The sequence below is a fragment of the Pieris brassicae genome, chromosome 2 (genome assembly GCF_905147105.1).
Source record: "Pieris brassicae chromosome 2, ilPieBrab1.1, whole genome shotgun sequence".
In the NCBI taxonomy this organism is placed as follows: domain Eukaryota; kingdom Metazoa; phylum Arthropoda; class Insecta; order Lepidoptera; family Pieridae; genus Pieris; species Pieris brassicae.
Window position 1 is genome coordinate 11,019,379 of NC_059666.1, and position 128,995 is coordinate 11,148,373.

At 34.2% G+C, this 128,995-nt stretch overlaps 8 protein-coding genes across 35 annotated transcripts; 3 read left to right on the forward strand and 5 right to left on the reverse strand.

Moving 5' to 3' along the window:
- Positions 1-12,765: 12,765 nt before the first annotated feature.
- On the forward strand, positions 12,766-22,226 carry LOC123718499 (NCK-interacting protein with SH3 domain). Of its 4 annotated transcripts, none has more exons than XM_045675072.1 (10): positions 12,766-13,057; positions 13,166-13,350; positions 13,436-13,736; positions 13,824-14,038; positions 14,501-14,734; positions 15,115-15,237; positions 15,725-15,908; positions 16,317-16,538; positions 17,277-17,449; positions 18,556-22,226. In XM_045675072.1, the coding sequence occupies exons 1-10, from the start codon at positions 13,036-13,038 to the stop codon at positions 18,745-18,747; spliced, it is 1,851 nt and encodes a 616-aa protein (XP_045531028.1). In that variant the 5' UTR covers positions 12,766-13,035; the 3' UTR covers positions 18,748-22,226. The 4 variants fall into 4 exon arrangements, with proteins under 4 accessions (XP_045531028.1, XP_045531037.1, XP_045531046.1 ...); XM_045675081.1 differs by having other exon boundaries at positions 13,169-13,350; XM_045675090.1 differs by having other exon boundaries at positions 12,768-13,057; positions 13,839-14,038.
- A 1,327-nt stretch (positions 22,227-23,553) lies between these two features.
- Positions 23,554-61,324, reverse strand: LOC123719615 (plasma membrane ascorbate-dependent reductase CYBRD1-like). Of its 9 annotated transcripts, none has more exons than XM_045676197.1 (7): positions 61,267-61,324; positions 53,392-53,704; positions 28,694-28,929; positions 27,543-27,745; positions 27,156-27,325; positions 26,649-26,675; positions 25,098-26,247 (listed from the first exon to the last, which is right to left on the reverse strand). In XM_045676197.1, the coding sequence occupies exons 2-7, from the start codon at positions 53,550-53,552 to the stop codon at positions 26,094-26,096; spliced, it is 951 nt and encodes a 316-aa protein (XP_045532153.1). In that variant the 5' UTR covers positions 53,553-53,704; positions 61,267-61,324; the 3' UTR covers positions 25,098-26,093. The 9 variants fall into 9 exon arrangements, with proteins under 9 accessions (XP_045532155.1, XP_045532158.1, XP_045532153.1 ...); XM_045676198.1 differs by having other exon boundaries at positions 53,392-53,659; positions 61,267-61,322; XM_045676200.1 differs by having other exon boundaries at positions 53,392-53,544; positions 61,267-61,309.
- Positions 61,325-63,861: 2,537 nt separating this feature from the next.
- Positions 63,862-67,537, reverse strand: LOC123720298 (25S rRNA (cytosine-C(5))-methyltransferase nop2). Its single transcript, XM_045676846.1, has 6 exons — positions 67,331-67,537; positions 67,017-67,193; positions 66,731-66,927; positions 65,269-66,630; positions 64,945-65,132; positions 63,862-64,808 (listed from the first exon to the last, which is right to left on the reverse strand). The coding sequence occupies exons 1-6, from the start codon at positions 67,428-67,430 to the stop codon at positions 63,920-63,922; spliced, it is 2,913 nt and encodes a 970-aa protein (XP_045532802.1). The 5' UTR covers positions 67,431-67,537; the 3' UTR covers positions 63,862-63,919.
- Positions 67,538-67,949: 412 nt separating this feature from the next.
- On the forward strand, positions 67,950-69,182 carry LOC123720492 (coenzyme Q-binding protein COQ10 homolog A, mitochondrial). The gene is made up of 3 exons (XM_045677123.1): positions 67,950-68,271; positions 68,337-68,477; positions 68,586-69,182. Exons 1-3 carry the CDS (start codon positions 68,228-68,230, stop codon positions 69,049-69,051), a joined length of 651 nt encoding a protein of 216 aa, XP_045533079.1. The 5' UTR covers positions 67,950-68,227; the 3' UTR covers positions 69,052-69,182.
- Positions 69,178-70,724, reverse strand: LOC123720493 (peptidyl-prolyl cis-trans isomerase H). Its single transcript, XM_045677124.1, has 3 exons — positions 70,108-70,724; positions 69,591-69,767; positions 69,178-69,489 (listed from the first exon to the last, which is right to left on the reverse strand). Exons 1-3 carry the CDS (start codon positions 70,189-70,191, stop codon positions 69,196-69,198), a joined length of 555 nt encoding a protein of 184 aa, XP_045533080.1. The 5' UTR covers positions 70,192-70,724; the 3' UTR covers positions 69,178-69,195.
- Positions 70,725-71,582: 858 nt separating this feature from the next.
- On the reverse strand, positions 71,583-103,448 carry LOC123706565 (NAD(+) hydrolase sarm1). Of its 6 annotated transcripts, none has more exons than XM_045655837.1 (12): positions 102,916-103,448; positions 86,607-86,663; positions 80,687-80,842; positions 77,655-77,815; positions 77,016-77,460; positions 75,982-76,221; positions 74,458-75,776; positions 74,140-74,375; positions 73,127-73,416; positions 72,837-73,003; positions 72,464-72,631; positions 71,583-72,386 (listed from the first exon to the last, which is right to left on the reverse strand). In XM_045655837.1, exons 1-11 carry the CDS (start codon positions 103,243-103,245, stop codon positions 72,496-72,498), a joined length of 3,537 nt encoding a protein of 1,178 aa, XP_045511793.1. In that variant the 5' UTR covers positions 103,246-103,448; the 3' UTR covers positions 71,583-72,386; positions 72,464-72,495. The 6 variants fall into 6 exon arrangements, with proteins under 6 accessions (XP_045511793.1, XP_045511795.1, XP_045511794.1 ...); XM_045655839.1 differs by lacking the exon at positions 102,916-103,448 and adding an exon at positions 89,358-89,799; XM_045655838.1 differs by lacking the exon at positions 86,607-86,663.
- A 4,224-nt stretch (positions 103,449-107,672) lies between these two features.
- On the reverse strand, positions 107,673-118,626 carry LOC123720849 (NAD(+) hydrolase sarm1-like). Of its 8 annotated transcripts, none has more exons than XM_045677652.1 (10): positions 118,273-118,626; positions 113,638-113,775; positions 113,383-113,528; positions 112,628-113,000; positions 111,107-111,349; positions 109,686-111,010; positions 109,379-109,614; positions 108,753-109,039; positions 108,485-108,651; positions 107,673-108,292 (listed from the first exon to the last, which is right to left on the reverse strand). In XM_045677652.1, exons 1-10 carry the CDS (start codon positions 118,519-118,521, stop codon positions 108,139-108,141), a joined length of 3,318 nt encoding a protein of 1,105 aa, XP_045533608.1. In that variant the 5' UTR covers positions 118,522-118,626; the 3' UTR covers positions 107,673-108,138. The 8 variants fall into 8 exon arrangements, 7 of the variants coding, with proteins under 7 accessions (XP_045533608.1, XP_045533610.1, XP_045533611.1 ...); XM_045677654.1 differs by lacking the exon at positions 118,273-118,626 and adding an exon at positions 116,169-116,930; XM_045677655.1 differs by lacking the exon at positions 118,273-118,626 and adding an exon at positions 114,902-115,246.
- Positions 108,519-127,926, forward strand: LOC123720850 (putative fatty acyl-CoA reductase CG5065). 5 transcript variants are annotated; one of them, XM_045677660.1, is made up of 9 exons: positions 108,519-108,653; positions 121,126-121,322; positions 122,541-122,663; positions 125,160-125,345; positions 125,642-125,837; positions 126,158-126,356; positions 126,424-126,663; positions 126,865-127,122; positions 127,497-127,926. In XM_045677660.1, exons 2-9 carry the CDS (start codon positions 121,131-121,133, stop codon positions 127,654-127,656), a joined length of 1,554 nt encoding a protein of 517 aa, XP_045533616.1. In that variant the 5' UTR covers positions 108,519-108,653; positions 121,126-121,130; the 3' UTR covers positions 127,657-127,926. The 5 variants fall into 5 exon arrangements, with proteins under 5 accessions (XP_045533616.1, XP_045533620.1, XP_045533619.1 ...); XM_045677664.1 differs by having other exon boundaries at positions 126,432-126,663; XM_045677663.1 differs by lacking the exon at positions 108,519-108,653 and adding an exon at positions 117,741-117,794.
- The last annotated feature ends 1,069 nt before the right edge of the window (positions 127,927-128,995 follow it).

The window sequence follows — 128,995 nt, forward strand, 5'->3', positions numbered from 1 at the left end:
CGCTCAGATATGGAAAAAATTATAATAATAATAGCCTTTTATTTTAGATACTTTTTAACTTAAGCACATTTATATTTCTATCTCAATCTTTTTAGGTATCTATGTGACCTTTTTTTGGCAAAGACCTCCTCCAAATCTCGCCTGTTCCAATTCCCGTCTGCACTGTACCACTCTGTGCCACGTACCAGCTGCTGTTTCCTTAAATTCGGTATATTGTTGTGTTTATTGTTAGGGGCCACCAGTTTATTACTTCCTTGAATTAATTAATAATATTATTTCAAAGGTTTATCTATTTATATTTATCGCAGGTGTAAATTCCACTCTTTTCATATATTAGCTTGTAGTGGTGATAAGGCTTCTCGGCGATGGGGCAGCTAAAGGGCTTAAGAAGTTGCATGACTATGAAAATTATTTGATGCACGCAACCTAGTCATGCCTTAACGCTATTTGCTTAGAACGTAGATCTTGGAAAAATGGAAAATAATTTCCTTAAAAGAAAACTGTATACTTAGAACCGCATGAAACATTATCAAAGCATAACTTGGAAATTTTAAGTCTGTTAAGACTTATAACGAAAAATAAATCTGTGGCGCTACAACCTTCCTAGGTATGGGCCTCGGATTCCGGTATTTGTTTCATGATCATTGGTCAATCTTATAGGCAAGTAAGCGTATCAACCTTTTTGGGTCTAAGGTTTCCTCACGATGTTTTCTGTTCGAGCGCATATAGAAAGAAATTCCATTGGTGCATAGCCAGGGATCGGGAATGACAGTCCCACGCTGAAGCCACTAGGCCAACACTGCTGTACTATTATTATTAAGACTATAATAAGTAAAGAGTTCCATTAAGAATTTTTATAAATAAAATAAAACAAAAATAAAAAAAATCTAACCGTGTTTTATCATCGATTGTCATTTAATAACGGTTTTAAAGCCATATTTAAAAATATTATTTTCAAGCATCAGTCACGTAGCCAAAAGTAGCGTAAACATCGCTTTTTCGTCGTAAAATTTTCGCTGATCGTATATATATGTGTATTATTGTAATTTAGGAATGACAATTACACCATTTAAATACATAATAAATAAAAAATCGCTGTACCTCTTAGGGGCACCGATTTTCAAAGAAGCTTTTGAAGAATTCTTTAACTCGATAATATTTTGATTTAAAGATCTTTCTCACCGCGCTCAACGACATTATACGCCGCTCTCTTGCCTCCGACAATATTCCAGCAATTTTGGAGCCAACAGGCATCGCAAGAGACGATGGCAAGAGGCCACATAGGATGTCTTTGATCCTTTGGAAAATGGGACGGGCTTTAGTGTGGGATGCTACTTGGCGCCAGAGTAGGCAGAAAATAATAAACGGCACAAATATCTTCAATATCGGTCTTTCCTCCAACTTCGATTTTATTGCCTTTGGTGTAGAAACTCTTGGGTCATGGGGTTCTAGTGCACAGACCCCAGAGCTGATGCTTTCCTCGCTCCATGAATAAGTATTACAATACAGCGAGGAAATGCTGCCAAAGCAAAAGGTACACTGCCACAGGGAACAAACTTTTTAAATTTCTTGTTAATATTTTTAATTATTTAAATTATTACTTTGTATGCTAAGAAAATTGTAAATACAATTTATACATATTATTTAGAAAGTATAATGTTTACTTAAAACTTGAAGTTTGTTAACGAGCATGGTGGAAGTGGTGCGACGCCATCTTGCCTAGAGAAACATTTTTTAAATGTTTAATTGAAACATTTATAATCTATAGAACATTTATAAATAATTATATTTAATGGAATTAAATATAATAATTTGTGCAAACCAAAAGTCAGAGTAAAATACTGTTTTGGCTCTTTCTATGAAAATGTAATGAAAGGTGACAGTGAGTTATAGTGTGAGTGCAAACAATGTAGTGAGTTTATGCTTGTATAATATTTTTCTTTACGGTTTTGTTGTATTAAACACGTAAAATGTATAGTTTGAATTTATTATTTAAATTTAGAAAATAAATGCTTTTCGTGGGGACGACTGATAGATCTATGAATGTAGGAGTAATTTTATTCACAATCCTAAATGATCGTGCGCCTCGCGCAGCTGATGGACGTGATTGTTCTCGTATCAATTTATAATTACACAATACGGAATCCTAGCTCGCAAGTTGTTTGTTCAACAACGTAAATAAATAAACAGATTCCGTGTGTTCACACTCAGTTTTAGGTGAACTACTTTTTGTGAACAGTGTTATTTTTGAGCAACAGTTCTTACAACTTAAAAGGAGTCTAAAAACTGGCTGGGATAAATTGGTTGGCGCGTTTGGGGGTATGATTTCGGCTCAGTGATTGTATCCTTATGGATGGATGATAGCTATTAGGTTGGTAAGGGCGTACCGCAACGTCTATTGCCAGGTGTGTATTATCAAAGGAACCGCGCAGTGGTACCTCAAAACGGCTGCTCTAGTCAGCATAGCCGATTGTCCAGAAGTTTGTAAAAAAGGCTGATTTGTAGCTGTAATAATTAAATAAACAAGCATAGAATTGAGCATTGTATACTACTGTGGCTTATCTACTAGATCATTAGGTTTTAGATTAATTTAGTCAACTATAACAGAGGCACCATACATAACCATTAAAGACTAACATATTCTCAATAGTACAGGACAATTTAGCACAAACGTAAACCCAGCTCTCCTGTATTTACTCTCGCAGTGCATACGAGATTTTGTGCATTCATGGACAAATATGTAAATGGGTATACGGGAATGAAATTTCAAAGCCATATTTTGTTTCCGCAATATTTTCATTAACTCCCATTATATTTTTATTGTAACATACGTTATTTTAATAAAAGTATGCATGTTTTTAATTATTAAGCTCGTTAATCTATGTTGTAATTTTGTTCCAGATTACTTGTTTTAATATATACATAATAGATTATTATAGAACGCGTGACGTACCATAAGGTACAGCTATTTATTAACTTTCTATACTTATCGGGTACAGTATATAAATTTAGTTATAGAACGTTTACTATGAAACTACTGTAGATTCTTCCACACTTCCTGATAACAGCGAGAGCGGTAGCTTTCGGATACGGCTTCAATTGTATTTTTTTTTCGCCAAAAAGCAATGCACAAAATTTCTTTTTGGCAATTTTTTAAACAAACAAAAGTTTCTTCACTAAAAATACTTTATCTCATAAACTAATAGTACGACAGTTAGACGTATACACGAATCTTTGGAAGGTTAGAACTAACTAAATTTCAATTTGTAGAGCCATCTATGTGTCACCCTATGAACTTTTTAGCCCACCTAATACATCGAATTTGCGGGAGCGCATTCATTATCGCAATTGGAAGACATAGTTGATATAAGTTGATATCGATTAATCTGTGCTTTTTAGATTCTTATCGGAAAGTGCTAGAAATTATAATTTATGAAATAAAAAATAATAACTATTAAAGACTAAAGTTATTACTTTCATTATTCAACAATAACACTTACTTTTGAAGCATTTCACCGAATCGTTATCAGAATAAAAGTAACAATTATAATTCAACCCGTAATTAATCTCTCTCACATTTAATAATAGCGTTCATTGTTTCGTTTCGTAAATACCAAAGTTAGTGAACAAAGGAAATATAAAAATGGTGTCTATATAGTACATTACTGCAAACAAACGAATTGCCCGTTTGTGCCAAACAACCAATTTCAAGGAACACAACATTACAAACTTCAAAAGTCATTATTTATCCTTTAAAATATTTCCAACTAACTTCAGTGAGCTTTGCATGTGAACGTTGTCTCCGGAGGGAAGTTTATGTGAGATTCCCTCTTAAATCTCTGCTGTAACAATTTTATATTAAAAATTGGGCAATAATTTAGATTCAAATTTTTATAACACAGAAAAGGGGGCAAACTGGTCTACTGGATGCCCAAAAAGGGCAGTGCTCACAGCCCAAGGACACCCATTTTAGTAGGCGCGTTGCCGACCTCTATCTGTATCCGTTGTCTTGATTATGTACCTTTACCTTCAAGTAGGTGATCACCCTTCTGACACATGAATTAGGCCTGCTGGATGTCCTACAAATTAGTCCATTAACCTATGAGCTGGGACTCAAAACATCAGGGTCGAGGGTTAAGTGACATGCACTGCTCAATTTATTTTTCAGCAGGCATCATTTGGATTATTATTGCTTAAGCTGATATCTAAGGCAAAGACTCTTAAAAGCCAGATTGTCTATGTAACCATGTAGGTACAACTGATTTTCTAAGGTTTACTTTATACTCTTTATATATAATGAAGTCGACTAATGGCAAACCTACCAAACAGTATTTATTACAATGACACAGATACTAAAACTATTTTGTCCTTAAATTCGAGTATCACCAAAAGTACTCAACATATACTCAATAAAAAAATATTTTTTTGCAAAGAAAAGTTGTTCTTCGACATGAAAAAATCGACGCCAAAAGCACATATTCTATAATGTTATGATAGCAAAAACATATAAAAAGCTATTGTGAGTCAAAAAAAAATAATAATAAATCAATAGCGCTACAACGTTTTTAGGTCCTGGGCCTCAGATTTCTGTATATGTTTCATAATTATTTGTTAATCGAATAGGCAAGTAGGTGAACTGCCTTCTGTGCCTGACGCACGCCGTCGACTTATTGGGTCTAAGGCAAGCCGGCTTCCTTACTATGTTTTCCTTCACCGTTCGAGCTAATGTTAAATTAACATTGTGAGTCAAACTTAAGTTTAAAATAACATTGCTGCGTACGTAGTATGAACTAAATAAAATTCACAATTCACACAAACATTTATTCATATAGGTAACACAATGCACGTCGTAACGTCAAAAAAATAAATGTATATGAAATGAAAATTTTACATTTACTGAAAGTTCTCAAATCAAGGGCGTAGAATGGAGAAGAACTGGCAATAAACTATCCGCCACTCGTTTTAATCGTCAAGTTCTTTGTTTTACACAACGTTAGTAAGGAGCTACAACCATTACACCATGTTCCACATGACATCTTAAGTAATTAATAATAATAAAATAAATTTTAAAAAAAGATTTGTCCTCATGAGGCATGGTTAAATAGGAGCATGCTCATACATTCCCGTGGGAACAACACGTAAAGTGACTGTAACTTTGTAACATTACTCCTTATTCGCTCCCGATACTCAAAATAAATTGTTAAAATCCTGTAGATAAAATTCACGCTAAAAAATAAATAGCAATCTGGTATATGATTATGAATAATTTGCATTTTACGTATAGCAACTACTAAAAGAACACCATTTTCAAAAAAGTCTAGTCTGCTAGCTAGTTTTTTTTTTGTAGTATTAGAAATAAATATAGCCTATGTTACAAATGTATACAGAATCCTAATGGTTTTTGAAATGGATACGACAGATTTTGGGGTTTAGATTTAAGCCAATTCGTTAGACATATATAAATTTCTCTATATTAGTATATTATATAGAAGAAAAAAATGTTATTATAAAGATGTTATTTTTAGACATTTCTAGCACTAACTTATCGCTTAGCAAATAGCATCTGCTCATAGCTTTAAAAAATCAGGTACTAACGATTTAAAGCTACCGTCATCAAATTAATCATGGTTCAATAATCATCACTACGTCAAGCGTGAACAAATCGCTCTGAAACGAGCTGTATTCACACTACACGTTAGGCCTAATTGAACGGAAATCCTTTTGTGGAGCCGCCCCGTTGAAGCCGAATTTGTTGCCTTCTTGTTTTTAAAAGTCTTTTAATTTCGCTTTAGTTGGCTCAAGCGAATGCATGTTTCCTACTTATTTATTTTTGGTATATATTTACATATACATTGAAACAGAAGTGTATGTAAAAGTCCGACATGAATTGATTTCGCATCCGTCACATTGATACGTTGTTAGACTTTTCTAATTTTGAGGGGACTGAGCTCTAGAGGCGAGGGGCTACTTTAAAACACTTTTTACATGTTTAATATATATAGAAAGTACACTTACTACATATTCACAATAATTTAGGTTGAAATATCCGTCTGCGTCTAATAGAGAAGTTCTAACAAATAACAGAAAACAATCTTTTTATATAAAATTTAAACAGGTATTCCAATATTCTAAACTAAAATTTGATTTGATTCATTATATTAAACGATGATTTTTTATTTTTTATATTTTACTCACTTATATATTTTTTGGCAAATTGCCTCTGTATGTACTTTTTTATAGAACAGAAGGCTCATCAAATGTTAAGTGATACCGCCGCCCATAGAGTCCATCAATGCCAGAGAGCTCGCGATTGTATTGCCGACTTTTTAAGAATTACCAGGTACCAAAGGACCCATTGACTAAGTCGAATTGGTTCGGAAATACTTCAGTGGGCAGCTGGATCCAAACAGTGGTGGAGCGCGGCAAAAACTGCCCTAAAAAATGCTCAGTTGTTGAACGACGGACGTCGAGTTGATACGGGTGGAATTTCTGGAATTTGTTATAAGAATTAGATTCTTATAAGAGAAAATAAATTTATCTGAAAGCATTTTACGTATTGTTGTATAGGATAGCGTGACTTCCAAAGTAATCGCCTGATGATATTTGAATGCCAGTCACCGAAACAAAATACACACCACATACTATACCCAATTCAATTTTATTCAGCCAATTAAACAGATAACAATTAGTCGACATAATTCACATACAAAACAAAAATAAATATTAATTTAACAAGTATTCAGCTAAATCTAAATTACTTCGACACTTCATTCGATTCAGTCACTACCATTGCTCCACGCTGTCAAAGGATTCCACACTTTTGGGGCTGCGCTTTACGCGTTCCATAGAGCGAGAATCAAGGGCTAAGTTGTCGAAGGATTCCACGCTCTTTGGGCTACGTTTAAATCTTTCCACGCTGTCAAACATTTCTTCTTGACTCAAATCTGCTACACTGCGTGGACGGCGAACACCTATCGCTTGCCAGGGTTTAATCCGTGCATTAGGATTCCAGTTAGGTATTATAACAGGTTTTGGTTTCGGTAAACCTGGTATGTGAAAGTCTCCAGCGCAATATCCAATTATTGCAAATAATAGAAACGCGAAAATGATTTTTAGTTGCATTTTGACGAGTATCTTCTTGTTGTTACTATAATACACTAAAGTATCGAATATTACGAAGCAGTATTTATAAGTCAAATAGGTACTTTACCGAACCACGTTGACCTGTGACAAGTCAAAAGTTACGCAGATAATCAGGGAAAGAACCAACTACGTAGATAAGGAATTGTGTTGGTTTGGGTCAGAGGTTGCAAGTTCGCTGTTAGGTAATAATATTTTCTAATCTATATTTAGAATGGCAATGCCATAGATTACTGGGTCCTTATTTTATGGTATCTTAAAGTTAGAGATATCATATGTAGATACATATTTTAATCAGGGGTTTTGAGGCGTCGAGCGGGTCAAGAAAAATGCAAAAAAAATAACTACAAAATTAATGCTATCACTGACTAAACAACATATTTTACTTACTTGTTAACTGATAAGCTTTTTTCATTGCTAAATTTAATCTGTATTTTTTTAACCTAGTAGGTATTTGTATTCTATGAGTAATTAGACTGGGCTGTCAAGGTTAAAAATATTAATGCTAATAAAATAATGCAATAAAAACATCAGTGGCGCAAACTTCCTAGGTCTGGGCATCAGATTTCTGAATCTATTTCATGATAGGTAACCAGCCTTCTGTGCCTGACACACGCTGTCGATTTTTTATGCCTACGGCGACCCGGTTTCCTTACGCTTTTTCCCTCACCGTTCAAGCGCATGTTACTTCACATAGAACGAAAGTCCATTCGTGCACAGCCGGGCATCGAACCTATGACCTCAGGGATGAGAGTCGCACGGTGAAACCACTAGGCCAACACTGCCCCTAATATCCAAAAAAATATGCAATATCTATAATTATAGTCCCAACAGAAATCTATTGTATTATTTAAATAAAAAAATTGCCTATGAATTTAATATTGATAATTGACTATAATAAGAAATTATCACCGCTTAGGTCAATACTCGGGGTACTTTACCGCAGTCAATAAATAAAACAATATATTCAAGTGGTAAGATATTATAAAACACGTTCTTAGATTACAGATTCCAATATTTTTCCTCATATTAGTCAGAACTTAGGGTAAGAACCGGGTTGCATTTGTCTTCATATAAAAGGGAAAAGTTCACAGTTAACTTCAGTCTTGAATTGCACGTCTTAAAAATCTTATTAAAATGATTAAGCTATTAACCGCATCACTACTTCTAGCCGTATTGTTGGCTGAAGTGAGTGGGCAACGGTTTATTTTGCCAACATTTCGTCCTCCGCCACGCAGACCTGTTATCATCAGAACAGTCCGCGACACGGAGAGGGAACAACCTAAATGGCTTTACCAAGGAGACATACCAAGAGCACCAGCGACGGGAGATCATCCGGTGTTGCCACATTACATCGATGACGTCAAGATTGATCCGAACAGACGATATGTCAGAAGCCTGGATTCCCCGAGTGCTAAACGGTATGGTAGAAGCGTCGGTTCCTCCGGTACTGATGACGCGCAGCCCGAACTCAAGCGTGATGCAAGGAGCATAAAACCATTCAACCCAATAACAAAGAGACCTGGTCCCGTCGACCCCTTCCATCCTCGTCCTGGTCGTCAACGCCCAATTTATGTTGCTTGAAAGTGTATGTGCTGTGTGAAGGTATTAAAATAAATGATTCAATCGTTTATTTTCTTTTGTTTGTTTAATAGATGATTCATTCCTTTTATTCTACTCTAAAAATTCACGAAAACCTTTTTCTTCCATTACTATGAGTAGGTGAGAACCGAGAAGAATTCAGACTCAGACTGAGCTAACTTTATAATTGTTGTATTAGCGTAAGATGTCGTGTCGAAACTTAGCCCGTTCAATTCTCTTGTGACAAGAAGTCGAGCTTAGCTAAGTTTCCATTCTGATCTTCCAATTAGTCTACGGAATTTGATAGTAATTACTAACAACGGTAAGCGCAAAGATTGTGTCAGATTTCAAAATCAAAATCATTTACTCATTTAGATAACACAATGTACACTTACTTATGAACGACAATAAAGAAATACATATAAAATGCTTCTAATTTTATATTTACTGCCAATTCTCAAATCAAGGAAGTAAAACAGACAAAATAACTAGCAATAAACTCTCCGCTACTTCTTTTAATTATAATCTGGAAGCCTTTTTATCAAAAAAAACTTATAACGTAATAATAATAATCAAGCTATTTTTATTTTACAAAAACTTATAGAACACTTATACAACACAAGACAGGAACAGTAAGTAATAAAACAACCAAGCCAAGAAGACATCGATATTTTACACTAGAACTGTGACTCTTATCAGTCCTTAATATTTTCAGTTTCGGTTCAAGACACTGATCTAATAATGTCCAAGAACAAAATAATAACCTAATACAGCGAAAGATAACAATTTTTTAAACCGGATTAAATCTGTTTGTATTATTATAAACTTATAATTATTACACTATTACTTATTATTATTATAGCTTTAATCCGGTTAAACAAATGTGTCTTCTTTCAATGTGTAAAAGCTATGTTAACCAAAGACAATACTATAATATAGCGAATTAAAATCAGTGTCGAAAAGTCACCTGACCGCGTCTGGCCCACGACGGACACGAGTGGAACTGGATGGAACAGGCCTAAGTCGGTGTATAACCCAAAACCTGATAATGCAAGAATATAATGGTGCCTAAATATTAGTTCGTACTTTACCTGCTGAGAAAAGTAATTTTTTATAGAATCACTATAAATGAAACTTCAATGTTTACAATTAAGTGTTTTTATTATTATGGCATTGCACAATTTTCTGTTTTTTTTATGTCCAGCCATCTTTCCGCCGTTGTCATCGTAATTTCTTCTATCAATCTGGCACAAGGCCGGCCATTTCACCAGTCTTTGTGTCGTTGTGTCAAAGAAAGAATGTTAGTGCATCAGTGATCTTTGTTCTTTTGCGGATAACTATTTTCTTTCCTTTTGCTTGCTAAGGTAACTTCTCTCCATTTTTCTTTGTGTTGTCTGGTTTTTGTGTTTGGTTTTTAAATCAAATGTCCAAGTCTGTAAACCCCAGGTCTAGTGACAAGATCTTGATCTTTTTGGTGGCTAACGGTAACTGAGATTTAAAACAATCCTTGTGCAATTCATTCAGAATTCATATTCATAATATCTAGCTATTCCAATTATATAGAAACAAATTTGCGATCGTCAGCGTAATTAATATTATGCGAAAACAATTACTATGCGATTTGAGCATTGATGACTGATTATGAGTCGTAGACAGGTTTGGCGGGAAGCCCCTTGAATGATGCGTCACTAATGTTTAATATAAGTACGCTAAATACATATATATACTAAAATTAATAGTAGGTGTTTTTTTAGAAAGAAACGTAATACAGTGTAAACTTTATACAACATGTTTCAAACCTAATCACATTTTTTTTCTATTTAAAGGATATCAGTATATGCCAATATGCATATTAAAGTAAAAGTATAAGGAAACTGTTAATAATAGTTTAAATTGAGGTAAAATGAGTCAATAAATTTAACAAATTCATTCATACTAGACATCGGTGAAGAACGGCAAAGCCGCACATTGGCGTTCTAGTTCGGTAGGATGGAAACAATCCCGGCCGTAAATATTATAGCTAAGTCCAGTTGTGTCGAAATGATAACAATTAAGATTAATAGGATGCGATTGTTTACTTTTTAGATGTTCAGAAATGTCGTATAAATATTTCAATAAATCTGAACTATATCTAATATGTGCCGTGTAGAAGATAAATGTATCTTTGTAATACATTCAATTGAGTTTACGTTTGATTAAATTGAGTTAACTCACGTTACTAAAATTAATGTAAAAACCATACGTAGCATCATATGATCTTGTGACAAAGCGCGCGTGACAAGCTATGAACTAGAGCCGTGGCGCTCTAAGAATTATGTGTATTGCTCAAAATTTGCTAGAAAAGTATAACCTATCATAATAAATGAGTCGATCTACTGTACCGGAGTTGCGTCTAAGTATAAAAAAATTAAATATAATTTTGTGTATTGTATAGGAATTCGTTAAGCGAAACGTACATTTTATACTTTTTTTATTAATTATTATAATATTTCAAGCAGCGTGTCTTTCAAAACATGTGAAACGAAATGCAAACCGCTATTATAAATGTAGATTTGGACAGAAATTACACTGACGTTACTTTCATGTTTACGTGAATGTATTTCTGCGTTTATATTATTTAGTTTTTTTTTTAACTTGGCTATATTTTACTATCGAGGTAATTATTTTATAGCACTATTAACTAAAATTTGCTACATGTTAACTGTTATACTAATATCTATCTACATGTAAACTAGATCTTGGTTAAGTTAAGTCCGCATTTATGACAATATCGGTTCAGACAACCTCAACTGATGTGTTACTAGTCTGTTTTACTCCTAGAGTGTTATTTTAGCGGAGGGAGAGCAGCCTCCACCAGCTGTAACAAAGCACAGGCATTATGCAAGCCGTAGCGGCTAAGGCTGGTCGCCGAAGGCGATCAAAAAGCCGGAGCTGCGGTGGTTCGAATATAATACCTGTAGTTTGGTACGCAAGTGTGGAGGGGCTGCATTTCCCGTAGCGCCGAAGCTGTCGAAAAAATCTATTATTATTTATTGTTAAGTAAGCTTCGATTGTTTTGTTTTTCAAAGTGAAACTTTTTTATCTGCGTTTTTTTACATTTACCTTTTGAATTCTATCGCTCAGGTATAGCATAAGTTTTGGACGTTGCATGAAGTTTTAATGTATGATTATTTGAATTTATTTGTTTTCTATGTTATCAAAGCGAAGATAAATTTGCAATGAATCGATAAGATTAACAATTAATAATATTGAACAAGAATATTTTACGATCTACTTGAACTGAACTTATGAACTTAAATAATTTTAATCTCGTAACCGCACACGGAGCAATTTGTTTCATTAAACATATTTTTAAACTTGCCACTAAGTGGATGATAAGAGGAAGACATAATTATTGTTTCAAAAATGTTTAAACTAAAAATATGTTGCAATTTAATGTCATAGTTAAAGTACGTTTCATACTAACACGAAGGTTGCTAGTTATTGTAAGTAGTAGTTTAAATTATAGTACTCGTATATGAAAATTAGACGCATATTTTCGATATGTTTATTTGCATTTGTTTATCTTTATTTAAATACATATTATTTATATCTATGTCCAACATACATTGGATTACGATGGCCACGAGGTGGTGCAGGATAAGGTGATGATTGACTTAACACAGGTGTAGATCTAAAATACAGTTTTGTAGATCTTGCATCGCGTTTTAATTCAGGCTGAGCGCCGTCTGTGGTGGAGGAACCAACTCTTTGGCCAACCAACCAACTGCTTAGTACTTGGCAAATCCAGGCCACTGGCATGTCGTCTGTTCGGTTCAAACTTGATGTCATCGATAAAATGTGGCAGCAATGTTATCTCCCGTCGCTCGTGCTCGTATTGTGACTCCTTGGTATAGCGGTTTTTCTGTCTCGGTATCGCGGACGATTTCGATAATGACAGGTCTGTGTGGGGGTGTTATATTATCATAGGGGAATGTCAATTTGCAATAGAGGTGAAGCCGAAAAGGGCTGTGCATTTTAAAATGGTAACTAGTTAAATACGTTTGTAGACTATGATAGTACTAAGTCAGTAGTTAACGCTTGATAAAACATAACCGTCAATAGTCATCTGTTAATTTCACAGTTGTCAATTGTCAATGATAGTGAATTTTGACGTGCAATTCGCTCGCTACATTTTGCAGAAATAATGTAAAACAGTAGTAAAATAACCCTGGGGTTTAACAAATTAATATAAAATTAATTTGTTGATCATACTTAGTTAGATAATAAATAATGTATTGACGATATTTCTGAAGAACATAAATAACTTCGACTATGGGAGACGGACAAGATATGGGTAGGTATCCAATCGATCAATACGTGATTTAATTTATTATTTATTTGTTATAAATAAAATATAGATATACAAGATTAGTCCACTCTTCATTAGAACACTTTCTTTCAGAAGACTTTGAAATGCTAAAAGCATTGTATGATTTTGAAGCAACATTAGCGAAAACTTTAAGTTTTTGCGAAGGAGAATATTTTTATTTGCAACAAACCAACACTAAACAAAGAAATTGGTGGCACGTTATAAATAGAAAAGGCCAAGTGGGTTTTGTTCCTTCAAATTACGTAGCTGAGGTCAAGGTAAGAGTTCATTTTGATTATCATTTATTAACACTAATAAACTGATACTAATACCACTAAATAAAGTGTTACATATTGAACACAGGTTGACCCTGAATACTTCCTGGGATTTTTAAATGATTGCATTAAAAGTTTGAGTGAAAATCCCGCAATGTCCCAAAAACAAGAAATAGTAGTTCGGTTAAATGAAAAGAGGAAACAAGTTCAGTTCCTAGTGAAACCCCACAAAAAGCAGCAAGCTCCTAAGCCTCCACTTCGCTTGGATGATAACACACCTCCTAATGGGGTGTCTCCTTGTTTTGACCTACGCCCAGTGGTTTCCCAGCAATATATTAGTGAAGAAAAAGAATCTCCAACAAAATCTCTAAATGACAGTAACTGTAAAGGTATGCATATTTTTTTAAAATTAAATTACTATAAAGATTAAACTGTTGCCTTAATTTTATTTTATTTTATTGTGTCTATTTGATAAGGAATCTTCTTGACAGATGAAGAAAAAATGAAGGGTTCTAAGGCAACATCTAATCAAGTGTCATCTGACACTGATAATCAAGATGACAGTCAAGACAGTAGCGAAAGTATTAAACCTAATGCTATATATGAAATAGTGCAGGCTGTGAGAAGGGAGACCCAGCTGAGCCACGAAATGTCTCGAGTGGCTGTTGAAACTGTACTTATATCTCTTCGGGTTTGTATTATGAGCTAAACTTATATTGACATTATTTTATTTTTATACATAGGACATTCAGATTCATTAACCAGACAACCTTTGACTCTAGAGTCTGCCTGTTAAAGATAAACTCAAAATTGGCTATTGGTGCAGGTCATTTCTAAAATAGAATTCTGAAGAAAAGAAAGAACTCAATGGTTTGAATTGAATGAAAAAAAATCTACAGTAACTTAAAAAATATTAAGAAGAACTTAGCTAATACATACTTTAAGATACTGAATATATTTAATGCAATTTTTATTAATATTATTTATAAAATTATTCAAAGTAAATTTTTTACTTTGAAATAGCTAATAGGACTTTCTCTCATTGTCTATTTCCTATTTGTTGCTTGAAATATAAGATAATATATATAGTCATCATCATGTCATGTCTAATTGAGTATGCTTTAAATTAATTAATTTATAAAAAATATTATAGGAATTTCTCCCTGGTGGAGCAGCTAGATCCATAATTGATGCACTTCTTAGAGAGGCAAATAGCAACATTACCTGTCCCAAGAATGCAATAGATGCAGCACCTGATGCATTAAGGATGATGACGGCTTTGAACTCCTTGTCAAAGGCAGCCAATGATGCCCAGCAGAGAGGATGGGCATTACATGATGATGCACATGACATTCAAACTCAGCTTTTGGAACTTATATCTGTAATGGTAAGATAATTTATCATTGTATCTTGTCTGCATTTAATTAGGATATAATATGAGTAATATTTGCCTTATCTTTTAAATTCACTCTTAAGTATAGGATATAGTATATATATCTTGATATCATCTCTTTATATTATGAAGGATTAACCTATTATTAACTTACCACCAATACAACCGCCTACTACACTTTACGCTTTATTGTTTATGATATAATATCCTAAAGTTCGTTATGTAAGAAATTCGTAATAAAAAAATACAAAACCATAAGAAAAATGACATGTATGACATTTACCTATAAAAGATGCTCGAGATTGGTTTAAAGGGGCAAAACTAATATGTAGATTCATATAAAATAATGATAAAACCTCTTATTTTATTTCCAGTCAAATGCAGATGTTAATATTTCTCAGCATGTGCTAAGCAGCCACCGTTATGCATATGTGTCAACCCTAGTTCAGTATTACCAGATGGAGACCCGGTGGCCTTTACGACAACTGTTGTTACAGGTAAAGTGTTATCTTATATATTTTGTATAAATTTAAATGTGTCATAATGATTCTGAAACAGCTTTGTTTAATGTAGTTCATAAAAATACTAAAAATAGATTTTTTTTAAGGAAAAGTGTGTTTTATAATATTTATGTACATTGTACAACCAATAATTTTATCGTTCTTAGGCACAGATTGAATCTGTTTCAAAAAAACAGACAGCACAATAATATTTTTATGATCATGACAATGATTTTGACATTTATAACTAAAGTATAAAAAGTTACTTTCAAGAATAAATAATATTGATATTTTTATCAGCCTTTGTAGATACAATCTATTTTAGGTCTAGGTCTAGCCAGTTTCCTTATAAAGAAAATAATAATTAGTGCACAGCAGGGGTTAGAAGGCACGATCTCAGGATTCTAGATAGCACGCTTAGCAATTAAGTCATGGTTCTATATTTGAATATTTGATCCACCTCCACGACCACATTTCGTTTTAGGCCTTCGGTGTAATGTGTGGGTTAGAGCGAACAGCTTTGGCGACGTTAGCCCTGTCCGCACTACCGGCGGAAATAGCCCGCGACATACGTGACAACCCTCGTGCCGTCAGTCGTCTGTCACATTCCGCTCTTCTGCTCTCTATGGTCTTGTCTATGGGCGATACGCTGCCGATCACACATTTTGGTAATAATGTTCTTTATTTGTTTTTTATAACCATAATTTTAGAAACTTATGGTCATAAAATATAAGAGGTCACAATTATCTTGTCTACTTTTTAAATGTGAATCTAACTTCAATGCAACTTCAGAGCCTGTCAAACCACCATTTTGTATGAAATTTGACAGTGTTCAAGACTGATTTAATATGGGTACGATCCCAGGGTCATATCATAAGTTTTTTCCTTGAGATTTCTTTATGTTTTCTCGGCGAATCGAACATAAGAAAACATGGCGCTTGACAAATGAGTCAAATAAATTGAAACATCAGAAAATTTCTACCGATTAACCACGTCCCAACCCGAAACTTTTGTTTCCGAAAATCAAACCTTTAACCGCGACAAAATTTTAATAATATTAATATCGAATATTTCAGATCAACTCGGCGTCGAATTCGCTCAATTTTTACTAGAATTAATAGAGAATCCACCGGAAACGGACGTAGACGAGCAGATACCGGATCTCTTTCTCACTCTCCTCCTCGCGTACAATCTGCAGTTTGAAAATCCCTTCGAAAATATGTTGCTCGACGCTCTAGAGACGATCGACAATGCCAAGACGTTTTGTGAGAAGATCCTTTTGCTGCTTAATCGTGAAGGTGAGTTCACGTGACATTGTGGGTGTTTAGTACTGTTTATTTATGTATTTGAGTTGTATTATGTAAACATAAATGTTATAAGAAATAAAAATAATACTTTCACTATTTAAAATAAATATTAATATTTTTTGCAAATTAAAAAAACCAGCAAAATAGCGGATTAGGTATGAGATAGGCACTTGAGATAACAATGCTTTCATTAAACTTACGTCTTTACTGGAAGCACATCAACATTTTAATAATAATACAGTAAAGTTTTAGACAGTTTCTGTCTTGTTATGTCTCCACTTTTCCGTGCTGGAGGTACCAACAGCGTAAAACTTTTTCAACTGATATAAAATTCGAATGTCAGAAATTTTGGTCAAAATACCGACTTATGTAGATATTATAAAGTAAATCAAAGAAATTTCAGTATAATTGTATTGTATGATATAAAGAATTCGTGTAAATACCATTGAAATTAGAATATTCATCTGTCTCTTTCTATCATATGGTATATACGATGTGTCATAAAGAGACGTAAAAGTGCATTTGTTTATGAATGCAAGGCTGATTTATCCTACTTACTACTTCATCCCATAAAACTAACCTTAAGTTAACTGAAGCTTATGTGGCTCACGTGTTTACGAAACTATTATATTCAAAGAAACTTCTTGAAACTTAGTAAAAATTGTGTTAATGCATAAATATTTTTCGTATTAGATTTATTATTAACGTCATGATAAACAAATATCGCAGAGGATCCGGTCCGTATATTCGACCACGAGCCGGCTCCGCGTCACTCCGTACTGAAGTTGGCGATAGACGTCTTCAGCCGCAAGAAGACTGCGGAACATTTCTACACCAACGACGTGAAGGTGGCGATCGACATTATTGTGCGACAATTGGCCGACTTGTCGGCCGGAGATACGGTAGGCCTTTGTTTCTTTTTATTATTTCTTAATATGTATTTAAACTACAGTACAGTACAGAATACACTAAGGGGTTTTAACCTCGATGCCAAATTTAAATTCCTTAAAAACTAAAGAGTTAGAATAATACAAAATATTGCAAGAAACAAAAATTATACGCTGTATAACTTTATCCATCTAAAACTTACGGAGTCAAGCAATCGCATCTCAGGTTGGCTAAAAAATACCTATTGCCCTTGCAATTTTTGGGTACGCGGAACAATATATGAACTTAAAAGGCCGGCAACGCACTCGCGAGCCCTCTGGCATTGAGCGTCCATGGGCGGCGGTATCACTTAACATCAGGTGAGCCTCCTGCCCGTTGTCCTTTTTCCGTATCTTCTTGGACTGTATGAAGTTGCAAGAAACTCTTAGTCCTTGTATGCAACGAATTTTCTCGAGAAGCGATTATCGAACATTAAAACAGATCAGATGAAATCTGATGATCAGTCTTCCTTCACCGTACGAGAGAGCATTAGCCCCGTGGTGCCCAAGATATTTTCTTTTGTGAACTAGCGAACTGTGGTTTGACATACGACGAACAGTTTAAAAAAGAGTATACTTCTTCCTCAAAAGCCCCCAATGGGTGTCCCCGAAACTTCTAATGCGTCTTCCAATAGAGTGTTAACCGTTTAACCCTAACACGGAGGGGGTATGAAAGAGACAGAGCGAGCGAGCGTGAATGCGTTGCACTCTAACGCATGCGCGTAGTATACCTGTTACAAGCGTAGAAGCGTCCAATATTCCAACGCAATATAGAGAGAGAAAGAAAGATATACAAAGGGAGAAAGAAAGTAGGAGAGAGAGAGTATTAAATGGTAGGAATGATGTTGGATCATGGAAGGACCAAAGGGGGAACTGATGCAGTTTTTGTAAGAAATATTGAAAAAATAGAACTTAAACATTTCGTATCTTACTTTAGTTATCATAATCCCATTGCAAATGTTTTAGATATGGATATTTCCCTACTCGAAAATAATAATTAAAAGATGCGATAAATTGTGAATTGTACGTAACGTTAATAAAGTTTGTCTTAAAGAAACTGACTTAAAATGAATTCCTTCCAGCGTCGCGAACATTACCTACGGATCCTCCAGGGCATAATCCGCAATACAGAATACAGCAGCCATTTACACCGCAGAGACGACTTGCTCCGCTGCTTCGCCCGGATCTTCTGCGAGGAAGGAGAATGCAGCAGAGAAGACCAGGTCCTAGTCAGGGCCATCTCTAACGAGTTTCCCCAGTTCTTTAAAGCCTAAGGTTACTGGCATCCAGCGCTTTTTAAAAGCTTTCACGCGCTTCAGCTCAACCGACAATTATCCGGGTCTACTCGGACCGAGTATACTCGCATTCAAACTGATTTTAGATGTGGGTAAAACTATGGATATGTCTAGCATTTTTTAATTTAGTTGGAAAAAGTGGAACAAATCCGAATAATCCAATTGATCCTAGCAGTAAGCTTACAGCGTAACTTTATTTGCGATTTTAATAAGATTTCATTTGCATTACTTTGAATTTAGTTCTAGCCAATTATCAAATGATTGCTTAATTATGTCTTTTACAGTTGTGTGGTAGTCTTTCTGGCATTCGAACTCACTCGGTCCGAGTAAACGTGACGTCATAGTGCCAAAAAATTTGATTAGAGTTTCGATCAAGGCCTACATTGCCGTATAAATTAGTAATTTTACCTAATTATCCTAATTATAATGTAGGTTAATTGAGAAGTTGGATAAATTTAATTCTTACAGTGGAAATTCGAAACCAATTTCAAAACAACACATTTTTACTTACTACTAACATAACGGCCTAAATTATTAAACGAAGCATGTTTCTCGTAAATGCCTAATAATAATAAGACCACATCTTTTTTCTTAATGTCAAACTTAGGACAAAAGCTTTCGATATTCTGTACTCGTAACAGGAATATTACGTTAATTGGCTTTAATTACTACCTCTACTAATTATTTATTAACAATTATGCTGCACAAAATAACACTGTTTTGGTTAAGCACATTTTGTTTAAGCTGTTAAAAAGTGACATAAGAGTCGCTTCATCTGTCAAATTTGCCTCTACATTGTTTTCTACCATAACACTAATGACACGAAAACCATCTGTTTTGACAATTGACACTTGTCAAATTGTTATTTTTTTCAGACCAATTTATACTTGACAGTAGAACAAGCAAATAGATATTTTACGATATTTTCTCGTAGTGTGGCCTAAATGGATATTTTCTGATTCGTATAGTCAGTATATAGATAGGTAAATAAGATATTCAAATAAAAATTATTTTAAATATCGGTCTGTGAAATAAAAAGAATTGAATCTAAAAAACAGGAATGTTTTATTTTTCCTGTATGTGTTCGAAAAATAGTGAGAGATTTATTGAAATTAGCAAATATATAAGTAGATATTTTTTCTTCTTAGTCTTTGGCTAACGACTAGGTATATTATCTTATCTCTAATAAATGTTGAGGCGTCTTTCATGCAATTATTATATTTAATTTGTAGAATTAGATTTCACTGCCTTACTGCAAATGTCTCGTGGGCTGTGTATGTCTAATAAATATTTCTCGATAAGAAAATACAAAATTATTATAAAATGATGTAGAATTTAAGATACTGTTGAATCTCAAAACTTTTGAAACTTTGTGTAGTAAACAGTTGAAACGGTTTAAAACGCGTTTATTTATCTTTTTATATTCCGATATAATAGTGACGTACGGCGTTCTTTAGGGTTCATTTGGAGACAGCGCTAAGGACTATATGTCAAAGCTATATCCTGAACGTCACCCTTTTTGGCCATGTCATAGACGCGTTCTAAACCGTAAAAAAAATATATTTCTTTAATCGTGTGATAAATATTATAAAATAAGTTTTAAAAGAATATTATAAATTTGCTTGTTTGCGAGTAGCACAAATTGCGGCATTTATCATTACCACCGTTTTCATATATTTAAGAACTTTATTTAGTCTTTAAGTAATTCTCGTTTATTTTCTAAAGTCTAAACGAATCTGCCCGCTATCCCGTGTCACACTGGGACCGTGCTAGGAACGGTCGGAGAGAGAACTTGCGGTGCCTCTGCAAACTGAAGGTCGGCTTTCAATCTCCGAAATCTCTCCGTGTTCATTGCCAATCTCAACAGTTTTTCCAATGACTTAACCCCGGCATTGGATATCCGAGAGTGGATGTTCCGTAGGCATCTATTTTGTACCTACCAGGTCTTCTTTACCCGTAATTATGCCCAACGTGGTCTGTAAATGGCGTTAGAGAAGAATTTCACTTTTGCAACTTGCCTCCAATGCGATCCGCAGAATTCTATGATAAATCCACACCTCAAAGGCCGCTGGTTTTTTACCTTTTGCCGAAATCTTGTCGCCAGTTCGTGTACATGTCAAGACTATCTATCTGAATACAGGAATACAGATATTTATAAATTCGGAACGATATTATCAGACGACAGAACGATGACGATGCGAGATTTTTAATAAGTAAACGTTCATATCACGCTCGGATGAGACGGTGAAGTGGGCAAAGACATCGCGTTATTAAAAAGCTTTTAAATGGTTATAGTCTATAAAAAATAGGCTGATTTTTTGTTGTTCTAATGTAAAGCGTGTTTTTGTAGTGGATTTTATTTAAGCTTAATTGAAATATAACTCATAGTCCAAACCGTAATTTACGAAGACCAGTGTTAGCCTAGTGGTAAACCGTGTGTGTTCCTCGATGTTCGCCGGATCCAAAACTGATAATTTTGACATTTCCTAACGAGAAATTCGCTTTGTGGATTATTTTTTTTTGAAGAAAGACATGTCGGGACATCTCATTTGTAGTTATAAGGAGGAGGAGACAATTCTACACGAGTTTTTATTAAGGGGATAAATTTCGGTCATTTCTTGATTGGATTGTATGCACATTAACTATGAGTTCTATTTCACTATCAGCTTATACTTATTATGTGAGAAATCGTAGTAAACGGGTTTGATTGTACATATTATATTTTTGTGTATAGAGTTGATGTCTTCGTGATATAAAAGTATTTATTTTCATGTTCATTACCGACCAATATTTCAGGGTTTCAAATTAAAAATATTTTCGATTAATACATGTAGTTATTTCAAAATTATGTAGATCATATAGCGATCTCGTTAAATCTTTAAGAATCTTACGTTTATGTTATGCAGACATAAGTATACTATGTTATATATATAAATATATATGATTCATAAATATAAAAAAAATATTTCAGTATTGTTTATCGTCCTAATTCTTATGTATATGCAATAAACAGTGACAAGTCTCAAGATATTACCATTATATTCATAATAGTTAAATCAAACTAATTGGACCGTTTTAACTATAGCACTCAGCTGTCTCTTTTCATCACAACGTAAACACAATTTGACGGAAAGAGACGAAAGAGTCAATAAGGCTGATTTAGTTTTTATGAATAATATAAAAGGCGTACATCTATTAACACACTGAAAAGATATATATGTTTACTTTAGTTTAGAGATGTGTTTGTTATCCAATTACATCTATATGTGTATTATATAGATGTAATTGGAAGTTTTTCTATTTCTGTTATGCTTTTTGAGGCTGTCATCTATTGCTAATTGTGAGTTAAAATTCAATTGAAAATAGAGAATATTTTGTTCTTATTTTTATATCAGCAGAATCATGAGCAGTATTTTGTGTAAACTTTGTCATGTGTAATGTTTGAATTAACAGTGAGCTTAAAATATAGTCATATGTTTTTGATTCAATAAATCACTAAAACTTCAATTTTGTTTTATTATTAAAAGCATTAATCAAATAATTCACTAGTGAAAGTTATTGCAATATCATTGTTACATTAGGTGTGGCGCGGGGCTGCTCTAATACTATACAGAAACCTGAGGCCCAGATCTAAATAGGTCTGGTGTACCACAAAAAAGGTTCGGTGGCCGTCGATACACAATCTTATACTAGAATAATAAGTCCTGAGTACATACCTCGTTACAATAGCTTCTTACCAGGAAGAAAGTCACACAATATTATCAGCCGTAAGAATTTGGAGAAATTCATACATTAGTTTGGGAACAAAGAGTTGTTAGACTGATGCTAATAATTTGCCTCACGATAGTTCTCAAAAACGCACTAAACACTCACTATAAAATTCTTAACAGTGGACGTAACTATTATCAATTATAATTAACAAAAAGTATATATCAATATAAAAATGTGTCTAACGTAACCCGAGTAAATCTCAACAATGACTCAACTAATAAATGTGACGATCGGCCGAGAAAAAATATTTGGGATCACCCTCATAAAAATTATTAAATTGAAATTATATATTTCGAACACTGGCTTATACTTACGATTCTTATAGATAGATATTCTGCTTAAATAAAGATATTATTATAGACCTGTATGGACCTAACACATTAATGTAAGCATGGGATCATAAACGGAATATACCATAGACTAAACAATTTGTGTCTCCGTAAATGGAGTTGAGATCGGTGTAGTGCGAAATTATTTTTGATCATGACTACACTGTTACTAATCTTGACACTAACCATTAAAAGATCATATTTTTTTTTGTGAATACATGAAATGTCGCGTAACAAATAAGAATTATATCAGTTCGAATAACCGACATTGCGGTTCGCTTTTCGCACACTCTTATTCTCCTTCGTATAAAGAAGAAGAGTCACGATCTTTCTGGCAGAATTTTCATTTGCGGTGTTAATATGCTATGCTAAGAATATTCCATTGCAATCAAATCAACAAGATTTATTTTAAAATAGCTGATACTACTGAAGTGATATTGTTTTCTTAGGTGAGAAGGTTATGTATTAGTATTAACCGCATTACGACCCAAAGCAGGGATATTATTGTGTTACAAACTTTTATAATTAGAATATGGTTTTTTTTAAATGAATTATTCCACTTTTATTACTTTTATTTATAAGTAAAAAGGAAATTATATTACATGACACGATGGTTCTACTTCGTTCACATTTTGAAGGCGAAATGTACGTTTTGTAAGAATCATAAATAAAACAAGTATTTCATACAATATGTATTTAATGTACCTTTATAATTGTGTATAAATATTTGGAAATCGTAAAACAGTGATAAAATTCATAATAACCAATACAACTGCAATAAACAACCGATTTAAGAAATAATTTCAAGAAACAACGTCATAAAACAATTTAGAAGATATTGTAGAAAGTACGAATGTACGAATTGACTAAATATACGTAACAAGCAGGTACGTTTTAACATTAGCTTTATAGCGAGAAGTCTAATTAGTAATAAACGAAATCTAAATATTTCAAAAGTTGGCCCCGACGTTACGAAGGGTTCCAGGGTTGTAGACTTTTAAAAAACTGTAATCATTCGATCTCAGCAAAACCTATTATTCTATGTGTACAGTCTTTCGTGCATCGTATATTAGTAAAGTCTGCGAATGTCCCCACAACACGGAATGCTATTTCGATATAAACTATCAAACAATAGACACAAGGTAATAAATTTACTCCGCGTATAAATACATTGAGCATTACACTATAATTACAATTAGACATCTAATAATGTAGGTATTGATTAAATATTACTAGGTATTACATCGAATTTGGCAACCCGAACGCTTCTCGTTAAAACTGTATAGAGTTCCGTCCAAATGTCGTAAAAAACTTTAGCAGTTTCGATTATCATGCAATACGTTTAAAAAGTTAAAAGTTTCAGAAATATTGGTTTAAATATTTTATGATAAGGTACTATCACTACTCGATACCGACCAATAAATATTTACTCATATTTCACTACGTTTCTGACACGACTACTATCGAACACACGCACATTACATACATTAAATTATATACAAATCGTTAAACCTATTTAACCTAACGCCGCCGAGGTGATCGGCGTTCGCCTTAAATAAAATATGGCCACTAAAATACTTCAAAAATAACTACGGGCAGTTGAATATTTGTTCGTTCTGAATTGTAACGAATTCGGTGACGCCACAGCGTCATCGGGCTTCGCGATGTCATTTAAACTAAAGAATAAACGAGTAGGTATACATACATAATTTCGATGATGTTCATAAAGGCTATAAATAGATAATCGCACAACCGCAAGTAAATTTTATTGGATTATAACCTAAATGAATATAATTTTAATATCGGGTACGTAACAACTTTAATATCTGCAAAACATTTCATAATTACATTTATAACGAAATCACATAATATGGACCCCAAAATCTCAAAGAAACTTGGAACACAGTTATGAAATCATTCAACTTAAACGAATATCGTATCGTACACGAGTTAAATGAAGTTGGGCTGGCCAATGAGACTTCAGAGCGCATTTCGGCGTTTCGCTGGAATCTGGTAGATGTCGCCTCGTTCTAAAGTCCGATTCGTCAGCCAGTCGCAAAGCGGCGTCGTGTTGTTTAGCTGGGGTGTTGCGCGACCTTGCGGATGCGGTATCCGCCAGTTCCGCGAACCGTGTACAGCACCAAGATGGCGACGGCCACCACCGACACGCCGATGGCGTTGATCACAATGCCCTCTGTCGGCAGCGACGAGTATGTCTCGCTCCTGCACACCGCAAGCCCCGAGTTAGTAACGCGATATATTATTGCGTGCCATGAGATTGTAAGTGACTAGTGAGAGCTGGACTCATTAGGACGTTGTTCGTCGATCTCGCGTAATGACGATCGTCCGGTTCGTTTTATGTTAGAGTTAATGAGTTATTTTCTACGACAAATCCAATCCCATTTTAGTATACGCGCATAAAAAGAGAGAAAGCTCTACTGCAAAAAAAATATTATTAATTCATGATATTTTTAATTATTGTTAAATTATAATTATCATCGATGTTAATTCAATAACACTGTAAAGATAGTATTATGACTACAGTCAAATCACTTAAAATAAGAATTTCTACGTCTCTCTCTACGTACAAACGTCTAGAATTAGGCACAGGCATTTACGTTAAAGGACAATTAATGGATACAAATTACATGCAATTAAGCTATTTTTACATGGATCAAAGTAAAAGTCGGAAGTGTATGTAAGAATTTTATTTGTACGTCATTTACGTATTAAGATACTACAAAAATAACTTTGATCTGATACAGACCAAATTTTAAGCCGCCGTAATTATTTACCTAACACTCTATCTATACATTAAATATATGTAAAAAATATGCTATTTATCTGTAATTTTGAACCATTGAAGATGAGCTGCAGGTTTCAGACTTAGATATGTATTAATAATGGTTGTCTTCGTGGCTTTTTAAATCCAGTGAAGGTAGATATTTGTTACGATACGACACTTGATATTTAAACGCATACTTTATGAATATTTATTATTTTATGTCATTATAACTTAATCAGGCTAAATAAACAGTTTAAACTATAGTAATCTTTGTCTCCTGTAAACTTAGGCTGTCATATTAAACAGATTAGCGGCTGAATAACCGTCAAATGGGCAGCAAATAGGCAAAGAACTGTCACTCAGAAAAAATATCTGCATGTAAATATCATAGCTAACAATACGGGTCAAACGAATACGCAAAGTCGAAATCGTCGAGAAATTTAAAGTTCTACAGAGATTCTGCGGTCTCGCAGTTGGGGTCGGAATTTATCCCTCGCTAGGATGTACATAAGGACGGCCGTAATCGCGACAGTCGTGACGCCAATGACGTTGATAATGACCGCCTCGTCCGGCAAACCACTGTACCGCTCCGCGCTGTGAAGTGTTTAATGAACGTAGAGCAACGAGCGAGGTACTCGGCCATGCAGCTATTTTGTTAAACACAAAATAAGGGCACGCTTCGTAAAGACAAAATAATGAATGCTCACATAAGCGAATGAGAATATTACTATGTTCTAAATAAAGGATTTGCCGCTTGGTCTTTATTCTCCTTCAATATCTATTCTAAGGCACTCGTTGTATTACCTTCGTTAATTCAGTCTTGATAAATAGACTATCAAACACATTCTTTTTTATTCATTTATGATAACTTCCCTTTCTTATTCAGCTATATATTAATAAGTTTATATTTCAACTTAAAAACGAAGCGGCAATCCTATGGCAATGGAAATCGGGCATGCACAAGCGAGGTTTCTATATATTGAACCGATTATTACCTGAATTCTCCCAATATTGTGGAGTTACTAAGTAAAAATAAACTGTTTAGTACCTCCGGGCTTATTGTCTGTCTAAATTGAATGTCTTTTTGCTCATTCATAGGCATTTGTACAGTGAATCAATAATGATAGTGAAAAATGTTAAGCAATGACCAAGTGATAAAGTGAAAATTGTCTTTTTTATTGCTATGGATCAAAAAGTATCAGAAAATTTTTCATTTAATTAATTTGCGATACTAGTTAGATACGACTTAAATGCGTTGTTTGTCTTTGAAGGGAGAATATTAGAAAAATAACTGCTATAATACAAAAAAAAACTCTTTAAATTAAGACCTTCATTTCCAATTCCCAATTCCAATATTGTCTTAAGCGCTACCAAACTATTGTTTAGGGCACTCCTTAAGCTGTGTCTTTACATTTGTATAAGAATTCCTCAATTAAATTGGTGTTAGACATTTGCGTCGTTCAATACATAAAGCATTGCATAAATAAATAAAAAATACGTACCCAAGAGTGAAAAGAGCTTTTTCAGTAAGTCCGGTGAGACAAGCACAAACCCCGAGGACGAAAGTCAGTATCCCGAATGAAGCGTGAATTGGGACCAGAGACGCGCGGAAGGAGGCCGTACCCTTGCTGCAGATCAGCAGCAGGAGGAAACTGAAGAAACCAACTGCGTACTGAAAAATTTAATAACCGTGTTTATAACTTCCCCGTATATTAAAAAAAATGTGTTTCTTCATTATTCTGGTAACTAGAAAGTTTTGGGTTCGATTTCCAACGACACAAAAGTATATAGTAGATCTATGTCAAAACGCACTCGTGCAGGTCTTATAAAATTGTGTTTTAATCTAATAAAGTACAATTTCATCATCATACATAAATATATGTAATTACCTGTAAACCAAATAATCCCATAGCTACGAAACCTATCCAGCTGTGTAGCGAATAGAAGTTGTTGATTCCCTTCTTATTGTGGAAGTCCAAGACTGCCAGGAATCCAATCACGATGCAAGGGAAGGCCAGGGCGTGGAATATGGCGTGTAACAATTTCACGTAGATCCGCCGGAAGCATCGGCAGATACGGTAAAGCAAAATAGCTGAAATTAACATCGTTTATGATTACTAGAAAGAACGAATAAAAACTGTGATAAACATAATTAAAAGTTGTTAAACCGCAAAGTGCACTAGGATTGCCGGTGTCGTGCGCAGCCAGTCTCATCCATTTGACTTATTAATGATTTAAATGAATTCTACATAACATTAACAGTTTTATAATTTAAATAATATTGCACAAGAACAATACTTTCCGTTTCAGTATATGACAGGTTAACAAGATGTTGTTTAAGATTGTTAGTAAATGTATAAAGTTTTAAATCGGTAGTAAAAAGTTTATTTTTAAGAAAGTCGTGAAGGATAAAAGTGAAAAAGCGTTGGGCGAAGAAAGTTCGTTTTTGTGTAGCTTATATGTAGATTTGCGTTGTATATGATGTGGTGGGGTCGGTGTTTGTTTTCTAAAACATCGACTGAGTACCATCTAACCGTTAGAAGTTTTGTTTCATTGTATGTTTTCAGTACATTTACGAATAACTCCATTAGCCATACAGTTATTCTGCTTTGAAGGAAGCAAAAGAATTTACCAAATTTGACATAAAAGTTACTACCCATTATTTGGTTTCAATTAATTTAACTTTTTAGAGAAAATTTTGTTTTATCTAAACTTGGCGATTAAAAAGAGTGGCGGAAAGTTCATTGCCAGTTCCTCTCTTCCGTTCTTCTTTAACTTGACTTTAAATTAAGTTTTTAGTGTGATCCCAGGTAGGTATAAATACGAGGTAATACATAAAAAAATATGGAGGCTTTTCAGAGGAATGCGACCACAAATACTCACACGCGAGGTGTTTATACATCTAGATTAAACCAATGGCCTAGTATAGTTTTATCAGACTTTTGAGGAGCTGAATCCAATTTGATATTCATATATTTAGTTCAGTTTATATAAATACAATTGTAATTGAAATTTTGAATTTATTTCTAAATAAACTCACAAAATCCACTGAAGGTGATGAACCCAGCGACCATAAGGGTCGGATGAAGGTTGAACTGCTTCTCTGGTATATCATCAGCCCAGCCATAACTCTCCCGGTAGTAGACCACCCAGAACACAGTCAACGCTGACACTCCTATAAGGAGTATTGTGGCTAGTGTAATCACCAGGGCGTACTCGCACCATTCGCAGGCACCACGTTCTTCGTCGTCCGATTCATATGAGCGGCTCCGTTGTCTGTAAAAAATAATAAAATAAATTAAAATTATTTATTAATTATAGTATTGCATAGTATATCATATTCTTTAAAATATAAGGTACACCTATTAAGGATAATATAGATATGATTTTATCCCTGAAACTTACGGTAACCGTCAAATAATTTTGATAGCCGCGTTAGGTGCTGGTATGGGATGCAACCTGTTCAGATACACTGGCCCCTTCCCTTCTACACGGAACCAACAACAGAGCTAGTACGGCTTATGATGCGGGTGAAAAAGCTAAAGCCTGCAAATACCCCTGTCTAGGCTCCGAATATGATTTTGTCCCATTCGGTGTCGAGACCCACGGTCCGTGGGGTCCTAACGCTATAAGGCTTTTTAAGGAAATATCAAAAAAGGTTAGTCGACATCACAGGAGACCGAAGAGCTGGCAGCTACCTCAGACAAAGAATTATTCTAACTATTCAAAATTGTTTTTATACCTGTATCTTATATTCCATTAATTATATATCTTTATTATTTAATATATTGTGCAATGTATCGTCAAGTCCAGGCATTTAGGTATGTCTTAGATATATAAGGAGTTTGTAGTGTTTAGTGTTTAATATTACATTATTAAGAATAAAATAATATTCACTGACGACTAAATAAAATAATGAAAGGTTCAGAATTGTACAGTTTTGTGCAGTTTAACCGAATTCATAACGTTTACCAAAATAACATCAGATTGAAAATTCAAATTAAGTAATGAAGTTACTATTGCAAAAAATCAAAAGCGTACGCGAACTATGTTTTATCTGTACCATGAATATTCAGCTCACGGGAGCTAATTAAAACTCAGTAAAAAAGTTTTAATTTTTAATCATAAAGTTATAAAATTTAAAACGTTTTCAGAGCCCTTAACTATGTCGTCTTATATTTTTGTGCTCGTTTGGGTTATTCACCTACACTTTTAATCGATTCATTTATCTACTGTGTACCTAGCCTACCCATGGTTTAGTGGTTAATAAAGGAGGCCCAAAATTCCTTAATATAAGAAGTATTAAAAATATCTATAGCGCTGAATAACCTGCATGAGCACACCCCACATACACACCCGAATATTAATATTTATTGATTTATTCTTTTCTAAGTTTCGTAAATGTTTGAACGTATTTGTATATATACTTCTTATTCCATCTTTGGCTGTATCATTAGTATAGTTGAATTTTATTAAATAAATAAATATAGAAAAGTTTTGTCGTCCTTGGGCGATGTGGTAAACACATAAATAATATTTGACTGAAATAAAACTCGACAGATACAAATAAAAAAAGTATATACTACAGTATTAAGGTAGAGGCTATTTCTAAGGTGATTAGACCGCAAAGGATCTGGTAACGTGATCTTGGATGCGGTACCGGATATTGTGGGAGCACTTGCTTTTTGTTTATGAAACCAGAGAATCTTTGTGAACAAAAGTAAATGATGTGATTAATGTATCTCATTCTATTATAGCGGCATAAATTAAATGGAGTAATATTAATTTATAATTGATTCGGTATAACGTGAGTTGAATAATAAAACAAGACTATAGCATACCACAAATGTCAAAGAAAAATATCTTAGTCGAGATTGTTACCTTGTAAGGCGTAATAAATATGAAATCGTAATGTGAAATTGTTTTATTATTCGACGTATGAAGGTGATCCGCGTTACATTCTTTGTTACTAATTATATGAAATTCGTTTAAATTATTTTTTATAATGTTCTGATATGCGGTATTGAATTACGATAAAAAATTTGTTATGGAAAACCTACAGATCAGTTGACAAATAACAAAATTCCCAACTGACAGAACCTTGACAAGTTAATACCTAAACCATTTCGTCAATTGTTTAATCGGTACAATAGAATTCGAGTTCATCGCGAACATACAGTAAAAAGCGGCGGAGAGCTTTGTTTTATAAGTCACTACAAACTCGTGTTTTATACTCGCCTATTCTATGCGTGGTTTAAACTTAACATTAAAATACATTGTTATATTAGATCGTGTACTAACTATACAAGTGCATACTTGCAATTTCCAGAATGCAGAAGATATGATTGCTACAGATAAAATAAGTGACCAGTCGTGATAGGTCAGTGAAAGTATACACACCATGAATTCCTTGCATAACTTACCGCCCGTGCACTCCGTTTCACAATCACAAAACTGGATAATAATTATTGGGAACTAGCTTTAATTAACTTCATTTATAATAATCGAATAATATATATTGTAACCACGCGGCCATAACATAGGATATATGCTTTATCTTTAAGGAGTTTGTGTTCAAAACGATTACTTTTGCCACTGTCTCGTAAAAATGTAGTTTCTAAGTGTAAGAGTATGGTTTCGTCGTTCCTTATTCGCACGGCTAAGGAAGGGAACACCTCGCTGTGTTTGTTTTATCGTATGAACACAGGATGGCGCTGTTTAAGACAAAAACTATGCCCATTGGACATTGTTATGTATGTATTTATAAAGACAAAATTCCTTCCGAACTTGAATTCCTAGTTGCCACCAGGAATAGAAAACGATAAACGCATTTTTGGTAACACGAAAGCGGTGTACTTTAAATAGTATAAATTATTGTTATACACATAGGACAGACATTTAAGTAAATTAACATTTAACGTTTTGTTTTTTTTTTGTCTGCGCAAACCTGTAATACTTTAATTAACAAAATACTTGATAAGTTCTTTTTACCAATGTTTATGCATAAATATCTTTACTAGTTTTACCTGGCTAAGTTAAGCCTCGCTTATTAATAGAGGATGAGATCAATATCAGTTAACGATGTAAAGTATGATACAAGAGTGAATAGCCCACTTTTTAACACGCCCATAATCTAACATCTCTAAGGAAAGCTAAACTAAAAGATAGTTTAAGAAACGCACGATACATAAAAAAATATGAGTTATGGTTGATTACCTAAATGTAACTTTCTGTATTTCGAAAAATTAAAAGTTATATAGACAAAAAATTACTAAATTTAAAAAATTTAAGAGTTGTTTTAAGTGTGAAAATTTTGTCATAAGACTTTCATGTTGGTAATTTGAAAGAAGTGTGTTAAATTGGTAAGATGTTCATGATAGTAGTAGATTATGCTTTTATCAATTAATTATTTTTTCAGTAACTTAGACTGCATTAAGTCTAAGTCATTACTTATTTTATAAACAACTCTGAGTAGGCCAGTAGATGTCCTAATAGTAAGGTAATAAATAAGAAAACTAATTGAGCTGCTTTCTAACATTGCAGGGATTTTCTAGTTCATAAAAAGTTGCAAGACAAGTGATGTTTCATCAAACAGTTCTACTTTGCTTTGTGTGTCTACGGAGAAATGGTGGGGGGCGGGAAGAGAGCGGTCAACGACCTCGCTAGCCATGGTACTCCTGGCCCACATGTACGGAAAGCTTTAAGATTATGCAGCCATAACTATTCCTGTTGTGTGAAGCCTCAGCCTTGACGTTTGATGTAGTTTAAAGAAAAATCGACACACTTGCCTGATGTTAAGATAAACCTATCTAAGAACCGAACAAAATTATCAATCTTTAATTTCTTTCTATAGTTAAGTTCAACATCATTTATTCAAAAAAATTACGAATATACCCTTTGAAGTTTACTTGGAGGTTTACAAAGGCTAAAACGAATTTTGCGAAGTGTAATATATTTTGTGTTCCTTCTTTTACCGATTTTGATACCCAAGAGACTTTGACTTTTTTATACAATTACAAAGAGGATATTTTTGTTAAACGAATACATTAGTTTACTATATAGTCTCCAAAATTAATAAATTCGTGTTGTATCCGTTAAAGATCCTTAATTTTGAAATGATTTATGTATGCACTTACATACCTGATGTCTCATCTAAGTGCTTCAACGATTTGTCAAACATATAACAAATATTACACTGTATGTGTCTGTAAGAGAAAATCTATACTTTCAAAAGATTGTTCTCAACACGAGCTATTTCAACTTACTAAACAATTTGTATCAAAAGAAAATATATAATAATGCATTGTGTGCAACTGACTTTAATCCTTGGCTGCATTCAAATGTATGACTTATTACAATGGAACAAAGAATCGAGTTCTCAAAAGAAAAATATCTCAGCCTCATCGACCCATTGACTTGAGTCAACGGATAGAAGAACTTCAGGAATATCTGGAACAGTTCATCAGTGCCGAGAGATACGTATTGAATAGCGAAAGAATACGAAGAATTATAGAAAAACATCCGTTTCATAATCAATTATTTTTTGTTGGTACAAATTATATATAATTATATTATATTACTGATTTCAAAATGGTTATAGTAATAAGTTTCGTGTTTCTTGCACTACCCATATTAGTATTTTTATAATCATGCAATTGCCGTTTTATTTTATTTACTGAATATATTAATGTGGGCTGAAACGTTAGTAGGCTAGTTTTCATCTTTTTTAGATGGAATTTGATGTGATTATTGAATTTCGTCTTCGAGAGCGATACAACGATTATAGCGGTCATAATGTTTACTTCTTCATCAGCACAAAATTCTCCAGCGAGCATTCTCTTGAGGTCTGAGAACAGGAAAAAGTTATTTGGGGCCAAATCTGATATTATAATCAAATATTGCGATTAGCAAGAAAACCGCTCATTTAGATGACTGTTTATAATAATTGGAATTGCATACATCGTTTGTTAAAATAATCCATGTAATTGTAATTATCGCCACAATATAGCCGTCGCTGACATTAAAAAATTGAAATAAAATTGCTAAAATGATACAAAAACTTTCTTCATAAGAATTTCATGTTGAATAGTTGTGAATTAACTCGTTCTTATATTGCTAATTAAGTTAATTACAGGATACAATGATTAGATGAGGAAATATAAATACAATTCCACTTATATAAATCCGGCTTTTTACTCAATAAGACTCACTCGATTATTCTATAAAAAAATTATTTGCAAATATTAAAATATGTCGAGATGAAAAGTTTAATGTGGGTCGCTGTCGGGGGTTGGCATGTATTACCACTCTAAACATATTTCATTTTCGCAAAACAATTTTTGAATGTATTTCAAAACCTGCCTAAAATTTGTCTTACCACAGACACCGGCAATTATTACTATAAATTGTATATATTAACACTTCGTTGCAAGTATTTGCGTCAATTAGTTTACGATCTACATTAATCGCAGCTCTTGCTCAGTGCAAGGTAGACCATACCATTCAAATATATTTTTAAACTAAAAATTAAACCTTTCTACTAATATCCTTAATCGGCTAGTGCGGTGTCTGTTCAGCTCATTAATCCCAAAATATGCCTTAAGATTTTATTTAAATTAAACAAAGATCGTATCTGTTGTGATCGCAAAATCGCAAGTAAAACTTACAAGTACGTTCTAGGATTAATATGAAAGCTGGCAGGTGCACTTACCTTTAGAAGTTAGAAAGTTTAATGACAGGTCTGGTGACAAGCTTCACATTACCCTCAGTGCACGACACCAAGAAATTTAATTTACACTAAACACTTATTTTTCACTTTAAAATTGGTGACAATTTTCCTTTTAACATTGTAGTTTGGTGAATGATTAGTATCATTATTTATATAGAAATCGTAAGCCTTTTCGTATTGCCTCACGTAAAATAAATCAACTACCGATCTCTTCAAAGCTATATTTTAAGACATCCGTGTGTAGGGCACAGAAGGTTTCATACATTAAAACAATTCCATCAATAAAGCCACAGAATAGCAACGTGAAGAACAATGAATGACAAAAGCGGTCGGCCTTAATGAGGAAGTGCTCCAGTATAACTATTCATATTATATGCAACGTCACATCTAAGCAGAACAATATCACTTTCGCAGGCATTGGCATAAATCTGCATCGTACCATGTTTGTACCATTTGGGTACGCATTTGCTCTTGCATAATGTCTTAGTAATCGCTTTATATGGTAATTTTTGAAGTGAAACTTCTTTAAGAGCATCAGGTTAAAATTTTGACGAAAACGTCACGAAGATGTGCTGTTTGTCGAAGGAAAGGGAGAGAGCGATTGAGAACGATTGAAAGAGAGTGAGAAAGGGCGAACATAGCATGAAGCAAATAGCCATGGAGCGAGAGTAGGGAGCAAGCAAGTGAGAAAGATCGAGAGAGAGAGAGAGTGCAATTGAGAAAAAATACACGCTATTGGTTGATTTATTCGTTTAGTAGTTACAAATTAGAACTTTACATGGCTATTCTGTCGCATAACGTCTTGTGCAGAATTTTTTTTTAAATTTATTTATATTATCACTAGCACGTATACAGTGTGGAAACAGTATGAATATAGATATACAATTACATGGAGTGTTCATATACTGGTACATGATCGTCTATTGGGCTTTAACCTTAGTAATAATTAATTTACAAAGAAGTTTCACTTCTGACATGTGTACTTTGTCCGCACGCACTTTTTATTAAAAAATGTATTGTCACGGCGTGGTGGCACTGTTATCTGTGATTATGTAAGGTTTTAGAACCTTCTAAAACTTCGAGAGGACTTCTAGAGGTTGAGTCCGACAACATTTTGACCGAATATTTAACGATAATTGTTAATTATAACATAAATACGCACATGTTAAAAAGGAGAAAGCTTTGTAAGCTTTTGCAATATTACAAGCTTTTTCACATCACATGCTTATTAAATCACCGCAAGTATAATCAGATTAATGCAATATTAACGGAGGCGTGAGGGCGTTAAATTTAATACCGTCATGCCACTGTGATCCAATCTAATTTCGTATTAATAGTCGCTATTTGAATTACCAAAGACAATTAATTTGTCTTTGACATCGCACAATAACATGCTACTTATTGTCAAGACCACACTAAAAACTTTGAAATAGCAATTTGTTACCAAATTAAACATATTACGTATTTAGTATCCGCCTTCGTAGCAATTTTTCTATCCTTAGTACTTACTTATATTTTACTTTAGTATTCTCTTCGTTAAAGAGGGCGTTCGTCACTGAATTCTGTATTACCAATAATAATATTAATAATAATTTATATGGTACAAAAATATTATGGAACAATCTAATCTTCGCATATTCCGTCCCGTAATAGCGTGTGTTTGTCTTACATAATTAAAAGGTAAAATTTTGCATATCCGTAATATCATCACAGTATATTCTTATATAATTTTATCACTACATCATCACTTTATTGAAATATATTATGAAATTATCAAATCTATTTTAATTATAATGTAAAATCGATTTAATATATTTTTTAACTCTAGTATCTTTGAATGTTTTTCGTATAATACACACTTTCCTATTAAACTGACGCAGATAACCCACGTTTCACGTAATGTATATGTGGCATTCACATTAAAATATAACTAACATAATATTTCTTCTCAATCGTAGTACATGGCATTGGGCGTATTATGTAAGCTTTTGTAAGGTGTTTACGAAATCATGGAAACGGTAGGCCCTTTACAGCTTCATAAACAATGGTGTTTGATCGTTGAGATAAGAGGAATTTAATATTATTCTATATAAAATACGACATTAAATTACTCAAGAATAAAATAAAAGATATCGTGAAAGTACTATATATTTATAATTTTTCAATTTAAATTTTGTTTTTGAATGATAGTTATAACAAACAGTGTAGTTTGTATAGATAAAGGAGGAATTTAAAGGCAACATACACAGAATAATGCTCTTCTAAATGTATGTTTGTGGAAAACGATTTTAATGTATAACATGACACATATTCAAAGCAATAAAAGTTACTGCAGAATAAGCATTTCAATTCGAATGTTATCTCCACACTACATAATGTAAGTACATTATGGCCAACGATCAACAAAAACCCACAATGAACGTGAGAAACTATTAATCTCCAATTATCCAAAGGTCGAATAGTTCATATGGATGAAACTTGTAAGTATACGATACGATATCTACAAAATTATATTTATATAACGCTTTAGAGTATTACACAAACCAGATACTGCATTGTATTGTTGTGGAAACATTTTAGAGTCAGAATTTTTTATCGTTACTGATGCATAGATAACACAACTGACGCATTTTCAAAGATTCTGTGTTATATTTTAGAATTCATAATTTCATGAAAATATTGGTTCGTTTGGTTTGTTGGTGGATTTGGTTGGATTCATCAAACAATAGAACCAATCAAGAAATAAAATGACTTTGTTTATTAATATTGTACACTTATAGCCAGTTCTCAAGGGCGTAGAATGGACGAGAACTAGCAAGAAACTCTCCGGCTTTTAAATGGAAATGTTTTTAAAGATATTTTATGAAATGAACAAATTCGCCACAGACTATGTCTAAAATGATAACTTATAAATGACATCGCTCATAATTCAGAGCTAAATAATAATCATATAAATTAATATTAGTGAAGAAAATACTTTTGTATGGGAAACTCGTGTATGATATTTTTCTTGCCAGTTACTGTCAAAGTTAAATTACTTTTGAAAATTTATGGCCAATGCCATAATTAATAAGCCCTTAAATCAATGTCCTCCGATAATTGCCACTCAAAATTGGTGGAAAATTGTGGCGCTTGCAAATGATTGCCAATTAAACGATAATGATAAGTGACAGTCGTAGAATGTATTTCGGTTTGAATTTAAATCTTTAATATATTATTAAGATAATATAGTTGAAATTTATTAAAATTTAGATTACGTGGAGAAAAATGTTGTATTTTGTGCTGTTAACGGCTGGTTATTTTATTGGTTCACCGGGTATCGAATCTACCTCCAGCATATATATATTTTGGGTCCTGAGCCACCGAGATACAGTAATTGCTAAAATATTACAAAAGTATTAAAATTATTTTTTTTCACGTTAACGTTACATACCACATACGAGTCATAATTGCGGCGGATCGTTCATGACAGCCGTTCCCTTCCTATTATTAAAAAACTATTTGTAATTCTGACAAAAAGGTAGAAAGGTTTCTAATTTAGTTGTTCGTAAGTGTAAGTGGAGTATTTCTACCTATTCCTTTATCCTATTCAAGATCTTTAAGTTTGTGAACGAATTGAATTTTTGTATATTTTTGATAAACTCAAAAGCTACCAATGTACCAATATGGAAATATTGGTACAGTAGCTTTTGAGTTTATCAAAATTAATTGAGCTTTTGAATAGTTCTTTTACAATTAGAATGCTTCATATCAAAATACTAAAAAAATAAATGTCAGCCTACGAGTAAAACATACACCTAAACAATGAATAGAGAACTACGAACAGTACACGCACCGCATGCAAAACGACTATTGGATAGTACCCAATATAAGGTAAAAAGTGACCCACTGACCACTAACGGTAATACATTTATCCGTCGATTTCACTGACAGCAAGTCAATTTTGATGTCTCAATCACCTTACAGGTTGCAATATACAAACACAAGATCGTAGAATGAGATGACAAGTTATTTCCGATTGTGTAATTTTAAGCTATAATAAATTATTTAGTTATATAATACATAAACGACATTTCTTATTATCAGAGTAGATAGTTATTATCAGCTCGACTTCACCGAATCATACCTTATATATTGAAGAATTATTACGGTTTCTTAAATGACCTTAGGGAAACATACATACAAAGACTATTATTAAGAACCTGAAGACTCTGTTAACTGCCAAAGAGCCAGCTAGCGAGATCTGTTTCTTCATCACTTTTAGTTTGTTCGTCTATCAACTATATAGTTATAACTACTAGATAAAACATCAGTCATCAGAGCACTGTGGCGACTTCTTCCCTGAGGTCTTAGATTCGATCACCGGCGCGTTCACCTATGGACTTTCTATCACGAAACAGATACAGAAATGTAAGGCCAGAAGTACAAAGTTGTAGCGCTACTGGTATATAAAATATCAAAAAAGTATATATATTTTTAAAAGCATAGACAATGTTAAAAGTCAATACTCGAGAGTTCATGAATATATTTTATGTCTAAAAGAAAAATATATGAACTAAATTGTACCAAATGGACATATACGCTTCTATTATGTCACAAATTTCAGGAATGTTCTCTCATAAAATGAAACATCAAAACTTGCGCTGGAATTTATCCCTTTACTGAGAGCGCTATTCATGTTTGAAAGCAAAATGTACTATGGAAAATGTTTATATGCATTGTAATATTAAAGTGTAAATATTATTTTCTTATATTTAAAGGGTTTTACAGATATCATAGAAGCGTTAGCAGGAAGCGAATGGAGGAATGGACAGAAATATTTCGGAAAAGCTGGAGGAACTGTACTGAAGGAAGCTCGGATATTATACCAAGAAAATAAAATATAACAATTCTAAGCTTATTATTATATTATATTCTACTTTTTTAATTATTGGAAAGTACTATTTTTTACAGTACACTTTTATTATTATTATAGGTACCAGACTGGAATACATAATGTTACCTAGTTAGTTAGCTTTAACGTAGATTAATTAAAAAATATGTCTAGCTAACAGAGCCACCATATACAGTTATGTAGGATCAGAATCCTTCGAAGCTATTACAACTCCTGTGATCCTTTCGGATATTCAAATAATCACACAACACAACCGAATTTACACAGGCATTATTTAGTTAAATGTCTGGAATAATTTTTATTGATTTTTTCCTTTTGTTAATGTTTGAACCTTTTTGTTAATATGTGTCCCATCTCGTGTCTATATCTTTAACATAATTATTTTTTATGATGTTATATATCATTTATGATATCAGTAGGATTGCGAAATAAATAATAATGTTATTCCATAGATTGTGAGTACGTTTTACTAATATGGAAAGTAACTGTCAATCTGAGCACGGTTGAAGTTTACCTTTGTTAAAAATTTACCTCAATCTTTATCATCAATCTTATAGGTATCAAAATAGGCACGGCAAGGTCGCGTATTATATAAATACAGACTCCGTCATAGTATCCTGATAAATATGTTATCGTGACCTTGTTCTGATAACAGGCATCTAAGAATTTGAGCAGTAAACTGACGACTTACATGGCAAATATTTGATTATATTTGACGCATAAATAATAAGGTCATTACTACTGTCGTTACTCAGGTAAATGTTGGTTTTGCGTGAAGATGTTTTTTTTAATAACACCGTATCCAGATATTTATTAATGTGAATTTACGAAGGCGTAAACACCAAGTACTTGAGTATTCCTATCAACGTTGGTAATTTTGGATTTCATTGATATGTAGAAACCGATTTTAGCTTCAAATAAAGATGAATATTGTACAAGGTAATGCGTTCAGCGTAATGTATTCATACAGAAGTGTTGAATCAGGAAGTATGTCATGTCAGTAGGGTAGCTTCACGTTCACAAATGACTTTAATGCCTTATTCATGCGTGTGTACGGCGTACTGTACAACACACGTGTAGGAATCTACATTTACGATAACAAGAATGGTTCCATGATGACATGACGAGAAATTTCAATTTTATATGCTTATAGAAAGTCCCGTAAGTCCTACGATCGCGACCTGACAGTTCGTTTCATTCAATTCTCGCTTTTCGATCAAACCTAAACAGTTGGTTTGTAGGAATTAAAAAGAAACTGTTTTGATTCAAATTTAATTTCAGAAATTATAACACTTGTCTATAGATAATCATATTTTACTATTAAAATACTTTTGAATGTGCTGGGGTCTCGATCAGCCAGCAATCTGAAACTATTATTGTTTCAGCGGGAACCCAGAAGCAACGGGCACTACCACTAGTCGCAGCGCTTCACATATTTCAAGTAAACTCTAAAAAACTAAGAATTTATATTTGAAATATGCAAAAGTAAATCGTGCATATTTTCGATTCGCGCCAGATGTCCGAATTACGAAACGACTTGGGTGGGCATAATTTGCATGTTTACGAAGGAAATGATAGTTCGATTCCATAAAGGAAAATCGAAGTCTGTACTTTTGTTATCATCCTATTTCCTTATTTATCTGGCAACAAAGATGAAAAGGAGTCTTACAAATTCAATGAGGAATGAATTCAATCTCATGAAGATATAGAAAACCGTCACAAAAATTCACCTCGCTAACTGTTTGTGTGCTAATAACTATAAGAAGGCGAACCATACAATATAATTAACGATTTTACAATATTATACCAAAATAAAGTCGTAGCCTACTAGATAAGTCACATATAAAATCTACATATATATCTCTCTCTTCTACATATAATCAGATATAGCGCAGAGACATGATATTAAATCTGTTGTCCCTTTCTCATTCCCTAGGTCTAAAATCAGAAAAATCTTCCAAATTTCTCCTATTAAAACCAACCAAGTCCAAGCACCTCTCTTTCGAATTCTTCGCGATTTTAACGGATTGAATAGTGCTTATCCGGAGCTGGATATATTCGGTATTGGGCTGATCGGTTTTAGAGTAAACATTGTTAGGTGCCTATCTCGAACCTAATTCGCTTTTTTTCTGATGATTTTTTTTATTATTTTATTACATGTTATTACTGTATTTTTTATTTTTAATTACTTTTTTGAAACACTTATGTTAGCTTTAATTGTCATACATTTTAGATGAAAGATTTTGTAAAATATGGAGTAGATTAAGTACAATGTATGATGTACTAAATTTTAATTAATAAATATAGTTGACCGTGACTATATCGAATTGAAAAATATAAGGTTTAAAATTTTACAAGTACATACATACTATTTTTTTTAACTAAATTAAAACCTTCTAAAGACATGACCAGTCATGAATAGAAATAACAAAATTCAAAAAGCGAAATACAGAAAAACCTAATATTTAAAGTTACCTATAAATTACTGACCTAGATCAAAGCCTCCCAGGTTTTTTATTAAATAGATATTAATCCAACGCTCGGCGCAACATTCATCCAAATGTAGGTTACCTCTTCATCTCATGTTTTCAATTAATACGTTTTTAAAATTTGTTTCACAATAAAATTCTAAAAGTATATATGTTATTTCACATTATTCATAGTTCATTGTTTTTGTTTTAATTCGAATAATATGGCTTTAAATTTCTAAAGTTACAATAGGGTTTATTAATGATAGCTAGGATAAGCCTTTGAAGAGATTTTAGGGATTTTTTATTTAGATATTAAATATTATAAATCATTTTTTCCTAATTCCTCCGTCCAAAGATGCCAGACTGCTTTCATATATATGTAGGTACGACATATAATAATTCAGCATTATATCATTAAAGCGTCTAAATTATAACAAAATGGAGACTAAAAAAGCTCATTATTATTCCTATTTTCTCATTAACTTTCTGACAAAGCTTTCACTTTCACATCAATACATGTACGTAAGAAGTAAGCATACCTACTTAAAAATACGTCTTTAATGCTGACTCATCGTTACATAATTTAACTAAGACCACAAAAGCCTCCTTCAAAGACTTTGACCTTTCGCTAAAACCAACAAAATGAAGCTATCAAAGGGTGAATAAAATTAACAGTCTGCACTGGAGATGTAGTATTGGAGTTTGACCTCCGTGACCCTACTGCAATTCAAGGAAGATTTCAATGAGCTGGCAATTAGATCAAGTGACATGTCTCATACTTTAGAAGGAAAGTTATTTAAAATCTACATACACACACACATATCTAAACACATGTAGACTTTATTTTGGACAAATACTAACAAGCAAAATTGATTTTAAACTCACTAATGATACTAATTTATGGTGACTAATCAAGCTATGTAAAAGTATAGTAGAACTATTAAAACAAATACTTTGCATGATATTTAATTAGTCTAACTAACTGAATATAGTCGAAATATACCGAGAAAATACGTTTACATGTCTTCCAGTTAATAACTTTTCTTACCAAAGTCTCTTAAAGGCATCTGCACTAACTATATGATTGAATTTTTGTACCAGCAACAATATTGTATCTGTAATTTTATTGTATGTATATTATATAACTAAGTATATACATAAGTAACATGATATTTAATTGGAACAAGTTAACAGAACATACCACGGCCACTATTATGTAAAGTGCTGCCAGGAACGAAATACGGTTGGATAGCTCATAAGGGAATTAGGGGTCACATAATTGAGTTTGGAGGAACGCTCTCTTCATACAAAACAGGTTAAATTCTTCATGTTATCGATTGCATACACTAATTATGTACCCTCATAAATTTTATACAATGCATAATCGATCATAAAACTCGGCAGATTACTCAAACAGCAATTTTTTCCTTATTACTGTTAATTCATTAAGAAGTATTTTTTAAAATCTCTTACGGTAAGATTTAGTCGATACTTAATCATGACTCCTGTAATAAATATTATGAAATATTCATTTATTTCGGTCATTGATTTATGAAACTAATCAATAATGCAATTAATTGTTAATGACAACTAGAAGGGAGGTATAATAATATATATTTTTAAAGTTTTTTTTAAATTTAATTTTAAAAACAGTATCAACGTAAGGATTTACTAGACTTGTTTAACAAAACTGAAATCAGTTTTTTAATTTACAAAAGTATTTTAAACCTTCATAAACGGTTTTAAGAGCAAGTAAGTACGAAGTAAGGAGTATGTCAACGGCCATGTGTTAGCAGAAATGGTCACTGATTTGAAGCTCCAAAATAATAAAAAATACCTAATGATTAAATTTTGTCTAAATTATTAAATCAATCATTAATACGTATACTATTTCATACGATATACCTGCTGTATTCAAAATAGACTAAAACTTCACCCTCGGGAGGGTGAAGCTGACAAGTTGGTAATTGCAGAAAATTCTCGGTGAAACTATGCAACAAGAGTTTGTTAAATATGACCGAGGGGGTAATTACCTGATACGAACTACACAACTGCATTATTATCGCTCACTATGCTAACTATACTATACTATACCAATACTCCCAGTCTAACTTAGATTATTCTCCTAGATAGATTATATCCATGTAATCTCTAGCGACCTTTTGTCTCGTACAGTACAGTATTGATCATACAGTAATATTAAATGAGTAACTTCAAAGATCACTTCATGCATAAGCACTGTGCTTATTAATTCCTTGAAAATTTAATTTGATTACCATCGAAACACTATTTTTTTAGGAAGCCAAAAAACACTTGTTTGCGATATTTTCTCAGGTTACAATACCCCAGACATCGACCAAATTTTACTCTGGCCGACCAAACGTTATATAAATATAAATTTCGTTTAGTTTTGTAAGCTATATAAAATGATACCCCTTCTCAAGATCTATCGAATCTTAACGTTCAATAGCATTGTTAGGCTAATGAAGAACTTGAATAATTGCTTAACTCAAGTTACCGAATGGCAACTGCATTCTTCTAACCACTTGACCACCTTGAACGCTGAGTATTGCATTGTCAAATTATAGCTTAAACTGAAAGTCAATAGCAAATATAATAGATGTTTTGAAAATTGGTAAAGCTATGTATGAATTAATATATTGTAAATCAGAATTTAATTCAAGTTAATTTCATAACTAATTTTAAAAGTATATAAATAGGTCGTCGCTTAAATTAAATGTAAGAATCTTTAAAGGAATGGGAAGATAAGCGTACTACCAAGAGTCAAACGATTATAATTACACTTGTTTTCGTAATTAGCAATTCCGTGGGGTCGGAGTCCTCGGAAGCCCTTCTCATTATACAACGTTCCAGCTTAGAGCAACAGAAACCTTGGGCAAACACGCCCTACATTACGCGGTAATAGTATTTTTTTAAATATTTACCGCCGGATAGAAACCGCTACTTCCTCCTTGTAATTTCTGTCTAGTTGCTTTCGTAAATAATTTTTCGGTCGATTTAAATATGTATTACTAGAGGTTACGTACGTAAATAAAAAAATAGAAACAGATCCTGGTATACCTTAAAAAAATATTCTTTTAAATTAAAACAAATTTCATTCTATTAAAATTGTCTCATAATGGGGCGTAAACACATTACTGTGTCTGTCAGCTAGGCAGCCTTCTGCCTGATTATTTGGCCGGGAATCAAACTCGTTTAGTACGCCACGTAGGTGAACTAGTAGAAAAATATAAAATATACTCACGGCTTGGTATCCTCCATTAAATACAAAACTAAATATTTTCCCAAGAATGGAATGCTGATTTTCACAAGAACCTTCTTAGTCATTATAAATTTTAATATGTTTTAAAAATATTTCTATCGAATTATGAATAATTTAGTTCAGGTGTACAATGTATTGTTTCGTTCACTGGTATGAAACTTAATATTGTGTCGCAATAACTTTATGCTCACAATGTAAATTACTACTTACGCAACAAAATTAATTCATATACATAATAAAAACAAGCATTCTTATGCAAAATTGCTTACATATTTAAGGTGAAAATATTATTCAACATTTTCCAATCACAGTGTATCCCTACGAAGGTGGTAGACTATTCATTTAACAAAATGAGCTACCATAATGTAACTATGCATATACAAACATACACTCAGGTTAAAAAAAGGAATTAACAAAAGGGCTTACTATTTCTAACAATATATACGTAGGAACTGAAGCAAACCTTTTGTTAGTTCACTAAAACGTAGTCAAGTAAAACGTCTGTTAATCTATGCAATTCATTAATTATTTTCATATATGTGTCATGTGTCGAGGGATGAGTTTTCGAATAGTAACGGCGGTCGATGTCGCATCCTAACGTAACCATCAGTCACTCTAAGGCATAGGCACTAGCGCATTACCGTCTTTGTCTTTCCACATAACAACTTTATCAGATACATGGAAAGCGCGCAATTCTCGGCGCACTATGAGTTCGTCGTAGCCCACAGTATTTATATGCAATATATGTGTGATTAAAATAACACATTCCTTGTATAAGTATCGCTTGTGGCATTCATTTTGCATTCTTCGTAGATAACATATATTAGAAGGGATACGAATATAATCAATTTAGTTTGCACAGAGCCCATTTTCAATCAAGACTGTGATTGATAGGACTTAAGGATATTATTATACAGTAGGTACATTTTAAAGGTTGTTATAATTGCAAACCTCTGCCATGTTTAGAAGTTATTTACATACTATATGATCAAAAGTTTTATGTTTGAATTATTTCAGGTTTGATATCGCATATCCTTTATTCAAAACTTATTTGTAATAATTATTATAAATCTTTCTTTCTTTCCAAAACTTAGCAATGGCCTCTTCTGTTTTGGGATAATAAAACTTTCTTTCGATGTACAAAAAAGAAGAAAAATTTCACAATTACAAAACAAGAACTACAACCGAAACAAATATGTCCAAAATTACCAGTAGGTACAAACGTATGCACGCGTGAATGCGAAAATGTTCGTGTATCTGTAAATCATCTCACATCAGATGATAACCAAAAAAATTATGTAGTACTGTAATGAAAATGTGCTATTTTTTACGTGGTCTATAGAAAATTATACATAATTTTTGCAACGCACATAAGGTGAACAGCCGAGTAGTGATTTGATGAACTAGATCGTCGCGCGCATCAATTAAGGCCACTTTATGTAAATATGCGACCATTTTTCAACGACTTCACAACAGAAAAGCCTAGAGCACCGGCTAATTTTACCGTTATAGGCATGTTTAGTAATAATTTTAAACTTATTTTGTGATGTCTAATATTGATTGTTTGGACAACATTTATTACAGAATGGAAACCACGACATGGAAAAAGGAAAAGAGGAAGACACAGCAAGAGATGGGCAGAAGATATAAAGAGAATAGGAGGCAAAACTTGGACAAGAAGAGCTAAAAGTTGAAATAATAAACACGTTGATCACCAAAACCGGCACATCTAATTGTATCAGATTAAATTAGATTTTGTAGCTAAAACAAAAGTTTATAGAAACTGGGTGTCAGCAATAAAGGATTAATAATAATAATATTTATTGTATACGATATTTACTTGTGACTTTAATTAATGCATATCGTAAATAATGTAACAAATTATAAAATTTAAAAAGTTGTTTATCAGATTTACTTTGTATTCAATTTTTAATTAATACAGACTTAATGATGTATTTCATAATACAATCCCAATATGTGTACCATCGTGTTAACATATCACCTGTATGATATATGCTATATTATGTTTAATATGAACCAATATATTTCTATGATTAAAAAAATAATTATTAAGCATACACAATTGTGTTTGGACTGATGTGCTTTTTTTATTCAATACAGAACTGGACAGGCGTTTGGCGAAAATACCACCTGATGTTAAGTGAGATGTGGGCTATTGGAGGGATCACCTGTCCAGGAGATTAAAGCGGCGTTTTAATCGCCATTTAAATGAACCCATATTATGTTTGTTATGTCTGTATTTTTAGCATTAGGTATAAATTAATAGGTTAAAAACAACATTTATTTTATCAATTATTATCAATACCATTTAATTCCTATATATATTCGTATGTGTTCCGTTAACTGAACAAGTTTCGAAACATAACATTAATTGTTGTTTTCGCAGCCAATGAAGTTTTCCGCCAAACAATGTTTCATGTTTCTAAACACGACACAAGCTGAACAATTTAGTTCGCTCATTTGACACGCCACAGTTAATTGAAATATATTTAAACCTTGAATTTTCGCAATTATTATTGAGTTACGTAGACAAAACTCAAATTTTATTTTCAATTTACAAAAATATTGTAATAAATTCGCGTTAATTTGTAGTTAAATAAATTCCATTTAAGTGTAGTACGCGTCAACTAACAACAATATTATCGACCTCTTTAAGCAGTAGTCAGTCAGAAATATCGCTTGTATTTTTGACTTCACAATTTTTTTCCAATGAAATAAGATAGCATTCGGTAAATCAGGAAAGGCTAACAATAATTATAAAACGCAACATATAATGTACTGATGATAAATGCGATACTTGCATATTAGATATTAGGATACTAGATATTAATTTCCAAGTCTAATTAAGGCAGAATATCACTATTGTTTATTTACAATACCCAGTGGACAATTAAACAAATGACGATCCCTTTTAGTATGCCACAGAGGGCTGACCTTGGAAAGTGATGTCATTTATCTGCGTTTTACGCTTGAAGACTCTTAAATGCATGTTTCGTCTCCAGAATATAGAAAAATGTGATGGAAAATGATGAATACAAAAGATAAAATCGAGTCGATTGATATAATGTTAAACGGTTATAAAAATGTTATTGTACGTAATTTAAAAGAACTCGAAGAATTGGTTTAATTACAACTTTTGCCGTTGCCGCCTAGGAACAAAGCTATCCGACGCATGGTGTTACACAATTTATAAGTGAACCATCAGTGTCGAGATTAAAAGTAATAGTGTAAGTTCTGATAAGCTAATGAAACTAATATCAACGATAAAAGTCTAAAAATACATACGGCCTCTGTTTCACTTGATACCTCTGACGCATTGTTGAGTATCACACTTCCGAACATGCAAAACCACACGACACAGTGCAGTACTCCAGCTACTATAATCACTTAGGATTATTTTTATGTTAAATTTGCTTCATTTTGGTCCAGGATGTTTTAATTAAACGTGTGACAGTTTGTCGGTTGGGCGCTCGACTGGATCGGTGCGCTTGCGCACCTCGCGGTAACACTATTTTATAACGTGTATCACACAGTGTGCAATCAATTTATGCAAATTACGGGATGGGACTGAGCAATTGGCAAAGTTTAGGAATCTTTATCATCACCATAACTAAGATCAGACTTTCCAAAAGTTATGTGAAATGGTATTTTTTACCTTGGGAAGATAAAGACAGAATACGTAGCATACACGTCTGCGTCTATTTCAATGGTCCTCTTTTATAGGCACCAAGTTGAGCAACTTCCTAGAGGACGTCTTTAATTTCTGGATCTAAAAAGGTTTTCGCGCTATATATTCGAATATTTACTATAAGGCGTTGAAAACGATCATTAATTGAAAACTCAATTGGTGGACCCGGGAAATAATCACACAACCCCAGGTTTGAGATTTATAATATCATAACAATTAATTTATAATATCAAATAATTAATTTATAATATCAAATGCTATCCAGAAGTAAAGATGGTTTGAGGGATTTTCGATTAGATATCTGATACGTTTAGAAATCTCAACCGACAACGAAAAACCTTACTAGGTGCTGTGAAGTCGAGGTAAAAACAATCTAGCCCATGTTGTGAAGCATAAATCATTGAAACTGGAGCACTGTCACAACCGATAGATCGTAATTGGGCGCTTGACGCGGTCTGTTGATTATGTTAAGACTTTATTACTCTACCTCACTTCAAGTTCGTGAGTTACGTATAAAATATGGTTCCACGTTTTATTGAACGGCCTGAGAGTTTTCCAAATGGAATTGGTTTTTTTCATCCATAATTCAATTGTATTTTTAGAGATGCCTGTATCGATATTTAGATAAAATATAATTGCTTTCTTTTGAGCTGATAAATATCGTTGGTGATTAAAGCTATTGTGGTCGATATTTATTTATATTATATAATATTAAATACTTAACGTTTAAACACATTAATTACTCCCACTTGTGTCCCTTTTTGGCAAAGGCCTTCTCCAAGTTTTTTTTTATTGCAATAAAGTTCACAGAAAGAATGCGACTTTACATCAATTAAAATCCTACAATAATTATGGCTAATAAGTAATATTATGTTGACTTAATTTTCTACAAAACTATTGAATTAAACTAAGGTAATGTTCATTAACAGTCTTAGTGTTCTGTAATGTTTTGACACTATGTTCGTGTGTCCGAGATACCGCACTTGCACTTATATTCATTACACTAGGTTTATTAACTCAAAAGGTTTAGTTCTCTTTAGGCGTCTTATTCCTGTCGTGTCAAGAAGATGGATTGCCTCAGCATGCACATGGCTGTGTAGCCTGTTTAAGTACCACCATTTCTGTCTGCACTTTGCCACTCTCTGCCATGAACCACCTGCTGTTTCTTCTATCTGGTCTATCTATGCCATATTTACATATATTTTGTAAATTAAATAACAAAAACTTCCTAATGAGCAGTAATTAGCTTCTTCTATCTTAGCCTCGTTTGTTTTATCGGGCACTTACACTTCATTGAGTAAACATGGCGTGACAGAGACAAACTAATTTTAACATATTATGTGTCGCTCCAGCTTCGCAAGATAAATGTTTCCATATTATATTTCAAAGAGATAAATATATGATAGTTAAGATATTCTGTTATAATACAACTTTTTATCATCTATCACCTGAATGTTCTGCTAAGTCAACTTGAAACCAGCCTAGAATATTCGTACACTAGCTGTCTTTATTTAATTAAATAAAGCCTATATCACTTTAAAATAATAACTTTTGTATGTCTACATTCACAGAATCTGTACTATAATTCAACATGTTACGAAGTAACAAACTAAAAAAGTATATTTAAATTACGAATATACGTTTTTTTATTATATATTTTAATTGTGACCAATTTTTTATTATATATCCTATCCTATTAAATTTAATACATAACAACGTAGCTATTGACTGGGTATAGTATCAATCAAAGATCAAGCCTTGAGAAGTTCCTTTCGTTGACGAACAAGTTGCAATCTTAAGTAAGGAAGTCAACATTATTAGTACGCAATAAAGTTATATCTCGTTATTAAGGTATTTATAGTGAAAGTAAGAAATAAAATTACAGCTGTTAATCGTGGAAAGTTGGTAATAAAGTGCCTACGATTGTTATCCTCGCGGGTCATTGACATTTTCAATGTGAAAGAAGATTTTCCAAATGATGATGGCTGCTCTGTATGACTAAATACTAATCACCAAGATACCAAGTACATATTGCGTTCATCATACACCAAACATTCCACACGTTTATTGGGTACTTTAATCACGAGTTTAGTTCGCATCCATCAACCATTAATGCGTTATCGATTTTGATGTCTTTTTTACGGAAGCCAAAGGCTTTTCATGGTTTTTCCACGATGAAAATTCGCTATTACTATATTTATTCTACCTGTTATTTATTGGAAGCCTCGCACTATTAGAATATAAATATAATTTTCAGAACGACAATTTATATTTTCTCCTTTTCTAATTATAGATTAAAGTCTGTACCCACGTATCAGGTAATGTATGTGTTTACATTAGACATATAGCTACATTGGCATTGTCCTGTAGCAAATTGAATCAAGGCCCAGCTAGTAATAGACGATTGTCTTGAAACTTGATTCTAAAGTGAATAAATGGTTTATTTAGTACGTGGTATGCATATATACCACAAGCACCATACTAAACAAACCTTTATTATGCTATTTTTAACTGAACTCTTTAAAATTAATGAGACCTTACACATGTCGTGTTTTATTTGATTATATTTTCGTAAAAATTGAAATTACGTCGCTTACATGTCGTATCGGAACGGAATTTTTTAAAAATAAAAACTATATTAGAATACTGTTAGTTAGTTGTTTGTACTGAGTTAGTACTCATAGTACAGTATAGTAGTAGAACATAGTTGTTCTATATAAGAAAACCAAAATTATCTGTAAATTGTGAAAGGTAACAATTTTAAATAAGATTGAATTGCTTTAAGTCGTCTTTAAATTACACAATGTTAAGAAAATTAAAAGATCTAAAGTGATTATAAAAACATCGAGATAGGCTAATAAAACTATCAATCTGTCAACCAAACAATTCGTATGTTGCTTTTCATCACGGTAGACCTAATTTGACAGAAAAATACAAAGGATTACTCAAAAAAAATATTCTTCAGTAATATATCGATTCGAAATCGAATCGTCACGACAAAAAGCGTAATTATGTTCTTATTAGATTAAATAACGGCTAATTAACTCTGTCGCTTGGTATGTAACAGCAGGGTCGGCTGTTATATTCAATAAACGGCATCAATTTCATCCCATTTCCTGTGCTCCCAACGCTCCCACTGCATTACTAGATTTAATACAACTTGGAGGTCGAATGGACCCGCATTAGCTTGCCAATTGACTAATTTGTCATTGATAAATTACTAATTTATAAGTTCTTGGCATAACACGATACTTTGCAAATAAATTAGGAATTTTAAGTGCATACCTAGTTAGGTAATTATTTCTGCAATGTAGTCGATGTACGTACAATTGACCTATAAAGCGTTTTATTTAAGAACAGCTACTAAATATAAGTTAAATATTAAATAAATACGATTTTAGACGTAGAGGCTTTTTAAAAAATAAATTTATATTTTAATACACGATTGCCCTTTATTTCGAAAGGAAGGCTTAAGGTAGTCGGTAAAAGTTCACTTTAACTGTCATTTATATATACATTTATATTTGTTATTGAAAACATAAGTAACTCTCACAATTCTATTTCTAAGTTCGAAATGCCTGTGTATGTGAACAGCTAACACCATAAAACAATACTATTCCGTGATTGTACACTAGGTAATTAAACAAAAAATACTTACGGTATATTTTTTCTAGCCATTTTAAAGTTTATTTCGTATTTAACCACGTAACTTAAGTTAAATTTGTAACTTCACAAATCACTAGCGTTCGAAAAGTAAAAGTTCATAAAGAAATTGCCGACAACCGATCACATGAGTACGTTTCCCGCCACTATCATGTCAACTCACAACTCGGAGATTTCGTTTCGGCTTCGACGCGATGTGCGCCCTACTTCAACTAATAAAACAAGTCTGACGCCTAATAAAAAATAATTGCAATCTCATAAAAATATTATAAAATATAATCTATATTATTATATAATAAACATGGGTTAATATATGTTTAATAATTAAATTAATGTAAAACTAAAATGTAACAATATATTTCCTACATATCTTTCAGTATATAGTTTATTGCTTTACGCGCCATCTGTTGTTTAATAATGAAACTCGATCAATGAAATCAATTTATTAGGTTTGTGAGTGAAATGTTAGATGACAGTAATTTTGTTCAAAGTCTTGTTCTCTTGGTATAGGATATGGAGTAATTACCCTTGTGTGTTTATTGTATTGATTCTTTGAGGTAAATAGTTTATTAGCATGAGCTTACCAAACCCCGAAACATGTTTGTAATCGCGAAACATCGAACCTCCGAAGGCATTTCAGTCTTATATCCCATGTGCTAAAACTAATAAGCCATAGGGGCGGAACAAAGTTCTCTAATCTAAGTTCTCTATTTTCTTAATTGGGGTTCTGTTATTTTTTTTAATAAATTAATATTAATTATAGGTAAATTGATATTGATATAAGTAATAATCATCATTGGTACATGCCTTGTTAGCCTCTGTTTTGAATCGATTCAGTGATTTAGGAATGATGTCGGGGACGGTATTAGGTATCACTCAAGTCTTAAGAAAGATCTACTTTGCGTATTATATACTTTAATAGAAATATATAAGCCTCACTGAAATAACTTTTCTAAACAAATTCTGTAATAGTCAATATATTTTACTTACTTCTTGACGTGGTTGTGGTTTGCTTCAGGGTGTGAGATGGTGGAGGGGGGTGGCGGGAGGTCGTCCATCGGCACCTCTTCGTTTGGAGGCGAAGGAGGCGACTTGTCGAACTCCGCAATTGGTGCTAATTCTGGCATCGGCGACACCGAGTTGCTGTCCATCGCAGATAACTTTATTGGAGACACTTTGGCAACTTTTGTATACCTCTAACCTCCGCTTACCGGAGGGTTAAATCTAGATTAATCTTGACTGAAGAGGGAGGGACTATCTAGACACGATGAATATCGTAAAAAATTCGTCGTGTAACAGGCAACTAAGGAATGAAATTAGTTCGCGTTATCTCTCGAAACCTACTTCTTCTTCTTCTACCTGGAGGCAGATAGGTATTTTTAAATGTTAATAAAGTAAAGTAGTTATAGTAGTTAAAGTTAAATGGTTCCATTTTCCAATTCTAGACATTTTAATGCCGAGTAATAGACAGTGCCCATCAGCACGGAAGGACAATGTCCTGCACCCCTTCAATCATTATTTATTTGACGGACCACGAAGGGTTTGGTATGTTCATCAAATTATTAATGCATGACCATAAATACATTATCGCGTTAGACATTGGTTTGTCGATGGAGGTGTTAACCAATAAAAAATAAATTGTACCTTTATTCATATGCTGATTTACTTCGAATGTAAGATTATATTTACTGCCAAAATATGCTCACGAATAAGATAAAATAAACAGATGCACTAATTTGCCTTCCCCATTTCTCTTTGAGTATTTTAGTTTTCCTAAATCGTCTAACAAAATACCATAAAATAGAAATCCAGGAGTACCATACATTACATTACCTAATGCAGGCACGTATCCCAGAGGAAACCGCAAACCCGAATTCGTGCCATTGGAGTCTGTAACAAATTACCGTGACTGGTGGAGTAGTTTTCTAATGAAGTAATGAACTATGACCGAGTGGAATTCAGAATTTATATTTTGCGAATACAATTCGTAAATTAGGGTTGTTGATGTTGAATTTTTTTGTTATTCCGCAATGTATTTTGTCACCGTAAATATAATATTATTAGTAGCATTTAAAATATTTTTATGACTATTAGATAGTACTAGTATTTAACTATCAATTCAGAGGCAGTTACTAGGTTATATTTTTAATTACAGTCGCTATTTTCCTTGTGCTTTATAGACTATATGGCCATGATCATACGGGTATTGGAACAATCTTGACTTATACATTATTTGTCTTTCTTTGAACTGAATTAACTATCAAAAGCGGTAAATGTAAACAGAGACAACTGAAGTGTGTTCCGCTCATCAAGTCTGTCGCAGATCGCGGCTTTTATATTTGCTTGTACCCGTATACGCCTCTCTTACAGCTCGTAATTTCCGGTTTCCTATTTCATTAAAGTTAGAACTAATATCTAATCAAATAAGTACTGTAATACTGTCAAATTAGATTAATAAGCGTTTAATGGAGAGTAAATGATTGAATTAATCAATGAGTACAACATATCGATTATACTAGCTAAGGAATTACTTAATCTATAAGATTGCATAATGCACAGTTATGATTTTTAGTTAATATTTTAAATTAGAAACAATTTAAATTAACATAATTGTTGTAATAAATATATTTTCTACAGACAGAGATGTCCCAAAATATTATTAGAAAAATCTAATTTTAATGTAAATGTAAACACATGCACGATTTAATTTTGATTTTTTACAACAACGTTTAAAACTATGTTAACAAAATTAATTAAAGCTGAAATATTCATCAGATGAGATAACTTCTGAAGAGACCTAAATTACGCTCGTGAAAAATTTGGGAAATGGGACACGAAAATTACGGAGATATTAATATGGCGAATTGCTTAGCGAAACTACTTTACTGCGTGCTGACTGCACGAGGCGAGACTAAAGATGTAGTATGTAGTTTATATTTATAACTTATATAGCTGTATATTAATTTTATTGTTATTATTAACAAGTTGATATATTAAAACAATTACTCCAGGCGTAATTACCTTCCTCAATCCAATTTAAAGGAAAAATAATCCTTTTTCGTTTGTTCAGGCATTATTAGTTAATAGACGTCTCTGAGTATGGTTATTACAATCTTAAGAGAACTTAAAGGAAATTCAGGAACATTAATATTATTTATCGTAAGAGAATATAACATGCGAAGATGTCGGTAAACTAAGTGAAAACTACTATAGTTAATATTACTCATAATTATAATGATGTAACTGGATGTATATGTATATGTATAATCATTGCATAATTTTACATATTATACAGCTATCCGTTTAATTACAAAATAATCAAACATAAATCTAATGTGATAAAACCCAACTTCTTGGGTGTATTCAGCAGCATAATGCTTTATGTTTTTAAAGCAACTTCAAAAACGTAACGTACGTAAAGTAAAGGATAGCCTATAATGGACTAAACAAAATACCATAATTGCGATGACCCCGTCTCTTAGGTCACATATGGTTAAACGATCGGATTCTTTAGTTTCAAAATGTTGAAGGAACAGCCATGCCACTGTTCTGATACAACTAGATTCTAACTGACTCAAAAAAGATTTAAATCGGTTAACAAGATTGTGTTTGTTATTTTAAATATACCTTTATTATTACTATATAGAATTTAATTTCCAGATATGTTACTTACATTTAAAATAAAATATTAACGGTTTTTGTACTCGCATTTATGACATTTAAGGCAATCAAATCAATAAATAACTTTACTGTGTGTCTGTGATAAGTATAAACCGATAATGCAATGAAATAAATTTCATTGAAGAAAATAAGATTTTCTTTCGACGCTTTTCCATTATTTACTCGTCCGTCGGTGAAAAAAAAGAAAACAAAGCCTCTATTTACAATTTGTCAGCCAAGTCACCAACGATTAGGAGTACCTCCATAGCAAATAAGTTATAGGTCGCGTTTAGTTATTACGATTATATTCATCCTGTTCAAAAGCAGTTCCCGACAACACGTCAAGTGATTATGTGGCTTATGTTTGAGATATAAGAGCAATTATGCGCTAACAGCGGCGCGAGGAAGAGGACAATTTGATATGGCCTCAAATCATTCCAGTGCAATGGGGAAGGTTCTCCTACGCCAGCGGATCCGGCTCTGATTTCTTTCTGATTCTGGCAATGTCATGTGAAAAAAAATGTTTTTAAACGTTCGTTAATCTTATATAAATAAATATTACAAGGTAGGCCATACGTATCGACATATAGTTCTATGTATGCGTTTGTTAACTTAACGCGCTAATTTCAGGTGTGTTAAAATTTAAATATTATGTCTTAATCTACGAATAAATTAACGCAGATAAATCCGCAGGGTACAGCTAGTCTGATATTAAATTTAGATTTGATAAATGAAATCAAAACCCTACCAATTCAAAAGTTTACCCTTAATTTGTGGCATTTATAATATGAGGTTGAGGTTGTTGAGGCTTTCTCTTCCATAATCTACTAAATCTAAGTATGGACGATAGTGAAGCGAGATATATAAACAAATATCTAAGGAATAAATATACATTATTAGAAGTAACTAATTTTCAACACAACATAAAAATATCAATTAGTGTCCGTTATAATTTTGGGGGAATTAAATTTTCGTTAATCATATTTCCTGTGGGAAATGCTTTATCGTGGGGAAAACGGACTAATGAATGACATCACGGAAATTACACCTACCCTTTTAAGTAATTAAGTTTAAATAAAAACATTAATTAACAAGTCGTTAAACATTTGAAGGTGTGACTTTAGTTAAAAATAATTCATTTATATGTAATGTTTACAGGTAATAACCATAATTAATTACGAAATACTACCGCTTACACTTATAAATTTTACAGAATTTACGTAACAGTAACGAACCGCGCATTTCTCCACACTAGTAATTTTCTCGGATTTCGTCCTCCGGTTTTGAATGTACTACAATGATTTTTTTACCCCTCAATAAATCTGCGTCACGAGCATAGAGTACAGTAGGTAGGTTTTTTTCGATAATTGCATTATTATATTATAAAGTCAGTAAAAAATACGGTAATATTATGTCAACTACTACGAATTACCAAAAGATAGGAGATAAGACTATTGAGCATTGTAAACTTTAGTTGTAAACAATTTCTAATAGTTATAGTAATCTTTTAGATGTTATACTTTTCCTATTCAATCTATGTCATGTTCGAAAAACTATCTTCATAAAAGTATAAGTTATAAAATTCATAACTTAAGCAAAGGCTTGAAAAGGCAAGTTAAATGTGAAGTGTCTCGAGACCTCTCATCATACTCGTTCAAACGATCTGGCCTGACTGATCTACTTAACATGTAAGCGAAAATTCGTTCCCATCAAAGCATTTAGATTTAAATCTACTATGATTTAAAGAGATGAAAAAAAGTAATTCATGAATAATAACGAATTATCATCCATCTCAGTTGACTTTTGTGCACGTACCTACACTATGGTGCCTAATATGTTTATAGATTAATTATAAATGATGAACTCATGGATATATATCATTTAAAAAATGATTTGACTTTTTTTTTAAATTATTTTACTTTTTGGAAAAATTTCTTTACTTTTAGAATGACTTGACTTTTTTTATTTTTCGTCTATCCTGATATAGGTTATATTTATTTCCACCTCTAGCTGTCCGAAGTCAGCACAGTCAATAATAAAAAATAACAAGTAATATATACACTACTTAAATTGAATTTACTAACAACATTCAACTGAGAAATAAGGAGTCCATACTAATTCTCTGTCGTGGAGTTAATTAGCTTCGTGTAATCAAACTTTCAGGACGCTACCAAAGAGTGTAAGGTAAATATTTATGAAAGGTCGCGAGTGTGTGTGGTCCCATAGCTAATGTTTATTTATGGTAGAGGGGTTTCTCTGAAATATACTTCAATAAACTATTTTAAGACAGGCGTGATAATTCAAGGAGTGTGTACAATTTTACAGAAGAACAAAACAGCATTATTAATACAATTTTATTAATCTAGTTATGATTAACTTTAATAATCAGTATTGGACTGTTTTACCTGAGGCCCTTTTGTTTTGTGGGTACCTAGTATTAGTACAAAGTTAAAGCCGTATAAGAAGGTACAAACATTTAAGATATCAGGTTTTGGTAACTAACGCCCTTATTGAAACTTTTGTAATTATTTTATATAGAGGGTTTGGATATAGAAACACGATTTACCATTACAAATAAGTCAATTTACAGAACCAGGTCATTATTTATAAGTGATGTTACTTAACAATATGTATACTTATTTGTATTTTGTATTGTTTATGCTGAACCCAATATTTGTCTTGTGTAACATTATCATTATCATTTTGTCAACACTTTCAAAATACTAGACGTAGTTTTAATATTAGCTTCTTTCGTTTAAATAGTGTTAAGCTCACAAAATCTAGCCATTTATCGCAATTTTAAGTGTTAAAGTATCTTAATCAAAATAGCACATTTCAGCAGTTGATTGGACATAAATCGCTAATTAAGACTATTAAATTTAATTACGTTGAAATATTTTAATAAATTGAAATGGCTTTTATTAGTTTGCAAATGAATTTTTTAGTTCAACCGACGGTTAATTTATTGCAACCCAGTTTCACACAAAGCGAGGAAACCCACAAAAGGACTATAATAAAGGGTGAATAGCTTATAATGAAGCTACCACTTACACCGGCCTTGTAATAAAGACCTGTTTACGCTAGATATTATTCCCTAGCTTTTCATTTTTATTTGTCCGCGTCGATGTTTAGCGTTTCTTACACGCTGCCATTCAAAGACATCATTGTAGCTGTTTTAAAATGTGGAAATGTTTGGTATAAATTATCTAGACCAGAGCGAAAATTTAATACCAACGTAGCCTCTAGATTTAGCGTCAATATTTATTTTAAATTAAATGGAAGATTTGCAATATGTGAGCATCATATTTGCTATACTGACAGGAAAACAAGCTTAACTTCTCTTTTGACTTCTGCCACAACAAATGTAAAAATTTGAGGTAAGTATTGTAAACGTACAAATAAACACATATATATATATTTGTAATTTTCTTATCATGAAAGTGTCTTAATTAAAATCGTATAAAGTAAATAATTCTATGATAAAGTACGTTATCACGTCATATGCGAATCAAGATAACATCGTTCTAATTTCGTACGATTCAAAGAAGTCAACATCTTTTAAGGAAATTTCAATGTTTCTGTTAAACATTTTGTACCAACAAAAAAAATATATACTATAGAATGACGTATGTATCTTTAAACATTGGTATCATTAACTTTAAACACGATACGTTTATTACTTAGGCAAAAAATTTAAAACGTTCTTCACTGACCTCGAACGACCCCAAGATGTGAACTTACAGCATACCAATTATTTTTTTAATATGAACATTTCTAAGTTGATACAGAAGATTGCACTGAATGTTCTAGACAAATATGTCTGCACTGTTGCAATATGATTAAATTCGAAAACAACAATTTATGAATTGAGGGTTGTTTTTATTAATAAAACAAGTAGATATACGAGGATGATAGAATATTAAGGACACCGAATTTATTAGAATTAGAATTATTTAAGGAAAGATAACACTAACCACACCCGATAACACCCGTGATTAATATCGGAAATGTACTAAAACAAAAACTCTTGTTGAAGTCATTAACGGTGGTCAGAATATAAACAGATTACTTTGTAAGAGTAAAAGTTACTTTAGGTAATAAACGTTCACTGATTGCAGATGTCCAGGATGCGCGTGCGCTGGGAAAGTGATACGCGCTGAGAATGTATTATACCAATCTTATATGATACAATCTTAAAAAACAGTAGCACTTTCGTGACTTGTTGACACGAAACTATTTGTGATGCCGACTTTTATAATAAACTAAATCTTACGCTGTACTTTTTGTTAAGTTTGATTACATGAAGCATTTAATAATTACGTATGGAAGTGTATTATCTATTAGAACGTGATGAAGTCTTGACATCATAAATTATAGCTATTATATTTAATTTAATTTTGTTAATAAATTATTCTTCTTGATTTGCTATATTAGAAATGTATTTATATATAGCAAATACAGCAAAATATAATTTTGCCAATAAGCATAGCATTCATGATAAACAGATGTGATCTGTATGCCAACGATTACGATGAAAACGCGGTTTCATATTTGGAAATATAGACGAGACATAGCAAAAGATACTGTCCCAACTCTATATAGATGTTGATTCAGGGATGTCTTCTAAGTACAATATAATATTCACCACCCTCTACAATGGAATTGTAGCGCGTAGCTATTTCCTGTCAAACAGGAAGCGTAGCAGTAAAATGATGCTACATTTTTGTATATCAGATTTTCGAAGCAAAAACACTTCAAACTCGTTCACAATGTTACGCGTTTTAAATTGATACCTATAAGAGAATGTTGGTTACATATCGCTTCCTTGTATTACGTACGCTAGTATAAGTAATATATATTCCAGTGTTTGTGCGAATTAGGGCAATTTTATATAAGCCTGTGTAAAATAGTCACCGTATACTGTGAAATATAATTAATGAAAAATTAAAAGAAGGGTCGTGATGAAGTTTTTCAGAATAAAGTAGAGCGCGGGATATCGACTCGTAGTTTTATACGTGTAAGTTAAGTTAGACCGGGAGGGATGCTGCGCGCTACAGCCACCGCTACGGGCGTAGTACGTCCGGACAAAGCGTCCCGCCCTTTCCGCTTCTGCCTCCGTGGTAATTTTAAACACCGGTTCATTTAAGCAGCAGATATCGAGAGATAAAACGAGCACTGTTGATTGACTAATTGTGGTATATTTACTTTGAAATAACGGCGGCTAGTTGGAGCGTGTATCGTACGTGTGAGGCCGACAGCACGGTTCGCGGGATACTGGCAGCCTCCGACTTCCGTGCGAGGAAGCGCGGGGCTGCGCGGTACTTTCATTTAACGTTACGCCGCCCCTGGACATGGGATAGCTCAGTCATTTCCACGCAAACCCCAGGGTGTAGTTTGTGTGAAGATTAAGTTATATTGCAGAATGACTGCTACTACGGTACAAAGAGGTTATTGAACGCTTAAGCCAAACTAAAATTCAAGGATTTTGGAACTTAACAAAAATATAAAAGTCCTTGTAGTAAGTATACCATGCAGTAGTGTCAAAACTCAAATATTCAATTAAATTAGGCAAATAAATAAAATCAGAGTTAATTTTTAAATATCATTTTAATAAACAATAAAACACAATGTTGTATATTATCTTTAGCTACATAGTTTAACAATAATCAATATATAATTAGTATAATAATAATCGATATAAATCAATATATAATTAGAAATGAATACATAGGAAATGAAAAAGTTTGGTCCCTGTGTCACTGTACCTTTACGCTGGCAGCATTTCCTCACTGTAATGCGATACTTATTCGTTAAGCGAGGCAAGCACCACCACTGGGGTTACCGATACTATCTACCAGGCGCTAATTTAAATCGTTAATTAATAAGGCTTAATGATCGGCTGCCTTAGACATTCCACTGCCGCCAATCTTGCGCGGTCTGTAACTGTAGTGTGACCTAATAACTTTTGGAAATCAGTTTTACAAAGAGGATCATCCCAGCTCTTTTGAAAGTTGACGCTGGAAGGAAAACTCAAGCCTGGGTTGGATGCTAACCACGCATTTATCGCATCATCTGCTAAATCCGATAGATTTGTGAGAATCTGCTCACGAGAGAGAAACCCTGAATGAGCTACACTTGTTATCTTGCGTACCTACTCCTACATCGCCAAAGCAACGCTCCTTGCTTGTTTCCAATAAGATTTTTCCAAACGAACGTTTCACAATTTTTTTATGTTGTATTATTTTTCAATTATCTAGAGCAAGTGATCTCAGTTCGTTAAAAACTGGCTAATTTCGACATTGCTTTGGCTTCTTTTAGTCGCGAAATACTTATACCTCCTCTGCAAAATGTAGGATCTGACATTGTTCCAAGTCAAGTATGATATTACTTACAAACTACAGCGGGTTTAAAACTAAAACAACGCGAATACTCAAAAACAATTTAATGGAGTTGAAAATATACATAAACCGTATTATTATTATGTATATAAACACACTAGCAGCTTAATAAGCTGCTACCCGTATTTTGCAGATTTGAACATGTCTTTAAAAGAGATCAAAGAGGGTATAAATAGCTTCAGGCCAGTAAATAGCATCTTAATTCCTGAACATTATAGTGTCCAGTTTTATAGGTAGATTGCCTCGTAATCGCCTACTTCCTAAGTCCGTGAGAACAAGTGCTTTCATACGCTCATTATAAGGTTTGTTATTAAGTACTCTGACCATTTTCGTGACTTTTCTTTGAACCCTTTCGAGCATATTAATATCTTAGGCATACTTTAATAGTTGTCTTATGTACACATTTATATATTTTTAAGAGTGTTCTTGGTGTGAGGCATTTGAATTATTTTCTCACTTAATTGAGCATGGAAATATTTCCATTTCAAATTATAACTGATAGTAACACACAAGTCTTTTTGCGTGCACACTGGCAGTAACTGCTCTTTTCCTAGGCGATACATATTGTGCGGATTTTTATTGCCTATGTGCAGTATTGTGCACTTATTTCAATCCTATCAAATATATCATCTAAGTCCTGTAATGCTTGTGATTGGGAGATTGGATTTTCAAAACATTTTGTGTCGTTTTTCGTAGTGAGTTCTGTTATCGTGTACAAAATAAAAAGTAAAGGGCCAAGTACTGATCCTTGAGGTATGCCACTTGATACTTGTCAGGGCAAGGACAGCGTATGTCCAATGCGAACATTAAACATATTTGCGTTAGATAATTCGTAATCCAATTGATAATAAAATATTTAATTAGTTTAGTCTATGATCAAATCGTTTAATTCATCTCCTGAAATACGAAAATCGAGACGGACTCGTTTCTGGATCTGTGTAAAATACTGTGTTACTCATTTTTTTAAATATTTTAAGTAATTGGTCAGTGTTCTGTGCCGACTCACACTGATGTTAGTCTGACATCTTTGACTGATAATGACTAAACATGATTCCTTTCTTTCATCATAGTGTATGATCACATAGAATGCAATATACATTGATTAAATAATTTAAATTGGATTTTACAGAGTTTAATAGCTGCATGACCATGTGAATAAAGAACATATCGTCATTACCAGTCCCGATAACATGTAATTTTATTATATTCTTGTAAATTTTCTTAATACATTTGATACTAAACAATTAAATAAAATTTCGTTTTGATAGTAGCCGTTCATTGCAATTACTATTTTATATCGAACGACTCGCCCCACGGGGAGAAACAAGATTTATATATTCACCGAGATTTTCTGTTTTAAAGTTAGCTAGTTCTAATTATGTCAAGCAATCAAAACTAAAAGTTAATAAGATCAAAAACATATTCGTAAAATATTTTATTTATCATAACATAAAACATTATTAACCCTTAGCTTTAGTTTTATTTAAGTTTTTCTTTATTCCCTCTTTTCCTCCTTTTTTGCTATTCAGCTTTCCTATCTGTTTTTGTTTTTTATTATTATTTTTCAGTTTTTTTGCGGCTGCAATCTCAAGTTTATCTGTTATTTTATTTTCATTCTTATTAATTGGATTCTGTATGTTTGTGTTTGTGTTATTTTTGTTTTTGTTTTTCTTCTTATTATTTTTTTTCGGTGACATGCCGCTGCTTTCATTAGATGGTAGTATGTTTGGCTTGTTGATGTTGCCATTAACTTTATCGACCCCAACTGGTTTCGTCTGTACTTTTTCTTTATTAGTTATTTCTATTTTCGCCTTTCCTTTTGTTTCGATGTCTTGTTGTGTATTCTGTTTTGTCGTTTCTACTGTGGGTTTGTCTTTTTTGTTATTCAGCTGTCCTATCTGTTTTTGTTTTTTATTATTGTTTTTCAGTTTTTTTGCGGCTGAAATCTCAATATTATCTGTTATTTTATTTGCGTTCTTGTTAATTTGATCCTGAACATTTGTCTTATTTTTGTTTTTATTTTTCTTCTTGTTCTTTTTTTTCGGTGATCCGCTACTGATTCCACCATTGGGTTGTGTGTTTTCATTGGCTTTATCGACCACGACTGATTTGGTCTGTACTTTTTCTTCATTACTTTTTTCTATTTTCGCCTTTCCTATTGTTTTGGGGTCCTGTTGTGTATTCTGTTTTATTGTTTGTTTGGTTTCTTCTATAGTTTTGTCTTCTTGTTTAGTCTGGTTACCTTGACCTTCGTTTTTTTGTCCCTTTTTATTTTTCCTTTTATTCTTTTGTTTCTTCGTTTTCTGGTTATTTTTTGACTCTGCATTTCCATTAGTAGTAGGCTGTGTGCTGAAATCAAAGTTATACTATGTCAAAAAGAATACAGAAAACATGTTATGTGCAGAAGATTGAGACATTGTTTTCATATTTTTAAGTGTAAATTATTTTTGATACATGTTACAGACAGTGATGCTTTTACATTTACCTGTCATCTGTTTTTTGCTTCTTTTCTTTAGGTTGAGATGTATTCGGTTTTGCAGTTCTCTTTACACCAGTCTGAAGTGTTTTCTTTTGATCTTCTGGATCATCACCATTCTGTTCTGCTTCTTTACTTTCAGAATTTTCATTTTCCTGGCCAGCTTCTTCATCATCTTCATCTTTAAAAGGCTCAGGCTAAAATTAGTTAGATAGTTTTAAGATATTTAGTTAATAGTATAAATTGAATTAGAGAAAAATATTTACATATTTATATAATTATAATATTTTTGCAGAATAAACTAACAAAAGATATTTCTATGAAAGTACTTACTATAACATTTGAGAATTTTTTAAGTTTTGCAACAAAGAATCCATCCATATTATGGGTGTGTGGGTAGAACCTTCTTGTTAACTTTAATGAGGGATGGAACCTATGATGTCTATATTTCTGAAATCCTTCAGTTCCAAAATCTAAACCTGTGGGTACCAACTTTACATTACGTCTCTTTAGAGCATAATTAACTACCCACTCATTTTCTTCAGGCAAAATTGAACAGGTGGAGTACACTATGTATCCTCCAGTACTTGATTTAGCATTGCAGCAATCAATAGCAGCTAATAATAACTGTCTTTGTAGATTGAAACATCTCTGTATATCCTTTTGATCTTTTGTAGTTTTGACACTTGGATCCTTAGCAATAACTCCTGTTCCCGTACATGGAGCATCTAGTAGTACTCTGTCAAAGCCCTTAATGACATCAGGAAATTGACGCCCATCATAGTTACAGATTATTGCATTGACTACTCCCAATCTGTGGAAATTTCCAACTATTGCTTTTGTTCTTTCCTTATTGGCATCATTGGCAAATAGTGAACCGGTATTCTTCATAATTGCTGCAATATGAGAGGCTTTACCACCAGGTGCAGCACACATGTCTAAAATTCTTTCATTTTCCTGAGGGGCTAAGGCCATAACAGGCAAGAAACTAGATGCACCTTGCAATATATAGTGTCCAGCTAAATATTCAGGCGTTGCACCAACTGGGACAGTTGAACTGTACACTACCAAGCCAACTTTACTCCATTTACCAACAGGATCTAAATTAACACCTCTGTTTATCAAAGCCTGGGCCAGATCTCTTCTCCTAGTTTTAAGGCTGTTAGTTCTAATTGTAATTGGCCTAGACACTTCACTGGCTTCTAAGAATTCAATTAATTCCTGTACAGGAAATATTTGCATGAGGACTTCCATTAAAAACTCATTGTAACTGTAGTACAAACAGAGGTCCTTGAGAAGTAACTCTGTATATTCACAGCGGGATCTGCCCTCTTCCTTGAGGCGGTTAAAATCATTTAAAACTGATACTATGTCTTTTACCCTTTGGTGTACATCTTGTAAAGATGTAGGATTTTGTAGCTCTTCTTCACTTGGGAATGCGAACACATCTTGTTTGGCAATGTTTAATTGCATTTCTTCATCTGCTAATTTCTTGTCCAACTTTTGTTTCTGTTTTAGTTTAACATTGGCTTTTTCAATGGGAAGCATGTCTTCATCTTCATCATCTTTACTATTGTCGCTATCGTCAGATGAATCTGAATTGTAAGATTTATTTGAATCTCCAGTTTCTTCATTATCTAAAGTTTCGTCTTGCTCATCGTCAGTGTCATTAAACAGGTCATCGAGTGTACCAACCTATAGAAACACAAAAAGTAATTTGCAACAATTTTAAACCCATTACATGATCATTATACCAAGTGATTATAAGACAGACTGAATCATGAAATTTGCTCACCTTATAATTTTCTTTACTAGATTTCTTAGTGTCTTTAAATTCTTGTTCTGAATCATCATCATCTTTACTTGAAGCATCATTCTCATCTTCACCCAAACCCTCATCATCACTTTCATCACTATGTGCCTCTATTTCCTTTAATTTACCTAACCCTTTCTTCTTTGGCTTTAACCATTCCTTATTGTCATCAGTGAAACCTGAAATGTAGATCATTTGGGATATTATCTACATGGGGCACAGACATGTAAACAATTTTAAATAAAATTCTTAAAGAAAAAAATATTACCTTGAGGGGTCTCATCATCTAAGGCACTGACAGCTTCTTCAGTGTCTTTCTCTGGCTTCTTTTTAGCTTCTTTCAATGCTTTTCGTTTTTCTGTTAGTTCCTTTTTCTTCTTTAACCTCCTAGCCGCCCTTTGTTTCTGTCTGTGACTTAGCTTTTTGTCTTCTTTATCATCAGCAACTGACAGAAAAGAAAACTTTTTTACACGGGGTTTTCATACGGTTATTGAGTGATGACTATTCATTATTTTTAAGTTTTAATTTACATCTCTTATGTAACCTAAATTATAAACTAAAAAGAACAAGATGCACACTTACGCAGTTCCTTTTTGAATACTGGGTCAGGTTGTTTTTTTGCCTTTCTGCCAGGACCTTTCTTAACTTTTTTGGTTTCGTCGAACTTTGCTTTTCTACCCATTATAGCTTTGATTGATTAAGATTGTATATAAATTATGTTATTTATTAACAAAACACGTGTGCTAGTGCCGTCGCACCATGCCGTTTCCAAAAGCCGTACTGTCAAATGTCAAATTGACTTCATTTATTATGAATTATGACGCTTACCGCTTACGCCTTACTAAACTAACCATACTGTACGATACATCACGTTCATCCATCCATTATTTACTTCTAGCATCCATTTTGCGTCAGCATTTCTATGAAAAATTAATAATAAAAAATGATATATATATATATATATATATATATATATATAACTTAAGTTTTCAAGCTAATAATATCACATCCCTATCTCGATTATTGAATCAGACAAATGTAGATCAGATATATTTCACATTATAATATCAGATATTATAATGTGTAATTAATTTTCCATTCTATCGAGTGACATATTTTCTGCGTATATAGTTCACTTATATGTCAGAACTGTAAAATTATTAGTGCACTGTGCAGCTGACATTTGATGACAACTGATGCAATATTATCTATGATGATGGATCGTGTAATTTGTAGTTTCGTGTTTGGTCATTGATGTTTCAAATTTCAATAATTACATTTATTCTATTAACTATATAGTAATTGACTGCACTCCGCAGGAAATTAAGATTAATGCTTAGTAAAAACTTTATATAGAAAAACAAGAGGAAATAATGGTGACATTTAGCTGTGTTTACTGCAAAACGGTACGTCACATCCATATTATCTAAAATTTATTAATGATGATAGAGAAGATTAATAGAAGCAACGAAGAAAATAATGATTACTACAAAACCCTATATATTTGCATCACGAATTTTAAGGTAAATATTTCATTCAAATTATGTTATTTCAAGCTTCTTAATATTATTGCGTTATTTTTATTCAGTTTTCAGGGCCATTACAGAAATAGACTAAGAGATTTGGATAGTCATTGTCAATGTCTTTTAGTTTGGCAAAAGAAAAGACCATTCTTTACGTTTCCGAAACAAAAACGATCACGCGAATATTGTGGGAGACAACTAGTAGGGTAAGCACAGCTGAATCAGCTGTTATCCATTTACAATATTAAAATTTAACCAGTTTACTTACATATTCTTGTTAATATATTTAAAACATGCCTTTACTTTGATTTCAGATTCTCAATGGATCAAATGTTTGAAGTAGTGTCAGATGTAGAAAATTATTACAAATTTGTACCCTGGTGTAAAAAGTCATTAGTATTGACAAAATCTCCAACTAAGCTCAAAGCTGACCTTATTGTGGGATTTCCTCCTATTAATGAGAGTTATACATCTAATGTAACTCTATTAAAACCACACTTAGTTAAAGCTGAATGTACAGATGGTAGAATGTTTAACCATCTTTTAACATTATGGCGCTTTAGCCCTGGGTTGAAAAAAGAACAGAAGTCATGTGTTGTTGATTTTCAAATATCTTTTGAATTTCGCTCAGCCTTTCATTCTCATTTGTCTAATTTATTTTTTGACCAAGTTGCTAGACAAATGGAGGGTGCATTCATAAAAGAAGTTGAAAGAAGATATGGACAACCAACAATGGAGCCAAAAAATTTACTTCTAAATAACCAAGCATTAAAAAGTTGACACAACTGATAATATTTCTAGCTAAATTGTTAAAAGTCACTATATGTTTAAGAAATAGTTATTATCATTATTCATCATATAAAATAAAAAAGGGTTGATTTTATTGTTATAAATAAAATATATAAATGTGATTAAGCTTTATATTTACATTTGTCCACACTGTGATATTGTAACAGGTATTTTTGGTTTATTATTTGGACCAGTGGGCACATTTTCTATTTTTCTCATGACTAACAGTCCATCAATTACTCTTCCAAACACAACATGCTTATTATCAAGAAAATTACATTTAGCACAAGTTATGAAAAACTGACATCCATTTGTGTCTTTTCCACTGTTTGCCATAGAAAGCAAGCCTGGTGAATCATGTTTTAATGCAAAATTTTCATCTGCAAATGTACTGCCTCCATATATACTCATAACACCAGTTCCATCACCCTAAAAGATTAAACATAATTATATATATATATACATCATACTTCATAAGTATTTTCAAAAGTTTTGACAAAGTTGTGTCATAATGTAATGTACTTACTAACATTGACAAAATCACCACCTTGTATCATGAAGTCTTTAATAACTCTATGAAACGTTGCACCTTTGAATCCAAGTGGAACTCCATCCCTCCTATATTCTCCTGTACAAAACTCTCTAAAATTTTCACTTGTCTTTGGCACAACATCAGCAAATAGCTCAAAAATCATTCTGCCTATTTCCTAAAATAATACTAACATTATTAGAAAGGTTACTTACATTACATATAAATTTATATAAGAAATGTGCATCTTTACCAATTACATAAAATTACAATTATACAGATTATTATTTTTTGCATCTGCTGTTAAGTGATACCGCTGCCCATGGACACTCACATTGCCAGAAGGCTCTCATGTGCGTTGTACAAAATACAATAAATATCAAATATTAGCAAAGCTTCAGAAAAAATGTCAAGTGTTGAATTCAATGAAAATCATTGTTATTTGATTGAAACCAATTAGTTATTCTTTTTAATAATAAATTAACGCGGCGTAATTTTTAGATTAATAAAAAACTTACAGTTGTTCCAACGGTTATATCAAAAAATACCACAGGGTTGTTCGGATTTCGAAGTTGGGATTGAATTTGGTTCCAAGTAGGCATTTTAGATGATAACAGTTATATGTATGCCTATGTTAATTGACCGGCTTAATTCAATGAATTGCAAAATTTAAAAAGATTAAAGGAAAATGAACACAAACATAACCTCAAATTTTAAAATGTTTTGTATTTAATATTTATTCATAAATTATAAAATAGTAACTGTACCAAACTGTACAAAGACGACTACAGATAAAAGCGTTAAACAATAGTAGAAGATACTGCTGGGCCACAGCTTATAAATTACAATGAAGTTTTATTTGCTAGACAAGATTATGCGTGACAGTGACAGTAAAAAAAATCTCATATTATATTTCTTGATTTTTAGAAGGATTAACTTTAAGATTCAGGCCTCAAGGTGAAAATAAAAAACGAGGATTTGGGTGATAGCTTCGTTTTTTATTTTGTTCAATTCTTCCCGAGCATGTCGTTTTAAAATTTTATTTTTATAGGATTCTGAAGCTATATCCCAAATAGCTGGCCTTTTCCGGACTTCATCAATTTGTAAATCGATTTCAATATCTTGAGATTCACTCATTTTGAACTGAATACGAAAGCAAGTCACAAAAACATATAAGCGCGATGGAAGCGCGCGCTCAACTGAACAGTCTACGGTCGTTGCATACATATCAAAGCGTGCGGCAACGCGCGATCACCTGCGTCTAGTGACGCGCGTTAACGTGCGCTCATGTGAACAGTTGTATGAAAATACCACAATGACTAGTCGCGTGATTTGAAAACGCGCGTCAAATGTTTGCCATCTGAACATAGCCCTAGAACCTTTTTCTACGTTTGTCGAAAAAGCGACACTAGCAATAGACAAAAGGTATTTAATACATTGAAAGTTTTATTATAACGCATCATTTAGTTAAATAAAGTTTAATTAAATATCACAAAAAAGATTTCTACATAATTGAAAAAAAAGGATTTTTTTTTTAAATGTTGACTATGCTGTTTTTTTATCATGGAGAGTGTTCAGAGGGGTTGTTCGGATTAATACCTGCAGCTGAGTTTCATCATCGGACGTCGAGCTAGAATACAAAATTCCATCTGTATCACCTCGATGTCCGCCGTTCCGCGACTGAGCGTTTTTCAAGGCAATTTTTGCCGCGCAACACCGTGGAACCAGCTGCCCACTAAAGTATTTCCGAACAGATTCGACTTATGGTCGCCAAAAGAAATTCAACTTCAAAAATTTCTTCATTTGGATTCTCGTGCTAAAGAGTGGCAAAGCGTGAATTTCTCAAAAAGACGGACTCGTACTGAAAATAAAACATATTTTTCTGAATCGCCACAACGCCCTCTGCTCCCGAGTGCCGTATTACGCATTATCGTTATTCTTTTTAACGTTCTTCATCGACGTATCGTTATTGGGAAAAAGTAAAAACATTTCATTTCATATAATACTTATTTATTTTACGGCTAAACAATAAACTAATATACATTTGTGAAAATATAACATTCACGGTTAACTCGCGTGATAGACAATAAAATCTAAAATATCATTATGTACAATGTCAAGAATTCGCAACATCAGTGTAATCATTAACGGCTAAAATATTTCGAGTTTCGTACGTTTTCAGGTAAAACAAAAACATACATTACGGAAGCGAGTCTACAAATAATAAATACTTTAGTGGCAAGAAGTGAAGGTTGAATCCATAAATAGTTTTCGAGGGCGAAGACTAGGTCTCGTCAATCGACATTTTTCGTACGGCCCGTCGCGCGGGACGGTCGTCGATAGTATAAATTCTAAAGGTAAAGAGTGAGAGGCCCAAAAGGCCGAGAAGCAGTCTGCCATACTACAACGAATAGCAGACCACTGTGATGCGAACGCTGGTGTAGCCTTTAGCGCTTCGGAGGCGAAGCGAGTCGTCGACCAGATTTCGGTTATCGGTCTCCATACTCATTGAGATTACAGAGTTAAAGATGCACGCGTAATATTCCCAATATTCACGAGTGCACGTTCGTCCTTCACGGTCCGATTTGCCGCGCGTCAGCAAAGTCTCACTTTATTAACACAGCGGTCCATGAAGTTCTTCTTCCTCTTCGTTTGGGTGGTGTCGTCCGGAAGACCCTCGCGGCTGCGACTTTTGCGCGCGAGAAGGGTCGGGACGTCCGACAGCCTCCCCGCGCTCGTGGGACTCGGTGCTGAATCTTCAGATTTTCTCACTGATGACCGTCGACTCCGATTGGGTCTGAAATGTCTGGTCTGTTAGAGATGTGCGTCCGTATTGGTCGAGCTCGTCTAGCGTGAATACTGCGGCGAACGTACCTGACGGGCGCGGCGGCGGACGTCGGCTCAGGTCAATCGGCCTTGTCGCTGGAGCGGCTCTCGGTGGAGTGCATGCGCTGGTACGAGGGCCCTCGCGGGAGGGAGGACACGGCCGCCGGTCGGAGGCTCTCCAGTCGGTTGGCCAGGTTCGACTTGCCCCGGAGGAAGCTGCGCGTTTAAAGTATAGATCACATATTAATGCGACGGGGAAGGGCGGAGAACGATTTGTTTTAGTGTTAATATAAATGAAATGTCTCGTTTTTTAATACAGAATTTGATGTAATGATTGTTGTTGAGAATGATGAATGTTACGAGAAGAATCGATGTAATGATACGAACCAATTAAACGTGAGATTTAAGCCTCAGAAATTACCTTTCCAGCTTCTCGACACACGCGTCCTGATAGTCGTGGATCCACCTTACTCCGTTGAAGTGACACACGGCCCGCATGTCCTCGGGCAACTCCTCCGGCTCGGGCCATTCGAAGTTGTCGATTATTGGGACGATGTTGCACTGCGACTGCAAGGCCGCCACGATTTCCTGGATTCGGTTCGTCGTTTTAGTAATTTGGAGTGATGGATAATATTTGATAAACTTAAGATTTTACAGTTGATTACTAAGAAAATTATAATTAAATTAGATTAATTAAAAGCAAAAACTCACCCGATGGACCCAGTCCTTCTGTTCGTTGTCATGCTTGCACCTGTCCAGGGCGTTGGGCGTCAGCACCAAGAGGAAATGCTTCGCCTGTTTTATGCTTTGCAATAAATTATTATCGAATTTGCCCGCCTCCAGTCTCTCCACGTCGATGAAAACCGTGAATCCACGGACTTGGAGGTGGACCTTCAGAAGACTGGCCAGCTGGGAGCCGTTGGATCTTCTATAGCTGACGAACACGTCTAGGTTTTTTTCTAAGTTCTCTTCGCCTTTGATAGGAAGTCTGCTTTCGTATGCTGAAATTCATTATCACCGACATTACATACACGAACATACGAGATCTTTTATTAACTGCATATATTCAATATTTATTTGTTTATTCACAAAACATACATACACTCTCCTCAGAGTACTAAACCAATACGATAATGTCAAAAACAAACAAAAAAATGTAATAAAAAATATATACACAATATCGCCACTGCGCAACAGACTGGCCCGGCCCTTGGCCCTTAATACTGGTGTTGCCTGTTTATAAATTGCTATTGTGCCAAGTATGAAAAAACAGTATCACGGGAGTTTAATGTTTCATCGACCGTTTTCTAATTCCGAGGAACATTGAGCCCTAAGCTATTATTAGAAATGTAACTTTTCATTCGACAGATGGCTCTGTTTATTTCGGTTGACGTGAATAACGTTCAAGGTCGTCGCCGTCCCTTCCCGACTCTCTCTGGACCGACGGTATTTCAGAACAGTAAGTGGACTTTTGTTACTTCCAAATGTCAAATGAATGCTTTCAAGAGTGTACTGTACTGTAGGTACTGCATACTGAAGCAACAATCGATCTTTACACAGTGATACTATTTATGTGACCTCGACCCGATATTTTTAACTTATGTTTCCGGGAATCTAAAACGGAACTTTACAGGAAGCTTATCTAGATTGTCATAATGGGCTATTAGGGCGCGTACTTTTCCGCGAGCGGTAAAAAGTATCAAAGTAATAATATTGAAACTCACCCCGTATAGCATTCAGTATCCTTAAACGGTGGATGCTGTTGAGGATGTGGCACTCCTTCTCCAGCTGCTCATCGCTGAGGCCCCGGATGGACTCCTTGTCTACTCCAGCGTTGAGCATGGAGTACGTGTAGATGGTGTACTCCAGGCCGATACCCTGGAGGAAGTCGTTGAGGTTGCCCGTGTCCCGCGAGCTATAGTCCGCCATCTTCTTCAACTGCTGCAGTTCTCTCGTGAATCTGCAATATCGTCGGAGTTCACTTTGACGCGTGTAAGGCACGTCGACGCTAAAGATAACTGAATCAAATGAAGACCGCTCACCTCTTCCTCTTGATTCCGTTGTGTAAGCCGATGTCCTCTTTGAGGTTCTCCTCTGTGATCTGCAGCAGAAGGTCTCCGTCCACCCGGCTTTCGTAGAAGTTGGTCGCGTACTCCGAGAAGCCGATCTGTTTGACCCATTCGCGGACGTCCTCGATGGACCACAGGGGCACCTGTTGCGACAGCTTGTGCGGCACCTCTTCGCCTATCAGCCTCAGAGCTTGGGCGGCGTACTTCGAGGCCACGGCGTTGGGGCAGCTCGCGACTTTCTTGAGAGATTCGATCGCGCCGATTTCTTTGAAGATCTCGGTGTTGCCCTGCTGCTTCTTAATGCCGGCCTCCATGCAGAAGTGGAAAGCGGCCAGGTTCCGGGCCTCCTCCCTCTTGGAGCTGAGCACCGGGACGAGTCTCTGCAGCCAGTTCTTGCTCTGGCCGTGGGCGTGCGCGAGGTTCGAGCGAGCGAATTCGGACGGATTGTGCGAGGTCACGAAAGGTTCCACCAGGTCCAAGGTCCCAGACTTCAGGACGGCTGCTTCGATCTCCTTGTTGGCGACCAGCACGGCGATCGCCAGGCACGCGTAGTACTTGATGTTGTCGTCGTGGTGAAACGCCAGAGGGAACAGCCACATCGGGACCTTTCTCTTGATCATGGCCTCCTGGTTGTCGGCCCCGCCGTACAGGGATAGGTTGGCCAGGGCCGTGGCGCAATGCCGCAGGGTCTCGATGTCGTTCTTCCGGCACTCGAAGAGTACGGCGTCGAGGCCTCCCAGTTTGATGACGTCGCCGCAGGTGCCCTCGCTGTGCTTGAATAGGTGCTCCAGAATGCCGGTGCCTATGCGGGAGTGGTCTGCGTTGGCCTGCTTGGTGCACGCGCAGGCGACGTTGACGACCTTCTCGAGCCCGTTTTCGACGACGTGCGCCCTGTTCTCCGTGGTCAGGCACTGCTCGAGAAGTTTCGCGGAAGAAAACTGCAGCTCGGGGTTGTCGGACTCGATACAGTTCTCCATGAGGATGTCGAGGCCGCCGGACGTCCGGAGCGCGTTGCACAGGGTGTAGCCTAATTCGTGTCCGTAGGTGGGGACGGCCCACGCTCTCCGGAGCATTTCGTTCAATTTGCTGAAATGTACTCCGGCGCTCTTCATGTCCATCTGGTTGTTCTTGATGGCCGCGATGAAGGCGTTCATCCGATGCGAATACTTCTGTATGGCGGAGTTGACGTCTTTCTCGTTCGAGTTCGCGTTCAGTTTGTCTAGGTCCTCGAACGTCATGTCGCTGAGATCTTCGTCGCCAGGTTTTATCGTCCCGTTCAACAGTTGACTCATCTGCGAAGCGAACGAGAGGAGTTAGCCACGTCGCACCTACGTCATAAGCAATACATTTACGGTAGAAATAATTCTTGTTTACTCGAGAAACTATAACATTGGACTAGTTCACGATTATTTGTACGGCTGAGATTTAATTGCCTCAGTTGTTAATTGTAGGTAGGTAGAGGAATTTTGTTGGATCATTAATAATCTTTGAATTTACCTGTGAGGATAGTAGCATCGACTTCGTTGTGAGGTTTTTACTTGAGATTGTCATGTTCGAATGCGAAGAGCTCTCCTTATGGCTAAACATGCCGCTGGAAGTGACGGTCTGCCTCGCTTGTGACGAAGCCGTGGCCTTCTTCTCCGCACTGAAGGCTTCCGTGTGTAACCTAGAACTCGTCGCGGACATGTTGTTCGCCTCTTGAGCCGTCACTTCTCCGGCTTGCAAAGATCGCTTTTCCTGAAACCGTGTACAACGCTTATGAGTCTTTGTGAATTATAATAGCCACACTATAATCTTAAAATTGTTTGACGAGGAACCGCGGCGTGAAGTCGTTTGGAAGTAGGCCAATCGCGTGATACCGGTGATAATATTAATGTTTGTGTACTGTCACCGTATGTACATAAATGAGTTTACCGAAGGATCCGTCGTCCTCGGAGCGAAGCGCGCGAGGACTCCGCGTCGCACGGGCCACGGGGCCGAGCCGCCCGCGGACATTCCGTGTCTAAATTTAAGCGGCCTATTCGCAGACGCGCATGCGCAATCGTCTACTTCCGCGTGTGCGCGCAACGGTCAAACGTTGACTGAGAAGCGGAGTTGCCGATAAGCGGATAAATGATCTCACCGCCCTCGGCGATCCTCCGCGACGTAACATCCTCGCCGACCAGGCCGCCAATCGCGAGGCCATGGCTTGTTTATATTGTCGGCCAAGAAATGCTAGAACATGTTAGGCCAGTGTTTACGACGCGAAGCTCCTGCTTCTACTGAATAACGTAAGCTCCTGCCTTGCGCCTGCGGGCTATCGATCTAGGCGTCGGGGTCGCGTCCTTCGCCGCGCCTTTACGACTCCGGCATTCGGACTACCCTTCGCAAAAGTTTTAAATGTCGAAACGTAGGACAGGACAAAACATATACGCGTTGCGGTAAATGTCGATTATATTTTATAATACTATAATCGATTACAACATTGTTTAAGACATAGTTATTGATAAATATGTACCTACACGTGATAATACAATGGAGAGTTTACTAACCTGGAGATAAGCGGCATTTTGCTCTGCCGTTAACCCTTCGGCCTGCAGCAGTCTGTGTGAGGCGCCAGTCGCACTGTGTTCTGCATACTGCATGTCCCCATGCTGCAGCCGCCTCATCCGCGAGCTGTTGGCCGCCGATTTTGATGCACTAAATCCATCGGTAATTACTCTCGTCGAAGACGCCGAGGTGGACCGAGCCGCGCTGTACTTCAATTCGTTCGCGGCACTCGATCCTAAAGACGCTATCGTAGCAGATGCAGGAGCCAACAAACATGGCTTATCGGGAGGCGGGGTGTCCGACTCGGGAAAGGTCACTAAAGGACCGTCCCCCGCGAGGTCTGTCATGTCACCCATGTCTCCGATATCCCCCATCTCCCGGATGTCTGGGATGTGTCTCTCTTTTATATCGTCCTGGTCGACAATATTCTCCATTGAACTTCTCAATCTGTAAGACGAAAGCTGAATTCTTTTACGAGAAAATACACGTCTATTGTATATCGATGCGAAACTACGAACTAGTCCCGAGGAAATTATACGTTTCGAAATTGGCGGGCGGCCAATAGTAGCTCAGGTGGGATAGTTATCTTTTGCGACCATTAACAAAACGAAGTTCGGCATGCATCTTATTAATAAAAGTACCTTTGTCCAAAATTTAAAGCTGCCGTGTTGCTGAGGGTCTTCATTTCTGATATGGAGCTCTTTAGTTCTGATAAGTCTGATTTGATGGAGCTGGCCCTTTGAGATGAACTTTGAACGCGCTGGCTCGAGGCCGCGCTGCTCGATGTAGAACTAGACACCATCTGGACAGATGAAAATTATTGCTATCTTATTTGTGTAACATGCACGCTTTATGTATAAGTATAGTATATCACAATATTATCAGTCACCATGAAAATATAAAGCGGTGGAGACTGGAGAGTAACACAGTATACACTTCGTACACAGTCATCATCTAGACAAGCACTGATTTCAGTGCCAATGCTTCGGCACAGCGTCACGCGTGTTGGCGTAGGGATAAACACCTATAGGTGCTTATGTCAATACATTGGTAAAAATAAATAAGTTTATAAATAGCGATACCGATAACGGTGCATACGTATCTAATATACGAGTGATAAAATGATATTAATTAAAAAAAATATTGAAGAGTTTTAATTAGTAATTTTCCTAAAATTAAGAGGTGTAAATGGTTCCGGTTTTATTAATTTTGTTGCCAGAATCGAATGTCATTGTGGAAACAAAATAATAACTGGAAACTACTGACTCAGATGGCGTAGGAGGATGCATCGAGGCTTAACCTTTGCTGTCTATCGAAAGACTTTAACGGTTTTTGGACTTACGTGATTCATAATTGTGGATTACATTTCTTTGTATTATGCCTCGGTTTTTGGGACATGTGAATCACGTATCCAACAATTATACGATTTCGAATTCACATTCAATACACTTGATTGAGAAGCAAGTTCAAATATTGCTTCTGAAACTTATTGGTATCACGTATAAATCCTCTCTGTATAGATAGTTATTATATAATTTTTTTAATTTAATTAATATGTGTATAATTTATTAGAACATATATTTCAATAAAATCTTCGACACATAAAACAATTATAGTACATCGTATGGTATATACTACATATAGTGTTGCGTTTGGATGTATGCCAGCTAGTATGCTTTGTATTGCACTTGGCTGGATATTGTAATTGTGGTTAGGTATATGTGAATGGTAGACTTTTTCAACATAAAAATATATATATAAAACATTCATACAAAACATTATTTTTGATGGATAGTTTGTTTATTTATTATTTTGATAATCAATAACGAAATATAAGTTGTTCACCAACGTCACGTCTACATCAAATTTGATGTAGCATTTTCAGTTCAAGTGAGATAAATAAATCAGTGGCACTACAACCTTTATAGGTCTGGCCCTCAAACTTCAGATCATTTGTCTATCTAATAGATAAGTAGGTGACCAGCCTCCTGTGCCTGACACACGCCGTCGACTTTTTGGGTCTAAGGCAAGCCGCTTTCCTCACAATGTTTTCCTTTACCGTTCGAGCGAATGTTAAATGTGCACATAGAAAGAAAGTCCATTGGCCCGGAATCGAACCTACTACTTCAAGGATGAAAGGCACGCTGAAGCCATTAGGCCAACAGTGCTCCAGTTCGTGTAAAAGCACTACGAATATGTTTAACAAATAATTAAAATAGAATTTGAACTGAGTTTAAAATGTAACTTCAATTTATAAGATGTAGTTTTTCGTTACTGAATATTTATTTTTCCCTCAACTCACGTTTGCCGTTTTCAAAATAAACATATTTTATGTACAGACCGAGGCCGCCACCAAAATAACTTCCAGTAAACTATATTTAATACTATTTCCTAACATGTCGCCACCTCGGAGGCAACATACAACATGACATACATATAACATTTGAGATTCGTAAGGTAACCAAAAGGCGAAAACATAATTATTAGAAACTTGGCCTATATCTTTGTTCGCGGCTCTAGTTTACACGGGATAGGTTTTGGATGAGATCAAACTGGTTTTAAAAACAAGAACTGCAGAAAATTCAATAAGTAAGAAACCCAATATACTGCAAAATCATAAAGAGGAAATATATTGTGTAATTTTGTATGTTACACACTTATTTCCAACTAGCTGCCCCCGCGAACTTAGTTTCGTCTTAATGTGATTATTTTTACTTTTCATCTACATACCAACATATATGTTACATTTTGCTATGCTACCCCATAGAGACTGTTAGTGTTTCCGAAATAAAACCAAATTTTTCAATTTATTAATTATATTTTATCCATAAAAACGTCCCCAAAGTTCAAGGAATAAGTAAAAATCTCGAATTAGTCCAGAAATCTTTGAGTTTTGCGCTTAGATATGTTGGTATTCATTTTTATAGATATATATTAAATATACTAGTATGAAATATATTTTCTTATAGTGCAGCACTGGTGCAAGAGGGCGGAGCTCTAGTAAAAATATGGATATGTCTCTAAACGTGTTTACGCCCACGCGAAAATCCATTGATTATTCAATACGACGCAAAAGTTTAAGATTAACGTGTTTGCGGTGTTTATTTTCGAGATAAGAACCGGTATCGGTATCAGAAGTCGTTTTAACACCTTTTAGAAAATGGTTGCCGTTTATCTATTAATCGATAATTAAATCAGTCTCTATAAAAAAAAACTTTTTTTATATAATAGGAGGAAACCGGGCAGGAAGCCTGATGTTAAGTGATACCGCCGTCCATGGATACTCACATTGCCAGAAGGCTCGCAGGTCCGTTGCCTGCGTTTTAAATAACCTTATTTTCTTGAGCGACATTAAGTCGAATTGTTTCGGGAATACTACTTAATATTAACCCAACTAGAACAAAATCCTATATTGTCTATTATATTAGAAAAATAAAAATTTCGACAAAGTACCTACGCGATAGTATGCGCTTGATGCAATTTTATTCTTTATCACAAAATATATTAATAGATAAAGACCCGGATAAAAAAAAACATATTTCTATATTTCATTATCATAGTCATTATAAATGAGAACAAATACGATTTTGTATTCACACGTCATAGGATTTTGCCTCTAGAATGCCAATTCAAGACACTTGACTAAACATATCTATTTTCTTAACATTCCTACTTGCTGTTTGGATGAGCTCGAGACTTGGCTATTGAGCGTCTGATTCTGTCTGGAGACCAGGCTGGTCTTTTTGAGGTTCTCCATGACCGAGGCGAGATCCTTGGCACTGCCGTTGTGTTTCAAAGTGTTGTTGCCATCCAATCCAAATTCTGGTATCTATAACAACAGATTAGTCTAAGTTAAATAAACTATAAGCTACGTTAAACAATAAAAAAGTCATAAGAGTTAAGAAAGACAAACAAGGTGTTTCGTGAAATTAACTATACAGGTGTATAACCGGAAATTACACCCGCATTAATTATAACAAGCCGCAAACTGACAAAAAAATTATTACATAAATTTTAACTTCAGCCTGTTCCACGCTCTCCACTCGTTAGAATAGTGACAATAACGTTTGGTCATCGAATAAACATGGCCTATTTCGATATGATAGGTGATCGTCTTTATTAGTTTTCCGAGAAGCATTTAAAATTCAGCACAAGGACAATATGAGTGAGTTGAACAGGGTCAAAGGATCTATTAAGAACGTAACGTTATCTGCCGCTGAGTCATGGGAGAGTTCGACTTTCAATCAGATGTACACGTGCGGCCTTAAAAGCCTCACCCGCATAAGTGCGCTTTTCGTTTGTCAAGAGGTTCAATCTGCTAAGGAAGCCACGACCGCCCGTGGATTACTGTACAAAGGATTTTGAATCAGAACAAACGTAAGGCAAACGATTCACGCATACGAAGTGCATATTGATAGCTTCACTGAGGTGTGGTCAAGTATTCTGTCCAATGTTTGGCTCTATAGTTTGCAATCGATCAATGCTAATGTATAAAGGGCCCTCGATCAATTTCGCCCATCGTTAAAAGACAGAATTACGCCATTCTGAATGAAGGTTTATGACGTGATTTTAAATTGAGCTGCCATTTAATCATCGTTAGTATTATGTTACAACTCGCGCAATCGTTTTGATAGTGTAATATGTTAATTGGCATTGCGAGGAATCCGTTGAAGACGTATGACGTGTCGTCGTGACGTCCGAGTTGATGTCATGAGCACGCGTGCGAGGCAGCGTGGCCCCTTATCTCAGTTAACAATAGATATGTACACCGAATTTCTTCGAATAATTTAAAATATGCAGGGTCGTTTATTAATTATGTTATATAATTATTGCACTTACACCTTTTAACCAATAATGTTAATAGGATAACACTATTTTTCGATTACTTAAAAATATGGTTTTTAATTAGAATGATCCAATCCATAGCGTATTAATACAAGCAATGATTTCATTGATAACTCAATCAGAGATGAACGATGACTAACACCGATAGAAAGATACGATCCGGTAACATAACAGGTCAATAAAGCGTGACTCATGATTCTCAGAAATCTCGTCACAGTTCCAGAGATGTTATGCAATTTTTTGTACTACAATTTTACGTCATAGGACCGATTCATACGGTGACGATTTCTTTCACGTACGATGTTTACTTCAATAAAGAATTTAGTTAAACAACAAAAGTTGTTAGATCAAAAAACATAATTTACTTTATACTGGAAAATCTCTGCTCTTAATTATTTAACAGGTAAGGATACGCATGAATGTCAAGACCGCTTACAAGGGTTAAACAGGGTGATGGTACATAATAATACAATGTATTAAAAAAAACTAGTTCAAATCAATCTATCGAAAATTATTTGTGATTTTCATCGCTTTGCATTGGAATTACAATATTATTAAAATAATGTAGTTAGCTGGTTTTTCCCCATGATTGTGACAGAACCTCAATGCATACTAAACGATTGTTAACTTCCCGCCGAAGCCAGATTATAACACACATTCCAGCAAACACTTGTAACTTATGGGATACATAGAAGTAGGTGCTTCAATAAGCCCGATAGTCAATGATAAAACTATTTACTTTGCCATTATATGTATTTATAATCGAGGAAGTGCCAGTTGCGAGATCCAAGCAGAGAGAATAATTAATAAACCAATATCGGTGATAGGCAAATCAGGCCGTACGCATTCCTCGCATGTGCTTAGCGCGTCATGCTCAATTTCAACTTTATGGTAAAAGTTTCATGAACACTTTTGCAAAACTTGCCAAGAACAATTGTTGGTAAGCATTAGATGCACCCGTCGCACGTCAGGAGATGCATTATTGTGAAGGTCAGTTATGCATTCACAATAGTGCATGCGCGATACACGAGATAGAATTATATAACGTTTTCAACAATTTTCAATGTAGATTTTATTTTTGTTATATCACTGGACAATAAGGAAAAGTTTATTACGAATGTATGTCAAATAAATTAAATTAGGAGGAAAACTCACAAAAGTTGATCAGTTAAATAAAGGTAATTAAAGAAAAAAATTATACTATTTATTTGAATGTTCATTATGCATATTTTATCGCAATCCGTTCCACTCGCAATTTATGAACACTTCGTTCAAGATAATAACTGTGTAGGTACTGAGAGAGGAAAATTTGCTCGGTGTATATTAAATAGGATACAATTTAATAATTCTAAAACTAAATATGCTAATAATAATGTGTTGATCACACAATGGTTTCAAACTATTCTAAGCAAAGCGAGCCTAACTTTACCTCGCGTTCTGCCGGAATTTATTGCGGGAGCAATCCGAATTAAATGTCCATTGAGGGCATAGTCACAATACTTCTTTTATAAATAGTGGGATCGTGTCAATTAGGTATCGTCATCAGCCAGTAACTTAACAATCGACACGTGCCCATCTCGCGACGAATGCGGCGTGACTGGTTAGCTCGGCCGCGGAGTGCCGGCCGGCTGATCTCAAACTTTACCCAACAACCACAATGGGTAATTAGAATGGCGAGTGGAGCGGGGTGCGGGGCGAAGAGGCCTATACTCTACCCACCCACAAACCTTCGCATCCGCTTTTTAGAGTAATCTGGTGATAAAAGATAAATTTATGACCACTCCCTCTCAACCCTACAGAAACTCGAACATAACTTATGTTCAGTTCACACAACACAGTCTTTTGTCATGTAAGTTTGAGAGAAATAGTATTCATTATCAAGAATCATGTCTCAGAAGACGACATACATATTATGGAAGCCAGTTAGGTGCTACTGTTAATGTAACTCGAAGATATAGGAGTTGTAGCGTGTTTATTGTAACTGGCTTCAAGCTATACTAATAGGACGTGGGAGAAATAAAAGATTTGCACAGCAATAATATTTTCACGACATTTCTGCCGTTCAGATAAGTCAATGACCTTTCAATGTCAGCAAGAGACTGAAGCGGTGCCGGATTATCAGTTAATGTATGGTTGCTATTTATGCGAATTTTAGTACTGATTTAAACGATCGTTTTGTTATCTTAGTTCTCAAATACGTGATAAGAGATTGACGAAAACAGTTCCATAATATTTATAGGAACAATTCTACAATAACATTTTAATTAAAGGAATATTATATGAATTCCTTTCAATTAGATTTATGCATAATATAAGAAAGCTAATGCAATAAGAATGTTTAATTTATGATATTTTATGGTGGCTTTATAAGTAGAACAAATCACAAGAAACTTTATCTGAGTCACGATGCATACAGTTTTACTCATTTCACTATGACTAAACTCAGTTTCATTCATAATAATCCGATGTTTACAGGCGAATATATAGCTTAAATATTTTATTATTGATGGATAAGACATCGAATAGAGATAATTGTTTCCGTTACCGCTGCTCTGATTAGGAACTTTGATCATATAAATTTATCAATTAATTACATTATGATATCATTAGAAAATATACGGAAGGAAGAATTAGTATATCTTTCTTACTGTTTGAATACCAATCGGGAGTAGTATTAAACTATTCTTACTGAATTTGTTAGTCTCTTTTGCGAGAATACCTATGTTAGAAACGAATTTATTGTCTTTGGATTGTTGACCGAGATCCACTTAACCGTATTGCAATTCGCAGTGTTTATAGATTAATGCTTTTATTTCAGTTTTGCGGCAAAATCAAATAGTGTTATGTTTATTAGCGATGCGTATAACGACATTTCTATCCAAATACTTTTAGAATGAGTTTTGTGTGAGTCATAATTCACGTGCCGGCTTATCGAAGTAAGGCATAAGCTATACCTTCGGAGCGTGCGCTGGCGCAGGCTTCATAGCAATGACTCAGCCCACGCATCCTGTTCCACCTTTGTAGCACTTTCACAATTTTCATTTGTAGTCTACGCTGCACTTTGTTCTTTTTATTCTTAGAATCGATATAATTTCGACGTGCCGCATTTACAGAAACCGCTAAACATAGCTAGGTTTATAGGAAAACGTAAGTACTCTATTTAATTCGGAGAGGAATCTAACTCTTTACTAAACAGTCGTTAAAGCATGTGTCGTTAGGTAAGAATTAAGGTAATTGTAAATCGTAATTTTTCATTACTCATCATCATATCTTCTTTTAGGAGGTAAAATTTGATTTACTGTTCTACATAGCAATTATAAAGCAATTAAGATATTTATATTATAGCGTATCTTTGAAGACCGGTCTAAAAACATGGATAGAGTAATTAAGAACAAGTTCTCTGATCCTTCTAATTGGAAATAAAAGCCACTTTTTAAGGCAATAGACATTAGTAAACACAAATATGAATAATAAAATGAATAAACAACGTCTGCGGAAGATGGGAATTAGGTTTGATTAACTTCCGGATGTTTGTTTGTAATTTTTATTGATCACGTATGATTATCACGATTTAAAAGCGCGCTCCTTTTACTAAAGATTTTATGTGTATAATAATCATTTTTATTTCTATAATTTAGCTACATTTGTTTACGTATCGCTAGTCCGTAAATAAGGATAGTTTATATAAAAATCATAATTTGTTTATTAAAATATCCGATACATGACGAAAAATTGGTTTTCTTCACGTTCTGATATCATCAACTAAATAATTTCAGTCAACCACCATACACAACCAATGATAATTCCTGTTCGCAGAAAAAGTATCTATGACGAATACTATTTTAAATCTCAAAGTCATCCATAGATGAGCCATATGAACTGATAAGCCTATCAGGTTATGATAAAGCTAGTTCTTTTGTAGGAATATGTTACGACATTTCCTCAATCTTTATCTCTTAACGTCTTTGAATACAATGATCTAGAAGTTGGAGCTTTTGATAAGATAATATATCTTTTACTAATGTTCATTACAATAATTATTATATCAATAACCTAAATAGTAAAGCTACGTCATGTCTCCATGTAGCTTTACTATTAATAATAATAATATTAATAAATGGTTTGCTTGTAAAAAAATAACACAATCAGCCATATTAAAAAAAGCATGCAAATGTTATATTAATTAACATAATGTCATAATGATAAGAATAATTAACATAATTATTGTTGTCAAAGTCATTGAAAGCAATACACTGCAGTGATCTATACCTTGGAAGGTGATTAAATACTTTGATAGCCATGATGGAACAATTTTTTAATACATCGTAGTGCAACATGCAGTCACAATTAACTAATGTGTATTCAGAAAGAATTCTACTATAGACGATTATAATTATTTCAATGGCCGGCGATATTTGACCCCCTAAATATGTTTTAAATAACATACATACGTATAAAATCTCTAATTTATAATCGTTTATATCTACTGTACTAAACTGGCGCTCAAAGAAAAAGAGCAAGACAACTTAGGCGGATAGGCCAAATTAAAGAAAAAGCAGGTGGTATATGGCAGAGAGGTGTAGAGTGGAATGACGGGATATGAAGGAGGCCTTTGCCAAAAAAAGGCACCAAAAGAAGATTTAAATAGAAACGAGTTTAAATGTAAAATATCTGAATTAAAATAATATTATTATTATATGTACTGCAGTGCGATCTAAAAGCAAAACATGCTAAGCAAAGCGTCATACCCATCGTGCATTCTTTGTGGTTTTTTCTGGTGTAACGAGGGATTCCTCTGAACGCACCTGAAACGAAATTTGTACTTGAAACGCCAGAAAATTTGACCCTTTCACGTAGTCTATGTGCAAACGATTTTTTTTGTTTTAATTATTAATGACCCCTGTCGTTGACCGAGCTTAAGTGTGACGCTCTGTGGACTTGGTGGGTTTATCTGCTTACATTTAGGATTCGTATATTTATTTCAATAGGCTAATCCTAAACGAGTATTTATATATGGATAAAAAATAAATAAATTCGCTTTTGTTGAGATCGCTTGTGGTGGAGTACATATTCACGTACGTTTTCCCTCTCCCTGTAACATGAATAGGAGGCGATGACTGGCCATGCTTCCACAAAAACTTGGCGAAGACTTCTTACCATTTCTTCTCGCCCGCTCTACCCCTTTAATATGGGAGCTGGTTGTAACTATAGATCATAACGCGTAAATACATTTAGACCTTCCAAATGAAATATTTAATATGAACTTTCATGTGTACATATTTAATTAATATTTAGGACAATACGAATCTTAATCATGTAAAAAATGTAACGAATAGGTTACCTATATTAAATGAATCATAGATTATAAATCAATGACTCAAGTTCATTTACCTTTCTGATTGTATTTCATTTATTATTGATCTTAATTTATGTCAGAATTGTTTAACTAAAGCCCTATTTGGAAGTGTAGTTTAACTACTAAAAATATCATATTAAGTTTTATTTAAAGCAGAGAGCCCCATCTTCATTTAAACGGAAGTTAACGTCGTTATAGGTCGTAAGTACATTGTTATCAGTGGGCTGAAGATAAAGTGATTTAAATCGTCAACGTCCAATAATTTGAATTCAGTGCGAGCAATTTAATTCAGCTTAAGACGACGCGTGGGCACATTGCATTGCAGCTCATAAGTGCGTTATAAAACTCGATAAGTGTCGCGTCAGTAGGCGGCCGGAAGAGTCAGGCCGACCGCCGTGTGTTAGTGGACTTCCTACTTAGACGGCTTGCTATTCGACGGAAACGCTATTTTTGGCGCCCACAGTTGCTTCCTCCGAGGAAAGTTTTATTCGACAAAACTATATCATTCTCTTTTCATTTTAGAATATAGTTCACACATTTTAGAATTAGTTAGTGTCACTAGCATTACTTTCACTTTTTAAATATCTGCTTAAAATGTATGAAATGATAAAATTCCTAATTAATGAATGTTCTCAAACTAAACAAAAAACCGATAAGTTTGCGGAAGAAAGTTACGCATACTTATGAGAAGCTCGCATCGAGCTGGATAACAAAAAAAATTACAAAGGCTTCGGGATACATTCCTTACTGCATTCTTAACTCCCCTTAAAGCTTCACCATGCCCATCAATATAGATTGGAATTTGAAGGATGTGTGTGTCATCCTTTATAGGAAAACCAAAACGTGATTTATAAACTTTAAAGTTTACAGCCGAGATATAACATTGTAACAATACAATTTTGATTTATAATTTACAAGTACACATTTACCAAATAATTTATCTAAATTAACAACGAAATTGGTTTGTTGACGTTGTATTTTGTATGCAGTTTATCAATTTCGGCAAGACCAAAGAAATGTTAAACTAAACCAATTAGTACTGGTAACGTTAAAATTCCCTTGTTAACTGCGTCCAGATGTAGCGGATATGCCCTTTAACCTGAATGTGCTGTGAAGAAATCTCGCCTTTATAGTATTTATATTTGGTCAAATCTTCGCATTTATCTTTTGCAACATTTGTAGGTCATATTTATCCAATTCACATTATGTACTGCTGTGGACCTTGTACGGACATTAAGCAAACGTGTTATAAATAGCACATGTGAATGCAAAGCAGGAAAAAAGTTTACATTCCCTTGCTGATTAGCGAAACCAGGTTTTAGGTTCTCTTCGTCACTTTACGATTTGTTTAATCTGTAGGTTATGATTAAACAGAAGCTCTCTGTCGGAAACTTTGTTGACGTAACAAACATCCCTCTCTCATCTATATTATCTACTAGGCTAGGTTAAGATGATAAAACGCAAATACATATCGTCTTAATATTATAAAAATATAGCTTTGTAACATATTGTTAACTCTACATCCAGACAAGAGACTTAATCGGTTTGAAAGTTATAAAAGCCTTATCCGCAATACATGCCTTGTACATACATGAATTATTATTTATTTATGTCCCTAACATAATAACCTTGCCCATCGGCACAGTTATAATCGTTTTATTTTAATCAATTTTTAGTAGTGAGTAAATTTAATATGTAGAATACGGATTAAAACTAGAAAGCTTTGTCCAATACGTACGTCAGATATCTGACGTTCAATTATTACTTATTACTTATGGCAAGGAAGGCCCAAACGCCTTTGTGATCATTTCATCGTATAATGTTATAAATTTTAATTGATGTACGCCATAAAAAGCTCGTAGATCATTATTTCAACTACGTTTGGTATCTAAGTCCTTTTTTGGTACATAGACGATAATTTAATGCTATAAAGAAAAATAACCAGTTCTCGTTTAATTGAAAATATTTTATATTGAATAAAAGAAAATGAAAATAAACAGGCTGCTTGTATCATCCAGTCAACGTGACAAACACACGGAAAACCCTTTAAATATTTGATTCCACATATATATATATATATATATATATATATATATGTGTGTGTGTTTATAAGTAAATGCGACTAGTGTAAGTTGTTCCTTACCTTCTTTGGAAAGAATATTTTCGGTTTTCCAGTGTATGTGGTATAGGAAGCCATATTTTCTACTCTCGTAACAACCATAATTTGTTTAAACAATAAATACCACGAATTTACACTTGAAAATATGGGCTTCGAGAAGTTTCGTTAGTCACGTGCCAACACGTAGAATAATAGATCCCAATTTTCAACTACACTTGCGAGTAAAAATCACACAGATTTCCTTTTTTATCTCAATATTTATTCTTAGCCATAAAGAGTCTAGACATCTCCACGTCACTCTCGTTTTGCAGCTGTTTTGTTGCGTATAATATAACTTAAATAGCGTTGTTTTAACAACACTTATTTAATATAACAAAATCACTCATTCAATTTATGTCACATTTTGGGAGAGACGCGATCGCATAATCCGTAACATAATACGTAACACCACGCTTGGGGTTCGCACTGCGCTGTAAACTGAATTTTCGTATGCCTCAACTGTTGGTTTTTATCATTCAGAGGGGAGCTCCCCGCTCGCTCACTGTCTCATTCTCTCATCGATTCGAGACATAAATAAAAAGCGATAGCATCATTTACGCGCTTCACCCTCTGTAATGCGATGAGATACAGGCTTTGTGAGCGTGTATGTTATTATGACGACTTTATAATATAAACTATGCAATAATAATATTGTACGTTTGACGTTATGATATAAGAACAAACAAACGCGCGAAGAAGAACAACCAACGGAACAACAATGTAAAAAAGTGTCCCATACATCTATATAGATATTAATTATTAAGAATAGATAGTAGTAGTGTAGTATTTTTTTTATTTTTGATGCTTCGTAAAACTACGGCAGTCATATAGTTCCCAATAAGGATGAGATTCAAAACTATGTAATTCTAAACTTTTGACGTACGGAAGTCAGACTTACGCCAAGTTACGTTTTTGAATCTCCGTTGTGTCCCAAACCTAATCGGTAACTACAAATATATTCCTACCTAGTACCAACAGGTACCGAGCACAAACAGACTCGAAAAATGAAGGTTTATTTATTTTTAAATGAAAATAACGATACTCATATTTTTACTTAAGAGTATTATAATTTACATATCACTCTCTGATTCACAAAATTTATTACTTTTGTAATCCCAGCCAAAGTACGGACCTTAAAAGGAATGTCAATTTAGGGAAAACGCTGATCAATAATTGATTGCAACAAAATGAACTAATCAAATATACAGGCTATTGGCCTGAAAAATAAAGGAAATAGCTTGGCTATCATATTATCCTACAAATTGAATCCAAAGAGTAAAAAAATTAATATTTTAAAGTATGTTTTTCGAAATATATACATTCCGTATCTATTGAGTCCTTTATTAAACTTTTTAGATACACCATAATAAATCACCGACACCCTGCAGACAAAAGCAGTGACACATTCGCGGCGCGGTGTCGGCGGCGTTTGAAACATGAACCACTGCTTGGCAATACTACCCTGGCGCCACGACATGATGACTAAAAATCTCACTATTTTCGGAAACCTTGAGTCAATTAATTTCTTTTTAGAATACAGCTAGATCCTTTATATGTTCTTCATTTCCCACCATCCAGTGCCACAATGCTCAAATAATTAAATGTTTTACAAAGTTAATAGAAGGCATAGGAGATTAAGATCTCGGAAACAGACAAGTTATTTCATTATAAAATCCAGAAAAAGAAGTTAAATCAAACTATCTAATCCACTTTAAAATATTTCTTGCAAGAATTTGAAATAATTAAAACCGTCGAAACACGTCCCATTGATAACCCCCTGCTTTTTTTAAGTCGGTAAATAGGGAATATTTTTGGTTTTTTGTAAAAGGATTGAGTTTGTTCGCTTCATTCTACTAATATTACATTTGATAATTAAATAATTACGACTTTACTAATTAAAATATACAATATATATACAGACACAAAGTCTCCCACTTTTAAAACACGAGAGACTTCTGAACCGAGAGATTTGGATAAGAAGGCGGATATTATAGACGGATTTGTAATAAAAGTCCCGTTATTTTATAAACTCACGAGTTTTAACATGTCTTGACTAAGACAGCAAAATAAAAAAGTAAAAAACACAAACCCAAGAAATGTTACTACGTTTGCCTGCAATTGACTATAATTTATCATATTCTTAACATCTTTTATACTATTGTTCCAAGTACAAGTAATTGTTAATATATTCAATTTATCATCTCTATGTAGGCAGCAATCAAAATTCAGCCTACTTTGAAAGTAGTAGTTAGTTTCATTAAAACCCCAACCCCATAACCCAATCTAGCCTAACTTAAGACTAATAAGTAATTTAAGTCTAACCTAATTTACTAATAAGGATATTAACATAAGAAAGTGTCCAATAACACTTCTTACAGTCTCTAATAAATGGAAGACTCTCTGTTCCTATTCTATATTTTTTTCATTTACCAATGTTTAGCACTTAAGACTAATTAAAGCGAAGTAGAAAGATCAACATCATTTTTTTATGATGCTCTAAGAAATACCTCCCCGCCATTACATTTTCACATGGGAAGACTATGCGTAAAAGTTTTGCTATAATGTGAGCTTTCATTCAAGAAAAAATTGTTTCTTACATACCTCGGCAATAACTTTAACACGAGAAGAGTATTTAGCACAAAACTTATTTCCACGTATACAGGTTGTCACAGTTTTCTTCATTTTCATGATTCACGAAATCACAATACACCTTACACAAATATATCACTCAGCATACGTCCGTATTAAATAATAGTTTATTTAATACTGTCGCTAAGTTAAAATAAATCCGTGTACATTTAGACAGATCAGCAATTATACGACCGATATACGATTCTGCGTTTTACTAATTATGCAATCAAAATCAGTACAAGATTTGACTTTTTCATCACGTACGCTATTCCCGTTTACACGACGGTAGTAAAAGTATAGTAAACAAATAAACTTAAAAAGGATATCTGAATCCTATCTACGTAAGTAGTATTTAGATAGAGGAGTTATACAATTAGAAACACTGTTGGTTTGACTCAAATGTCAAATGTATCTGTTAGATATATCTTTGCATATATATTTAAATATCGATAATCAAACATCAGGTATTAATTTAGAATATTAGAGTACGTTGACACTTGGTATCTACGATGGACTTCAGAGGTGATATCTTACTTTAAAACCTAAGCTATCACATTTCACTCGTCGAAAAGTTTCAGGAATTATTCACAAGCATTTTCGGTAAGATTCGGTCAATGCACTTGCGGCAAATCTGAACACTTTCTGTTTTGTTATAATATTGTGACACCATGAAAGTGATGAGTCGATAATTTTGTGAAACAAATTTCGTTGTTACAGTTTACACAAATTACTGGCTTATTTTTTAGATATCCTTGAATTACAGCATACATGGTAATAATAATAGTTAAATATTGATAAATAGTAAAGTAAAAAGTTTGGTCCCTGTGGAATTTGATGCTGGCAGCAACTCCTCGCTGTGTTGTGATACTTATTCCTTAAGCAAGGAAAGCTCCATCTCTGGGGGTCACAATTATCTTAATGAGATTGTGAGAGATTGCATTGTAATAAATATTATTTATTATATAGTGAAGAATTAAAAATAACTGTATTTGATTGTTTTGTCCCCTAATATCACTAGCGCTATCAACAAAATTAAAATATAATACATATATTAAAACACGAACACGTGCTAGATATAAGTTTTCATCGAAAATCACGTATTTCTTACAGTAAAAAGTTATTTCTTAATTGCAAATCAAGTAACGCTGACCAGAAGAAATCGGATACTTTCGAGAGCGAGACGCGTGGGAAGTTTTGCCAAATTAACGTGATGTCAATAATAATTAATTTCTCGATATCTCTTAACTTGTAGCAAATTAATTTTGGTCAGCTTTCTTATAAAGCAGTAGATCTAAAAATCTGCTTTTTAATTTTATTATTTAATAACTCTATTCTTCGAGTACAAAATTGGTACGGTAAACAATTTACTTAATGATAAAAAACTAAATGTATTAGATTTATGTTACCAAATGTTAAAAGTAGGGAATGTGACATCATGTTGAATGAGGGAAAACAGGGAATTTGTTAATCTAACGGTTTTCTTAGGCATCACGCTAGACGAGAAGTTACAATGGGGACCTCATATAACATCTCTTGCGGGGCGGCTGAGTAAGCTCAGCGCCGCTTATGCGGTTAGAAAGATAAGACATTTAACAAATGTAGAAACTATGCATTTGGTCTATTTTAGCTCCTTTCACAGCATAAAGTCGTACGGCATTTTACTGCAGGGTCAGACTGCTGACATTTTTATTTTGCAAAAGGGAGCTGTCGGAGCCGTTTATAATCTACGTCGTCACGATTCTCTAGGGAACTAATTATAAAGATTAATATTATGACAGTACCTAGCCAATTCATTTATGAAAATATTATGTAGGTATGTAAGAAAGAATCTATATCTTTTTAGTAATATAAGTGATAGCCATAATTTTAGTACTCGAAATAAAGATAAAAAATCCCAACCATCTTTCAGATTAGCTAAAGTTCAAACATCATTTATGGGGTGTGTTAAATGTTACAATAAAATACCTTGTGACATATTAAAACTAAATGAATATTTTTTTTAATTAAAAGTACACACAAGCATATTACAAATTAGAGGATTGTATTCAAGATAAGAATGCTTGGAAACATGCTGGTCCTGCTCCATAGACAAAATTGACAAAATCAACCAATTTGATTTTGTCAAGATTTAATTTTATATATTTTTCTAATGTATTATTTTTTGTATGTATTATTTTTATTTTTATCTCACACACTCTTTTATTCTACGGTTTCGATATTTGTAAATAAGTCAGGAACATGTATACAAATAATTCAATAATTGACCTGTATAGTAATTCAGATATAATTATTTAACTAATGTATACAGATATTGTAAATCCTATTTTAAAAGAGTAAGTTTGGAGTTTCTTGCCCAGTCCTCTCCACACTCCTTTTGAAAGGGGCAATTACAATCTTTATATTTTATTTAGCGTTCAAAAGTAGCTTTGACTTTTGACCTTGACTTTGAATGAAATCTTACAGTGACTTTTACGTTTGAAATAATATTAACCGCAGTAAATAAGAAAGGGAACAAAAGATAAAAACTTATCAAGCACGTGTCTTAAACAATAATAAAACAGGGATAAGGTTTCCCCTGCGCAGGCGCAACAATATTTGCATGACAACAAAAAATAATTAGCACAACTAAACAATAACTTGCAAAACCTAGAGATTTATGTGAGAGTACGTTCTTTGTTTATTGACGACGACTTTTTTAAATTGTGCGTTTATTGTTACTAAATAGTAATCATATAGCAAATATACTAATGTATATGTACGTTCATAAGGTTGTATGGCTTTTTAAGAAAAGGTTTTATATAATTTACATGGATGAAATGATACAATCGCTATACAATTTTTCACGACTTGGAAGACACAGTTCTTAGTTTCATTCGTTCATTTTCTCCACCATGATGTTAGATAACTTGACCCATAAAGAAAACAGCTTTTTAGCTCTATTTGCACGTTATTGTACTGTTTTTTATTATAATCATTTGTGCACCAAATACATAATACATCTAACAATCGTTCCTAACTGCAAATGTTTATAAATGCACAAAGCTTGATATAAAACAATAGAATGTTAACAATTATTTCTCCCACGCTAATGTGTATGTTATGTAGCGTACTAAGAACTTATATTCAGCTTGTTTTATTATTTATTATATAACTATTTTAAAATAATAATAGGCCTGTAAAACAAATTATTTATGCAAAAATAATAGGTACTATTAATTGCGGTATTCTACAACATGTACTATAGAGAGCAATCTGGAGAGTTGTTTGGGTTGTTTCCTCCTGCCTAGAAAATTTCTACAGCAACACCTGGAATGGAAGTCTTCCACGGTCCGCTTAGAGGACACTTTTGCGAACTAGCGAACTGAGGAATCGATGCCCGGTGGGGGTTTTCCCAGTGAGATACGACCTCCAATTGTTTAAAACAAGAGTGTAGACCTCCCTCAAACGCCGGCAATGTACCCACTAATATGTCCATGGGCTACAATGACTGACCTTTTTAGGCGTCGCATAGGCTGGTTTAACCCCCCCAAATCGATTTTTTTTTTTAATTTTATTAATTGTTGTATTTCCTCCATTTTTAATAGTGAAATTATTAACAGAAAGTTAGTAATTGTTTACACATAAAACACGTAAGTCTTATGTCATCGTGCTTAATCCAATGATGACAAATATTCAAAGAAAAGTTGTCTCGTATCATATCACAATTTTGAGTAGTTCCGGTGATTATGACAAAACAACCTGATTACTGAACCGGAAACACTTGAGCCGTTCAGGTTTTGATAAGGCAAATACAGTTTTTTCTTTACAAGTCTTCGACTTTGCCTAAAAAACTAGTTTCAAAATAATCACATCGGACTAGACTCGTAAAGTAAATATGTAACTGCAAATATTTCAAATTTATAAAATTTAAATATTTTTATTGCGGCCGCAGAGCAGGCAGGAAATAATAAATGGCACAGACTAAGTGTCTTTTCTCAAACTTCGATTTTATTGCCTTTGGAGCAGAGACTCTTCATCCGTGGGATTCAAGTGCACATGCGATAGATTTAAGTTGGCGCCTGGCAGATAGTACCAGTGACCCCGGAGCTTTCCTGGCTCAACGGATAAGTATCGCAAGGAAATGCTGCCATCGTTAAAGGTCACTGCCACAGAGACCAAAGTTTTTCAAATTGTTTTAATTTACTTTTTAATATTTGTTAATGGGTACTTTGAAGGTTAATAATATTATAAATACAAATTAAAATGATTAATTTCCTAAACATCTTATTATGCCACGGTCCTTATAATATATATATATATATGATAAAATAAATAGTGTATATAATATATATACACTGATATTATTTATTCAAAACCACTTGCATGTAAAGTTCTACTTGTTGAGTTGAGTTTATTTAGTATTTTTCAGCGATCATGCAATTAAAGTTTTAGTACTACTGTGTACTCGTAAAAATATTTGCAATCTTTCCTGTCTCTGTGTGCGTGTTTTTTTCATAAAGTGAAATTATCAATGACCACAGCGTCACTAGATTTCGGCGTGGACTCGTAATTGTTAGGCCTAGTAATTCCATCAGACAGGTATGTATGCAATACGATAATAGTATCTTAATACAGATAGCTGTATTAAGACACAAAAGTACTTGTTAAGGACATCGCAATAAAGTCAGATTAAAGTTATTTGTTTTAGTTTAGCCAGCCCACGGGCGTTTGAATTAGTACCATTCATTCATTGACTACTTCCACTTAAGGCGACCTCCGTAACCTATATATATGACTTTATGATACTGTATCATTTAATTTATACGTGATTTGTCATTTTGTTAAATGCATTTAATATGTCTAGTAACAAAACCACAATAAATACACTAAATTTGTATTATATTTTTTTACCTATTTATGGACTTAGATCACATTTCGGTCATACAATGCGTAGAGGCTTTGAGAAACTGATCGTGGTTGTAAGGCAAAAGATCACGTGGCCATTCACCAGCCAGATGGACCGATAATATGAAAGATGTTATAAGTGAGACGCTGCACATAAACCAGTGGAAACATATTGTCCGTACCAGTTGTTTCCTTGCTGACCACGACGTTCATGAGCTATCGATATGTAGAGTTAAGGGTCGGGTTTGAATTCAAGATTAAACGTATTTTCCTCAAAATAATATTCCTTTTCGAATTGAACTGATATTGTTTGACTTAGTATCTTGTCGAAGTTTCCTAGAAACGATACAAACTACCTTTATCACTGCATATCACGATATTATTCCAATTATTTCTTGAATAAATAGAAAATTTTACAGTTTATTCAACAGAAGGAATGCGTCAAGGCGGCGCCAGCGCAAACTAACAAAGAAGACATTGTTTTAATTATTTACCATACAAGGTTCATTTTGTTCTTGAATGTCAAATGTCGCAATATTAGCTTAATCTACGCACCACTTTGTTAACTATAGTCTAGTTATTCACTAGAAATTTCCTCCATGTATCACAAGTGTAAAATTATAACAGCTTTTCCTTTAATTGGTACATAAGCGTGCTATTTTTATGTTCCCATTTTTTATTTTGATAACTTAAAAACTCCTTAAGAAAAAAATGCGCAAATGTCCTTATCAGTATCTTGCTCATTGTATTTTTTCAGGTATTGCTTGACATAGTGATTGTCGTCGTTTATATATTTATAGTTAAATGGTAATGTATGTTCATTTTTATTTTATTGACTTTAAGACGTAAACCGTATTCATGAATGGTTGGTTTGGCGTTTATAGCAAAATTTTTAAGGATGCTTATATTTATAATACAATTACTTCTAAGGCATTGAAAGATTATCAACTAACGTATAAAAATATATATAGTCTTTATGTGTGAAAGATATAACAACTTAATATGTTGTTTTATTTTTAAGGTCGTAAACAACTTTTTTGTAATTTACGCACTCACGTATATCAGTAAAAAGTTGTCTTAATAACGAGGTTTTAAAAGAAGTTGTCGGAATTCGGATGCTGTTACATAAGACAAGGATACGTCGCTCGCAATGGGAAATTAAATAAAGAAGAAATATGATAGTGTCAAGCCGAGTCGAGGCGTAGACTGTGAGGCAACGACCTCCGCAGACATCACATCCTCACATTTGGCATGCTTATCAGTAAATTACTAGATCGTACCAAATTACCGCTCTTAAATTATATACCCTGCAATCATAAAATAGTTCTAGCTAGATTGGGGCCCGTGTTTTGTACCTTCAACCTTATATTTAGTAGGTATGAGGAGCTGTTTCAATTTCTTTTTATGTGGAATTAAACAATTATTAAATTACATACTATTTTATTTTTCTCATAACACACGATAAAATAAAGACAATCAGAAACTTAAGAAAGGTTTCTACTATCTATTGCTGGAGTTGCTGTAAATGTTCACCGAGTCATTGCTCGTCACGGTTTTTTTGTAAATCCGACACAATCTGTTAAAAGGACCCTTAAACGATAAGCACAAACGTGGGACAGACGTGTAAAAGGGATATTTGTTTCTAGTCAACCATGTACTGCAGTGGATAGGGATTTTAGTAAGCAATTCCGTATGAATCCTAGTTCAAATACAGCTAATGTTAACGTAAACAGAACGATAACCTTCAATGTTATTGCTTATTTTTAATCGTTTTTATTGATTAAAAATAAAACCTATAACTATATTCATGGTTAATAAACGTCACTTAGATAAATTGACAGACATCAGAAGTAGGAATCACTCCAATATCTGTCGTAAAATAAAAAAAAGATTTTGTAAAAATAGCCGTATCACGTCGATTTGTGGTTCTAAGAACCTAAGAAAGAAAGCTCTCATACAAAATAAATTGATAGTAAGAAATTTTTAGGAGACGGTAACTACTACTTCGTAACCTTATGATCTATTAGTTCCACACATAACGACCACACGCATTTTGCGGTCGGAAGTCAATTGGTTAATTAACGGGCGCCATAATGCATATGAAGCTATCATTCTTTATTATTTCATTCAATTGTTTATAAATAGATTTCTAAAATAGGCCGCTACAAGCCTACTAACCGCGTATCGAGGTATGACCCAGTTCGCTTTGAAATCAAGAAAAATTCACTGAATTAGTTTAAGCAATTTCGGTGACGATAATTTCTTTTGAAATAAGTCTAATAAAACTATATTCTTCGCTATACCTAAGTCAAAACCGATATTTGCTGGATCTAAATTTACGTGTTTATAGGCGTTGTGGCCAAATTAAAGATTTTAATAATGTCATTATTTCTAGGAATTAAAACTAAATAAATTTAAAAAAAATATCATTTCTTTATATCAACATTATTGTTCGAATTCGAAGTATAGCGATAAAGTCAGCAGATATTTATAAAAATAACGTCATCGATTATAAATAGATCGCACTCATTTGCTTACCAAAATCACGATTATCATTTCTAGTCCATGAATCATAACTTTTAAGATAATATACTTAAGTGCTAACAGTACGTCTGTGCCTTCATATAATTTGGCTATTTGCTTATAAATTTATTTTAATCATAATTTCCTAAGCTAACGAAGATATTATTATTGGTAAATGTTTGTGTTGCTCCCAAAGACAGTTGATGCTTTCAAACAAACAATAAAACTTCCTAGCAATTGCTATTAAAGTTATTTTAAGCATAACTATCTGTATAGGTAAGAACGTGCTATTGATCGGATTACCTACATTTTTACATCATTACGTTGAATTGCAATAAAAATCAGTGGCGCTACAAAGCTCTCATATTTTTGTTTACATTTTCTTTAAATCCTTCAATGTTAAACATACCATTTTTTGCATTTAGCTGTGGTGGTTTTCTGACAATTTTTAATTGCGCACATATTGAATCCATTGGGGTATGTCCAGGGTTTGACTGCACGACCTCAGGGTTTGGACTGTCGTCTAGTCCGGATAACAGTGCGCTTGCCAGTTTAAAATGTCGAAATATGAATCGAAATTGACGAAATTTAAATTAACCATTTATATTATGGGCATTGTACTCATTTTTGGCTCGTCGTCGTCTGGTATATAAAACAGTCTGGTGGTATATACTTCGTCATGCATTAATGAGTAGAGACTAGATTCTACGGACTTATAAGTTTGAGAATTAAACTTACTTATCTCTGATAACGAAATAGCAAAAAGAAATGCAATGACTTTTTTGACATTGCATTTCTAAATTCGCAGTTAAAAGTATATAAAAGTAGTGTTATTATTGTGAATGACATGAAAGTATGTTTGTACACCCCATAAGGCGTTAGAGAGAAATATTATATTATACAATATTTTAAGACACAAGGTGATTCTCTGTGCCTATTATTTATTAACTCGAAACACCACATTATTCTTTTGGCAGGAAGTTAAAGTACCACATTCAGATTAAACGCACTAGGCAACGGAAGCTAAAATAAGATTTCTTTTCGAGTTGAAAACATTTTTAAAAACTTATATAAATCCATCAAATTGTCATTTAACTTTAAACTTAGTTAGTTACCTATAATTACTCTTTGTTGCTGTAAAACTTCGCTATATTCTCTGATTGTCAATGTTGCAATCGTGTTTCATTAACAAATTAGACCTAGCTATGGATAATCTAATGGTTAACGTGTGGCTTATCACTTAACACAACAGCTGACCTTGGCGACGACACGCAATTCAACTAGTCAATAATTGCATACACAACTCACAACAAACCCAGACCGACCACTTAATGTGGATAACACATTTTTATAGCTAATTAAGTAGGTAAATATCAGTGAAAAAACGTGCTTTTAAATTATGAAACTGATACTCGGTAGGCAAATATTTATTATGAAAAAGGCAAAATATTTGACAAAAGATTTACTTTAAAAAATGCAATTTTGATATTAACTCCACTGGAGTCACTTGGTAATTGACCAATAAAAGCTTATAAAAGTAGAAGTTAAAAAATAATTAATAATACAAATATATTTTAGTTCCTTGAAATTCAATGTTTCCACTATCTTTGTGATTAATATACTTACTTGTACGTAACCTGCATGTTAAAGACAGGAAATGATGGCAATACGGCAAACCATTTAAGTGTGAGAAAATTTATACATTTTTGTAAGAAATTAGAGTCCTTTTGTGGGTTTTGACAGTAAACTTTGTCTTCTAAGCAAGTGTAATTAATCAACCATTGATTGCCTTGATTTTATTGGTATTCCATTGAGAAACATAGGACATACAAATTAATATGCATATCCGATTCGAATTATCTATAAATATGCTAAGATGGTGTGGTAAAATATCTATAACAAAATAAGCATAAGAACTACGCGCATGAAATATATATTTATTTTTATTTACTATTTTATTTATTTATTACTTTACTTGATGACAAGTTTTAATTCTTTCAAATCTTATTGTACTACTGTGTACATTTTACGCACAAAACAAACTTTAATGATTAACAAAACACTTGAATACGTATAAAATCCTACGCTAACTCGGAATCGAATTTATTTCGGGAAACCGCCTGGAGCCGCTCCAAAAGCGAAAACATAATCCCGGTCACTTTCCTCGCTGACTCAAACAAGTGAGTAACACTTTTCTGACGTATAAACTAACCGAAAGCGGAGGCGATACGAGGGAACTACTTAATGGTATACAGGAATCACATAAAAAATATATTTCTGAATGCATGTTAAACACATATTTAGTTCCATTTCGAGTATATAATAATGTAATGATTTTTAGCCCCTCGATATTGGTATTTATATTAATTTATTAAAACATAATATAATGGATATGGAAGAGGCCGAACAAGCATGGCTGCATTCATTAAAACATTTCACGTTTCGAAGTCACTGACACTTATGCGAAAAAATATCTTTCGTTTTCGTAATTTTGGCATTTTGTAATTACGTACGATAATGCTTCAATGAATTCATTCGTTCAAAAAGAATTATCACATTATCACCTTGACAAGTATACAGACTTTGCTATAGGAGTAACTATTTACATTATAATAATAAACTATGTTCTAAATGCAAAATTTAAGAAACTGATTTTAATAAACAGATATTTTTTTATCTCTCCTAATTAGTTATAGAATTATTATATTGAATGTTACAAAATCATTTCTATTATTAGTTACAAACGTGGTCGTGTATTAATTAAAGCTACGTCCAATACACAATACATAATAAACTTACACATATTTCAACTTTAAAATTCCTAAATCGTAAAATTTTAGAGGCGATTTTGTAACACAATTCTAACCTTGATTTGTTATATTTTAATCCTACCAGAGAGCGACTCTACAAGTTGATAGTTTAAATATTCTTAACACGGGTCACCAGTATCAAATTATAATTAAAACAACACAACATTGATATTAGAAAATCCTTGACAACAATCAATGCACATTAGATCATCACGGAAAACCTGTCTCACTATAAAATATGTAGTTTTATTAAACCAATAGGCCATCAAATTATGGTAAAAATATTAATCCTTCACCATGACAACTGTCTTTGTTTAATTATGAGTCGTGTGTTTTTTTTAAACATATCAAAATACATTTATTGTATTATGTATTGAGTACATAACTAGGTACGTATAACGCGTTTGTCTCATTAACATACGCACACAATCATGTTGACTATTCTGAGTTTGTAATGTAAAAAGTTTTTATATACTATCATTGAGAAGTACAAGCTTTTTAAATTACTTTTGTAAACATTGAGATCATAAGGGTACGAGATTACAAACGCATTAGGCTAAAGTGATACCCGCTGATGTGAAACAGCTCATGTAAGTAGTCTTTGGTTTTAGTGAGGCGGGTTGATTGGTTCCGCTACGATAAGGAGATTAACTCGTTCCGGCGACTTCTTTTCGTTTGTATATAAAGATCTTTACCTGTCCGAAAAATCTTTCCCTCGCGGATGCCGTGCTCTCGCTTCGAGGAGACTCGTCGTTTGACACTTCTACTGGTGACGGCTGTGTCATTTTTGAATCTTCTGTTTTGACCTTCTCTTTATTAATGTTGTTTTCGAATTGTTCAACAGTTTTTTGGGCACTGGCTTTTCCGGGCTCGAGACTTTTCGGGTCTTCAGTTTTTCCACCTCCAGCGTTCCCATTAACCTTGGAGGTACTCTTTTCTTTTTTCTTGTTCTTCTTTTTGGTTTTCGGCTTCTTTGTTTTGCCTTCGAGAAGACGATCACTGGCGCAGCACTGCACATTACCCATTTCGGGATTCGAGCATATCGCGATTGCTCGGTCGGCGTGAGTCGTTTGGTCGTTCGTTCGAAGCGCGTCGGCGTCGGCGCCGGCACACAGAATGAGATTTTCGCGATTGGCGCGTCTCGATATTTTCCCCGAAAAACTTTTGCCCGCGTTTACCACCAATTACGCGGATAGCGTCCACGAAAGATCGCACCCGAAAGCCGAAGCGCTTGCCGGCCGCGCTGGCGTCATCGTGTGCCCCGGCCCCCGCTCCGCAAGGTCAAGGTACTTATTGTTCTTTCTGGTCAACCGAACATCTCAAAAGTCGCACTCTACAGCTGATCTGTATACCGCGACAACCAGTCCCTCACAAAGATTAAACCGTACATAGCAAAGATTACGTGAATCGATCGACATTGTTTACACTAAGCTGCCAGGGGCAACAGTTACTGCGTGTAGCCGATGGAAAATGTAAACAATTAAAAATACTTGTATTCTTTATCAGTGTACTGGAGCGCAACTCTTTAACTTTAAATTAAAATGATAACATACAGTCTTGTTTTAGTAGTATTTACTAACTGCTGCACTGTCAGGAATTATGTTAGGCACGTGCGATGCAAAACTGTGCAGTTACATTAATTATATATATATATTGTATACCTAATAAAATACGTATGATGTATAAAATAGATATATACTATTTATAATACGAGGTAACTTATTTCCTAAGCTAAAATTACGCATATTCTACGATACGTATGTAAACGTATTTGTATAGAAGTAACTAAATACATTCAGTCTCGGAGTTGTCAGTGAAATAAAATTTAGGTCAGTGTGGCTGTCGAGTGCCGAATGTCGAAACCCAACCTCTGATGAGATAGTATACCCAGATTTTAATCTGGGGCAAGCGGCGAGCTTTAAGCTTTCCACCTTTCACGTATAACTTTTCAGGCCACGACTAAATGTCAATATATAACCTTATAGTGAATTTGGGAAGTTTGAGAGGTATTTTGAACAATTTTAATTTGAGATCAAGAAATAATAAAAGTCAATCGTTCGAAGTGGTTTTAGAAGTTAACCATTGTTTAGAGTATTAAGAATTCAACCTTCTAATAAATGTATAGTAACCAAAATAAAAATTAAATGAAAGTGAAATATTTATACGACTTCTTGTCGAAAAGTAATAAAATTCTAATTCTTTGATTTATTACACTACACTTTGGTTAAATATAACAGACCAAATATAATTTCTAATCAGAAACCGACTGAAACTATGTAAAAGCCATAAACAAAACGCGCGGCCCGCTGGCGCCATAATTAGCCCGATTTAAAGTATTTATTGATACAGCTACGATTTCTATGGGGAATTCCAAGCATTTGGCTATACAGAGTTCTGTAAATGTGTGTGATAAACACAATACAGTAAGTAAAATCAACATAGAAATTTACGCAGGTATCGTACTGTATATGAAACAAGATAAATTATATACGGGACAGTTTCAGAAGTGTAAATACACAATGAATATTTAATAATGGCATTTATTTAAAAAGTATGGACTACGAATTATGGAGCTATAAATAATAGAGTCATAGTAGAATACTCACAGTATCTGTATCGCTCTCCTGTAGTGCAATATTGGCGCCTTTATTTAGAAGAAACTCAGCATCCGCCATCTCCCTTTCTATCTCAGCAACCTCCGACTCCAGAGGAGGAGAATTTTGCAGTTCAACTAATGTCGCTGGTGTGGCTTCAATTGGGGTGACTTGCGATGGAATCCTCACTATCAGAGGTCGGAAATGAAACCGTGCGATACCTGGAGATTTGTAATAGTACCATTAACATAAGTGATATTTTTAATATATACATAAAATAATAATTAGTTATTACATTATAATAATTATTATTTATAAAGTACAGTTCGATGTCTTCGGTTCATTAGGTTCGCACCTAAATAAAACTAACGTGTTGTGAAATAACAAAGTGGAAAGTAATCTTAGTATGTATAATAAGTCAAGTTCCAATATAGTTGAGCCTTACATTAAATATGTAATTTAACTTAATAATCACAGGCTAAAATAAATTTTACCTTTTGCTCTTTCTTTAGGGGTGTTTTTTAGCGAATTCGTTGCGACACTGGTTTCAGGTATTTGTTTCCTATGAATAGGTTTAATTTTGACCTTCTGGAGACCATTTCCCGGTAATAGAGTAGTTACCACTCGTTTAGGTTCTTCTACATCAGAGCCCCTTTCAAATTGCCGGAACGTCTCTTCAATATCAGCATCGATATCCAAAAAACTATCATCAAGCTGCTCAAAGGTTTTTTCTTGGTCCGAATCTATTTCACTTCTCGAACTATAGAATTTTGGTTGGCAAAGAGATTCATGCGTTTCCTTTGACTTTTGTTCTGGTGACGAAAAACTTCTCACATATTTATTTTGTTGATCTTGTTCACCTTCTGACGCCGGTGATGAGTAGCTTCTTGGCAAATTGCTTTTGCCGTGCATTCTTCTCTGCTGCTGGCTCGTTCTGGTCGTAATCAGGCTTCGTCCACTCCCAGGACTGTGCATGGAGTCCCTTCGACGCATAACTGAGTTATCAATGCGTCTGTATCACTTAGTACCACGTGCTCAACTGAGAAGGCTAATTATCCCACCGACATGTAACTTTACTGTATGTATGTCCACTATATCGAATAACGGTATCAAATAACAAGGACGGGTGAGGCAAACTGATATACTATATGATAGGCAACGTTGAGCACATCTCAGTCACGGACCTTACACCATTCATTGTAAGCTTCATTTATACAAAACCACTAAAGATAGTTTACTTAAAACTAAGATTTGAATTTTATTACTTAATGTAGAACACGTGAGTTGTAAAGCTTATAAGTGAATGGAATCCAATGTCAGCCGCCGACTTTGAACGTACTACGGTGAAGAAGCGTAGGTGCTTTAGGTAGACAACTTTCTCTTTAAACATGCTTGCCAACATATTATTTAAAATGGTCGCTAAAAGATATAAAATTGAATTGTTGGAAGACACCTACATGTATCAAAATGTTATCACTGACCACAACGCATGAGTGAGTTATATGATCTTCAAACGCGTGAAGAAAATAGTTGACGAGTAGTAATCTTACTCGTGTCAAAGACAATGAGAGTAAATAAATAGTTTTTTGATAAGGCATATGAAGTCTGAAAGTTCATATGAAAGTAACTAAACCTTTCTATCAAACTTTGCATCAAACTTTTCTATAAATGATATTATAATATGTTTAAGTCGGATTATAATTTGTGACTTTGATATACGTACTAAATGAAAAATCTCGTTGCAGATATAATTAATATATTAATAAAATTGAAATCATAAATAACTAACCAATTGAGAATTCATATTTACGATAAAACCGCGGACTTTTGCGTCATAGTCTGTGGAACTCCTTTTAATTTGTTGTATTTAATTAGCATGTTAACAATTGTGTGTACCACGTATTGATTATCAATATTTAATAACATAATGATCGTACAAATTTGAACGTCGAAAATCGGTCTAAAATCTAGATATAGGTGCTATACATTCATAGCTGTCAAGTATCAAATGTCAGTGGAAAATAGTACGAAACCGTAAAATGAGTCCTGCCAAAACCTGGCAGGACTCATTTCCTGTCCTCCGGCCTGTCTTGTTTATTTATTTCACCCTCATATTATTGTTAATGGTGATCAAAAGTAAGAGGAATTAAATATATAAACTGTTGAATTACTAAAAAATATGTGTGAAGATATTGTTGACTATTATGAAATCTTAGAATGTGACAGGGCTGCTAGTTACGATGAGCTAAAAAAGAATTATCAGAGACTAGCCTTGCTTTTGCATCCTGATAGAAATGAAAACAAGCAAAATGATGAAAAGTTTTTACTACTCCAGAAAGCCTGGTCAGTTCTCAGAGATCCTGAAAGTAGAAAGCAGTTCGATGCATTATTAGTATGCCACGACCATTCTAACCTCTTACTGTTCGAAACTTTATCGTTATCAGAGATGTCTTTTGACGAAACTGAATGTGGATATTCATACCCATGTCGCTGTAGTGGTTTGTACTTTTTAGAAATGAGTGATGCTAATCCACCATCTGTTGTTGTTGGTTGCAATGAGTGTTCGTTTTCTATCCAAGTGAATATACCTCAACTATGACAAAACATTCATAATATTTGATGAAGGTAATATGACTATTTCTTACTGTACTGTTTATATTCTTAAGAGTCAATAGATTTATTTATTATAAAATATTTTCATTTAAGATATTACTTATAAAATTTGGTGTAAAATGAACTGCATTAGTTAATACATTTGATTAATGTCAAATCTAAGAAATGATTGCCTACAATTCTTAAATTATATTTATATATTTTAGTAATGGGAAAGGGTTCACATAAATAAAGCAATATTTTATGATGTTGATACATTTAATTTTTAAAGCCTCTTAAGAAGTATTATGACACTTGTTTTCTACTTTATTTTGTACTTGGTGATCTTGTTGTATATTAGATTTATATTTTGGGATTTTACAAATTGTCAATGTGGATATTCCCAAAATATACATTGTAACTAATTTAATGACTGTATGACCTAATCATTAAATATTCTTTATTAAAAAAAGTAATTTGCCATGCTATAACGAATAGCAAACTGTAGCACTTAAGCTATAGTTAAATTATTGCCATATGTATTACATAAAATAAACTTAAATAAAATTGTCTATACGTACATTTAAATATTATATACATTATTTTGACTTCAAATATAACAACTTAAAAATATCTTATTAGGCTGTTCATGACATGAAAACCTGTAATTGTACCAAAATTTAAGTTATTAACTCAGAGATGTGGTACAATAAGATAAGTAAGATATGGGGTTTATTTTTCAAATGGGTCAGTTTCTGTCGACTGCATATTTTGTTGAAAGTTTGGAGTACCCCTATTTAATGCTGCACATGGACTCTGGATTGATACTGGTCCCCTAAGAGATCCTTCCAGTCTTGTAGCGAGATTTGACTTGCCTCGGAGAAAACTGCAACAATTTCAATGTTATGTTACCAAAACTTAACCAAATAGAAATGCTTTATAATGTACTTGCAATTGTTTAACTAATTACATTTTTGTTTATCTCAATTATACAATTAACATTATTTTAATTAAGCTGCATCGAGACCATTGTGTCAATACAAATACTATACCAAATGTCACCTTAATTTATGTATACCTTTCCAGTTTCTCAACACATGCATCCTGATAGTCATGGATCCATCTGACTGCATTGAAATGACACACAGCTCTCATATCTTCTGGCAAGTCCTCTGGCTCAGGAAATTCGAAGTTGTCAATTATTGGGACAATATTGCATTGGGACTGTAAAGCGGCGACGATTTCCTGTAAGTTATTTAAGTAAAAATTAGTTAACGTTTGTTTTATTAAATTCGTCTATTATTTATTTTTGTCTATTTATTAAAAAGTTTTTCTATAGCACTTACTCGATGTAACCAGTCTTTCTGTTCAGAATCATGCATGCATTTGTCTAGAGCATTTGGTGTGAGGACTAACAAAAAATGTTTAGCTTGTCTAATGCTCTGGAGCAAATTCTCAAATTTTCCAGCCTCTAGTCTTTCTACATCAATGAAAATGGTGAATCCACGTAAATTAAGATGGACTTTAAGTAAACTTGCTAATTGTGAACCATTTGATCTTCTGTAACTTATAAAGACATCTAAGTTTTTTACCATATTATCTTCTTCTAAACTTGGTAATCGACTTTCATAATCTGTAAAAAAATAAACATCAAAGTGGTGCAGAGTGAATATTTATAAAACAAAACATGACAGTGCCCAACTAGGCATACCTAAGCTGCAAGTTCTATCCTCTTCCTGTTAATAGATCACATTTTCATCAAAACAATTCCAAGCCACAAGTAGCTCCTAAATCTGCATTGCAATGATCTTGGCAGTGCAAGTATTTTTATTAATAGTGGAATAGGAAATAAGGTTAAAAAGCAATATCAGGTTTAAGCATAGTCGGATACAAATATGATATTCATATGAATACAATAGTGAAGTATACCTACAAGGTTGGTGAAGTTATGTTTTGTAAAAATTAGGTTTACCTCTAATAGCATTCAATATTCTTAATCTATGTATACTGTTCTTTATGTAGCACTCATTTTCAAGTTGTTCGTCACTCAAACCAAAAATAGATTTCTTGTCTACACCAGCATTTAACATTGAATAAGTGTAAATAGTATACTCAGGCCCAATGCTTTGCAGAAATTCATGAAGACTACACGTATCTCGCAAGCTGTAATCTGCCATTTTTTTCAACTGCTGTAATTCTCTTGCAAATCTAAAATGAAATTCGTATGATAGAAAAAATTCTTAAAAATGCAAAACTTTACACGATACGATTGCTTTTACCTTTTACGCTTGATTCCATTAGTCAGTCCAATGTCGTCTCGCAGGTTCTCTTCTGTAATTTGTAATAGTAGATCACCATCTACCTTACTCTCGTAAAACTCATTGGCATATTCAATAAATCCTATTTGTTTAACCCACTCCTTTACATCTTCAATCGACCAAAGTGGCACTTGCTGTGATAGCTTGTGCGGTACTTCTTCACCTATTAATCTTAATGCTTGTGCAGCGAATTTAGATGCAATAGCGTTTGGACAACTAGCAACCTTTTTCAGTGGCTCTATTGCGCCAATTTCTCTGAATATTTCGGTATTACACTGTTGCTTTTTAATACCTGCCTCCATACAGAAATGAAAAGCTGCTAGGTTTCGCGCCTCCTCTCTCTTAGAACTCAGAACAGGCACTAATTTTTGCAACCACGTTTTACTTTGTCCATGAGCATGTGCGAGGTTTGACCGAGCAAACTCCGATGGATTATGTGATGTGACGAACGGCTCTACAAGCTCCAATGTGCCTGATTTCAGAACAGCAGCTTCAATTTCTTTATTGGCAACTAAAACAGCAATAGCTAAACATGCGTAGTATTTAATATTGTCGTCGTGGTGGAACGCTAAAGGAAATAACCACATAGGAACTTTTCTCTTGATCATAGCTTCTTGATTTTCAGCACCACCATACAGCGAAAGGTTCGCTAAGGCTGTTGCGCAGTGCCTTAACGTCTCGATGTCATTTTTCCTACATTCAAATAAGACTGCATCCAATCCTCCTAATTTAATGACGTCACTGCACGTTGCTTCGCTGTGTTTAAATAAATGTTGTAAAATTCCAGTGCCTACTCTTGAGTAGTCAACTAAGTTCGCATTTTTCGTACACACACATACTACTGCATTTACCACCTTTCCTAAGCCATTTTTCACTACATAATCTCTGTTTTCGGTGGTTAGGCATTGCTCGAGAATTTTAGCTGAGGCGAATTGCCGCTCTGGATTTTTAGATTCCATACAATTTTCCATTAGAACATCAAGGCCGCCAGAAGTACGCAATATATTGCATAATGAATTTCCTAGTTCGTGTCCGTGTGTTGGTACTGCCCACGCCCTCCTAAGCATCTCATTTATTTTGTTAAAGTGCAACGATGCTGTATTAGTGTCCATGTCTTCGTTTTTGATCGCAGATATAAATGCAGACATTCTTTTTTTATATTTTCCAATTGCTATCTCAATATCTTTCTGGCTTGATTTGCAGTTTAGTTCTTCGAGATCGTCAAAGTTTAAAGTCAGTAGATCACAGCTGTTCGGTTTGTTGGTTGTGTTCAAAATGTCATCTAGCTGCAACACAATAAAAGATTTTATGGTACATAAATTACACACAAATTAGAAAATTTTCAGGTGTATTAATTTATGTCTGTGTAAAATACAAAATACCTGTGAGGACGCCACTGATGATGTTGAAATGTTTTTACTCGATAAAGACATATTGGAATGTGCTACGCTCGCATGTTCCTTGTGGCTGTATACACCACTGGAACTGACTGTTTGTCTGGCTTGTGAAGTAGCCGTGCCTGATCTTTCCGCGCTGAATGCATCGGTGTGCAGCCGAGAAGTGCTTGTTGACACATTGTTCACTTGTTGGGTGTTCATTTCAGCGGTCTGAAGCGTTCGCCTTTCCTATAAAAAGCTTTGAATTAATCACATCACATATGCTAATTTCACGATATAAAAATCACGAAAATTACAGGTATTATTATACGCAAATTAGGCCTTGCACGTCGTTTTGTATACATGGTATGCGTATGAACGTTAGGTATTTGAAGGAGTTCGATTGCCTGTTTTTATTTGCATCAAAAGATACCGCGCGTCACGGCTCAGATTATGTACTGACTAATAACTAGGTATGTTATTGGATATAGGCCAATCGCGCGGGGATATGAAGATATTTTAATGTTTGTGTATACACGCCGCTTTAATAGAAGGCCGGTCTTATATAAGTACTATAAGTGTTCTGGAAGGATGTGTTATTTTTGTTACAAAAGGAACTAAACTTCAGAAATGTTTGTTATTCTTGACATACGTATCTTATTTATAAACCCCGGATTTATATATTTCATTTATGTTTTTTGGTTTTATTTTCATTGGATGTTTAAAAAAAATCCTATTTTTTATACATGATTAGAGAGCTAAGAAAACATTGTTTTTTTAAATAATCTGCAAGTCAATTTTTGTAGCGTATTTTTTTGTTTTTAAGGCATATTTGTGGAAACAAACCTCAAATATCGCATTTTTACAATGGAACCGATAATTGTTGTTTAATATGATAATTATTGCATAATGCAATAAAATGCAATAAAATTATCTCAAATAGTAAGGTGGTAGGGGTGACCTTATCTAACGCGAATACGTCCAATTACCAATAACCCTGTACATTAAAGGGTTTCTTGGTCGAACTTTTTTCAAAGATTTAAGAGTAAACAAAAACACCTCACCGAGCCAGGCGAACTTCCGCGGCGTAAGATCCTCGTCGTCCAATTAACTAATTTTGCAGCCATTATTTTAGTTTAAAACGCACGTGTTTAAACACAGATAACATAATACAGTCTTGTTACGGCAAGGAGCCAAAGTAGACTGTAAGTTTTGCAGTTGTGACGTCACTTAGGATTCTATTGATCGACCTGTGCCACGCGACGTCATGTCCTTCGACAATAAGGCGCTTTGGGGTCATGTTTGTTTTTATTGTTGTTATATTATTTGTGTTAATATTTGAAAGAGATACAACCGCTGTTAGCCTTTTAACCTGTTAAATTTAAGGTCCATACTCTAATGGGTATTTCAAGATATGCTTTAAAAACTTCAAATTTAATAATATTGGTTTTTGCAAAATTGATTGTCATTTGACCTAAGAATTAAGAGCAAGTACTATCCAACTTCTAGAATGCAAAACGTACATACTTGTTGATAGGCAGAGTTTTGTTCAGCAGTGAGGCTTTCAGCCTGTAGAAGTCGTTTCGTTGCACCGACAGCACTTTGGTCTGAGTACAGAACGTCCCCGTGTTGCATTTGTCTGGACCGAGAACTATTCGCTGCCGATTTCGAAGCGCTAAACCCATCAGTTACAAGGCTTGTGGAGCTAGCGGATGTGGTTCGAGCTGCACTATACTTTAAATCGTTCTCTCTGCCGTTCAAGTATTTTTGAGATAGTTTACTATATGTTTCGCTTATATTATCTGGCCTGTTTACTTTTAAATTATTATAATCATTCCTAATAGATGGCTTTTCATTTATTTTATCCCTTTCTAAGATATCTTCCATGGATTTTTTAAATCTGTAATCGGAAAATATTACAGAGTCGTCAGATAAATATTGTGTAAGAAAATGCTTGAATTTTAAATTGTTATCTTATCTATTATGTGTGTATAATGAAGTACACACATACAAAATACACACGTTTCATTCACATTGCAAGAGGAACAGAAAGTGGAGCAAGAAAATACTAAACTGGTGCCCAAGGTACAATAAACGCCAACGCCTTTGCCATGAAAGAGCGCAGATGTTTAAAAAAATGAGATGATAGAAATATAAATGTGTTTAAGTGTAAAAGTATTTCCAATAAATGGCTATTATTATTATCAATGTACAAGAATGCAAGTCAGGATAATGCTGGCGTATTATGCTGAAAAAGGTTTTTTTAAGTTAAGTTGCAATACCTTTGCCCAAATTCCAGACTGTTAGTGTTGCTTAGGTTTTTCATTTCTGATATTGAACTCTTTAATTCCGATAAATGTGACTTCAATGAACTGGCTCGTTGTGATTGCAGTCGCTGGTTTGTGATGGTGTTGAAAGTTGAATGAGGCTGTAAAGAATTGTTGGTTTTCGAGCTTCGTTAATATATCTGGCATATTTGTTAAAACTAGATAAATTATCTACGAAGTTTGGTTTAGGTAAGATTAAAAATTGTTTACCTGATCGTTCGAGGGACTAGAAGAATAATTCGTAGTTAAGCTTCGATAAGTGTAACAATCCTTCTTCGGTACGTCCATACCTTGAGGCACTTCATCTTGCTTCATATTATTATTATGAAGTGAGTTTAAAGGCGGAACCTGTAAACATTAAGAACCAAGTAAGCCAGGTTATGCGTTTCAAGTTACAGAGTTGATTTAGGAGCAGAATTACAGGTGCCTGTCTCATACTTCTAGAGATTAAGTAAAGAAATGAGCTGTTCATTTAAAATTCAAATGAAGTTTTCGAGATGTGAGTCATAAGCGATATTTAAACGAAATTGACCTATTATATTACAATATATGTAATATAAATAACTTAATTTGCATGATCATTGTATTACTCATAGTTAAATGAGTGAATCAATTTTTAAAAACAACATCGAAACATGTTCTAAACGCCAAAGATTGTTTGCAGATAGTTTTTATTCAGTTAATCCAGTAATTGTAGGCAACAATCTGTACATGTTAACTAAAATATTTTTTTGTGAAATTTCACATATACACATTGATAATAATTAATGCATTTTAATGCAAAGTCGTGTAACACTCTAAAAACTCTAAATGTTATTAAAATGAATAGCATTCATCTTCTATAATATTTTTTATATTATCACGCCTTTTTCGCGATGAAGTTAGCAGAGACCACGGATCTTCACTTGCTGACAAAAAATACCTCTCTCGGTTTATCCTCTTACATGACACTGACCGTGCATTCTCGTCAGTTATGGGTACTTTTTACTCGTAATTTCTCTAGTACCTCCGGGTATGTACAAGGCCTACCGACTTTATCGTCCACAGTTGTCTTGTCTTGTCAACCGCATCTCAATCATCGGTTCTACATGGCCAAACCATCTCTTCTATCATTATACCTTTATAATTTTCTAATGTATAGTTAAAGTTACCTGTACACGATGCTGCAATTGTTTTATACGCAAATATATTTTCACGAGTAATAAAAGGTCACATACATATGTAATTGGTTTTCTTATATTTTGTTATTGAGATTTTGGTTGTGTGCTCGTGTCGTGTGATAAATATTTTATATCACTTATATTGTTAGCAAGATCAATACGATCTTATTTGTAGACGGAATATAAAATAACTTATTTTCACTAAAATATTATTTAAATTCACGAACGCACTTGGGTTAATTGAAATCTAGCGTCATAATTAAAGTTATTGTAGATGAAAGTACTATTGAATCATAATTTAATTCTGGCCATACCTTGTATTAACGACAATATCACTTGCGGTTTTCGTTATCTTAACTGTATTAACTATTATCACTTTGCTCCTTATCACGTGGATATCCTACAGCATCGCGCATGTTTGCGCTAATCACAGTATTTTTTATACACTACATAACGTGGTTACAGGCACGACTGGCGCGTGTTGGCGCCGGACGAGTTAGCGAACATGTTAAATGTTTCGAAGAATTGTAAACCTTCACGGGTTACTGTTAAGGTTACATTTACATTGTATAACCACAGGTGTTTAGCGAAGCTTTTATTTAAATTTAGTTCTAACTGTTTGGTTATAGGGATCAAAGTTAAACGGAAACGTATTGATACAGTTAATTTTTATTTGTTGCATGTGACAACAATGAATACTCGTCGATAGTCACCCGTACTTTATATATATGTACGTTTTTTCACGGTTAACCTCAAGCTACGCCAGTATATATACTTTATAGTAACTATTGTATTTTGTCACAATTCAATGCTTATTTGTTAAAGGAAATAATCTTTATTTAATATTTAACTTAAAATAGCTATTGTTAACTTATAGTGTAATGTTTGGTGGCTTTTCCATAGTTTAGAAATGCGATGGGAGTTTCAAATGGTTTCAGGTTTATTGTTTAGTTGTGGAAAAGTTTCTATACGCTTATGGGCCGGTAATCTCATGGAGCTAACGAATCATTAAAGAGCCCGATGAATCATCTCCGAGCACGTGGGCTGTTATCACCAGCGCCGGTTGGAGTCAGACATGACTCAAATCATTTTTTATTTAATTGAGGAAAATCTTAGGTTGCTGAGGGGTTCGCGAGGCTAGCTAAAATTGGTTGATAGCTATCTAGGAAAAATACATTTTATATAATTAGTTAACTACAGGTTAGTGCAACGGTGAGACAGGTCATTCATCTCACTTAACCTAAGTCACTATTACTTGAGATTAGAATAAAAAAGTTTTACCATTTAAGAGTTACCGGTACATATTAATTAAAATAATATGAGTTTTTATAGTACCTTATGTAACAACTTAGCATAAGATTATTTTGACTAATGACGATTTTCAGTTTTTAACAAATATACACACAAGAGCGTACCAATTCTTTTATTAATTAAAAGGCCGGCAACGCTCTCATGTCAATTTGCGGCGGTATTACTTAACATAATTTAAACAATAGCTTGTTTGCTATTAATAACATATATTGAAATCTATATAGTTTTCGTAATATATAAATATAGTTTAACGCTTGAACTTTCCCTTACCTTTTTTGGTAAACAACTTCGAGGTTTTCCCGAAAACGAGTAAGAAAACGAAGACATGTTGTCATCTCTCGGTACAACCATTGTTTCAAATTTTTATTTTAGGATATGAATATATGTACATTATTAATCTTTTTGTACTTTTGGTGACACACAACACTTTATAATCATTATAATTTTTAACTACGCATTGTTTTCAGTTAAAGTTTGTTGCTAGATAACTTTGCTTTAACTATGTTTTACGAAAATTCGAGAAATAAAGAAAACTTAACAGAGTGCGATAAGCAACGTGTTCTGCCGTGTACTGACGGGTTTTCCCACTATCACTGCAATCCAATGCGTATACCTCTATCTCTATCTTACACTATGTAACTGTAAAAGAAACACCTACTAATTAATAAACAACTATTAAGATTTATATGAACCATGATACCTGTAGAATATAATGAAGTGTGTTATTTGGGATATAACTTATGTAAGATAGAAATTCAATTGCTATTTACAATTTCGATAGAAGTCTAGTATATAAATCAAAAGAACATTATCTTCATCTTTTTCCTCTTCGTGCATCTGCAACTTTCTAAGAAATAGCCTTATCTAAAGTAATAAAATTATCTGATGTCATTTTATGCTATGGTTTTAAGGAAAACGCTGTTCTATAGTGATTATCTACTTAATGAGGCAAACGTATTAATATGTATTAAACGATTTGAGTAATTATAATGGAAGATCGCGAAATCTTAATAAAATTTAAAGCCAAATAAAAAGCGACTAAAATGGTGTGTAGATGTAATGTTAGACATTGCTAATACATTATAGTAGGCGCATTAATTTGTAATTGTTATACATATTTCCTTTTTATACATTCTTGAACAACAAAACCTCTTTTTGTTGTTAATTTGCAATAAACAGTAATGTAATGTAAATTCTCTCAGCTCGAATGATAAAATTCTGTCTGTACTAAGATTGTAAATTACGAGACTAATGTAAATTTATTTATAGATTTTATTGTTAAAATGGAATCGAGCCATATCCCATACAAAAACATTCACTTATGTACTGGTTTTAGTATCTCTATTGTTGCTTATAAATAAGATAAACATGATTTTGTCAAGTTTTAAAGTTTTCTTATTTAATCCAAATGATTTATTTATTGCTAGAGCTCGACGGAGCTTACATTTTATCAGTTTGCCTTTATTCATTCAATGCTCTTGTTTATAGGATTTGATTTAGATTGTTGACGTCTATTTTATTATTTTTTGGATTTTAATCGGGGAAACTGATATAGGAACTTTTCTCTAAATGGAGTAATTAAACTTTAGCAGTACAATTTTTATATTATTTGTACGGCTTAAAAATTATCGTGGTTTTGTAGTATATTTTTAATAATTTTATGCTCTCTTTCTCTTGGTTATCACTTAGTTAGATTTGTTTAGTTCTCAAAGATGTGCTTAAATAAATAGCTCGAAGAGTGCGTATTTAAATAAATAGCTCGAAGAGTCCTTGAGTGTTAATAACGCATATTAGATCATCACGGATAAAAAGCCTCATAGATCTTAATAGATTCACACAAACAGGATCAACGTATATAACGTTGGGAAATGTAATTGGACTGCAAAAAAACCAATGGTATGGAACATACGCAAATCATTATCCTAGTAAACTGAGAAAAAAATCACGTAAGCGTTTTACTAATTTAGAAGTAATTAGTTTGATTATTCTTAAGGCGAGTGTGTTGTGGCTAAAACTTCGTACTTTCGGAGATAAGGGGAACCTTGAGTGACGAAACCCTCTCAACTGAGTAAAGTGAATAGTTGTATAATAAACATAAATACGCGGATGTGCTCCTACTGTCAATGGATTTACACAAAAGTCTATATTGAAGATAATTTACACTATTTACGCTACTTTGTGATATTAACTATTTACATACAGTACTATAAATCAGTCGTATCGTGTATTAAAAGGTCAGCCATGTCGCACAATACATTATCTCATGGCTAAGAGCGGTCATAATTAAACACAGAGTAAACATGCGTAGATAACAGATATCTTTCCTCTTTTTACCTTATAAATAACTTGACCTTGCAAAAAAAGTTAAAAGTACCTCACAATTTCCATTCGCCAGATCTTTTGACACACATTTATCTGGCTCTATTTTCGTACTCCCGAAGTCTACGCTATCGCGCCCAAGGATATATTCTTTTATGTCATCCGCTTTTTCGTTGTTATACGTTAAATGACTTTCGCCTTTAATTGCGCCCATTGTTGGCGTCGTGTCTTCACAGTCGGTTTTGACTTTGTTTCGTTTATTTTTGACTTTTTTTTCGTCATTGTAACACTGCACGTTACCCATTTCGATTTGCAAACATTTCGTAACAATTTGGCCACCAAAAATTGTCGCGCTCGATCGATCGCCAGCACGTCGGCGTCGGCGCCGGCTCGCGTAATGTCTGTGTTTGCCAGTGAATCGTGATCATTTGATGTATTGTATATGTTTTGTATTTTGACATAGAGGCTACAATTCCATAGCTACGAACAGCAAAAATGTTACAAATTATTTCAAGGTAACGTAAAATTGTGACGCTGCAGTATTATGTACCTAAAATATAACATGAAGGTTCCGCGCTTCATATAAATATAAGTTATGAAAACTCGTTTTGATTCGCGTTTAAAGTCTTCAAAACAAGATGAAATGATGATGTCATTCTATAGTGGTGTTTTGTTTTTTTTTAATGACTTCGGTTACTAACAAAATATATGGATTTTAATTATTTTTTATATAGTGACATCTATGTGTGCTTTTCATATTTCTATCTACATACATCACCGCCCGACTCATTTTTATATTACCTAATCATTTGCGAAGTCGATACTAGAGGGCGCTAAAATTGAAACATATTAATTATTCGTTATATATGTTGTTCTTGTTACTTGAAATAAGCATTACGTACGTAATTTGTTAGAAACGGAAATTGGCGAACAAGTTCCGCTTTCCTAACCCTATTTGAAATTACGCATTCGTAACTAAATGTAAAAAGAATGTTGTGGATGTTTGTTGCAAGACCCAAAACATGTAAAATTAAAGTGGCAGTGTTTAGGTGAAAACTTAGTCAACATCTTCAATTGAAACGTTTTGGTGCCGATATTGGAGAATAAAAATGGCAAACCCCAGCCACCATGTCCAAAGTCATAATACGTTACTAAGAAGTTCTTAAAAACGAATTTATTGGTAATTAGAAATTAGAGATCCAAACTCTTTTATAGATGTTCATTTAAGGCTCGTGCACGAAAAACACTTGCTTTAGATGAAGAAATTGTTAAAGAAGGCCACATTTTACATTACATTTGACTGATGTCCAAGTCGCTTGTTTTCGGGCAAAGGTTTACCGAATAGTCTTCGTGACTAAGCCAAGCCGACCTAGTATCTAGTAACTGGCATCACGCAAGCCTACTCTTGTACAACAGGTTGTATGTCAGTTGAACTGCGCTCGCGCTCCAACAACGTCGCACTGCTATCTCGATAGGCAAGTTTTCACTTTTTACTAATTCATTGAAGATGTGAATTACGATTATATATTGTTTTATCGGAAGCCATTCGTTAATTTCGTTGGAATGAAAGTAGGTTTCTTTCCAAGTTATTTTTTTTGTATTTACAAACAATGATATTTTGTGATCTCAGTGTATAATTCGTATAGAAGATTTTTGTAGCGACTTTTAGTGGTTCTTTTTTCTATTTCAGTTATTTAAGTGTTTTAAGTTTATTTTTTACTGTTAAGTAAATAAACAATAGGTGTCTAAGTGCAACTTCCGGTTTGAAAATATACATTGCAGTTAGGAGTTATTTCGAATTAGCGTGTACATGCAAGCTTATTTTAATATTGAACCATACCGTGAAAAGCTAATCCAAGACATTAAACGTTATTATAAGATATAATAAAGAAATTATATCTGTGATACGTTCATTTCTTTTCAACAGAAATGTCTGTAATCTACCTTTGAATAGAGTATTCACTTGAATAATTTTATAAATCCGTAGTTTAACAACAATTAGTGCCTACGCTGGTGATAAATCCTCTTACGTTCGCATACAACTATTTACGTAATCGTAGAATTACCTGTTCGTAGTAGAAAGCTATAGCATATCTTTAAATGGCGTTTGTTGACAAAAATATTAAGTTTAGACTATCGGCAGTTCTATTTTAGAATCCGAATCTAAATTTTTAATAACAATGTATTTCGGGCAAGTTTAAGATTAAGCTTCCGAGTCGAGTGAGGACCGAAGTTCACGTGTATATAAGGTTTATCCTTCTATAAGGATATCCATAGTTGATCCCCTCAGACTTTGAGATACATTTTCGTTAAGTTTTAATAACTTAATTGTTTTGTTTCATTTTTAATATCTTCATGGCTTGCCTGTAAGTGCTTGTCACATAAAAAATTGTATTTTATTTTCTTGTACCTATGTATCAGTGTGCCGAGCTCTGGCAAGCTTTTATAAATAAATATGTTACTAGTCGCAAAGTCCCAAGTTACGGCCCTACGAATATCAGCAGTTCATTAGTCACAACATAAATCGCAGTTATAACGTTAATTCGCAAATGTGCGTGTATGAGCTTGCGTCACTGTAAACAGCATTTGGTTATGAAATGGTAACATACTTACTGTTAGCGGTACGCTGAAATTAATTAGCTGAAACATATCTAATAATTTTAATCAATATTTCAATCGTTTGTTGTAAGTTTAGTTTAGTAAAAATTTTGAAAAATATGTATTTAGGTTAATAAATATTGAATGTTGCCCGTTGCAAGATCAACGAGTGATCTTTTGAGTGTATTGAAATTAAATCTAGTATAAACTTTATTTTAACTATAAGATTATAAGGAATATATTATTTATTTACAAGATGCGAATATAGCCGATATATTATTGTTTGTCATATCATGATTTTTTTTAACAGGCAAAATGATGTCGGAGGTTAACGAGTGGTATAGAGGCCGAAATGTGCTGGTGACCGGAGCCTCCGGGTTCATGGGCAAAGTGCTTATCGAGAAGCTTCTCTACAGCATCCCTGACATTGGCTGCGTATACGCATTAGTTAGGGGTAAGAAAGGAAAGTCACCCGAAACGCGAATAGAGGAAATGTGGAAATTACCTGTAAGTTTATAGTTTTGATTGCATACCAAATACAATTTTCTTTTTATACTAAGATCAATAGGAGGAGGCTTACGTTCAGTTTTGTAATTTAATACAAATAAATTGCGGACCGTAGCTCCCTCCTTTCTGATTTCTTCTACTTATATTTGCCATAGTCATTTTGTATGATGATTTGATATTTTAAAAGAGTACCAGATGATTATTGCGCCGGCTTTTTCTCCACCCTCTGTCTTCTTTGCCGATGAGTAGGGATGTCTACAAATTTAATGACGTGGAATAAGCGATACGTGTATCTTATATTCCATAGTAAACATATTTTATTTTATTAATAATCCTCGGCGTAATTAATTCCTGTGAAATGAAAATGAAGCTTTTAGTTGGTGCAATTAATACTATTTATCCATAAGAATATTCTAAAACTAGTATGTTTGTTAAAATCCGAGTTAATCAAACTAAGGTGTGGGATCTAGTTAAGTTGATCTTACCTAACATCTACGTAACGGTCCTTATAGTGCTCGAAAAAATCAAATCATGTCATTTAATGCTTGAACATAGTAGACGTTCATAATGATTTCTCTTTCATTTTTCGTTTATTAAATAATATTGATGAAACCACAAAAAATTATTTTGATGAACTATTGAGTAGTTATATTTTGTACATTGCCACACAACTGACATTGATATTAAAAATACAACTTTATTCGAGACTACAAAATTGACGTGATTTGATTGAGTGACAAAATTGCTCCACACTGGTCCCTCTGTTGTGAGTAACTAGATGATACATTCTGCGTGTTCAAAGCATTTTTTTAAAGAAAAAGTAGTTTTAGATTAGAGGCTTACGTCTAATCTAACAAACGTCGTATAAGAACTTAAGTGTGCGTATAACACACTATATGTTTGAGACTGACTGAGAGTAGATAAAGAGTCATTCCAAAATATGTAGTGAGTAATAAATAATCATCACAATTATTTAATTGTGAACAAAATCACTTGAAATCACACGAATTCAACAAAAAAGTTAGTAAAAATCACGGACCTAAAGTAACTCCTTCAATGAAGTTACTATGATGTACCAATTAAATTGTGCGCAAATTATGGTGCGCAAGGCGGGTTACAAATTAACGCCAACCTCACAGTAGAAATCGTGGTTAATATTAAAGTAAAGACAACGATTATTATAGAGCTAATATTTTTGATAGATCTAATTCGTTACAGTTATTTGCAAGAATAAGGGAAGAAAAGCCACACGTTATGAAGAAGTTGGTCCCTGTGACTGGGGACATACTTAGCGACAATCTCGGTATAGATGCAGAAAAACTGGAGAAGATATACAACGAGGTAGATTTTACAATTAAATATAGGAATCGATAGAGAATAAATTTCTTTAAGCAGCACTATTTCAGATGGTTTATTTTTTGCTTTTATCAATAAAAAATGTTCGGTAGCTTATTCGTTGTGGTAGATAGTTGTTATGGCCCTTCCAATGGCAGCCCTACAAATATACAAGCGAGCAGTAGAGATACTCTGTGCCAAGGCGTCAGTGCTATCAGTGATGCCAGCGATTGCTATAGACGTAAACATATTTCAAGAAAATATCGTAGAGTTAAGGGCCCGAAGAATTGTGTCCGCAGCTTTAAAGCAGGTTCAATTAGTTGAATTCGAAGAGTTGTAGTTTAGAAAGAGCAAATGTTCTCAGCTGAATGTGCCCGATGCGATAATTACATTCGTCAAGTAAAAGTGGTTTGAAATCCTTCAAAACCACAGTCAACGAAGATTTTTTGATCTTGCGATAGATTTATTTACTTTATAACCTGTTTGAGTAATTAGAGTTTGTATACATTTGTTTTACTCGAACAATTAATGTTGTATCACCCTTGCCACGGGGGTCATGGTAATCTGTCGAGAGATGACAAAAGTGTGTAAAAGAAAAATGTAAAAAAATTTGGATCTGTCAAAGTCAAAATAACTTTATTCATATACACTTATGAACGTCAGAAAAGACGTCATCCCTAGTTGGCGGTAGTATATCTGTTTTTTTGTAAAAGATGTTACTATCTAAAAATAATAGAATATATTGTTACAAGCCAATGTTAGGTAACTTTTATATTCAGTTCCGCTACCGAAGTTTTTGTTTTGATGCGCCCAGTTGCTGCTTCCACACTATTCGATATTACGACTCACTTTTTCGTGAACTTTTTTTTGTTAATGAAACTGCTTTCAATCATAACATCACATCACTGTCGATTTAAGTTTGTTATGTCATAATTCGTTACGTGATTTAGAATTTTTTAAATAGACAAATAGTAAAATCACTTTCACTTTTTAAGTTTGAATATTGCTTATTATTAATTAAAGTTTTTAAACCTACGTTGGCCCTAAAACAGTTTTATTTATTATATTAGGTCTTTACATATGAAATTGGCGTTTTGTCGTACTGGCACTTTGACCTCAAATATCTCCTCTTTGGTTAGGAGTTTCAAATTCAAATTTGTACAGCTATTTACTCATGTATTTGTGCTTCGATGACCGTCATTCATTTGTTTTTTTTATGTTTGCGTCACTCATTTTACAAAATGGAAAACTTAAAGTTTCGCATTATTTACGAGTACGAGTTCCGCCGTGGCACTAGTGCTGCGGAAACGACTCGAAGGGTGAATGATGTGTATGGCGGCCATGTTGCAAAAGAAAACACAGTTCGTTTTTGGTTCCAACGTTTTCGTTCTGGAAATTTCGACCTGCAGAACAAGCCCTGTGGACGGCCTGAGACCCAAGTTGTTAATGAAGTATTGTAATAGTAAGGCTATTGTGGAAGCGGATCCATCGCAAACCACGTCCGAGTTAGCTGCAGGCTGCGGTGTTAGTGATAAAACTGTTTTAATTCACTTGAAGCAAATGGGGAAGATTAAAAAGCTTGAACCTCACGAATTGACTGAAGCAAACCGGCAAACGCGCGTCGACTGCTGCGTTACATTACTGAACCGGCACAATAATGAAGGTATTTTAAACCGAATCATTACCTGTGATGAAAAATGGATTCTTTACGATAATCGGAAGCGCTCAGCGCAATGGTTGGATCCTGGCCAGCCAGCCAAATCCTGCCCCAAGCGAAAATTAACCCCAAAAAAGTTACTTGTAAGCGTTTGGTGGACTAGTGCCGGTATTGTTCATTGCAGTTTTCTAAAATCTGGCCAGACTATTACGGCTGATGTCTATTGTCAGCAATTGCAAACCATGATGGAAAAGCTAGCGGCTAAACAATCTAGGCTGGTCAATCGCTCCACGCCACTGCTACTTCACGACAACGCTAGACCACACACTGCACAACAGACGGCTACCAAATTAGAAGAGCTTCAATTGGAATGTCTAAGACATCCTCCGTACTCCCCGGACCTTGCTCCAACAGATTACCATTTTTTTCGAAATTTGGACAACTTCTTGCAAGGGAAAAAATTTAACTCTGATGGGGCAGTCCAAATCGCCTTCACAGATTTTATGGATTCCCGTCCGACTGGTTTTTTTAGTAAAGGGATTAATGAACTACTTATAAGATGGCAAAATTGCATAGAAAACAATGGTTCATGCTTTGATTAATTAAATATATTATATTTAAAAATATTCGACTTTTTGTTCCTCCCATACAAAATGCCAATTTCATATGTAAGGACCTAATATATATTATTACTATAACGGGTCTTTCGCCTCGGCTTTGTACGAATTGTTACTTGTTACCCGTATACCTCGACTTTGTTTTATAATAATGGCGATGTCTTAAAGACGACGCAAATCAAAAACACTAAATGTTGAGTTTTCATTTAAGGATATAATAATTTCTAGGTGTCCGTAGTCTACCACTTCGCGGCCACTCTCCGCCTGGAGGCGCCCCTCAAAGAGGGTCTGGAAATGAACACCAGAGGAACGCTGCGGGTTCTCGATCTGGCGAAGAAAGTGAAGAATTTGGTCTCCTTCGTTCACCTCTCTACGGCGTTCTGCTATCCCGACTACGAGAGAATGGCGGAGAAGGTAATCGAAGTCACGGGTACCCTACCCGTGACTTTATCCCGTTTCTATATCCCAACGTTGTACATTCGAACTCTGGCTCTAAATGAATGGATGACGTACTTTGATGAAGAATGACATCGTAAGGAAATCGTCACGCCTACATAAATAGCTTTTATTTACAACACAACAATTTCTCCCTACTGGGTCACGTCTTGAGCTCATTTTTCCTCTCTATTTCTTAGTCTACGTCGCTTACAGTTGTTTCGAGTTTGTTGTATTCCGTATTTATAATCTATAATTGGAGTGGAACTTTTCAGGTCCACGATCCTCCCGAAAACCCTCACGAGGTGCTCCGAGCGGCCAGCTGGCTCTCCGAGGAGCAGCTCGACCTGATAGCTCCTTCGCTGATGAAGAAGCACCCCAACTCCTACACGTACTCCAAGAGACTGGCCGAAGCCCTCGTCCGGGAGGCCTATCCCGAAATACCCGCGGTCGTCGTGCGACCCAGCATCGGTGAGTGAACGGCATTGAACAATTTCGCATTGACCGAGCCAGTACTAAATTGCTACAGTTTTGTGCAAAGGCCTGATGGGAAGTTGCAGTCGTGTCTAAAAGATTGCGCCTGATAGAAAATATTCGCAATATCGCATCAGCCGTTGTCTCTTCCACAAAGGGTCTGAGGACCTTCAAAGCGTAAAGCTTTCGCGATCCTCTAGTGCCATTCAGGTTTATCGCAGTTCATCTCGAGCGGTGACAAGAGTTTCAGAATAATCCTCGTATTCTATCCTGTCCGTCCGTCGGTTTGTGTGCAACGAGCGTTGGTATATTTTCAGTGACCCCCTCCCACAAGGAGCCGGTCCCCGGCTGGGTGGACAATCTCAACGGGCCCATCGGGCTCATGATCGGAGCGGGCAAAGGGGTCATCCGGTCCATGCACTGCTGCGGGCACTACCACGCCGAGGTCATCCCCGTGGACATCGCCATCAACGCTCTCGTCGTCATTCCTTACCACCTCGACATGAAGGCGGATCGGTGAGTCGGTTAACGTTGAGCACATTGAACGGAGACGTCGGGCGGTCACTAAGAACGATAACGTCAGCTCACCAGAGATCCCGGTGTTCAATCTGACGACCGGAGACGAGAGAAAGGACACTTGGAAGGAAGTGCTGGACGTGGGCAAGGCCACGGTGAGGAAGTACCCCTTCGAGGGACCCCTTTGGTACCCCGACGGCAACATTCGCCACAACAAGCTCCTCCACGAGCTGTGCGTCTTCTTCTACCACATCGTGCCCGCTTATCTCATCGACTTCCTCATGCTGCTCTTCGGCCAGAAGCGATTGTAAGTGGCTTTTGACTATCTGAGTTTACGCTTTGGTCTCTCTCTTTCTAATTGTGTTCACGCTGCGATGAAAAGACAGATCTGTTCTCTTTACTTCCTTTTTAATTCTAATCAATTTAATGAACATTTCGCTCCAAAGCACGTCACGAGATGAGTCGGCAACGTCCTGGAGTCTTATGTAATGTCGAAATTGTGCTCCAGCATGGTCCGCATCCAGAAACGCATCTCGGTGGGGCTGGAAGTCCTGCAGTACTTCACGACCCGGGAGTGGTGGTTCGACACGGATCGCTTCAGAGGACTGCCCGGGACCCTCAACGAGACCGATCTGTCTCTCTATCCGATGGACGTGATGAAAATCCAGATCGAGCCCTACATAGAGAGCTGCATGATCGGCGGGAAGCTGTACTGCCTCAGGGAGAGACTCGAAGATCTGCCGAAGGCCAGGCTGCAGAACAACATGTGAGGGACGCTTTGTCTTCTACGATTTCAGTTATTTATTTTCCATCATTTCCCAATGAAGTTAACCAGAGAATACTATATTTTATTTCCGATGGATTATTCTAATAGAGCATTATCGGCCGTGCGACGGTGCGTCGACGGTCTATCTGCACGGTTAACACTCGCTGGTACGGTGAGGCGAAACATCGTGAGGAAGCTTGCCTTAGACCCAGAAGTTGTGCGTCAGACACGGAAGGCTAATCGTGGTCTTGCCAAGTAGGAAAGATTACGATTACGACACAGACGTCTTGTTTTCTGTCTAAATAGAAATAATTTCACCTTTCACCACTCTCAGTTGTAAAAATGTAATTACAATAAATAAGTGTTCTTTTCAGATTATACTTTCTAGATCTGGCGGCGTCGGCGTTCTTCTACTTGTTAACGCTGTATTGGCTGGTCCTTTACGTTCCCCCCTTGAGGAGTATTCTGGCGCTCGGCGGACCTCTCGTGAGGTATCTGCCCCTCGTTGGAAATGTGGTTTTTCAAAATGAATAATTTCCTGACACGAAACGACGTTTCTGTGTGTTCAACTCGGTGACAGATTACGTTATTCGTGTTTGTAAAACATATTTTCTCATAAAATATCAGCTGAGGCCCTGCGCTAACTCTAATATCTCATTCATTATGAAAGGTATAAATGAATATTTAAGTCGTTTTGTTAAGCCAAGCCAAATATTAACTTTAATAACGACGTATTAGTTTGGACGGTCGTCTCGGGATTGTGTTTAAGTTAAATAACATTTTAAAATAGATATGACTATAACATGACATCTTTTATTTTCATCGCCTTGGCGTTTCTTTGATTGATAAATAATATATTAACAATATGCTAATGTATTTATCTATTTCTCGGTTCTGAACCTAATATTACCAAACCGATGAAACGTTTTTAACAAAACCTGTTTCGACATATAAAAAACAATTATATATAACGAAATTAATACAAGATATTACATATTACACAATTTATATTAAAAATCTGCCCTAACGAGTATTCCACTCAGCTGGCGCGTCGGATTCGGCACATTAACGGAACCCGTGGCACGAACAATACGTAAAATCGAATGAGATGAACGCAGGCAAGGCGTCGTTCGAACATAATTATCGCATGTAAAATAAGTAAACAAATACTTGACGACCCTATCGTAGAAGTATTCGTGTGAGCATTAGCTTCTGCGATTGAAGATTGAATTGATTGATTGAAGATTTTCCATTCGTTCGCTTTGCTTCGAATGGCCACAGAGAGCTCCCGCTGCTAAGGAGCTTGTAAGGACAAAACATAATGAAATTGCGTTGACTGTTCGATGCTTTTCGATGTATACCTAAGTATACATCGAAAAGTACACGGTGTGTGTCGAATTAATCTTTATATACAAAGAAACGTCATTACGTATCAATAATTTAAATATGATTGTTGAATAGACTATAAAATAAAATAAATCAGTGGCGCTACAACCTTTTAGGTCTCTCTTTGTACCCAAACTAATAGAATTTCTCCAAATCCTTATGGCTGATAATATTGTGTGCCCTTCTTCCTGGTAAGAAGATATTGTAACGAGGTATGTACTCAGGACTTATAAGATTGCGTATCGACGGCCACCGAACCGTTCTTTCGGGTACAACTTTTATCCTTGGGGTTGATTGTGAACCTTAATATCGACATTAAGGAGACGACCGAGGATCACACAACTCACACATTTCTTGAGTTAGTGAACGTCTGCGGTCTTATGTAAGGACATTTATTACCTACCACTTGTCTAGATCATGCACACATTAGATCACATTCGCCACGTTTAGCCGTTTGCCCATCCCAAGTGAATGATTGTCTTTTATT

What these genes read in the sequence shown, in the direction of transcription:
- LOC123718499 (XM_045675072.1), top strand. Translation starts at nt 13,036, where the DNA reads ATGGGAGACGGACAAGATATGG. An exon ending in GGGAGACGGACAAGATATGG is followed by an intron (nt 13,058 to 13,165) that starts GTAGGTATCCAA and finishes ACTTTCTTTCAG; the next exon opens with AAGACTTTGAAATGCTAAAA. An exon ending in TACGACAACTGTTGTTACAG is followed by an intron (nt 15,238 to 15,724) that starts GTAAAGTGTTAT and finishes ATTTCGTTTTAG; the next exon opens with GCCTTCGGTGTAATGTGTGG.
- LOC123706565 (XM_045655837.1), bottom strand. Translation starts at nt 103,245, where the DNA reads ATGGGTAATGTGCAGTGCTGCGCCAGTGATCGTCTTCTCGAAGGCAAA. An exon ending in CCACAAAGAATGCACGATGG is followed by an intron (nt 80,843 to 86,606) that starts GTATGACGCTTT and finishes CTGTTGTTATAG; the next exon opens with ATACCAGAATTTGGATTGGA. An exon ending in AGAAGGACTGGGTCCATCGG is followed by an intron (nt 73,004 to 73,126) that starts GTGAGTTTTTGC and finishes AACCGAATCCAG; the next exon opens with GAAATCGTGGCGGCCTTGCA.
- LOC123720850 (XM_045677660.1), top strand. Translation starts at nt 121,131, where the DNA reads ATGATGTCGGAGGTTAACGAGTGGTATAGAGGCCGAAATGTGCTGGTG. An exon ending in AGGAAATGTGGAAATTACCT is followed by an intron (nt 121,323 to 122,540) that starts GTAAGTTTATAG and finishes AATTCGTTACAG; the next exon opens with TTATTTGCAAGAATAAGGGA. An exon ending in TGGAGAAGATATACAACGAG is followed by an intron (nt 122,664 to 125,159) that starts GTAGATTTTACA and finishes AATAATTTCTAG; the next exon opens with GTGTCCGTAGTCTACCACTT.
- LOC123720849 (XM_045677652.1), bottom strand. Translation starts at nt 118,521, where the DNA reads ATGGGTAACGTGCAGTGTTACAATGACGAAAAAAAAGTCAAAAATAAA. An exon ending in CTAGTCCCTCGAACGATCAG is followed by an intron (nt 113,529 to 113,637) that starts GTAAACAATTTT and finishes AATTCTTTACAG; the next exon opens with CCTCATTCAACTTTCAACAC. An exon ending in AGAAAGACTGGTTACATCGA is followed by an intron (nt 108,652 to 108,752) that starts GTAAGTGCTATA and finishes AATAACTTACAG; the next exon opens with GAAATCGTCGCCGCTTTACA.
- LOC123720298 (XM_045676846.1), bottom strand. Translation starts at nt 67,430, where the DNA reads ATGGGTAGAAAAGCAAAGTTCGACGAAACCAAAAAAGTTAAGAAAGGT. An exon ending in CTAGTAAAGAAAATTATAAG is followed by an intron (nt 66,631 to 66,730) that starts GTGAGCAAATTT and finishes GTGTTTCTATAG; the next exon opens with GTTGGTACACTCGATGACCT. An exon ending in AAAAATTCTCAAATGTTATA is followed by an intron (nt 65,133 to 65,268) that starts GTAAGTACTTTC and finishes AACTAATTTTAG; the next exon opens with CCTGAGCCTTTTAAAGATGA.
- LOC123719615 (XM_045676197.1), bottom strand. Translation starts at nt 53,552, where the DNA reads ATGGACAGCAACTCGGTGTCGCCGATGCCAGAATTAGCACCAATTGCG. An exon ending in AACCACAACCACGTCAAGAA is followed by an intron (nt 28,930 to 53,391) that starts GTAAGTAAAATA and finishes TATTTTTTACAG; the next exon opens with ACAACGGAGCCGCTCATATG. An exon ending in TGGGATTATTTGGTTTACAG is followed by an intron (nt 27,326 to 27,542) that starts GTAATTACATAT and finishes TAAATTTTTCAG; the next exon opens with TACGCAGTTGGTTTCTTCAG.
- LOC123720493 (XM_045677124.1), bottom strand. Translation starts at nt 70,191, where the DNA reads ATGCCTACTTGGAACCAAATTCAATCCCAACTTCGAAATCCGAACAAC. An exon ending in ATATAACCGTTGGAACAACT is followed by an intron (nt 69,768 to 70,107) that starts GTAAGTTTTTTA and finishes GTATTATTTTAG; the next exon opens with GAAATAGGCAGAATGATTTT. An exon ending in AAGGTGGTGATTTTGTCAAT is followed by an intron (nt 69,490 to 69,590) that starts GTTAGTAAGTAC and finishes TTAATCTTTTAG; the next exon opens with GGTGATGGAACTGGTGTTAT.
- LOC123720492 (XM_045677123.1), top strand. Translation starts at nt 68,228, where the DNA reads ATGATTACTACAAAACCCTATATATTTGCATCACGAATTTTAAG. An exon ending in TTTGCATCACGAATTTTAAG is followed by an intron (nt 68,272 to 68,336) that starts GTAAATATTTCA and finishes ATTTTTATTCAG; the next exon opens with TTTTCAGGGCCATTACAGAA. An exon ending in TGTGGGAGACAACTAGTAGG is followed by an intron (nt 68,478 to 68,585) that starts GTAAGCACAGCT and finishes CTTTGATTTCAG; the next exon opens with ATTCTCAATGGATCAAATGT.